This window comes from Vigna unguiculata, chromosome 7 (assembly GCF_004118075.2).
Source record: "Vigna unguiculata cultivar IT97K-499-35 chromosome 7, ASM411807v1, whole genome shotgun sequence".
Classification (NCBI taxonomy): Eukaryota; Viridiplantae; Streptophyta; class Magnoliopsida; order Fabales; family Fabaceae; genus Vigna; species Vigna unguiculata.
Genome location: NC_040285.1, coordinates 36904040 through 37046649, shown reverse-complemented (window position 1 = coordinate 37046649; position 142610 = coordinate 36904040). Strand labels below are relative to the sequence as shown.

The 142610-nt window shown below is 30.6% G+C and overlaps 16 protein-coding genes, 1 long non-coding RNA gene and 3 other non-coding genes across 37 annotated transcripts; 8 read left to right on the top strand and 12 right to left on the bottom strand.

Moving 5' to 3' along the window:
- Positions 1–123: 123 nt before the first annotated feature.
- Positions 124–195, bottom strand: TRNAP-UGG. Its single transcript has one exon. It is a non-coding gene; the product is annotated as a tRNA-Pro (tRNA).
- Positions 196–741: 546 nt separating this feature from the next.
- On the bottom strand, positions 742–813 carry TRNAP-AGG. The gene has a single exon. It is a non-coding gene; the product is annotated as a tRNA-Pro (tRNA).
- Positions 814–5402: 4589 nt separating this feature from the next.
- On the bottom strand, positions 5403–5474 carry TRNAP-CGG. The gene has a single exon. It is a non-coding gene; the product is annotated as a tRNA-Pro (tRNA).
- A 1604-nt stretch (positions 5475–7078) lies between these two features.
- On the top strand, positions 7079–8076 carry LOC114190879 (LIM domain-containing protein WLIM1-like). The gene has a single exon (XM_028079947.1). It carries the CDS (start codon positions 7392–7394, stop codon positions 7986–7988), a length of 597 nt encoding a protein of 198 aa, XP_027935748.1. The 5' UTR covers positions 7079–7391; the 3' UTR covers positions 7989–8076.
- Positions 8077–8980: 904 nt separating this feature from the next.
- Positions 8981–9888, bottom strand: LOC114192390. The gene is made up of 2 exons (XR_003606099.1): positions 9832–9888; positions 8981–9705 (listed from the first exon to the last, which is right to left on the bottom strand). It is a non-coding gene; the product is annotated as an uncharacterized LOC114192390 (long non-coding RNA).
- Positions 9889–15102: 5214 nt separating this feature from the next.
- LOC114190910 (NADH dehydrogenase (ubiquinone) complex I, assembly factor 6-like) lies at positions 15103–20058 on the bottom strand. 11 transcript variants are annotated; one of them, XR_003605884.1, is made up of 7 exons: positions 19716–20058; positions 18129–19392; positions 17723–17830; positions 17568–17606; positions 15961–16906; positions 15644–15696; positions 15103–15504 (listed from the first exon to the last, which is right to left on the bottom strand). XR_003605884.1 is itself a non-coding variant. In XM_028079979.1 (6 exons), coding segments are annotated over exons 5-6 (933 nt in total). In that variant the 5' UTR covers positions 17570–17606; positions 17723–17830; positions 18129–18603; positions 19258–19392; positions 19716–20058; the 3' UTR covers positions 15774–15975. The 11 variants fall into 11 exon arrangements, 10 of the variants coding, with proteins under 10 accessions (XP_027935780.1, XP_027935784.1, XP_027935783.1 ...); XM_028079979.1 differs by lacking the exons at positions 15103–15504; positions 15644–15696 and having other exon boundaries at positions 15774–16906; positions 18129–18603; positions 19258–19392; XM_028079983.1 differs by lacking the exons at positions 15103–15504; positions 15644–15696 and having other exon boundaries at positions 15774–16906; positions 18129–18200; positions 19258–19392.
- Positions 20059–23723: 3665 nt separating this feature from the next.
- Positions 23724–25167, bottom strand: LOC114192121 (cysteine-rich and transmembrane domain-containing protein WIH2-like). Its single transcript, XM_028081726.1, has 3 exons — positions 24924–25167; positions 24615–24801; positions 23724–24020 (listed from the first exon to the last, which is right to left on the bottom strand). The coding sequence occupies exons 1-3, from the start codon at positions 24973–24975 to the stop codon at positions 23975–23977; spliced, it is 285 nt and encodes a 94-aa protein (XP_027937527.1). The 5' UTR covers positions 24976–25167; the 3' UTR covers positions 23724–23974.
- Positions 25168–32365: 7198 nt separating this feature from the next.
- Positions 32366–36542, top strand: LOC114190304 (nucleobase-ascorbate transporter 4-like). Its single transcript, XM_028079136.1, has 14 exons — positions 32366–32604; positions 32711–32808; positions 32888–33064; positions 33250–33350; positions 33460–33535; positions 33620–33679; positions 34148–34326; positions 34584–34680; positions 34903–34989; positions 35075–35133; positions 35309–35400; positions 35655–35732; positions 35913–36073; positions 36170–36542. The coding sequence occupies exons 1-14, from the start codon at positions 32499–32501 to the stop codon at positions 36386–36388; spliced, it is 1590 nt and encodes a 529-aa protein (XP_027934937.1). The 5' UTR covers positions 32366–32498; the 3' UTR covers positions 36389–36542.
- Positions 36543–40052: 3510 nt separating this feature from the next.
- LOC114191429 (nucleobase-ascorbate transporter 4-like) lies at positions 40053–44772 on the top strand. The gene is made up of 14 exons (XM_028080601.1): positions 40053–40411; positions 40502–40599; positions 40717–40893; positions 41037–41137; positions 41265–41340; positions 41415–41471; positions 42053–42231; positions 42493–42589; positions 42883–42969; positions 43056–43114; positions 43428–43519; positions 43834–43911; positions 44175–44335; positions 44425–44772. Exons 1-14 carry the CDS (start codon positions 40309–40311, stop codon positions 44641–44643), a joined length of 1584 nt encoding a protein of 527 aa, XP_027936402.1. The 5' UTR covers positions 40053–40308; the 3' UTR covers positions 44644–44772.
- Positions 44773–49642: 4870 nt separating this feature from the next.
- On the top strand, positions 49643–51909 carry LOC114190811 (cyclin-D4-1-like). The gene is made up of 5 exons (XM_028079856.1): positions 49643–50308; positions 50403–50489; positions 50616–50922; positions 51002–51126; positions 51384–51909. The coding sequence occupies exons 1-5, from the start codon at positions 50063–50065 to the stop codon at positions 51627–51629; spliced, it is 1011 nt and encodes a 336-aa protein (XP_027935657.1). The 5' UTR covers positions 49643–50062; the 3' UTR covers positions 51630–51909.
- A 16601-nt stretch (positions 51910–68510) lies between these two features.
- LOC114190183 lies at positions 68511–69826 on the top strand. The gene is made up of 4 exons (XM_028078978.1): positions 68511–69334; positions 69464–69547; positions 69627–69694; positions 69788–69826. Exons 1-4 carry the CDS (start codon positions 68927–68929, stop codon positions 69819–69821), a joined length of 594 nt encoding a protein of 197 aa, XP_027934779.1. The 5' UTR covers positions 68511–68926; the 3' UTR covers positions 69822–69826.
- A 2544-nt stretch (positions 69827–72370) lies between these two features.
- LOC114190184 lies at positions 72371–73254 on the bottom strand. The gene is made up of 3 exons (XM_028078979.1): positions 72950–73254; positions 72812–72858; positions 72371–72700 (listed from the first exon to the last, which is right to left on the bottom strand). The coding sequence occupies exons 1-3, from the start codon at positions 73167–73169 to the stop codon at positions 72569–72571; spliced, it is 399 nt and encodes a 132-aa protein (XP_027934780.1). The 5' UTR covers positions 73170–73254; the 3' UTR covers positions 72371–72568.
- A 1356-nt stretch (positions 73255–74610) lies between these two features.
- LOC114189875 (ribosomal RNA small subunit methyltransferase E) lies at positions 74611–78025 on the bottom strand. Its single transcript, XM_028078596.1, has 8 exons — positions 77714–78025; positions 77290–77363; positions 76605–76747; positions 76445–76491; positions 76241–76349; positions 76020–76081; positions 75599–75713; positions 74611–75328 (listed from the first exon to the last, which is right to left on the bottom strand). Exons 1-8 carry the CDS (start codon positions 77873–77875, stop codon positions 75177–75179), a joined length of 864 nt encoding a protein of 287 aa, XP_027934397.1. The 5' UTR covers positions 77876–78025; the 3' UTR covers positions 74611–75176.
- A 5119-nt stretch (positions 78026–83144) lies between these two features.
- On the bottom strand, positions 83145–83823 carry LOC114190612 (phytosulfokines 3-like). Its single transcript, XM_028079566.1, has 2 exons — positions 83603–83823; positions 83145–83492 (listed from the first exon to the last, which is right to left on the bottom strand). The coding sequence occupies exons 1-2, from the start codon at positions 83732–83734 to the stop codon at positions 83367–83369; spliced, it is 258 nt and encodes an 85-aa protein (XP_027935367.1). The 5' UTR covers positions 83735–83823; the 3' UTR covers positions 83145–83366.
- Positions 83824–86873: 3050 nt separating this feature from the next.
- LOC114190951 (pre-mRNA-processing protein 40A-like) lies at positions 86874–106027 on the bottom strand. 7 transcript variants are annotated; one of them, XR_003605891.1, is made up of 31 exons: positions 105858–106027; positions 105523–105583; positions 105373–105441; positions 104939–105286; positions 104677–104850; positions 104506–104582; positions 103312–103381; positions 100645–100697; positions 100503–100560; positions 100034–100401; positions 99867–99939; positions 99683–99778; positions 99520–99588; positions 99318–99395; positions 97878–97964; positions 97752–97786; positions 97536–97641; positions 96115–96195; positions 95942–96034; positions 95783–95836; positions 95566–95682; positions 95290–95388; positions 94793–94840; positions 94624–94716; positions 93735–93842; positions 93570–93634; positions 89051–89153; positions 88166–88423; positions 87937–88055; positions 87413–87518; positions 86874–87284 (listed from the first exon to the last, which is right to left on the bottom strand). XR_003605891.1 is itself a non-coding variant. In XM_028080046.1 (30 exons), the coding sequence occupies exons 2-30, from the start codon at positions 105553–105555 to the stop codon at positions 87281–87283; spliced, it is 3036 nt and encodes a 1011-aa protein (XP_027935847.1). In that variant the 5' UTR covers positions 105556–105583; positions 105858–106027; the 3' UTR covers positions 86877–87280. The 7 variants fall into 7 exon arrangements, 4 of the variants coding, with proteins under 4 accessions (XP_027935847.1, XP_027935846.1, XP_027935845.1 ...); XR_003605890.1 differs by having other exon boundaries at positions 86875–87284; positions 87409–87518; XM_028080046.1 differs by lacking the exon at positions 87413–87518 and having other exon boundaries at positions 86877–87284.
- Positions 106028–110650: 4623 nt separating this feature from the next.
- Positions 110651–113545, top strand: LOC114191910 (F-box protein SKIP22-like). The gene is made up of 2 exons (XM_028081363.1): positions 110651–112224; positions 113338–113545. The coding sequence occupies exon 1, from the start codon at positions 110786–110788 to the stop codon at positions 112166–112168; it is 1383 nt and encodes a 460-aa protein (XP_027937164.1). The 5' UTR covers positions 110651–110785; the 3' UTR covers positions 112169–112224; positions 113338–113545.
- Positions 113546–118481: 4936 nt separating this feature from the next.
- LOC114191912 (tubulin alpha-4 chain) lies at positions 118482–120864 on the top strand. The gene is made up of 4 exons (XM_028081366.1): positions 118482–118703; positions 119295–119529; positions 119625–119995; positions 120081–120864. The coding sequence occupies exons 1-4, from the start codon at positions 118611–118613 to the stop codon at positions 120729–120731; spliced, it is 1350 nt and encodes a 449-aa protein (XP_027937167.1). The 5' UTR covers positions 118482–118610; the 3' UTR covers positions 120732–120864.
- Positions 120865–128365: 7501 nt separating this feature from the next.
- Positions 128366–132591, top strand: LOC114191914 (amino acid permease 6-like). The gene is made up of 7 exons (XM_028081369.1): positions 128366–128500; positions 128590–128823; positions 130779–130872; positions 131024–131238; positions 131329–131470; positions 131545–131782; positions 131928–132591. Exons 1-7 carry the CDS (start codon positions 128434–128436, stop codon positions 132342–132344), a joined length of 1407 nt encoding a protein of 468 aa, XP_027937170.1. The 5' UTR covers positions 128366–128433; the 3' UTR covers positions 132345–132591.
- Positions 132592–132650: 59 nt separating this feature from the next.
- LOC114191913 lies at positions 132651–135844 on the bottom strand. Of its 2 annotated transcripts, XM_028081367.1 has the most exons (4): positions 135397–135839; positions 134739–134968; positions 133664–133771; positions 132651–133012 (listed from the first exon to the last, which is right to left on the bottom strand). In XM_028081367.1, the coding sequence occupies exons 1-4, from the start codon at positions 135587–135589 to the stop codon at positions 132890–132892; spliced, it is 654 nt and encodes a 217-aa protein (XP_027937168.1). In that variant the 5' UTR covers positions 135590–135839; the 3' UTR covers positions 132651–132889. The 2 variants fall into 2 exon arrangements, with proteins under 2 accessions (XP_027937168.1, XP_027937169.1); XM_028081368.1 differs by lacking the exon at positions 133664–133771 and having other exon boundaries at positions 135397–135844.
- Positions 135845–136997: 1153 nt separating this feature from the next.
- On the bottom strand, positions 136998–141206 carry LOC114191732 (pyruvate kinase isozyme A, chloroplastic-like). Its single transcript, XM_028081094.1, has 7 exons — positions 140464–141206; positions 139890–139977; positions 139612–139802; positions 138880–138998; positions 138092–138335; positions 137680–137914; positions 136998–137571 (listed from the first exon to the last, which is right to left on the bottom strand). The coding sequence occupies exons 1-7, from the start codon at positions 141001–141003 to the stop codon at positions 137243–137245; spliced, it is 1746 nt and encodes a 581-aa protein (XP_027936895.1). The 5' UTR covers positions 141004–141206; the 3' UTR covers positions 136998–137242.
- Between the last annotated feature and the right edge of the window lie 1404 nt (positions 141207–142610).

Here is a 142610-nt window from a genome sequence, read left to right as displayed (position 1 = left end):
AGTTTGCTCCATATGTGCAGACGACTGAAATCTATCAATGATAGAGGCAAGTTTGGTGCTTCAGATCTTCTGCATAAACTCCACCAACATAGCAAAAAACATAAATTAATGTGAATAACAAATGGGGCATTCCGAGAATCGAACTCGGGACCTCTCGCACCCAAAGCGAGAATCATACCACTAGACCAAATGCCCACATTGAGATAGAAAAAATTAACATTAATCTATGTTAATAGTTTTCTGAGCACGTCACATTTTGTGCAATCCTGTATTAGGATTGCGTACAAAAAGACAAGATAATTTGCTGTTACTGTGAAGGAATAAAAGAGAGTTTACTTATTTACCCCTCTGATCTTATATTTTAAGATCAACTACGACTTGTAACATAATATTTTATTGCATTAATTTTTTCACTTGGTAGTTGGTATTCAAAATTTTGCAGCTAAAACTGTTGATGTAGCAATCAATGATCCCAACCCTCATTCACATGGAGCCTCTGATGCTAATTCTTATTTATCAAAACAAACAAGTGAAGCTTGTCAGCTTCCAAAGCTCCAAAAGGCTAATTTAGAAATAATACCTTGTGCTTCTTGGTACTTAATTGCTAATTAACAAATCAAGACAAAGTTTTGAATTTCCAAATTATCAAAATGAAGGGCATTCCCAGAGTCATATCACAAAGACCAAAAGCCTAATTTTATGCAAATTTACAAAAACACTTCAAAAGAAAAGAAACACGACGGGGCATTCCGAGAATTGAACTCGGGACCTCTCGCACCCTAAGCGAGAATCATACCACTAAACCAAATGCCCTTGTTCGAGAATAATGGGCATTTATTTTTAGTTGTATATATATTTCACATTGTCTCTGGTTCATTTGTTGATTTAAAAAACATTTTTGTATTACATACATTTTCATGTTAATGATCACTTTCATTTATTATTATTTAATTTACCAAGTCAAGGTTGCCAACTTCCAAATCTTAAAAAAATGGACATTATGAACTTGGAACCTCTCCAATGATCAACCAAACATTTGATGGCTTATTTTCGGTTTCCTTATTAAAAGGAGAAGCTTGGTAAAAGATTTTTTTATTGTAGAGTACATCAATAGAAAAATAAATTCTGTAGAGAAAGTTAAAGAAGTTGGTGTGTATATAAATGTGTATCAGAAATACTTTATTTTGTTTTATGCGTCTTAAGTCTATTCTTGTTTTGATTTAATCTTATTTATATGGACGATATTTTTTTATAATTTTTTTTAATTCTTATATGTTTAATTTGGTTGGTTTATCGGAAATATTTGTTACGAAGACATAACACTAAATGAAAATTAGGAATCCATATCATTTATAGATTTTTTGAAAAATAAATTTGTTGAAGAAACTCAACAACAATTAAAATCTAATCCCATAAATATAAAAAATAACATCACCTCAAATTTAAAATTAAAATTTTAAGACGATAAATTTATAAATTTTTCTTCTTATAAATTATTCAATTATGTGATTTAAATTTACATTTAAATTTCCAACATAATTTATAATACAAACAAAGTTTCTTAACTTTTTTAGTTTTACTGTGACTTAAATTTTCAACATAATTTCCAACTCAATGTTAATTAACATATTTAAAGGGGTAAAATATATCGTAAAATAAGATAACTAAATTATTTGAAATAATTACACGTAATATACTTTTAATATATTAAGAAAAGTGTTTTCTAGCATCTCTTTCTTAGTAATAAAGAATATATATATATATATATATATATATATATATATATATATATATATATATATATATATATATATATATATATATTACGAATAAATGAACATTAGATTCTAAAAATAACACATATACTAGATTTCTAAGAAAATAAATACATCCCCTATGTAACACATGATAAATCTATTATAATGCTAATAAATTTATAAATTTAGCAGTGATTAGCAAAAGATTATTAAACAATCAATGATATATTACATTTACAAATATCATCATAAATATAATGATAAATAATAACAAATATTTTTATTATAAACTTTGAATATGATTAATAATAAATAAAATTGTTATGAATTGTAATTACTAATTTAATGTATGTTATAGTAAATTATTTTATTAAAATCATATTATTTAGCACTCCTTTTAGAGTTTACATCTTTTTTTCTTACTCTATTTTGAAATTGTGTTTACTTTAACGTTTGTATTTTTTCCACAGGAAAAAGAGAGCAATAAAACTTGCTCACTTCTATGCATTTGAGAGAGGAAAAAACGAAAGAATAAAGAAATTCATTTATTTTTTAATTATTTCTCATGAACGAATAGATTCTTGAACTGAAAGGTGAAGATACGTAACATTAATTGACCAAAAAATTGTTATAAAAAAATTGAAAAAGTAATTTCTTTTATTAAAATATTTTATTTTAATATTTTTTTATAAAATAAATCTAAGTCATCTAATTATAATTTTAAATTGCTTTCTAAATTAAGAACAATTTGATATTTTTTTCTATTAAACTTCATTTTTAATTTATTACATCAATTAAACCATTTACAAATTATAAAAAATTTACTCTTAAATTCATTTATTTTTATCTCTAAATTCTTTAAAGTGAACGATACAAACTTCACAATTATACTTTATATTTGTTTAATAAATTAAGTAATTGACTTATCTAAATCTTATTCAACTCAACCCATAATCACTACTCACTGCTATAATCAAGAAAGAAAGAATGGTATGTACCTTAATGCAAATAATTTATATTTAAGTTTGTGTTCATTAATTAAAAATCATGTTATCATTTTAGTTTCATAGTATTTTTTAATATTTGTAACGAAATATTCTATGGTTATAATCATGTTCTTTAATTATATTTGTGTTTTGTGTCAAACAAGTTGTTTTAATAGATTTAATCCAAATATAACATTTACAAATTTAATGTACCACAACAACATGTTTTAAATTATTAATAATAAAAATTAAACCAGATTCAAATTCAAACTTTGATGAATTAAATTAACAAATAAGAAAAAAGAAGTATATAAATCAGCTCGCGGATACAAATCTAAGTTTCTCATGGTTGGTCCTATTATTAAAAGGCACAGGGTTTGGTTTCTACAATTTTTTTTTTGTTTCGAATGGGCTTATGAAAAAAAAAAACAGTTAGTAAACTTAACACATTTTAATATTAATAATAATAACACAGTTACGAAAAAAAATATTCAAACAAATATTCTAAAAAAAGTTAGTAAACTTAACACATTTTAATATTAATAATAATAACACAGTTACGAAAAAAATATTCAAATAAATCTTCTAAAAGAAAGTTAGTAAACTTAACACGTTTTAATATTAATAATAACAAGACAGTTACGAAAAAAAATATTCAAATAAATCTTCTAAAAAAAAGTTAGTAAACTTAACACATTTTAATATTAATAATAATAACACAGTTAGGAAAAAAATATTTAAATAAATCTTCCGAAGTATGTAATGTTTTAATTAGCAAAACAAAAAACGAGATAAAAACTAACCTCCACCAACACCATAAATCGAGTTCAGCAATTAACTTCCCATAATTGAAATCTCACCTTAAAAAAAGTCCATAACTTAGGTTGTTTTGATTACTCCATTTATAATTTCGTTGAAAAGAGATTTAGATTAAAATGAAGTGAGGTTACTTAATTTGGATCGGCTAGGAATGTTTTTCAGAGAAGTAGTTTCATATGTTTCAATATAGGTTAACTCAATTCATTATTTGCGCACCCATTCTTGTACATTGCACCTCTGTTCATTTACCCTTTGTACTCATTGTAAATGCTAACACTCCGTCGGATTGTAAATTAGAAATTTATGCTGCATGCACCCCTGTTTTAGCTATCACACCCATGCTTTATGTTTCATTTGGTTTTATGTTTTTTATATATAAATTCATTTTTCTGAAATTTTTTCTTAAATAAAGTTTGATTATCATGTCTAATCTCAGACTTGCTTGATAATTAAATGTTTTTCTTAAATAAATTTTAATTATCATGTCTACTATCGTATTTGTTTGATCACTAAATGTTTTTCTTAAATAAAGTTTAATTATCATGTCTAGTTTCGGACTTGCTTGATAATTAAATTTCTTTTCTTAAATATAAGTTTTAATTATCATGTATAGTCTCGGACTTACTTGATAATTAAATGTTTTTTCTTAAATAAAGTTTAATTATTATGTTTAGTCTCGGACTTGCTTGATAATTAAATGTTTTTCTTTATCATGTTGAGTCTCAGATTCACTTGATAAATAATACATATACATTAAAATTTAAAATAAAAAATAATAACGATAAAAAGGGATATTAATCAAATTGAAGTTTTTAATAATTTGTTTTTAATAGAGAATTACTTAACCCTAATTTCTCATTTTTGTAGGAACAAGGTTAAACACCTTATCGAGCCCTGAAATAAAATTTAAAAAAATGTTTTCTTCATTCATATTAGTGTGTTTTTCTTGATTTTTTGGAAAAAAAATATTTTAAAATCAAATTATTTTTGCACACTTGATTAAAGGGAACTGGCTTAGGAGGGATGTATAGGGTGCTAATACCTTTCTTACACATAACCGACTCCCGGTCTTGATTCGGTTTCACAAACCATTTTGTAGGTTTTCTATAGTTTCCCAAAAATTATGGTGGCGACTCCCTCTATTAAATTTTTATTTTAAAATGTTTTTTTATGTTTGTTGTCCTGTCGGGATTTTTTCCGAGGTTATGACAATTAATAAATTTAAAAAAGATGAACGAAAAGTAATATGCAGCTCCACACTTATCTAATATGTAGTTTATAGCTCATTTGCTCATTATTTCCCCTTATGTTGCAGATATGATTTCATCTATTTTTTTTTCAAGTTAGCCAGCTAGTGCAAGGAATAAGGGTTGATTTGTATAACTTATAATCAAATTTGTAGTGGTACATAAGTACATCACATTGGATTACTAAATTAGATTTATTATTAAATTTAAAAAAATTGTACGAATGGAAATATGTAGTTCCCCACTTTTTTTTATTGTACAAAAATTTAATATGCAGTTTGTAGCTCATTTGTTCATTATTCCCCTTATGTTGCAGATATAATTTCACCTTTTTTTTTTCAAGTCAGTCACCTAGTTCAAGTAATAAGGGTTTATTTGTATAATTTATAATCAAATTTGTGGGTGGTAGATAAGAAGTACATCACATTGGATTACTAAATAAGATTTATTAATAAATTTTAAAAATTGTAAGAAAGGACATAAGCAAAAAAATTTAAAAGAAATTTACAAGTATATGATTTCAAGCCGACTAGTGTAGGTAATAAAGGTTTATTAATCAAATTCGTTGTGGTACATAACTGTAATCAAAAGTGGGGGCATTCCGAGAATCGAACTCGGGACCTCTCGCACCCGAAGCGAGAATCATACCACTAGACCAAATGCCCAGACCCCTAGTGTGGTTTAATTACTTAAAATTGTTAGTTACTACTTTTAGAATTAAGTAAACTTTATACCGCATATTAAATTATTTTTCCGTAGCAAGCTTTAATGCTTAAAAAGTTCCCTCAAAAACAAAGTTTAACAAAAAACACTTAAGAATTAAAAAGTGCATCGAACTCAAAGCCAGTCGCACCCACATCTAGAATCAAACCACCAGACCAAATGCCCTACGTTACTTCGAGTTATTTTTAAAATATTATACGTTAATAACATTTTTTTAATCATCATCTAATCAGAAACTTATTAGTATCATATCGCTGATCTCCTTTGTGAGTCAAATGTATATATATAGGTAAATGAAACTATATATATCGCACCACAAAAAACAATTTTAGGAAGTAGTTTTTTAATTATTTGAATATTTATTAAATTGTATATGAAATTTACATATTAAAATAGTTTGTGTAATAAATTCATAAATATAGATATAAATAAAATAGGAACGTTACAAGGCTTCACTTTGATTTTTCCATTAGCAGGTTATTTTGAAGGCCCGATCATTATGGTCAACTCGTGGGGCCTTCTTCCTGTTCCTCAAAGGAAAGTTTCAGTACCTCCACTTTTATTTTTGAAAGTCAGAATAGTCTTTTGACTTTTTTTAGTACGGTAAAAATTTTCTCTTCATATATATTAACTCTATCATTACACTCGGCCCTCATCCACTCATCCCAAAATAAATGCATTTTGGAATACAGTTAAAAAAAATAATAGATTTCAAAATTCGATGAATAAATAATTTCACCAAATTTCAAAATTCTGTTAAGATTTCTACCAAATTTTGAAATTCGATTTAGAAATTTATCAGGATTCAAAATCGTATTAAGTAGCTCAGTGGATATCGGAATTTGATTAAACAGTCTTCCAAATTACAAAATTCGGTTAATATTTATTTAAAGTATTTTTTAAATTAAAAATTTAATAAACATTTTAATTATATAATTTTTCTAAATATTTGTTTAAATTAACATAAAAATAAAATATATTTCACTTTAATTTTAATTTAATAAAAATTTAAATAAATTTTATTAATATAATTTAATATATGTTAACTGGATTTATTTTTTAAAAATATTTTTTCAAATTTAATTTAATAAATATTTTTTTAAATGTTTATTTTAATTAACATAAAAAAAAGATTTCATCTGAATTTGAATTTAATAACGTTCTCATATTTGGATTACTCTGCTGCTGGTAAACCTGTTGTTTGGTTCTCATATAAAAGAACAAACTTATGGATACCATTTATTTAAAAGAATAATGATAAATAGACACTTTATTTTTTAATTTACAATTTAACACCAATAAAAAAATATTTATATTTTAAAAATAAAATAATTTAGAAAGAATTAAATAAAAAAAGTACATATATGAGATTTTTTAGGTGGTAGATAGGTGAAGAAAAATGAAATGGTACTCACCATTTTCCTATTTAAAATAATGTATACCTATGCATTCATCTTCAACTAAATTTAGAGTATCCATAAATACCATAATAGACTTATTCAAGAAAATTGTGGGTTTGCAACAAACCCTAATTAATGTAGGACACGTAGAACAATCTATACAAATCTCCGTTCATCTGAACCACAATTTAATTACTGAAATCAAAACCACTCCTTGATATTCGTGGTTGTTAAGGTGATCCGAAATTCACTCGTGTCCACAATTTGTCTCTTTATAACCCTTGCTGTGCTCTCCATTTTTTCATCATCGGAAGCAGCAAGAAAGAGAAAGAAGCTTAAGGGAGAAGGAGCAAAGGAAATTCTTGCAACAAAGAGTGCAGCTTTTCCTCTCTTTCTCTCTTGTTCATTCTTTCTCTCATCACCCTTTGGTGATATAATAATATAATAAAGAAAGAAGCCATGGCCAGCTTCGGAGGAACCACACAAAAGTGCATGGCTTGTGACAAAACCGTTTACCTTGTCGACAAGCTAACTGCTGATGGCCGTGTCTACCACAAAGCCTGCTTCAGATGCCACCATTGCCGCAACACCCTTAAGCTCAGCAACTACTGTTCTTTTGAGGGGGTCCTATATTGCAGACCTCATTACGATCAACTTTACAAGCGAACCGGAAGCTTGGACAAAAGCTTCGAGGGAACACCCAAAGTTCAGAAACCAGAGAAACCAATCATCGAAAGTGAGAACTCTAAGGGCATCGCAAACGTCTTCTTGGGAACCAGGGACAAATGTGTGTGCTGCAAAAAGACGGTGTATCCCACTGAGAGGGTAACCGTTAATGGCACACCCTACCATAAGAGCTGCTTCAAATGTACCTATGGAGGTTGCACCATAAGCTCTTCCAACTTCATCACGCACGAGGGAAAACTCTACTGCAAGCACCATCACATTCAACTCTTCAAGGAGAAGGGTAACTACAGTCAGCTTGAGAATGACCAGGTTCCTACTACCACCACCGAATCATCAACATCAACAACATCAACGGAACCCGTTGCTTGATTGAACTCGCATAGAATGCTAGCATTTGTTTTGCTCCGTTAATGCTTGTAAACAATATCTTTATTCAAGAGACAGAAAGTTTGCTCTATATTCACGCGTGCGTCTTTGCATCTTCCACATCTACTTTTTCAAGTTAACAAAAAAATTCTCAATACACATTCATTTTGGTGTAACTAAAATATTCAAACTGTTTAATCGCTCATTCCTGTTCCAATTCTATTTAAGCATTAAAACGCGATAATATGAATTGAATAAATAAATATAGGTATGATGTTTTTTAAATACAGGCTTAATTACGTTTATTTCTCTCTAAAATTGAGTGTGATTTGATCCTAATTTTTTTTTACTCCCTTAAAATTAACTTCCGTGATTTACTAAATTTGATTAAAAAAAAAGTTTTTCATGATTTCAAGTTTAACATTAAAACTTTAGGGTTGTTAATATTGTTTTCATTAATCCAAATTTAGGAAAAAATGTTTATTTTTTTACTTTATTAAATTTTAAAAAATTGATTCAGGAGACTAATAAGCCAGAATTATTTCAAAATATAAAAAGGATTAAAAAATATATAAACAACCTAGTTATGAGTGTCAGCTTCGATCAAGTTACAAAATATACTACTTCATTCCTATAACTTATATAACTAATTTCGCCAATTAAAAAAAGGTTACTTTTAGTTTGAGAACTAAATTTTCTTGTAATTAAATAATTTCTAAGAATATCCTTAAGTAATTAAGGTATAAAGAGAAAATAATAGTAGTGAAGTTTAATTTAACCGTCACACATTTTATTTATGAATTAAAATAATTAAGAATATTTTAACAAAAAGTAACACTCAATTAGAGTGGTGTTAACCCCAAGTAACACAGTTCGTTCTTATTCTTAATTTTATTTAAATCTGAGGTTTATATATTGCTTGAATTGATATGAATCTTATAATTTCAAGCATGAGCACTAAAAAAGTGATTAAGAAAAGCTCAAGGCCTCTAACAGGAGGAATGTTACATGTGATTGACTATAAAGCTCTAACGGAATTTGCAGTGAGCTTTCAATGAACACAAATGAGATGGGGAACAAAGCAAACAAGGATACCACAATGCAGTTAACGACTGAACCATAGTCGGACTCGGACACAAAAAACAACAAACGAGAGAAATTCAAATCCCTGAAAACAAAGAGTAACAGATACACCAAACAGTTTTCCTCATCACCAATTACAACATCCATACATCATCAAACAGTTCTCTGGTGTTTATCCATCAATATTCATACAATACCTAGAAATCAGCAACAAAAGGGGGCTGAGAAGAGAGGAGGAGGAGATCAGAGTGGCGCAGTGGAAGTATGGTGTGCGATGGCCATGGCGCGACCGTAGTCTGGAGTCACATGGCTAGCCGATTGGGGGTATCGCCCGAGATTTGGAAGGAGAAGGAAATCCGCAGTGGCTCCCGTTTTGGTGTGCGTAAGCAGCAATTTAAGAAGCAACTCCAGTCACGTCAGTGTGGCTCTGACATAGTGGATGGTGGCGTGTGCCTGGGTTGGTGTTGCTCCCATTACCCTCATGTGATGAAGATGGGGAAGGGGAAGCCCCTCGTGTGAGTGATGAAGGAAGAAAAGAGACTGTGTGGGCCTGGACCAGCTTTGATTTCCTACACCTCCCATTACTAATGCTTTGCACCTCTATATTGGTTTGGCATTTTATTTTTATTTCAGACACCTATGTTTTTCATACACACACCTCAATTAGTTTTACTCTTACTTAGAATTTTATACTTTGTGAAAATAATAAATGATAGCAATAAAATAATAAAAGAAGTAAGACAAAAATAAAAGAGTTTTGCACCACGTTATCATTTCTTCTTCTTCCGCCTACATGCACACAACCATATTTCTGATCTCTTATCACTCAAATACTCATGCTTTTCAGAAATTGATCTCCCATCCCCCACCAACGCGCACCTCTCGTTCTTTTTCTCTGAACTCAACCAGTGTCGTGCAATGTTGTAAAATAATTGATGATTCTGCTTCTTCCACTACTTCCTTTTTATCATTCTTTTATTGCAACCATAATTTCTTTCTCACACGGTTCCACATCTTAGAAATTGTGGACTATTTTTATATATATGCACCATAAAAACATTTTTATTTAAGTTTCACTTTTAAGATTCAATTTATTGTCTTCACATGGCAATGATTCATTAAGTTGAATTCAATTTTATCACCATTCCAACTGCAGACGAAAATGGCTCGTGTGCAAATGCAATTTCCATGTAGCCCTTTCAATTTAGTTTCATATGTTTATTAAAGATGTTTTATTATAATTAAGAAATGTATTTTGTAAACTAATTTCTGCAGTTTGAAGATTGAATTAAACAAGCTTAATAAGAGATAAAAGCATCCAATTAATCCATACAACTGTCAGCTTCCACATAAGCAATAAACTCATGCAAACCAAAGTGGGTCGGCTTGGGACGGGCTAGAAGATTGAGCTCGCATTTCTAATGCGGACTAGACTAACCCGTCCCAAACTTTAGCAGGTCAGATATAGGGCAGGCCTAAAAGGATTGGGCCGACCTGCATTGCCACCCCCATGCGGTGAAGGTGGTAGAGTGATGAGTATTGATTGGTGTTGTTGAATCTTTATTGATGATGTTGATGTATATGTAGTATTGTTAATGTTCACTAGCTTACCCTTGTAATGTTGTGGATATGATTTCCACCTGCGATGATCGTATATTATACAGGGGTAGAGGAAAAATGCAAGTGGCATTGGATCAATAATGAGATGGTTAGCTTACTAATAGTAAGAACACATGTATATATTTATATACTTTAGTATTCCACAGTTCCTCATCGATATGAAATTTAATATTTTTTTAAATTTAACTCATCTTTTGGAGGATTGTGAATACATGTATATATATAAATTTACACTTATGTACTTCCTCATCAATATGAAATTTTATATTTTTTTAAATTTAACCCATCTTTTGCAGGATTGTGAATACATGGTATATAGATTTACACTTATGTACTGTTGATTACTAATTACGTAATTATTTAAATTAGTAGTATTATATGCTAATTTGGGTCATTACACGTAACCTCTTTCCCACCTCTAGTTCTTCCACCTCTAACGCCAATCTTTTTCCTAAATACAAATTCCGGATTATGCATTTTTTATTTTGTATTCTGGAATATAATCTTTGTATTTCGAAATATACAATCCAAAATACAACTTTTGTCTTCCGGAATAACCACTATGGTGCATTAACATAGTGCACAAATCATAACTTGGCTAGGGGTCTAACTGTATTTTGTTCTATATTGTCTTCAACAAAAATTTCTCGAAACAAAACTGTATTAAAATACACTTAATTTTTCTTATAGTATACTTCACTTCCCAAAACAATCTAGTAGCTGATGAATATGAGATCAGTTGACACAAAATAAATCTTGCAGGTGAAATCCAGTCAGTTGGTACAAAATAAATAACTACAAATGCACCCAAATGAACAAGTATGTGTTGGTATGTGAGTCATTGACGAAGCAATAAATATGAAATGAGTAAACAACCTCCGGGTGATTTACATGAACATATAGCATAAAAAAGAAGAAAGTCAAGATAGTCAGCAGTATATAAAAATATTCCAACTATGTGCATCTAACACTACTCTTCCATTGCCCTTTAGTATCCTATATTAAGATATCTCATGTCAATTAGGAATAGAGTGAAAAAACACTCCTTATAAGACTTGGATAATGCTCCCACATTTTTTGGGCTTAAGCCCAATTCATTTCTAATATGATTTTAGAGTCTATCCAGCCTTAAATGTTGGGCCAATGGAAGATATATAGTCTTGGCATGACGGGAATATTTTAAGATGTCCTATAATGGCTAGAAATAAAACCAAAATACATTTTATAAAACTATGACAATCCTACCCGATACCTAGCACCGAACCATATTTTAACTATAAAGATTGGTTTACTAATGATGGAGTTGCTCCAAGGTGAGACTCTTTCAATTGGAGGAATGATGAAGATGGATGTGGAAGCTTGATAGAAGTGGAAGAGGATGAGTGTTCTTGAGAGAGGTTAGGCCAACTCTCAAGGAAGAGGATAGGAAATCCAAATTTTAAGAGACCAAGATAGGTCATCTGTCTCTATATTCATAATGTGTTGTGGCTTGATGGTTTTTCATCATGTTTCCTGGACCATCTAACATCCACAAAGCCTCTAGTAGACGACACACATCTTGTATTGTCAGTGGTGGATAGTCTCAATAGTACAAGAAGTGCTTTAGTGCCTACTAAGACTAGAGCATATGTTGAAGCTACCTAGTGACATTATAGCTAAGAAGAGGAAAACACCATTCAGTCCAAGACTTCCCACCCTGTCTTGATGGTATCCAATGACAGTAATCAAAGCAGACATGCTACCGCTATGCATTGCTACACTTACTCCTTGAACTGCCATCATTGTCTTAGAATCTGGCCTCTGTTCACTCTCACCACCACCTTTCTCTCCCAAGTGTGACCCATCTCCAAATCCTTCTTTGTACCACAGAATATGAAACCTACCACATAGGAAGGTTCATAGGTCGAAGCTGATATCCCCAAACCCCTATGAAATCCCTAGAACCATCACTTTTTATAATTTTTGTAGAGGCACCATTCCCACTGACATATTGGGGTGATGAATTTGACTTAGACACACCATCCACCTCTGACTCACAACATCAAATAAGGTGCACACAAGTTGGCATGCTCCCAACCCCCTAAAACATGCCATCAAACTAACATCCCTAACTACATTCCTTACTGTTTGCACATAGCATTGTCAGAAGACAACTATATCATCCTTCTTTGAACAAATAGGAGTCTAGGATGCCATAATTGAAAAAAAGAGTAAGAAAAAACACCAAATTAAGCCCTATTATATATATATATATATATATATATATATATATATATATATATATATATATATATATATATATAATTTTTTCAATTTCAAGCTTTTTAACAGGATCACCAATGGATTTTAAGCAAGCAGAATCGAAAATTACAGTGAGATGCACGATACCTATTTTGACATTGTGAAGTTCGGTTCTGAGTATACAAGCCCTTGTCTTTGTGAGTGTTGAATCAATTAAAGATCCCATTCCATAACTGGAACGAGTGAGAATAGCCAATAACACATCAAGATCGACACAGTGACGATCAGAATCAGGTGAACAGAAGTTGATCTTGAAATTCCCAGGCTGCGGGGTTCTCTAACTAACCCTAGATTGCCATCTTCACAGCAAACAAATAGCTCCAGGAATCGATAAGCCCACGGACCTTTACGATGCGCCGCCCTTACCTCCACACCAAGAAGAGGGAGCTCTCTCTTCTTGCACTCCAAATCTGAAATGACTAAATTATTTTCATGTATTTTTAAATTTCATTTTAACAAATTTATCAGTTCTTACAACACTAGAATGGATAGTTTTGCAATCACGGACATAAAAAAAAAATAAATGTATATCAAAATAGAAATTAAATTTAAAATTAATAACTTTATCCAGAAACTACCACATGATTAACCTTATGTTTATAGATATAGAATTTTATTTCTTACTAACCATATTATCATTAAGAGTGGATTGTTAAGCTATTTGTAAAACATTAAGATTATTTCTTAAAAATATTTAACCTAGTTAAAAACTATTAGGGTTATCCAATTATTATTAACAAACGAGTTTAAATTAATCACAAAAAAGTAACAAATGATTATTTAACCTAGGCAAAACTATTATTAGGATTATCAAATTAATTCAACAAATAGGAGAGTGTGATTACACGAGGACAATGACAAATACAATATTACACATTTTCTAAAGATTTATCTCACCTCAAAATCTTAGTCTTAATCCTTTATTATTATTATTATTATTATTTATACATTTATCATATTCTTTAAGGGAATTCGAATTTAAATTTAATTATTTATTATTTGTAAATTATAAATAAAACATACAAATTTAAGTTTAATAAATTCAAAATTAGAGAAATTTAAACAAAAAAGATCTGTATGAATTTGAAATTTAAATCTCTTGAATGGCAAATATTATTACCATGTTACCACGTATACGTAACATATTCTTTGTTGGATAAAATATTAACCTATAAAAGTAAATAAAATATACAAATGTAAGTTGAATAAGTTCAAAATTAAAGGAATTTAAACAAAAGAAATTATCTGTTTGAATTTGAAATTTAAATCTCTTAAATGGTAAATATCTAAATATCTTATTACGATATGTATGTACATATTCTCGTTCGATAAACCTACAAAAAATAACAAACACTTTCAAGATGCGTAAAAATAACAAACACTTTCAAAATGCGTAAAAACAACAAACACTTCCAAAATGTGTAAGAGTATTCGTATTACAAACTTTATCTGCTCGATTTTTATCAGAATATTGTGATTTAATTTTTCATGCAGCAAGTGGGGAAAACAATTCTTAACTGTTGGTACAAGAAAGAAAGAACTTGATTTAGTAGTGTAGGGTACAATAGAACTTAGTGTCATTATCTTAATAAAAAATGGCTCAGTGTTAGTTAACGAATTGGTATACTGTAAAAATACAACTTCAAAAATTTAAAGACTTAAGAATGCAACAAAAAAATAGGGAGATTCCATAATTTTTTAAACAAAGATACCGCTATATTGAAGAGACCATCAGTTCAATTGAAAACATAATTTAACTACATTAAATATATAAAGGGATTCCTAATAATGTAATATCAACGAGAAGATATCATTTTTAAGCCAAGTATATAATTGCTACAGTTATTCATTTTCATACGTCGCGATCGTTCCTATTGTCCTCAAAAGGTGTCTGGAACTACACCCATGAATACGACAGGTCCAGAAAATATTAATTTTTATATTTTAAAAATTACATTTAAGGAAATATTCTCTACTATCTCAATTTAGTTGTTGCTTCAAAAACTTCCCATTCTCGTTTTCCAGTCAAATTTAAAGTTCAAATTAATAAATGTTTAATTTTCTCAATACTAAGAATGCTGACCGTACATCAACAATCATAACAACACGCCAATAATCTTTAAGCATAGGAGGTTTTCTTTTTGGCATTTTTAGAATATCATAGTTTTGGAGTACTCACATCCACCAAACATAGATACACTTTTTTAAGAATCTCCTCCCATATCTTTCTTTCTACTTTTGGCTAAATAGTTCGAACACAAAAAAAATCAATTTTTCTTTTTCTTTCTCTACTAAAACAGTGGTCTTTTTCTCTCTCTAAAAATTCCAACTAGTATCACTAGTTATCCATTATCCCATTCTTAAGTAAACATAACATAACAACATCAAAGAAGAGTAATTAACAAACTACTGATATGAAATAAGCTGATGCATGTATTTTGTCGGAACGAGACTTTGCTTGAATCTATTTTTTAGGTTCCATGGATAGAAACTGACCAATCTTCCTCAATACAATCTACATTTTTTCAGAAACGATGAGTTAGTTACCTTTGATTAGAATTGTAAATTATTATTACTATGTCCAGAACACATTAAAGATCATTATAAAGCAGTACGATTGATAAATAAATAACCTTGTTATCAAAACATATTACCAGGAGTTCAATCTTCTTGCATGTTTAAATAGATTTGAGTTAGTCCCTAATTCCTGTTCAAAGAACAAACTGTGTTATACAAAACAAAACTGATTTTGTATTTGTATCCCAAACCACTTTAAAGAAAATATACTAACAAGAAAAAGCATCTTAATTTGTGCAACTCAAATTACATTTCTAAAACTAACTGTAAAACAAAACGTATTAACCTTTCCGTAAGGAAGGGACGAGTACACAATTTTATTCTGTGCAGAATGAAAAGGCATAAACATAAACTCATCAAGAAACAGAGGAAAAAAATCTGCATGTGTACTCACTAAAGCTTGGTCAGGTTAGTATTTCCTTCTCCATGAAGTCCACTTGAGTTTGAGATGGTACCACAAAGGTGGTATTCCCAGCACCCCTCCTGTGAGTCTAGGATCAAACACATCAAATTGGACCTTTCTTAAGGAATCCAAAAGAACCTGAGAAGGCACTGCTGGAAGGAGCACTGGAAGAGCCTCAGCAGGCACACTTGCAGCTAACTTCCGAGCCTTTTCTAAGTGTGCATTGGCCACTGATGCCATATCATAAACGGCATCACAAAGACCCTCACGAGAATCCACCCACCTCTCTTCCCCATTTTCTTGCTTAACTATTAGCCCATGCTTGGATGCTATTGCAGTTGGGATGTACCAAAAATGTCGGTTAAGAGATGCATGGTAGGGCAGTGATTTGAGGAGCAAGAGAATGCCACTGGCCTTGCCGATATGTGAGGCTGCATGATCAGCTGCAGTAGACTTTATACCACCTGCTTGAAGTGTCAGGTACAGCATGGTTGAGACAGTGTCCTCGGCGTATTTCTCCAACTCTCCAATAGTTTCTGGCATGTCAGTAACCTCTCTTCTTGCATCATTGATCCGAGCCTCAACGGATCGTTTCAACCATATCTTGCTGAGTCTGGTCTCAGCTATCACAGATGACAACGCTTGTGCTGTTGGGTGTTCAATCAATTTATTGGCAAACATTTTGTCTATGGCTTCCTGCCACCAGACAAGACGCATAAGGCCAATCCTGGGATCTGAAGCAATATCCATAGCTCTAGCTGTTTCAACATTCAAGGCACAGAATGCAAATGCAGCTTTCCGCATGGACGGAGGCAGCTCCAGGAGGCAAAGATAGTGATGATAATCATAACTTCGCACTTGCTGTACGCAATGGGAGAAAGCTGCCCTTAAGTTACCTGACGCTGAAGCACCGTTCATTAAATCTTCACTTGGGGGCCTACAGATGAAAGTTAGATCTATCACAATGACTATACATGGTAAAGTAAAAGTTGCAATGAAGAAATCATAGGGGCCTAGAAAAATATTATGTTAGTATGTATAAACAGATGTGTAACAATACATATGTTAAAAGTTAGTTGAGGATAGGTCTTTGACTCTTTGTCCCTTGAAATTATAACTAATACTTTAATCCTGCAGATACGTGAAGAGTGAATAGCTAGTTCTGATCTCTGAAACTGCCGACACCCTCCCCGCGTTCTCCCCCTATAACGAAATTGAGGACTGCAAGGTTGCCGCTCTCCCACTACTAGATATATAATGTACACTAACACTAAAAAAATGTTACTAAATCATGAAAAATGTTATTAATAGAATTTAGTAACATTTTATCACATGTTACGTATTCCCCATGTTACTATTTATTTTTTGTAACATTTATACTTATTAATAGAGACATTTACATAAATGTTACTAAAGATTTAAGTAACATTTTTTTAATAAAAGTGTAACATTTGTAAAATGTTACTAAAAGTTTACAGTAACATTTTTTTATACAAAAGTGACATTATAAAATTGTTACTAGAAAGTTTTAGTAACTTTTTCTTAATAATAAGGCTACATGTTAAAAATGTTACTAAAAATAATAGAAAAGTTCACACATGATTGAGCATCGCCATCAAGGGCCTGCGGGTAAGATTCTTCAAAATTTATAAATAAATAGTGTTAGTCAAACCAAACTGAAATTAAAAAAGAAAATTTAGCATAACAAGGTTAAATTCCACCATAAAACATCTAAAAGAGAGGGGAGGATAACCCTGAAAAGAACAAACAAGTCCTTAATCTCCTATGGCAACGCAACAAGTGAAGTCTTGTTTAGGCAGAGGCCTTCCACCTTTGGCACACAAAAGAACACATCTAGGACCTGTTGAATAATAAAAAAGAAACAAAGCTTACATCATCCCATTACTTCATTTCAAATAAACTTCCAGGTTCAAATAAAAAATAAGACAACAATGCAAATCCAACTTCAACTATTTAGAATAGCAATGCATAATCTAAGTTCATTTAGCAATTGAATTGATAAGTACATCGTTATGTAAAAAAAACTAGGTGGGTATATAAGTAGACAAATTTAGTGATACAAAATGAATTGTCTGTGCCAGTATGGCATACTACAAAATGTGCTAAGCAGTATAACCTCAAATTAGCTTACAAATTACCATAACCATTTGCCTTTCATGAGTGCCTCCCGCAGGAACACAATAGCAAGCTCCCTCTTAACCTGTTTTTCACTTAAAGAGGATCTGGTTGTATTAAGGTAATTCATTTTTCTTAACAACCTATGATGCAGCCCGAAACACATGACAAAATGTGAAACTATCAAATGATAATTGCTTATATAAATTATAACAGTTATAAATAGGAAATAGTAAGCCTCAATTAGTTATACTAAATCAAACAAAAGTAAACAAATGTAGCACACCCCTTAAGATTTTGGCTTCCTTGTTTTTGTTGAAACCTCTCAAACAAGACATAAAAAATAGTAGCACATACCGCAACATGGAAGTACCAGACATGCTACCTTGATCAAGATCCTTACAAATCACATCCAAAAGTTTTTCTACCAATAAACACCCTATCACTAGCAACTCTCATTAAACTTAACTATATCTTTGCATACAACACAAGTGAATCCTGCAGCAGAACATCAATACAATGAGTGCAAAATACTTAAAAAGATTGAAATCATCATACAACGAGTGTAAAATGTTAACTCACACTCCTGTTTAGATTGATATCATAGGTCAAATAGTAAAACTAATAAAAGTCCTACCATATAATGCTACTAGCGTAATTAGATTTCAAAAACAATGAATCTGAACATCATAACTCAATCCCTTGAATGCAAGCAAATTATATCATTGCCTCAATACCTTTGCGTCACATTAAAATTCCAATCAATGGATGTGCTAAAAACAAAAGTTGAATAACTAAACAAGATCATATCGATGGGCATTCTTGAACACAAAAATACCATATTGACTTCAAGCATTGGAAGCTATGTACATTTACAATTAACAAAAATGATCCATGGGATTAAAATCTTTTCCCTCCCAACTTGAAAAGATCTGCAGCTAAAATTTAAATAATAAAAACTACAACCGTATTTTTTTCCAGAAGTAATGCACATTACTTTTTACTTTTGATTTACCAATATTCGAGCATAACTATCCCTAAATAGAGAAATGAATCAGTCATGCACCATTCACTCTACACAAAATAACTATCTTTCTAAAATCTCCATTTCAAAGAGCACGCACAAAACAGAGGAGGATTTCGATCCCTTACCACTAGATAGTCACAGAGCACAAGAGCATGAACCACAGAACCACGAATCAGCCAACTACTTCACCACGAACCAGCCACTAGCGAACCACGAGCGAACTAGCGCGCCTAACATTGCACTTCGGAACCTAAATACAACTGTTGAATCGCCTTCAATAGTGTTAGGGCTCAACTGAGTTCGATGTGAAAGGGGATTTGTCTTAGGGAAAATTGAAGAATAAAACAGCAGATGGAAGTGTTGTGCGTGAGATTGAAATTTCAAGTTAGGGGAAATGACTTTGCAATGTCTAGGGCCCAATGGTTGTGTGTGTGCGAGATTGATATTGGAGAAGGGAATAACTGTGGGAGATTGAAATTGGGATCAGGAATAAAATCACCCATACAAATCATTTATTTGCCTCCACAAACCTCGTATGCAGCTAGAAATTGCTTAATTCGTCTAGACACACCAGAATCTTTACCTGACTCAGGTTTGGGTTGTTGAACGATGCAAGGATCACGAACACCATTCTCGCAGCAGCAATCAACCCGCTAGCTACCATTCCCCCGACGATCTGCCCTTGTTGTCTAGAGAGCGAGATGACGAACCCATTGAGAATCGTTGGTGACCGTAATCGTTGGTGACGGAGCGTGATGCTAGGCAACAATGCCGGAACCAGTGAGAACACTGACGCCCATATTCACGCGAAGTTCTGTGTCGAACCCTAGATCAAAAAGATTTCATCCTGGTGTAGAATACCTTCAAAGCATGGGAGATAAAACAAAAGGGAGAGAAGATGGTAATCTAAATTAATTTATTAGAAATGTTACTAAAAATAGAGAAAGTGTAATGATATATAGTGACATTTCTTAAAAATGTTACAATATTAATATTAATATTCTTTGTAGTAACAATTTTAAGAAAATGTAACTGTATTATACCTATAATAACATTTATTAGCTAAGTAAATGTTGATGTAGCTACTAAGTGTAATACGGATTGGACTCATGTTTGTCTTCTGAAAATATTAAATTTAGTCAGAAAATATCTACACTTTTTTACTATTATATAAATGGTTCATCCTTAATTTCATTTTTCAATTTTATTTTTAATAATTATTTTTTTAATTAAAATAATTATTTTATCAAATTTATTCTTCAAGTATCTTTTTTAAAAGTTTAACCACATTTGACCTTTTTCTTAATTTAACTATTTTCTAAAACTAACATAATTATTTATAATAAAAATTCTATTTTCCAGTTTTATATTTAGTTTTATCATTTTAGAAACTACTTTTTCAAATTTAAACAATTTCTCATAATAAAATATTTTTTAAACAATACTACCTATAATATTTTTTATTTCAATACCTACTTTATCTAAAAAAATTATTTACATGATATTACTTATGACTAAATTTTATTTTATCTATAACTATATTTTTATGTTTTTTATAATAAACGATAATAAAGTTATTATTATTGTAATTATTAAATTTAAAGAATTTTTATAATTTTATTGTAAGAAATGATTTTTTTAAAATAATTTTCTATTCTACTAGTTATTTTAATTTTAAAAAATGGTTTAATTTTGCGTAAAAGTGGTTAAATTTAAAAATCAAAATCAAAATTGGTAAAGTAATTATTTATATTTATATATAAAATGGATTTGTTTTTTTTTTCGTTTATATTTTTTTTTCAATTTTACCCTTTATTATATGAAAATATAAAAAATGTATACATAAACTTCTGCAAATAATAATGATTTTCTAAGTATATGTTTTCATTTTAAAAATATTATATAATTTTTATGAATATGATATAGTTATCTTGTAAGGTAATTTAGTGGTTTCTATAGAATTATGGTTTATCATCATCATTAAAAAACTTCAGCAAATTTTTAATTAACTCTTCATCAATGAATTTATGATGCTTGAAATTTTATGAAATTCATTTTGCATAGGTAAAATTTGTGTCGGTGTACTATAAGATTTTTTTATTATTATTATCTTATTTGTTTTATTTTTGCAAGAAGTGAGGGTAAGGATCTTCTTGAAGAGTTAAAATTTGTGGTGTAATGGGTGATTTTCTGGTTAATGTATATTCTATATTCTAACCTAAGTACCCATAATAATTATTTCTAAAGTTTACTTAATAGTGTAATTGATTTCTATTAATTTGGTTAGTTTAAACATATGTTTAATATTTGTTAACAAAAGTCTATCAATGTGACATTAGTTATCTTTCTTCGTTGTGCATATATATACGATGGATTTTGCATAGTTTTATAGAGTTAAGTAGTTTTCACTCAATCTGTTCTAAGAGAGGTTGAGAAGAAAAAGTTAAATTTTAGATAAGAAATTTGCTGAAATGTCAAAGAAGGCGTTGATGGGTGTATGGAGATAGATAAGTGGTCGAGAATTCTTTTTCTATAAAAAGATTGACAATGAAATTGAAGATTTATTGGTAACAGGTTAAAATAAAAAAATGGAAAAATTTACTTAATTAAGACTGATGATGAAATATGATATATAAGTAATGATTATAAATTTGTAAAATAACATATGTGTTGGCAAATAAGATAACACAACAACAATCACATTATCCAATTAAAAATAAATAAATAAAAGAAACTAAATTGAACGGTATAAATACTTTTATTGTTAAGAAAAATAATAAAGACTAAAATACTAACACCATCCCAACTAGTTTCAGTGTTTTTACAACTTGACTCAAAATAGGTCATCTGATATTCTCATTTTACCTTCCCATTCAGTTTTAGTATTTACAACAGGCCTCACAATAGGTTATATGGTATTCCCAGTGTACAATGTACTGTACTGCTATTTAATTTTGTCCTTAAATAAATTAATAAGTATTGGACAGATACAATTATTCCCACTCTTAATTATCGGAAGTATAAGACAATTTTAATAAAACGGTATTAAAAATATGTATCTATTGTTTTTCGTAATCAATGTATAAAAGTTTTAAATTGCAGATAGCTTGGAAGGTATAAATCATGTGTGCTTATTATATTTTATAATAACAAAGTAATAAAACTATTATTATTATTATAATTATAAAAACAAATTTAAATAGCTAATTTAATTCTTTTTTAGATAATTATTTCATTATAAATAGTTATATTAGTTTAAAAATAGCTAAATTTTATAAAAAAAAAAAAGTAAACTTTACAAAAAAAAAATCACTTAAAGGATAAATTTAGTAAAATTATTATTTTAATTTAAAAAATACTAAAAAAATAAAAAATAGGATAATGATACTTTAATCCATTTTTTTTTATTTACTTTTAACTCACCACTCTCAACACTCTCATCACCCTCACATCATTACATCACATCACGATCACATCATTACAAAAAATTAAAATAAAAAAAAAATAATAATTAAAATATTATTTTCCTAAAAAATATGTACATTCTTTATTCTTTATATAATAGTATAAAAGTATAGATAATATAAGTATTCACAAAAGATCTCTAAGTGCAGTATATATTATTAAATTATTAAATAAAAACTATCTCAAAACTAAAAGATGAGATTAAAAGCCAAATATTATATTATATTAACAGATATTATACTTAGAACATTAAATATTATTTATTAATAATTAAATCATAGTTGATAGCTGCCATTAACACCGTATCTTTTAACACCATCCCGAAAGATCGAATTAAGTGTTTGAACATTATCTCCTTCTGTTTACAGTCCAAAGAATATTTGTATGTATCATGTCTAAATATGTTGTGTAAAATAAATCAAGAATAGCACACAAAAAATGTGTACTTACAAAAATTTAAAATTGTGATTGTGTTCCAGAAACATAGTATGGGGGAAGATAAGAATAAGAAATGCATAAATGACAATTATAGTCAAGAGTATTAAAGCCACACACAACTTTAACAGTGAAGTTGGTAACAGTCATTGAGTAAAATAAAAACAGATTGTTTTATTAGTTTTTTTATTCACCTACAGGGAACTCCTAATACAGTACTCCAGAAACCTTTGTAACCGGGAAGAGAAGGTATGTGTGTGAATTACAATAGAGACAAGGTTAAACAGAGATTTTAGGTTACAGAGCAGATGTGTATAATTGAAACTGTTGTAGTATAAGGAGAAGAGAAAAGATATGTGGGTGGAATACACTGTTCAAGGTATTTGAGGAATCCACTAATCTAATTTAATAGAAGTAATAGTATGACAAAACACATTATTGGCCATGCAAAAGCCAAAAGTGCAATTCGCGCTGTCATCACATTGAAACTTGTTAAGCCAAACTATTTTATGCTACAATTTTGTTTCCTTGTGCTACTTAACTCATATTACTAGTTTCGTCTCGGTGGTTGTCTTATCAATGTTTTCAAAATCCAAAACCACGAACTAAACAAAGTACAAATTCAATTCATATGCAACAAATTTAAAAATTAACCACATGCAACAAATTTAAAAACTAACACAAGAAAGAAACACAGAAACTAACGAAATTGGACAGATTTTTATCAATTGTCAATATTAACAAAAGCATCAAATGTAACACAAGAACCACAGAAACTAAAGAAATGCCGTAAATGATGCAGAAGTATAATGTTGAGAGCAATAGTTCATATCCACTGAATGTAAATCAACAAGTACAAATAAAAAGCTAGAAGCAATATTCCTCATGTTCAAAGCCATATTAAACTTTCAAATCCAATTTGTGCAGCAACCCAAGGTTTCCTCAGAAACACGCATCCAGCAGGCAGCAGCAGCAAAGAGCAGCCAAGCTGCAAAAATTCACAAATTCAAACAAATTAAGTCTTTGAACAAGAGAGACTGATAATTCAGTCTCGCTATTTTACTCTGTCAACTCAGTTGACATTTCAAAGTCTTTGTTTATCATAAGTTAATTAGATTAATTAATCCCTAATTCAAAAACAATTTGATTTCACACTCTATCAATGGATTTTCAATGCTTAATCAAGTGGTTCTATAGCTAACAAACTAAAAAAAATAGTTTAATTGAATTAAATATAAGTATTAGTTGTACTAAATCTTGTTAAAGCAAATAACTACAGATTACTTAGAAAAGCCGCAGTGGCGGACCCACCCAAAAAAAATGACATCTGTTTTGAGTGACGTGCGGGTGAGAGAAAGTGAGATTAACAGAGACAAAGCAACTACTGATAATGAAAACCAAACAAGAGAGGGCAAGAGCCGTGCAAGGGAGCACACCCCAGATGCGGTACGCCCGCAACCGCAGTCAACCGAGTCAATCCCGATCTAGAATTCTGAGTCACCGCGATCATCTCGACTCACTCTATTTTAATTTTATAATTTATTATCTAGGAAGAGAGAAAATTAAGGAGAGAAAAACTCACCATCCTTCTAAGCAACCAGGACCCGTTGAAGACTGTTGTTGAGGCGGCGGAGGCTGAGCGTACTGAGGAGGCGCGTAGGGAGGAGGATAGCCCTGCGCGGGATACGCCTGGGGAGGGTAGCCTTGCGGAGGGTACCCTGGGGGAGGGTAGGCGTCCTTCCCATAAGATTCCCCTGGAGGCGGGTAACCTATAGTCATAACAGATCAAAAATCAGTGAAATTAAATAGAAAAAAGAGCAATCGAACAAGATCAAACAACATGCAAAGGCTGAAAAATAGTGTTACGAAAGTAAAAAAGAGAGGGAAAGACCTTGGGGTGGAGGAACACCGACCGGTGGTTGCTGCTGGTTGTAATAACTCATGGGGAGAGAGAAGAGAGACTACAGAGAAGGGTGAATGGGAGTTTGTGTTTGTGAAAGAAAAGATACAGAGGAGAGGGTATTTATTGGAATTGAAATTGGGATAGTGGGTGGGTTTTCCACCTTGGAGGTTATAACCGAGGAGAGCTATTTCCTATGCATTCTTTCTCCTTTTCTTTTCACTTTTATTATTATTATTTATAAAAACTTATATAATTTAAATAATATAATAATGAGTTATATGTTTGGTAAGGAACAGGAAGCAACCTGTCATGGTCACACGTCCTGGTCGGAACCATAAATTGTTGGCTTCTGTAACTTCTTCTTATTCAATATGTTCTTTTACCAATTTTTTTTTTCACTTGTGGTATTCGGAATGGGTATATTCCGTGTCAAATGCGCGTTACGCGACTCTGCACTTTTCTTTTCTTTTTATCAATTAACATTTATTGTTAATTTAATAAGATAAAACAATATTGTTCATATACAATTTATAACAGTATAAAATACATAAAACAATAAATAAATAATTTATTGTTGTATTAAAATATTATTATAATTTAAAAATATAAAGTCATTTCTAATATTTTAATTACTATTATAACAAATTTATATCTCATATTATAAGAAAAAAGTTAGAAAAGAATATAAAAGAGAAAAAGGTTCTGTTATCCTTCTTGAATATAAGAGTATATCTGGCAATGAATGTTTAGTTGTATCTCACCTTTTCATGGAAATAAAAAGTGCATTATAAAATGACAGGATAAAACATTATCTTATCATATTAGCACAATAATAGTCGTTCAAACAAGGTTCCTTTTATTTATTTATTTTTAAGTTAATTTGCTATGTAACAAAACAATTTATATCTTTCTTTTTCATCAGATTATTTAATCGGCAACATTTATATCCGCATCCCAAGCAGTGATGGAGTTTCCTTATCTTTCGATCTCTAACTTTCTTTTTTATAAACCAAAATTAATATATAAATACTTTTTAAAAATTTTAATAAATTTCATATGTTTACCTCTCGTAAATTTTATATTTTTACTGATAATGAGAATAATAACATAAAATAAGCTATTGTATTTAAAATGTCTTTCGCTAGTCCCAACTGGTCCCTCTTTCTTTTAGATCTGGTTACTTCTCTCTGTTTTAGTCTTCGTCTTTTTCCGTGTTTGCTTAACAACAATAAATATACCTTTTTTTAAATAAAAATCATAAGTTTCCTATGGAATAACAAATGGAAGCCCATCAAAGAAATTTAAATTGCAAATGTAAATTTGTCAAATGAGAAGTATAAAAAATAATTTGACTTCTTCTAGAAAAATTGACTTGACTCATCTAAAGTGTTACTTAAAACCTGACCGGATGGACAAACAATTATATGAGGATACCAGTAATTTGTGGCAGCTGTATGCATGGACAACTATTGCCATGATCAGAACAAAACATGTGTCATGAGCCAAAATTATAAATAAACTACACAAAAGAGTACTTTTAAATATTTTGTTAATTATTTTCATCTCATACTCATACAAACTTAAATATTACCGATTTAAATTGAATTGGGTCTCGAAAATATTTTTTTTTTAATATAAGTTTAATTTAACTCAATTTACTTGATCTAAAAATGAAAAGTATTTTTTTAAATATTTAAATTTATGTTTTAAAAATACCAAACGATCCATTGAACCAAGTTGTTTTGGATGACTCATTTAATTGTTGTACCTCTCTTCACTTTGATAATAACTTAGTGCTTGATTGATAGCTTCAAATTAGGAATGGTCTCTTGATATATTTAAAAAATTGGTATATATTTCCGTGTCCATGTTAACTTAAATATAAGTTTAAATTCAAAAATAATCTTAGGAAACCATGTTTGTAAGCTTTTACCTTATATTTTTTTTTAATAAATCAAACCTCGCAAAACCCCACTCCATATAAATTTAGTTTATACATAAAAGAATATCTCATTTTTTACCTAATTCAGTTTGATACAAGATTTTATACTAATAAAATAATTTCCTAAAATAAAGTTATTCAGCAATTCTTATCAATTTAATAAGATTCATAACATACAAATAATCCATCTCAATATACAACATTTTGTGTTACAAGCATAATCTAATTTAAACATCAATCATTCCATTACTAAGAATTCATGAGCATTTACATTACAAGTAATCTAATGCAATTTCATTAGCTTCCAAGTTAAATATGTTCCAGTGAAAGTTATAAATAAATATAGTTTCCTTTAGGTGGAGTTTTGTTCTATAAGATATACAGGTTCTGAAGAGTATTGAGTAAATAATGCTAAAGGATTTTCTAGATCATTTCCAAAAAAAAAAAAGTAAACTTAGCAAACAAACACACCACGACAAACCTAACAGCACATAAAACTAAGAGAAAACATTTCCTACTTTCATGAAAGTCACAAGACAATCAAGAAAAAAATACTCCACATAAAAACCTCAATAGGCAATATAAGTTTTCTTATGAAAGTTCAAAGGAAAGAAGGAAAGAGAAATTATTTGAATTTAATATCGTGAAATAGTCTCTACCGTGTGCAATATATCAATTAATACACAAGTTATATAAGTTAGGTTTAAATAATTATTTGGTAAGTTTATTTAATTTGGTCATACTTTATAATTTTTATTTAATTTAGTCATAAATTTTAATTCCGTTAAAATTGATAACAGAGTCGTGTATATACATCACTTTTTCAATATCGTGATGCACTATACAGTGACATGATCGTTTATTTACTGTAACTTTGATTGTGGTGTTTAACTTAATGCAATCTAGATTTTTGAATTGGGAGAAATTAAAAATATTTGAAAAAAATGACGTTTGAGTTATTTACACCATTTTAACACATTTTAATTCAAATATCAATTTAAAACATTATTTAACGAGTTCAACAAAATTATCGTTATTATGTTGAAAGAATTATAACCATTTATTTTTTAAATTCAATGATCAAAATATATAAAAATTTGGAAGAAAAACAAAATTCAATTTTACATCGAAATTTATCACTATGAATATATTTAATTGTATGAAAAAATAATTTACTGTTGGTTTTATACATTTCATTTCCCTTGTCATTTTTAACATCGTGAAACTTTATCTCATCCTAATATCTTCAACCTAGTGTGACCGTTGCAAAGCACTTGCAACCTCCCTACACGTTACAACCTTTCATGAAAGTCCCTTGCATTGAATTTATATGAATATGTACCACTTCTCTTATTGCAAAAATCTCACATATAAAATATTTTTTAAGGAATTTGTTTTGTAATTATATTCCATAGGTCAATCATACGCAAAAGTATCAACATAAATAAAATTTATAAAAGTAATTAGGTTAACTAACTAGGCTTATATTAACTAGCCTAATATAAAATGTAAAAAAAAAATACTAAAAATTGTGAAAAATATTAAAAATATTTACTATAATTTTACATATTCTATCAGACCCAAAAAAAGGAGGTTGTCATATGTTGAGACGGCTTTGACAACCATCAAAGAGTATGCGTTGAAGTTTATTTAGTGAAATTGTTACCAATTTTAGAACAGGTGAGTTAATTATACGAGTAGAAAATGAAATACAATTTATAAATCAGAAAATTTTAATTCTTTATATTAAATTTAGATAACAAACAGACAAAAAATATTAATTATTGATGACACTTTTTCTAAACATTTGTTATTGATTTAATTTAACTTTAAGAATTAATGCGATTTTTTTAAGAATGTTTTAAATAAATAATTGAGTTAACCTTTTATCCTATCTTAAATGAGTACTTACTATTAGTACATTTTAAAAAAAAAATTATTTACTCTCTTAATGCTACTGCATTATCACATGTGTTTACTTTTCTTTATAATAATAAAAAGTAATAAAATTATGATTATTATTATTATTATTATTATTATTATAATTAAAAATTAAATATAAATATAAATACTTTGTATGTTTTTATTGTAAACATTTTTTATTATTTTGTACGTAATTTTTAATTAAAAAATATTAACTTAAAAAAACAGTTAAATAAATTAATGGTAAAATTTTTTAAAAATAGGGTTAAATATGTTTTTTGTCTTTCAGTGAAAAATTGGAATTAGTTCTTTTTGGAAACTTTGAACCAAATTGGTCTCTCAATTATGTAAATACGTGAATTTAGTCATTTTTACCAAATTTTATTAAGTTTGTTTGAAATTTCAAACATAATTCACTATAGTATTTTAGTTTGTTGACACCATTTGACACATTTTCGTTTCAATATTAGCTGAAAATATATTTTAAACGTCAAATAAACTTAAAAAAAATGGTTTAAAAGACTAAATCCAGAAATGTCTAAAGATGAGAGACTGAATTGATTCAAGGTTTCCAAGAGGTACTAATTTCAATTTTCACTACAGGTTGGAAGACAAAAACATATTTAACCCAAAAAATATCATTTGCAGTATAAAATTAATAAAATAATTATTTAATTTAGAAAAAATTATTTAAAAAGCAAAAACTGAAAACAAAAAAAAATCGTATATATAATAACAAATGCGAATAGATATAAAAAATTTGAATTTATTATTATTATTATATTAATAAAAACCTTATTAAGTGGTTAGATTTAAAAAATGTATAATTACTTATTTGGTCCCTTAATTTTTTGGTTTAGTTCAATTTGATACCCATATTTTTGGTTGGTTCAATTTAGTGTCCTAATTATTTAAAAGGGTTTAATTTGGTCATTTCCGTTAAGTTGGAGTTAACACCGTGTCCGTACAGGACACGTGTCAAGCCGTGAAATTTTTTAACTTTTTTTTGACTTTTTAATTTTTTTTATAAAAATTTATAATTTGCCATGTGTCAGAATACTATCGTGCCATGTGGCAGTTTACAGTCATGACACATGGCAGTGATAAAACCTGTTTTCAATTTAGTCTTCTATTAAAATTTTCTATTCAATTTAGTACTAAATTCTTTAAAACAATTCAATTTTATCCTTTCAAATTTGAGACCAAATTAGTAAATAAGTTTAATTATAACTTATATATGCATATTAAAATTATTGTTTTGAATTTATATATGAAATCATTACACCTAAATATTCAAATTATTTTATTTTTTACAAGTGTAAAAAATTTCAAGTGTACAAAAATATAAAGGTAAAAATGTAAAAAATAAAATAATTTGAGTATTTAGGTGAAGTGATTTGATGTATATATTAAAAAAAATTATTGTAACATGTATATATAAGTTGTAATTAAGTTTATTTACTAATTTGGTCTAAAATTGAAAAAGATAAAATTAGATCATTTTAAAAAACAGGGATACTGAATTGAACCAAAATTTTTAAATAGATGACTAAATTGAAAACAAGTTTTACCACTGTCACGTGGCACGACAATAACATGACATGTGATAGATTAAAAATTTATAGAAAAAAATTAAAAATTAAAAAAAAATAGAAAAATTTCATGGTTTGACACGTGTCATTTACAGACATAGTATTAACTTTAATTTACCAAATTAAACCATTTTAAATAATTGATGTGCTAAATTAAACTAACAAAAAAAATATGATAACCAAATCGAATTAAAAAAAAGAGTTTAAGTACTAAATCACTTATTATACCTTTAAAAAAATGTGTCAACAATATACTTTTACATCTGAAAAGTCGCGTGAAAGAGGATGATGTTTGAACCGGAAATAGTATTTCATGACAGTGTTTGGTATGTCTGAAGCTGGCAATAATAAATTCGAAGAAAAAGAAAAGTCCTTCCAAATATAATGCATGCGCTCTTTTCTTCTTTTTCTTCTTTCTGTATTTTAGCTTCAGGGGGTTGTTTTTAGTTATCTTTCTCCTTCACAATAAAGGACCGAAAACAGAAGTTATTGCATGTTTCTTAAATTTAATTTACTGTCTAGAAGTTATTGGTTGGAACACACCATACAATGTTCAAAAATTACACTACAATACTTCATCATAAATTGAAATCCATTCACACAGTTTTCCTCTTTTAATTTTTCTCCTCTTGAGTACATCCAGTCTCTTTTTCTTTTCTTTAATTATTTTTTACTTTTTTACTATTTAAACTTTCACCTCAATAAGTTGTGACATATATTGCTTTATTTGTAAATGGTGGTAGACAGGGAAATTTATAGCTGAATCAGGCAATGAAATAAGATAGACACAAGTAATTAATTTCGTGGGTTCGTTTCTTTTTTGTAACAATTTGTCTCTTGATAATAATTTAAAAAAACAAGGTTGGTGATATTTAGAAGGAAAAGTGAGAGAGATCGTGATCGATTATATTTTTTTAAAATTATTTTAATTGTCAATTTAGTCATTATTTAGTGGCTAATTATTTATTATTATTAGAATTGATTACTATTAAAAAAATTTATTGTAGTATATTACAACTTTATAAATTAGATATTTCATTAATAAATATGGTTAAAATATTTTAAAATATCAAACACAACATATATCAGATACTGATAAATGATCCAAGTTGAAATACTAGTATAAAAACTAACTAATAACCATTACCCAACAAAAAGAACAAGTAATATACTTACATGTTTTGATGGACAACTTACTTAATGCAGATACAAAATATAAACTATTTTTTTTTTAAATACATTATAGACTTATAAATATATTATTATACATAACATCTGACCATTAATAAACATCAACATGGAAGTTGTTGAATCAGTGTTGTTTTAATTTTGCATAGGTTTAAGGTGGTGAACCATAGACATGATATTCCTCGTTTGGTGTTCCAACATTTGACCCCTGAAACCCTAATGTAGTACAAGCAAATAAAAAAGAAAGTTAGTAGTAATAGTAAGCTAAGCTAACAATACCGACTTCAACAAACCAATTAAGGTAACCTCGTCACTGCGAGAATCTAGTAAAAAGCCGTCCATGGTGCACCACTCAATTTTGACCATAGATGTGCTCTTAAACAAATCAATGGCCAGATCAATGACCTGAAAGTTGTTTGGCCAGAATTAGTATTCACGTGTAAAAAGCACGATAGAATTTTATTTTGTTTTCGTTTATTAGTAACTATACACACATTTTCTTAACTTTCCGCTTAATTTCACGTTTTCTAACTTTCCTCAACAAATATAAATTTAATCTGAAATTATCTTGTAGAAAGTTTTAATAACGATTATATCTGGTGGCATTGTGGTACTGTTATTGATTCTTACCCTGCTCGTGTTATGATGTTACAATTCTGTCCCATGAGTACAGTGAAGAAAATGACAGGGTTCTGTGAGAGTTGTTGAAAAGTGTGCCAGGTGAATGTGGAAAAGCGTTTCAGGCAGAGGGTAGAGTCACAACGCCCGTGCCAACTCTCACTCATCATTTTCATTCTGGACCATTTCGTAACAGACACAGTACACACCTGTTTTGTTCTCTGAACATTATAAGAAACATCGACTAAGAAAATTAAACTACTGATTAAACAAAACAAACATTAGAGATAAAGAGAAACAATGGCAGCTGGTGGAGGAGGAGGAAAGGCTGATGAATTCCTACCTCATCCTGTTAAGGACCAACTTCCGGGTGTTGATTACTGTGTTACCAGTTCTCCCTCATGGCGTAAATTCCACCCTTGGCCTTTTTATGTATCTAAACTCAACTTTTTTTGACAATTTTTTTTTTTTTTTTACGAGGATGTTCTTTTTTGTCTTTAATTTGGTTGCAGCTGAAGGGGTCATTCTCGGGTTTCAGCATTATCTGGTTGTGCTTGGGACCATTGTCATTGTTTCCACCATCCTTGTCCCTTTGATCGGTGGTGGCAATGTAATGCAAATTTTTAATACTCTGCAGTCATGTCTTTCCATTTGAGTCTAATTTCTTTTTCTTTAAAATAAAAATATAGGTAGAAAAGGCTGAAACAATACAGACTCTACTTTTTGTTGCTGCCATTAACACACTTCTGCAAACGTTGTTTGGCACACGGCTTCCAGTGGTTGTTGGAGCATCCTATTCTTTTCTAATTCCTGCTGTTTCCATTGCCTTTTCTAGCAGAATGAGTGTATTTGCTGATCCACATCAGGTTAGCCCCTATTTGTTATGTGTTGATATTGTTGCAGTATAGCTCTCTCTAATTATTGGTGAAAATAATTAATAGATGGTATAGATATGCTGTTTCTCATTGGAAAATTAACTATTTTTCATGAGTAGTTTTGAAGTGTTGTGCATGTTACTAAAGGCAATTGATTCTTCACTGACTTTTTTCAGAGATTTAAACAATCTATGAGAGCCATACAAGGAGCACTTATTGTTGCATCGTTTTTCCAAATCATTGTTGGCTTTTTTGGCTTTTGGAGGATATTTGCCAGGTAGATGACATACCAGAGAATCTCTTGATTACTCTTTTGCAATCTGCTCTTTGTAGAAGTCAGCAATATTTCAGAATAGTAAAGTTCACTATACTAGTTGATACTGCAGGTTTCTCAGCCCGCTTAGTGTAGCCCCTCTTGTCACTCTGACTGGACTAGGATTCTTTATGTTAGGATTTCCCAAAGTACACTCTTTGCTCTTTTCTTATGCATAGTGGCAGTTTCTTTCATGTGATTCTTAGTTGTTTAACAAACAATGATTCTTGTAGTTGGCAGATTGTGTTGAAATTGGTCTCCCTGCATTAGTTATCATTATCATCTTGTCCCAGGTATGTTACTTTCTTTAGCATTCTCTCATCCATTTTAATTTAATTCTATTACAGCAACAAGACAGTGATTAGTGAGACAAAACTCTTTTTTAATATAATATCCAAATCCCTCCATATTAAATTTCATGGGTCTTCCATCATTAAGTTAAACTAGTAATGATTTCCTTAAGCAAGGTACCACGTTCAAGTTTTGTGTGTAGGAAACGTTTCAGACTAAGATTGTTCTTGCAGGCTTCTATAAGATTGTCTGTTGTAGAGAATATTTATAATCGGGACCACAAAATACATGGCTTGATATTGATATATGCATAATTTCACTTGTTTTGAAAAAACTCTTATAAAATTTAAGTAACAAATTAAAATAGTAGTACTGCAAGAACTGAGTTGTTATCTGTGTATATTATATACCAAAACAAATCAACACTTTGAATTGATATTTCTACTTATGTTAAATAAATGGCCTTGCAGTACATTCCACAAAAGATGAAATCAAGAGGAGCTGATAGATTTGCAATCATAGTCTCAATTGGAATTGCATGGGCATTTGCTGAAATTTTGACTGCTGCTGGTGCCTATAATAAAAGATCGCCTAAAACCCAACTAAGTTGCCGTACTGATCGATCTGGGTTAATTAGTGCTGCTCCTTGGTTAGTCTTAATAAGTTGCTTGTATTATAAGAATCATGCTTTCAGAACTACGTATTATATTCTATAATAGATGATGGTATGTAAGGATCAAAGTAGTTTTTGCAACTATGTGCCAGGACATGAGTGTGTTTAGATCACCTCTTCATAAAATACACAAATTCATTCTTGATCATTTGGTAATTGTAAATTCATTCATATGGATATGTATGATCATTTAATGGATCGCCCTTGAATTAAATCTCTCTTCATTTATGTAGGATAAGAGTTCCATATCCATTTCAATGGGGACGCCCTTCTTTCAATGCTGGTGATGCTTTTGCTGTGATTGCTGCTTCTCTTGTTGCAATTGTAGAGGTTTGCTTTTGTTTCTTTTAATGTGTCCACAATCTTGTGCAGATGATTGCTATAACTTTTGACTCTATTCATTGGATTACAAGAATTCTGTGAACTTCTCTTGGGTCTTTTTTATGCTATCTTCTTGAATTGACAATTTCTAACTAAAGGTACATGATTAAAGTTCTTTTCATTTGGATGTCCTTTTATATAATTTTTTTCCTTTTCATTCTCTGGGGACAGTCAACAGGGACATTCATTGCAGCATCAAGATTTGGAAGTGCAACCCCTGTTCCACCTTCTGTGCTTAGTCGTGGTGTTGGCTGGCTGGTGCTATGCGATTCTCTGACATTACATTTGTTCATGCAATTACTTTCAAAATTTAGACTCATATGTTAATGTTTGTCGATTTCAGGGCATTGGCACTCTTTTGGATGGCCTTTTTGGCACAGGAACTGGATCCACTGCATCAGTGTATGTTTTATTGCCTTAAAAAATCATCTGACTAGCTGTATTCTTAAACCATGAACCTAAGTTGCTGTCTGAAAATGATGTTTCCTGAATTGTTTTCAAAAATCTAAGAACCTTGATGATTTTCTTTTGCTTTTGTACTAAAGGCATTATCTAATTGTCTTTCCTTGACATTAAGTGAAAATGCAGGACTCCTGGGTTTAACACGAGTAGGAAGCCGCAGAGTCATTCAAATATCAGCTGGATTCATGTTTTTCTTCTCTATATTAGGTGTTGAAACAATTTCTTCAATTTCTTAAACTCTTGATTTGGTGTAAGGCTCTATTTTGGCGTATCCACAAAAGGTGGAATAAAATGAATTGGATATCATAGCAGTATGATGATTTCATATATTCAACTCCAATCTACCTCATCTAAACAGTCCAACCAACCACTATGAACGAATCAAACTGATCTTGATTTACATGTGTTATTTTGTTCTACTGATTTTTTATTTAAGCGTTCATGTTTGTGCTTCTGTGCAGGAAAATTTGGAGCAGTTCTTGCTTCAATACCTCTGTCAATTATAGCAGCTATTTACTGCGTTCTCTTTGCCTACGTAGGTAAGTGTGTGATGTACTGATTTATGTGTTGCTTGGGCCAATGCATTGAATATAATGCAACATGAATTAGGGAAAATAACTCTTACCCATTTTTATGTGTAAAATGTATTTCCATTTGGTAACTTGATGTTTTATTCCTGAATTATTTCTGATTTAGTTGAATCACTTTATGATGAGCAGCCTCAGCTGGGCTTGGTTTTCTTCAATTCTGCAATCTAAACAGCTATAGGTCATTGTTCATCCTTGGACTCTCTCTCTTCCTCGGTTTATCAGTTCAACAGTATTTCAACGAATATCTGTTGATATCTGGACATGGCCCTGTTCATACTGGCTCCGCTGCGGTTTGTATAATTAACTTAAAACAAGTTTCCTTCATTCTTCTTATTTTACTGTTACCATTGTTTATTCTTATGGTTTCATTGTAACTCCTTTTGCAGTTCAACGATATAGTGCAAGTGATTTTCTCATCCCCAGCAACTGTAGCAATCATGGTTGCTTACTTCTTGGACTTAACTTTGAGTCGCGGAGATAGCTTAACTCGCAGAGACAGTGGGAGACATTGGTGGGAAAAATTCAGGAATTTCAATCATGATATTCGAAGTGAAGAGTTCTATTCACTTCCTTTCAACCTCAACAGATTCTTTCCATCATTTTGAGTGCACTTCCATTTTAAAATTATCAAAGACAAAATCTATGTTCCTTTTAGAATTTATTGTCTCAAAGAGTGTCTGTAATAAATATATGTATACAAATATGTATGTATAAGTCGTAAGTTATATCATTACTGACTTATTTAACCCTTCCCAAGTATTTCAATTGGGCCTCTAGTAGTCCACTCTGCATGGCTAAAAGTAATTGGGCCTATATGGTAGCGGTTATCATGCGGGAATCACGCTCTGGTGTGTTTTTTCTCCCTGCATCTCGTACTTTTACTCTTACTCTTACACCAACATATGATCTAAAATTCCAATTTTACCCAACAAGAATGATTTGAAATCCAGAATAGTGAGAACGTCATTCGGGATTAGTATTCTGAAATACATTTTCTTCTAAATACTTTATCTAGAATTAAATAAATGATATTTATTTCAAATGATTTTAGACTGTTAATTCTGAAATGTTTATCGTTATTTTGAAATTATATAATTACATTTTAAATTGCAATGCCTAATCTGAAATATATTTAATGACGCACTTATTTCTGGAATATTGATTCTAGAATTGCTTTTATTATTTTTCCTTACTTGTATCTAACTAGATATTATGTTAATCATATTGTTACGTTTATTATATGAAATGTCAATAATATTAATTATGCAGAAATATTTAATATTGAGCAAATATTGTAGACAATAGAATAAAACTAGTATGGAAAATACTATAGTAGTTTATTTAAGCTTTTGAAGTGATACACGCTGACATTATAGTAATAGAATTTATTTACCACTTGTATTTTGTTCAACATATAAATAGTTAATTTGCTATCTAACAATAGGGATAAAAATTGATAATTTTAAATTGGTTTAATTATGCCTTTGGTCCCCATTTTGGAGTCAAAATCTCAAAATGGTACCCAAAATTTTAAAAGTCTCAAAATGATCCCCTTTTTTGTTAAAACATCTCACATTTGCCCTTTCCGTTAAGTCAAGGTTTACGCCGTTAGAGAGAGTGTCACGTGTCAGTTTCTCAATTTTTAAAATTTTTTTATTATTTTTTTTGAATTTTTTATTTTATTTTATTTTTTGAATTTTAAAAAAAAAAATCAAAAAATTGCCACGTGTCAAGCTGTCATCGTGCCACGTGGCAGTAACAGTGACACGTGTCAGTATTATGGCAGGTGTCATTTCCTTAGTTTCAATTTGGTCCCTTTATTTTAATTTGTCTCAATTTAGTTCCATTTTTTGTAAAAATGTAGCAATTTTGTCCTTCTCCAAATTGAAATCAAATTTAATTTCTAGATAAATGTACACAAATATTTCCATCAAAATTAATATTTCAAGTAAATATTTTTAACAAAATTAAGTTCATTTAATTAATATTTTACATTGAACTTTATTTAAAATGGTTTAAAAGTTGTTAATAGAAGATAATGTTAATAGAAAAAAAAATTCATAAATTAACTAGTTCATGTAAAAATAAAACATATATAAATTTAAAATTTGAAATCAATTTTAAGTAAAGTTGAATGTGAAACATAATTTTAAATAAACTTAGCTATGTTAAAAATATATAATAACAATATCAATTTGAATAAAGATATCAAATTTGATAAAAATATTTGTATAACATTTATATAAAATTAAATTTGATTTCAATTTGGAGAGGGACAAAATTGCTATTTTTTTTATAAAAATTGGGACTAAATTGAGACAAATTAAAATAAAGGGACCAAATTGAGACTAAGGAAATGACACCTGACATAATACTGACACGTGTCACTGCCATTGCCACGTCACTCCGTCACTGCCACGTGGCACAATGACAGCTTGACACATGGCAATTTTTTTGATTTTTTAAAAAAAATTCAAAAAAAAATAAATAAATTCAAAAATTCAAAAAAAAAAAATAATAAATTCAAAAAATCGAGGAACTGACATGTAGCACTCCCTTTAACGGCGTCAACCTTGACTTAACGGAAATAGCAAACGTGAGACGTTTTAACAAAGAAATTGACCATTTTGAGACTTTTAAAAATTTGGGTACCATTTTGAAATTTTGACTCCAAAATGGGGACCAAAGGCATAATTAAACCTTTTAAATTTTAGCGGAACCAAAAAGAAAGAAAGAATTTACAGAGAGCAAAATCAGAATTTATGTTAAGAAACCAGAAACAAATTTAAACTTTTTTTATATGTATAAACTATTTATTTAAGTTTCTTAATCAAACAATTATGGTATTTTACTTTTAATAAGTTGGTTGGTTTTCTGTCTATCTTTGCAACATTGATGATCTGAGATGAAATTTAAATAGTTTGATTTTTTTTTCAAATGTGATAACATTTATAAATAATATCATTAAATTATGTAATATCAACTCAAATGATAAATAAATAGCTTTATATAGCTTTAAAAATAAGAAATCATTATATATTACAATAAAATATACCAAAACTATAATAAATTAATAGGTTAAGAATCTATTTCATTCTACTATCGTTTAAAGTTTTCAATTAAGTTCACTTTTAAAAACATAACAAGTTAGTCCTGTTTTTAGATTGACGAAAACTATTTCCTAATGGCAGTTTCTTCCCATATATTTTTATAGGTTTTTATTTTAATTTTTAATTATATAATTTGAAAGTCTTTAACTTTTAAATTGTTTAATTCAGAAATCGAAAATGATTATGTAATTGGAAAGTTTTTTTTTAATTCCGTATTATATAATTTAGAAACTGAAAATGACTTTCACATTTTATAGTTTGTAAAGAGCAAAATGAAAAAAAAAAATGGAAGGCAGAAAGAAAGTTATGAAGGTAAAAAAAATATTTTCTGACAGTTAAGCTGATAAAAAAGAAAACTCTAAAAAAACTCGAGACATTAAAATCATACAATGAACATTAAAAGCTCAAGTATAATGGTTGCAACATTTTTTTTTTCTTTTATCAATTTGTACTTATATTAAAAACTGCATATAACACAGTACACAATAAATAAATATTAAAGCAAGCATAACTAAAGGCATTTGCTCCTATCGTTTTTCCCTTGTTTGGTTATAAATGCACTATTTATCAATTGGGTAAAATAAAAAAAAAAAAGTTTACAGAAAAAAAAGACAAAAAAAAACCAGTGAAAAGTTATTGTTATTTAATTAAAAAAATGAGTGAGAAGTTATTTTAGTTATTGCTATTCATATATTTTATTATTATTTATCATTATTATAAAAAAAATATTGCAGTATTTATTTTAATAACATAATTGCTGGTACACACAAAAAAAAAAATTACAAATTTCTCCTTGGGAACATAATGCATTTATGTTTGAACAAGTTAATTTATTTTGGTGATACATGCCTCATTATGGTATAACTTTATTTATGGAGCAAGGTTGAAAGCTTGGGGCCAATTAAAAATTTAAAGTTAATTTAATATAATTTTATAAAATAAGATAAAACTAAATGTTCCAAAAACATATAACAACAAAATATATCTACACAGAAGCCAAACTAAATATCATTTATAAAGATTCAGTATTACAAATATTAGTAATCACATGAAGAACTTTCATAAATTTTGCAATAAAATTCAAAATTACAAATGTTAATAATCACATCATTCATAGGATGTTGAGTCCCATGTTGAATACCATGAAGAAGTAATATGTTACAATGCAGTGTGTCTCAGCTTCTGAAACACGCACATCTTAAGGCAAGAACCAAATAACAAATGTGGAACATGTAAAGACACTTTTGTTATATATAAGCAAAAGGTGCATTCTCTTCACAGTACCACATCGCAATGCTAGAGTAGGCCATAGGCCATAACCATAAATTCACAACCAAAGAAAAGGTATTTGGAGCACTCATCGTGTTTCTTGATTCTCTGCAGTGCGATACAAGAGGCATCAAATCAGAGACAGAATGAACAATAACAAACAAGAAAACGAGACACAAGCAAAGGAAGAAGAAGACATGGATGAAATTCTCGGTGTTGCTTACTGTGTTGCAAGATTTCCCTCATGGCGTATATGCTACTGCAACCCTTATTTTCTGCCTAAACTTAATAATTAGCACTTCACAGTTATACATTTCTTTCGCTTTGGTTTGGTTGCAGCCGAAGGGATTTTTCTTGGGTTTCTGCATTGCGTGGTTGCGATTGGGACAATTGCCATGGCTTCTTGCATCCTTGTCCCTTTGATGGGTGGTGGCAATGTAATAAAGCTTCTGAAGTTTTCTTAATGCCGTTTTCTTTTATACATGACGATACATGTGTTTGTTTGACAATCTTTCTGTTTCGCTCGAATTTCTTCTTCTTCTGAAATAAAACAGGAGGAGAAGGCTGAAATGATAGAGACTCTACTCTTCGTTGGGGCGATTAACACACTCCTGCAAACGTGGTTTGGAACACGTCTTCCTGTGGTCATGGGACCATCCTACACTTTCCTAGTTCCTGCTGTGTCCATTGCTGTTTCCAGGAGAATGAGTGTGTTTGAAGATCCGCATCAGGTTAATCAGTGTGTCTGCATTGTTGTATTATAGCTCTATCTAATTACTACTTAGGTTTCGTTTTTTATTAGAAGTTTTGGAGATAAAAGTGTTTAAGTGTCTCATCTCACTGATTTGAAACTTTTCTTGGCTGGATCTTTCAGAGGTTTATACAATCGATGAGAGCCATTCAGGGGGCACTTATTGCTGCATCGTTTTTTCAAGTGATTGTTGGCTTTTTAGGATTTTGGAGGATTTTCGCCAGGTAATGTACATGTTTCGAGTTGCGTTGAGAATCTATTTTGATATTTTCTTTGGTGCAATTTCGTCTTTGATTAAATCCTTATAGTTTGGAATAGAAGAATCACTAATATTTAATACCGATGTTACAGGTGTCTGAGCCCGCTTAGTGTGGTTCCTCTTGTCACTCTCACTGGCCTTGGACTCTTCTTATCAATATTTCCAACAGTATTGCTCTTTTCTTATGCGAATTACTAATTGTTTGACAAACATAATCGCTGGTTGTCGTTTCATTCTTGTAGATGCTACATTGTCCTGCAATTGCTCTGCCAGCTTTCTTCATTCTCGTCGTGTTCCAGGTATAATTTTACACATTCATTTTAGTTTATTTTTTCTCAAATATTTCTATAGCAACAAGATAGTGATCAGCGAAGCAATAATATAGGTTAAATTACTTATTTGTTAACCGCACTTTAATAAACTTCACCTTTTAGTATTTCTATCTAAAAAATATCTTAGATGGTTTTTTTTTTCATAAATAGTATAATTTTATTTTAAGTTTATCGAAATGGATAAATTTGTAAAAGATAATACAGATAAATAAGTCAAGACTTGAAACATAACTTCAAAAGGAAGAAATAATAATTCAATGTGATTTTACTTTCAATATTTTATTTCAAAATTGGTGGAGAAATCATACATGAAAATACGATTTTATTTTTTTATACTTTTCAACTGAAGTATAATTTTAAATACATTTTAAAGCCGTGGTCAGGGATACTTGAACGTACAAGCAGTGGACAATAATTAAGTAAAAGAGAAAGTCACTGGAGAGATCGTGCTTCGCCAATTGATTTGGCTGACTCTTTAATAAAATTACCCACAAAAAATCAACATTCAAAACTGATATTTGTACTTTTGCTAATTAATGGCCTTGCAGTACATTGATCGAAGGATGAAATCAAGAGGAGTTAATCGATTTGCAATCATAGTTTCAATTGGAATTGCATGGGCAGTTGCTGAATTTCTTTTTGCAGTTGGTGCATTCAAAGAAAGATCGGTTAAAACTCAAATCACTTGTTTTACAAATCCATCTGCGTTAATTACTGCTGCTCCCTGGTAAGTCTTAAGTAGCTTGTTTTGTGTTATTAAGACTCGTGCAGTTTTTTTCAGATCCATATTTTGTGTTTGTGACGTGATAGATGATAATGGTAACATCAAAGGCTTTAAAATATTAAACTAGTTTTTTCAATTTTGTACTTGGAGCTGCATGTGTTCTTAGCACCTCTTACAAAATTACAAACACACGAATGCCTGGTCATTTTTCTAATGGTTATCTAAAGCTCTGTTCTTCAATTAGACATCATTCCATTTGTGCAGGATAAGAGTTCCACATCCATTTCGATGGGGACGCCCTTCTTTCAATGTTGCTGATATTTTTTCTATGGTTTCTGCTTCTCTTGTTGCAACTATAGAGGTTCGTTTTTTTTTTTTTTTTAATGTAAAAATACTTGTGAGGATGGTTTTTATATTATTGAAATAAAACAATCACAATCGCAAAGTCTAATGCTAGCAATATTTTGCACATGACATTGTGTACCTATATCAGTACGACTTGGTGAACTTGCGAAATTTTCGGGAACTTGCCCCAGTGTTTTTGACATTATCTTGTAATTTGACTACTCTTAATTTTAAGGGGTATTATTGAAGTTCTTTTTTATTTGGATGTATTTGATATAAGTTTTTCCCTTTTCATTATTTTGAGGACAGTCAACAGGGACATTCATTGCGGCATCAAGATTAGGTAAAGCAACCCCTATTCCACCATCTGTGCTTGGTCGTGGTGTTGGTTGGCTGGTAATGGCTGATTCTTTGACATTACATTTCTACGTCCATTTACTTCTAAAATATTAGACTTATTCATCGAAGTTCAATGATTTCAGGGCCTAGGTACTCTCTTGGATGGAATTTTTGGCACTGGAACTGGATCCACTGCATCAGTGTACATCTTGCTTACCTTTAAAAATCATCTAACTAACTACTATTCTTAGGCTAACTATCTGAGTTTTCCTGGTTCTAAGCATAAAACGAGTTTCCAATATTTTATCACTCAATGAGTCAATGTTAATTGAATCTGTTTAAAGAGGAGATTAACATGTTATCCTCTAAGAAAATCTTAGAGGTTATCAGGAACACCTGATTTACTATGACAGCCCATTTGTTTTATGTTAAACATGTGAATTTTGGAAAAAAATTCTTTTACTATCTCAAAAGACATTATCTAATTGTCTTGCCTTTTTATTTCCTGCATTAAGTGCAAATGCAGGACTCTTGGGTTTAACACGAATAGGAAGTCGCAGAGTCATTCAAATATCAGCCGGATTCATGCTTTTCTTCTCTATATTAGGTGTTACACCGACTTATTCCAAATTCTAAACTCTCTATTGGTGAAACCAAATGTGTCATATTTTATATTTGCATTGGACAAATCGTTCCTTACTAAAGTTTTATTTGGATATATTTCATTACATTTCATTTCAAACAATAAAAAAAGCACCGGCAAATAATATCATTTCATTCCACTATTCTCTGTTTCATCCCTTTTCATCAATTCAAGCATGGTCTAAGTGATCAAAAAAATCAAACTTACCAAGCTTTTCATGTTATTTTTTCCACCTAATTTCTTCTACTTAACCATTCGGGATTGTGCTTTTGTGTCAGGAAAATTTGGAGCATTTCTTGCATCAGTGCCTTTGCCTGTTGTAGCAGCTATTTACTGCATTCTCTTTGCCTTCGTAGGTACGTGTGTGATTTGTGTTATATGGTCGGATGATACATTGAAGAGAATGCAAAGTCAATCAGGGAAAATAATTCTACAATCTTAATGTGCGTGTATTTGCACTTTAGGACAACTAACAAGTTAACCAAAAGCAAATAAGTGTCTGACTACTGACTGCCATGAAACTGATGTAAAATGTTTTTCCATTGGAACATACTAATTTTATGTTTTGTTCCTGAGTTACTTCTATATTTGATTGTAATGTTTCTTCGATGACAAGCAGTATCCGCTGGGCTTGGATTTCTTCAATTCTGCAATCTTAACAGTTATAGGTCAATGTTCATCCTTGGACTTTCGCTCTGCATCGGTTTATCTGTTCCTCAGTATTTCAACGAGTATCTGTTGCTACCCAAACATGGTCGTCTCCATACAGCCTCCACTGGGGTTTGTACATAATACCTTGATTCTGTTGATTTTTGTTTAATTATAGCCACCTTTGGTTCTTATGGTTCACTGTAACTCTCCTTTTGCAGTTCAACAACACAGTGCAAGTGCTTCTCTCATCCCCAGCAACTGTGGCAATAACAGTTGCTTACTTCTTGGATTTAACTCTGCGTGGTGGAGACACGTCAACTCGGCGAGACAGTGGGAGACATTGGTGGGAAAAATTCAGGAGCTTCAACCAGGATATTAGAAGTGAAGATTTCTATTCACTTCCTTTCAACCTGAGCAAATTTTTCCCCTCAATTTGAGTGCACTTCCACCTCAAAATGAACAAGAGGAAATCTATAATTCTCGGGACAATCTTTCTATGTATATATATAGTACAACATATATCATCGTATCTCAAATTGAAGTAGTGTGAATAAGAAAGATTTAGAACAAAAGAGTTGGTTGCAGTTTATGTTAATATAAACTTGCATGCATGCTAAGTTTTTGTCTTACACGTCTATGTACTTGAACGGTGTGAATGTAGTGTCTTTTAGGATTGAAGCTTGAAATTGAGTCCAAGCTCAAAGTGGAAAACACATGAGAGACGATAATGATGTATGAAATCAAAGGACCAAAAGGGAACGTGCAAATTGAAGTTTTGAAATCTGTGTTGTGGAATTGAACATGAAATTTATAGCTTTCTTATAGGCTCACCTAGGCATGGCTAAGACTAAGTGGGTCCATATGGCAGCCCTTGTCCTACGGGAATCAGCTTCCGTGTTGTCATGTAGTCACATGAAAAACAACAATAATTTTGTTTCAACCAATTGTTAGTGTGAAAAAGGTTTGATACATAGTTAATGAAAAAATTAGTTCGGTGTAGAAATATAGATATTTCTAGCTCAAAATAAATTCTCCTCCTCAAAAGGTTGTTTTTTCTCTTTAGGTAAAGAAGGAAAACAAAACAGACTCAACATATCATATATTACTGTTTTCATTTAAATTTTCAGTACACATATTTATTACACAACATTGTGCAACTCACGCTTACAAAGGGGCAAAGGTTGTCTGAAATCTTTGATTTCGCTTTGAACAACATATTTGATAGTATATATTTTTCAACATGTAATTTCAATTAAGTGAGCTCAATTTTTGGTGTATGCAACACCTGATGCAGTTGCGTAAACGACTTTGTAAAAGACATGAATGCTCACGTGTCATGCGAGGCCAGTGATTCCCTTTGACTTTAACATAAGGCTTGATTCATTAGATTGGATGATATACATAAACATAATCATAAGTAACATCATACACTGAAAACTTCTACATTATATATAATATCTCAACAATAATGATATTATTATTTTATTTTAAAATTATATTTATATTTATTTCTAATTAGTTTTTTTTGTACTATTTTATGTTATTTTCCGTAATAATTTTTGTTAGTTCAACACAATTTAAATACTAGATTTTACAAGAACCTCAAACATTTCTTTAAACAATTTAAATATAGATTCTATAAGGAACCTCAAACATTTTTTTTTAATAATTATTTCTTTCATAGGATATCTATAAGAGAATAAGTCTTCGTATTATTGGGATAGAGATTCGATTGTAATCCAGTTCAGTTAACTTCTGTCACGAGATAATCAATATTACTTACAAAATTCATAAACATATTTACAAACTATCCATAAGCTATTGAGATGAAAAAAAAAAAAACTCCGTTAACTCTTTCGGTGCAATATTTGTTAAGAAAATGTTGAAGCCAAACTTCATGATTGTTTATATAAAATGGATTAATAGTCTATATTTCTATCAAATCTTGAAGTATGGTAAGTTATAAGTATGTTGTTTGAAGAATCAATTGAAAGAATATTTGGAAAAACCAACAATAACTTTAACAACGATATTATTGCATTTTAACTATGTTAGTGCAATTTTGTAGGTTTGTAAAAATTTAACATCGTTTAAACAGCAGGGATTAACCGATATATAAACATTGTGTTTCGTTAAGTGTTTTACAACTTGTTTTATTAAATTACATGAGTTTTATACGTGAGTTTTTAACCGGAAATTTTCAAAAATAAAAATACAATCTCCTCTAGTATATTTTTTCACCAAGAAACTATAATATTTAAAAATAAAATAATACTTATATAAATTATTGAAATACTAAAAAATTCTATATTTTATTACACTACAAAAAATCCTATATTACTCAAGAGTCATGGTAAATGACTATTCATAGACATTTTTCTTTCTTAACTCATTAAATCTTTTAAAGATAAATTTGTAATTGATATACCGAGTTTCAAAATATACCTCAAATATGATAGCTAATCTAGATAACATTATGTCAGTAGAGTTGACATAGGAATATTGATAACGTTTGCAAAGACGAAAAAATATTAAGAAAAAAACATTTTTTCCTTTTATTCTTAAATTGTCCTACACTTACACTATTGCATGATCAAATCAGCATTAAAAAAAAATAGATCAAATACATTCAATGTTACAAAAAGAACGTCATGATTCGATTATAATTTTAGTTGACTAGCAACCTAAGCATCACATATACTATAACTCAACAAATTCATACCAATTTGATTCAAATAATAGCATACAAACAAAAGTAATGCTAACTCCCCTTACATTGGCTCTCTTTGTAATCTAAGGAACAAGAAATCGAAAAGGAGGACCCAAGAACATTCTATGAACTCCTTAATCACTTCAAAGTTTGAAATCTTAATCGTTAAACATCTTGAAATGGAGTTCTATCTGAAAACCCCTTCTTTTTCCCAAATTCTAAGTGATACATGATTTTACTGAGAATAAATATGAAAATTAGAGAAGGAGAAGAAGAAAAGCTAACCTAAAGTAAAAGTTTCGAGATGGATGTTGATTTTTTTCTTTTCTCAGCAGAAAGGAAAAGAAAGATTTAGATTATTTTTTTCTTTCCATCTTGAAGAGGACGAGAAATGAGAAGTGAATAACAAAAGTTGTTTTTATCGAAATAGAAATACAGTTTAAAATCTCTAGTTGCACCCATAAGTTTGCTAAGTTCACTTCTATTTTTCACTAGTGCCCACATAAAACTCCAGGAGCTACTTTAAGCACCATTAAAAGTTATATTCTTACTCCTCAACTTAAACATAATCATCACAATTCACTTGAATCTAAAACAAACTCACAATCATCATCGCACACATGTTTAAAATACATGTCCAAAGAGTGTCCCAATATTTGAAGATGGTAACCTTTTATTACTTTCTTTTAATTCTCCAGTTTAGTCATATTTTATACATACCTTTTTTCTTAAAATTATAGACGATTTTTTAACTACTTTCATGTGACGCCTTCTATGTGATTAATTAATTATTTGCGTTAAATTAATGTTTAATTGCAATAAGATCATTATATAGTGATGTATAACAATATATTTAATTTAAAAAATTTATTTGTAGATTTTTTTTTTCTAAACTGAATTTATTGTGAAAAAAATAGCATTTATTTAACTAGATAAACAATAAAAGAAGTAATATGTTATTATACATGTATAACATTAGGGATGATAATGTAAGATGAGTCATCCGAGCTGGTATGCAGACTTCCAAAAAAAAGTGTGATGTAGGTTAAATATTTTGGTCTACTAACTCACTTACACTCAATCCTAATAACTTGTAATCTACATGTAACAATGGATTGAACCACGATTCTTACAATACAATAATACCAACATAAACATACTGTGTTTCTTCTAATCAAATTGTTCATTCATATTTTTTTTTCGATCTATACAAAAATAACTCTCACGTAAAACTATTAAAAAGTAACTCATTCATTCTTTTTTTTTTCCTTATTTCTATTCAATTCAAAACTATTTTTATTTTCAACTGTTTTGTACTTAAAAATTAAAAACTATAAAATTCCAAACATTACTTATTTAAAAGAATAAATTTATAGAATTTATGATTTACATTAATTTAACTGAATAAATATGAAGTTATTAAATCTTTGCATTATAGTATTTTGCCACAAGAAAAAAAATTACATATGTGATTACCAAATATTATGCAAGACAAAGTACAAAAATTAAGTCTGAGACTAAAACAAAGTAATCAACCGCATTATCGTCCCTGTGTAATAATAACATATATAATCCAAATAAGTACTAAAATATGATATAATAGGAATGTTTTATCCATTAGAAAAGAACGGTTATTTGGGTCGTGGTTGATATGTAAATGAAACTTAAAATTTGCATCGTAGGATTTATGTGATCTCCTCCCTCAAGTTGGCTAATCGAGAGACGGTTACATAATTTTTACGCTCTCTTCTCCTCGATATACCAGCCCATCATGTGGCGTAACAAACGAAAATTAAGTAATTATTGTGAATCTCATCACTTGTTTGGTTTAGCATTCCAATGTTTAAATCATCTTTATACCCATTCCGTTTCTCCATGCATTGTACGAGTAAGCAAGACTGCTACAGTTTAGAGTTATGCTCCTTTTGTTTTCTGTGAAAAATGCTGGTAAGCCAAACAGACACTCCTAAACTTATTCACAAAGAAGATGAAAGATAATGGAGACTTTTTGGATCAAATGTATAAATGTTTATAAACAAATGTGGTATAGAAGAGGTGAAAAAATCTTCTTAATTATAGTATGTTGTTTAATAAATTATTAATAATGACAATCGATTAAACATCATGTTAAATAGAGAGTAAAAGAGGAGCCAGAATGTGAACTTGGTCCGGTAAACGGGGCCGCAGATCCATTAAAAAAAATCATGCAGAACAAGATATTGAATTTGTTGGTCTACAAAAGTCTGGTCCGTATAATTAGTAGTCTGTACGAGTCAGAGGCAGGATGAGACAGGCTGGCCGGTGGCCCATGAAAAAGAAAAAAAAAATTTGCACTTGTATGTTGTTGATTTTCTTGTATATATTAATTATTTTTTTCTGAACTTATGTAAACATTCCAAATTATTGTATAAATTAAAAAATATATATTTTTGAATATATTAAAATTTGAAAAAAATACATCAATACGATTATATATACAACAAAATAATAAATTATTAGTTTATCATTCAACTCTCCAAAACTTTTGTTTTATTTTTAAATTTGTTAAAGTTTCTTTATTTATTAAATATTAAATCATACAATATTAAAAAATAAAAATCGGACCACAAACCATAATCTATGCAGAACGAGCAAGATGTTTTGATCCACATTTGATCAAATACAGAATAGATCTACACGAGTTTACGAGTTGGACTGACCGAATTATTATCTCTGTGTGTATTATGAAGATGAGGGTTATTATCTTGATTAGTAAGAGTGATGATAAATAAAAGAGTTGTGAAAAAGTAATGCTGGGGATGAATAAACAGTGAGTAGCGACACATAAATCACCACCCCCACCGCATATGTCCCTGCCATTAACCCATTAACACTCTCTCTCCTCTGTCTTGTCTATGCTTGACAACTCCTCGTTTCTGCAATACAAAAAAAAATAAAACCACAAACACATAAGAAACTGTTTAGCACTCTCTCTGCAACTTCACACGCACAGACCAAAAAGAGAGAGAGGCGCAACCAAACAAACAGACAAAAAAGAAAACTTCAGACACAAAGAAAGAGAAACCCAACAACTTCAACATGTCAAACACAAATCCATAAAAACCCAGCCATGACCCAACACCATTGCCTCCTCACCCAACGCCGCAATGTCTCACTCACCGGACTCTCCCTCCGCCGCCGCTAACTTCCTCTGCCGCGAGCACGCCAGCGAGGTCACCTCCGATCACCACCCCCCGCCAACCCCTCCCTTCCCAGATGCAGATGACGCGCCCATCTGCGGCCTCCTCGACGCCGAAGTCAACCACATGCCGGAGAAGGACTACCTCCGCCGCTGTCGTGACCGCTCCATCGACTTCACCGCACGCCTCGACGCTGTCAACTGGATCTTAAAGGTACGTACGCAACGCATTTACTCTGACTCGAGCACGCACGCAGAAGCACTTTGGCTTAGATGCATGAACGAGTGATTTGTTTCTGGCAATGCAGGTCCACGCATTCTACCAGTTTTCTCCAGTGACGGCGTTTCTCTCCGTCAACTATTTGGACCGTTTCCTCTCTCTATGTTCTATTCCCGTAATGCACTTTTCTTCTCTCACTTTTTCTCCCGAAAATGTCATGCTTTTTAGGCGTAAAGTTAGACATTGTTATTTTTTATTATTTTATAATTTTTTATTTTAATTTACTTTCAATTTGTGGCAGCAATCGAGTGGGTGGCCGTTTCAGCTGCTATCAGTGGCATGCCTGTCTCTGGCAGCGAAAATGGAAGAGTCTCATGTCCCGTTCTTACTGGACCTGCAACTGTTTGAACCCAAATTCGTGTTTGCTCCCAAAACCATCCAGAGAATGGAGCTTTGGGTCATGTCCAATCTCAAATGGAGACTTCGCTCCGTCACACCCTACGATTATCTCAGCTATTTCATCACCAAGCTCCCTTCCTCCTCTTCTTCCGACTCCACCACTCACTGTTTCTCCCACGCCTCCAATCTCATCCTTAGCACCACCCGTGGTAACCTTCTGGTACTCCAAACGGCACGTCGTCGTTTTCAGAAATGTGTTCATCTCACATCGATGTTTTTGTTGTGCAGTGATTAACTTCTTGGAATTTGCGCCCTCCACAGTAGCAGCCGCCGCCGTGCTGTGCTCGGCTGGACGTGACATTGCTTCCGCCAACGGCCAATGGCCGCTGATTTTTCATGATAGAGTAAACCATGTAATGCTGCATTAAACTTAATTTTTATTCCTTTTGAAATATAAAATTCTATGTTCAGTGAAGTGCAGTTGAAGTAATTTAATTTGTATTTGTTTTAATTATTATTAGAATTAGAATAATTGGAAGGTTAAAGGAGCGTTGAAAGGTGTGTCTGTGTTACAGTGTTTGGTGATGATAAGTTGTTTTTTGCTGTTTGGGGGTTGTTTGTTTGTTTATTATTATTATTTAAGCAATGAATCTTTGTTCTTCGGGGACAGGAAATGGTGAGATGCTGTCACCAACTAATGGAGGAGTACGTGGTGGACACGTGTTACGCATCTAGTTCCACCATCAAAGAGAGAGTAGCCGAGCCGCCGCCGTCCAGTCCCGTCGGCGTGCTTGACGCTGCCACCTGTGGCAGCTGTGACACACCTTCCGAGAGGATTTTCTTCGGTTCAACAGATGAACAACAAGCCGAGCCGCCAAATAAACGGCTTCGCTCCTCTGCTCCAGATGCACAGTAGCGGTAGATAAGACCGGATGGAACCTCATTCCCGGCATAAAAATATTTAATTCAAATATTCATATATTATTATAATTAATTACAGGCACAATATAATATATAAATGTGTCCTTTTCCTGGGTATCTTTTGTGAGGGAGAAAGAGGTTAATTACTTTGTGGTCTTTTTGTTATATTTATGATGGTCCTATTTTATATATTTATATCTTGATCGTATAAAGACAGAAGGTCAAGATTTTGTTGCTCTAAAGGTAATTCTATCCATGAACTGTTTATTTAAATCTTGAATTTATGATTGCCACAGAATTTTGAAGTCCGAATGTATTATTGAATGATATTGTTTAGTAATAATAATTGGTTGGATCTGCATTGGAAAGTACTGCATGGGTCAGAGGAACTGCGGAGACCGAAATAATTCAGTTGTGCCGCTGAAAATGCTGCTTGTGAGTTATAATGTCTGGTGTAATTCTGGGGGCCTTGGGCTTGAAAAAGGACACAGTAGAAATGTGGGAAAAATGGAAGTGGCGTGCTTGGGCCTAACGGGCCAGCGGGGGTGAGCCACGTCTCCGAGAAGTGGGCCCATTTTTAGATGTTGAGTTGCGAGGGTTAGTGTTAGGATGGTGACGTGGGGATGAGGGGTTAATGCCACGTAATGGTTACGAAAAGAGAAGATTTGGAGGGAAAAGAGATAGATAGTGGAATTGTGATTTGACGAATGGGAAATACTAACATCACTCACATCACGTCGTAGTAATAGTTGTAGGACAATGGCCTGTTAGTCTAAGGGCTATAGTGGTAGAGGTAGAGGTAGGATTGTAGGTAGGGGAACAAAGAAGGAACCAAAAAGGTGGTGTTGAGAATAACGAGACCTTTGGACTTTGGACTTCGTTTATCCTCATAATAATTAAATACCCCAATACACACCCACGGGACGCTGAGAGACACTATTCCAGGTAAAGACAAAGATATTCGTTATAGTTGACCTCACTTTTTCTTTCTCATCATCCCTCTTCTTACTATTCTTTTTTAATCTTTCACGGTCATTAAATTTCTTCACTGTTAATGTTATGCCATAAATGCGATCTAAGAAAATGGGCTTTTTGTCATGTTTCTTTGTAGTAGTGTTTTGTAGGTATAAAAAAGGGGCGTGGTTATGTTATTTGAATCATGGTGATGATAATTGTTAAGAGATGATAGAAGAATAATAAGGAGTAGTTGAGGGGCTAGAAAAAAAAAAGTGTAGTAGTAGGGTGTCCTTGGGAATAATAGGAAGATAAAATGTGTGTGGTGGGGGAGTGAGAAGAGTAAATGAGATGCATTGGTAAGGGAAGTTGGTGAATTTGAATTTGACATCCCAGGCTGTAAATGGGACCCTTCCCATCAGCAAAATTTTCGGCACTGCAGTACGCGTGTGCACGCCACAATATCTTCTCTACTTTCCACCTAACACTTTTCAAACAACAAGGAACCTCTCATGCTTCATTTTTTATTCATCTTCAAATTATTAAATCTTTCTATATCCATTTCTTTCATTTTTTTAAATTGTATCGTCAAATTCGTATTTTACCCCCATTTTCATGCCATGCCAATTTTCTAAACATACAAACAATGCGGTGATGTTTAGTTACCAAAATAACTTCTTACGCACGACTGTATTCAATCATTCTTCCGTCAAAATTCAAACTCAAACACTAAATTGTAGGATCAAAGTATATTATTATTATTATTATATTGATTTTCTTTTTTGCTTTTATTCTAAGATAATTCTCTTAAGTTTGGCTCATGTAATTCGTTTAGCATTTTGTTTTTATTCTTTGTCTTGACATTTCATTAGTTATTTTAAAACGGACCGTCACTATAAGACTGAAAATGAAACATTTCAAACTTTTGGTATCGCCACACGTACTTGTTACATAAGTTTAAAAATGTAAGTACAATATAAAGAATATAAATTTCAAAGCACTTAATGAGAATTACTTTAGTAATGATAAAAAATTCAATTCATCAAAAAAATGTAACGTAATGAAAAACTAAAAGTAGTTAATATTAATCGTTTGTGTGAAAACCTAGAAAATAATAGTTTAGAATGAGTAAGTGTTTAAAATAATGGAACTTGATTATTATATTATTTAAAATCTTAAATATAAATAAAAATTTAATAAACGAGTTTTATTAGTTATAAATATTTTATCTCTCTAAGAATTGTTTCTAAAATTCTTTATGCCTTCTCTCTAAGTTTGTGACTCCTGTGATCATTTGTTCAACCATCAAAGATTGCTAGGAGATCCTTGCGACACACTCTACGTTTTTGTCCGATCAATTTCTCAAACAGAGTAAGTTGATTTTTTGCTCTTTTCTTTGATTTTGTCTAAATCTCCTTGCATGCAGATGATTCTAGACCGCATGTGCCTTATGAGTTGTCCTTATGTTTTCTTACTGATAAGTGGTTCTATTGATGCACTCTGATCATGTTCTTGCTGTTCTTTTTTTTTTACACACCTATTTAATAAAAATATTCTTTTTTTCTAATATATATATATATATAGAGAGATATTTATTTATTTATTTATCTCTTTTAGAAAATTCTTCATATATATTTTTTTTTACACACACATATTTAATTAAAATAATTTTACCTATATATATATATTATATTTGTTTTGTTTTGTTCTTATTGTTATTTTCAATAAGTAAAAATTACATCATGATAAAATAAGTAGGAAATTTCAATACCTGTACCAGTGGTTGGGCTAGTGTTACTTGCTGGGCGAGCATCAGCTAGTGGCTGGGCGAGTGATTCTAGCTGGACGAGTAAGTACGAAATTGAAACTTACATTCTTAAGTGATTTGAATGATATTTTTATAGTTATAGAAGCTTTTTAATTATTATGAATGATGACTATATGATATGACATTGTTTATATGATACTGAGTTGAGATTGGTTTATGCTAACCCAAGGAGGACTAGCAATGATTGTGGTAGTGTAAGGATTGATGTAGGGATTGTCTTGGCAATTATCTTGACGCTCTAATAACCATTCAAATTCTCAAGTAGAGAGGAATGGGTATTGGTGAGAGAAGCAGGAGGTCCTAGCCTAGGGTTTTTTGCTTAACCATAGGTGTTAACGGACTAACCTTGTATGTGGCAGAGTTTTACTCTGTAGCTGTCGCTCTGCAGAGCATGAGATGCCACTACAAGTGCACAATTGCCTGGATCCAACTTCAATGCATGATCTAGATTAATTGGATATTAGATTATTAAATTGTGTGAAACTAATTGATGATTTGTTCTCGTTGTATGTTATTAACTATAGAATTTGTGACACCCCGATTATTATACTAAATAATTATTATCTGATAAAAAGATATAGAATTAATTTTTTTTTATAAGATTATTCTTGAGAGAACATTAATAATAACATAATATCATATTCATATATATGGTTTACATCTTTGTAATTGTTCATGAAATATTACAAAAATATATATTTGTATAATATTAAGAGTCTTACATCAAAATAGAAGATTTATCTATATTTTTAATATCTCCTAAGATATTAATAGAAATTATCCATGAGTTAATCTTCAGAAGATCCACCAACAATATCCCGAATAACTCTCACTGAGCAGGTTCATCTTCTGTTCATGCAACAGGTACATATGAAAGAAAAATATGAGAGGAGTGAGGTCTTTATAAGCCTTAAATATCAATCTTAATAAACTCAACAAACAATACAGACACCGGGGGCCTAGATTTGGAGCTACAACCACAAAACTTGATCTTGTTTTACCAGACATATGGATCCATATTCCACTTCTGATGATCCAATATGAACATCAAAAGTTACTTTGGGAAGTGATTAGGTAGTTGAGTATTTCTCATAAAATATTGGTACAATCATAATTATTTCTTTCTCGAGAATATTAGTCATTCATCGGCTCACAAAAGAGATATATACTCACTACCTAACTTTGGCGATGCCGAGCAGGTATCAGATAGTCCCAAGTTTGGCCTATGAATATCCTAGTCCAATGCGCTATTCTGAACTATCCAGATATTCACCTACTTGGTAAAACTTCCTTAGACCCCACCATGGTCCATGCCTTTCATCCCGCAGTGTACCAAACTGTGACTTCCCAAATACAAACACTTTGACACTGGTTTAATCTCAACTTATTGAAACCAACTTAACTCTCACTCAACTGACATACTCTTGGATATTTTCAAGGGTCATAAAATGTGATGACTATCAAATCATGTCATTTGTATAAACTATACACAAAAAACATAAAATAAAATAAAATGTACATGTAATTTTCTTATATTCAAGCTCACTGAATAAAATAATATTTACTTTCACTTCACATTTTTTTTAATCATAAAATAATGATAAAATAAGAATCAAAGCAAGAACTTTAAATAAATAATTAGATAAGGATTATAACATTATAAATAAATAAAATAACAAAAATATAAATTAAACGGGACCAGTGCGTAACTGGAGATATATTAATTGAAATAAATAAATGGGACCAGTGCATAACTGGAGATAAAATAAAATAAATAAATAGGATCAGTGCGTATTTGGAGATAAATAAAATAAAATAAATAAATATGATCAGTGCGTAACTGGAGATAAATAAAATAAAATAAATAAATAGGACTAGTACATAACTGGAGGTAAATAAAATAAAATAAATAAATAGGACCAGTGCGTAACTGAAGATAAATAAAATAAAATAAATAAATAGGATCAGTGCGTAACTGGAAATAAATAAAATAAAATAAATAAATAGGACCAGTGCATAACTGGAGGTAAATAAAATAAAATAAATAAATAGGACCAGTGCGTAACTGGAGATAAATGAAATAAAATGAGTAAATAGGACCAGTGCGTAACTGGAGATAAATAAAATAAAATAAATAAATAGGACTAGTACATAACTGGAGGTAAATAAAATAAAATAAATAAATAGGACCAGTGCGTAACTGAAGATAAATAAAATAAAATAAATAAATAGGATCAGTGCGTAACTGGAAATAAATAAAATAAAATAAATAAATAGGACCAGTGCATAACTGGAGGTAAATAAAATAAAATAAATAAATAGGACCAGTGTGTAACTGGAGATAAATGAAATAAAATGAGTAAATAGGACCAGTGCGTAACTGGAGATAAATAAAATAAAATAAATAAATAAATAGGATCAGTGCGTAACAAAGATTAAATAAAATAAATAAACAGGATCAATACATATTTGGAGATTAAATAAAATAAATAAATAAACAGAATCAGTGTATAATTGGAGATGAAATAAAATAAATATAAGAGGATAATAAATGAAAATAAGTTAAATGAAAGTAAATAGAATAATATATGAGTCAAAATAAATAAAAGATTAATATAAAACCCATGAGCTTATCAAGATTAATATATAAAAGCTTAACCTCACTCCACCTTACCTTATTGATTGAAGAACACACTAATAATAATATTTGAAGAGGACTAAAATCTCTTTGAATCTTTATTCTAAACTTTTTTTTTCTCTATTTTTTCTTTCCCTCTCTTCTTTCTCTTTCTCTTTCTCTTTCTCTCTCTTCTTTCTTTCTTTCTCTTTCTCTTTTCTTTCTCTCTCCTTTCTTTCTTTCTCACTTTTTCTCACTTCTCCCGTAACCTTCATTATTCCATATATATATATATAAATAAACTAAGCTAAGCATATGCTATACACATCATTACTAACATTAATGAAGAGATCATGTTTATCTCTTCATCTTATCCTTTGTTTTTTTTTTCTTATCTTTTCTTCTTTTCTTCTTATCTTCTTATCCCTTCTTCTCCTTTTACTTTTTTTTTTATATATATTTTTATCTCTTTTAGAAAATTCATATATATTTTTTTCTACACACACCTATTTAATTAAATATTTTTACCTAGTATTTATATATATATATATATATATATATATATATATGTATATATTATTATTTTTGTTGTTTTTTTTTATATATTTTTAATGTTTAAACTACATTTAGATAAAATATGAAACATTAGTAAAAATATAAGATTTTCTAATTGCTTTATTTAAAATAAATAATACAGTTTATTAAAAAAAAGGGATGTTACAGAATTGATTTAAGTTCTCTTTTTTAAATCATTAGCTTATCATTCTTTTGTCTTTTTTGTTTTTTGTGTCTGTTATTTCTTGTCATGATCACCTGATCGGTATGAGCAGTTGAAGATCTTGCAGCTAGCCCCGTACAGGGAAAGAGGAGGAAATGCTGTACAGTAGAGTTTCTATGGAAATTCTACTGTTTTTGGTTTAGACTTGTATTTTCTCTTTTAAAAACTCTAGTACAAGTTGTGTATATAAATTGTATAGCAGTTTATCTGGTTTTTGTGGGACGACTGTAACATACTGTTTATATTTTGAGTTTTTTGGGTTCTATGCTTTGAACTATCAGATATGCAATGTTTTGTTTAATGGTTTGGACTATTAAATAAGATGTTACAGTTTGCGTCAATATAATATAACTAGTACTATCACTATATATTATTATTTACATAAATAATATATATTTATTTCTAAGTAAATATTATATATATATATATATATATATATATATATATATATATATTTCATTCAGTATTATAGTATTATATCATTATTCATTCTCATATATAATTGTAAAATGGATTATTTAAAATAAAACATTGATTACATATATCACACATGTAAATAAATATATATATATATATATATATATATATATATATATATATATATATATATATGTATGAATAAATTAAATTTGAGACTAGTCATAAACTCAATGAACCAAAATAGTTGTAATGACCAAAGGTGACTAAAGGCTTTATAGGATTATCGGGTCTTGTAAGAACAATATGTACCAAAATCAAGTAAGATGTAATAATCATTTCGACAAATTTTGTCCAATTTAATTTGACTGACATAGAAATTTGGTTGGATACTAATATCATAATAGTGTAAGAATGTCAGTAAAATCATCTCATTATAATTAGAAATAAACGTGTTTAAATCGTGTTTGAGCCTAGATTAATTATTGATTAGTACTAGAATCATCAACCAGCCCTATAAATACAAGTAATTGTAATAACCAAAAGTGACCAAATATCCTATCGGGTCTTGTAATAAATAAATAAATATATATATATATATATATATATATATATATATATATATATATATATATATATATATATATATATATATATATCATACATAAATATTACAGTTCACACACAATCCATATATTTCATTGAATCATTGTTTAAAATATTAAAAAAATATCCTTCAACAACATTATCATCAAGGTGTCAAAATTCTTAATGACATTATAAATGTATATGATAACAATTATAAGACATGTTCGGAAAAATACATTTGTATTAAAAATATTCCTCTAAAAAATTAAAATTAATCGTCAAACTATAATACTTTATATACCTAATTTTAACCAAATAAGTAAATTGTTTTTACTTCTCATCATGTAATGAATTAATTTACGTGATCATATAATTAGTAGAGTTAAAATGTCTCCTTTATTTAATGAGTTAGTAAGCTTAATATCATCAGAAAGGATCAACCATACAAATTACAATGAGTTAATAAACTTATATCCCTGCAAATCATGGTGATACAACAATACAAATGTGTCTATGAACTTCCCTTTTTGACAATTTATATTTATATACATTTTCGATATAAATAGTAAAATAAAAGCGAGGTGATTGAGTGTAAGAGTAGTGGCATTTAATTTTGAGATGTTTTTGGTTGGTCTAACATTAATTTTGTAAATCTGAATGGTGGAAGAAGGAAGAGGGGTGGATTGTGGAGAATGGGGCCATAAACAGTGCACAGTGTTCAGAGTTGTGTAGTAAGAAGCAGCACAGAGTTTCAAAAATGTGAGGACCTCACCATGAGACAAAGAAGCATTAAGAACCTTACCCACTCACTCTCTTCATCTTCATACATATCAACCTCATATCACCAAAATATGAATCGCCCCATTTATTGAAACCACCCAATACAAGAAACTACTCAAATACTACTCCAATCCAAACATAATTCTAAACTTAAACCATTTCAAACAGAACAAGAACATTAATTTGAGTTTTTATGCTTAATTTATTAGTATGTGGTAACTTAAAAAGCGGGTCCTAGATTTTGGATAAGTATTGTAAGGTGGGTGACCTGTGAGTAGGTTAGGGTCAGAGTTAGCAGAGACAGTGGTTGAGAGGATGGGAATAGTACCTACTATTTTAATGAATGGAAGAATAGGGTTTAGATGGTTCCTTTGACCAAACATTCAGTTCAGCCAGCTGGAGATTTATTTAGGTCATAAGCACTTAACACTTCTGAGAGTATCACTACATGTGAAAAATGGGGTGAGAGGAAACAAGCACAAACAAAGTACACAGGGTAATTTGGTAAGACAGAGATGAGGTGAAAATGCACAAATTTAGATGGCTTGCAAAAAAAAAAAAAAAAAAAAAAAAAACTAGTGAGAATTTGGTTTAAGTCAACTTAATAAAAATATAAAAATAATATATCCGTGCAAATCTTTAATTTTGTGGTGAGACCGAATTGTGATAATTTTTTTTAAATTTGTCTCTTCTTTTATTTGCATATCTTTTAAAATGAAAAAAAATCGTTTATCTTTGTTTTCTTTGTATTCTTTCAATTTTAGACTCGCTAGTTTTTATTTAGTCCACTGATCTACCTAGTAGTTTTTAATTGTGTCATTTTATATAACTTTTCAAACTGTTTTACTTTCAATACAATAATAGAAAAAAATAATGAATTTATCATACATGCATTTAAATTATTAGAGTTGTCAAAATGGATAATCCAGCCCGACCCGGCTCGACCCGTACAGATTGATGATTTAGTGAGTCAATCCAATCCAATTCAGTCTGAATCTGTGATAAATCGGATAGGCTCACGTGTTCCAATCCATTTTTACAACTCTATAAATTATTCACCATATTCTATCAATATTGGGATAAAAACACAAGAATGCTTTCATAAAAACAAATAAAATGCGAATCGAAAGTCCAATACTTTTGTTTACCATATTTTACATAATTATAAAAACTATATTTTTCCCCTAGTGGGCTGGTTATGCTACCTTTGTCCAAGACAAAATTGGACGGGCTAAAACAGTTATGGCGTTAAAAAATCTCAACCCATTCCACTTAAGAAAACGAGTAAAACAAAAATAAAATAAAATAAAACATAAAATCATTTGACCATCCATGATTTCCATCATATACTTTGATTTTCTTTTCAATTTGTTTTATCTCACCTTTTATAATGTTTATTATGATTTTCATTTACCACCGAACGGAATTATATTTCATGGTCAAACAATGTAAAATGAAACTACTTCAATAACAATAATTAAATGTTAAAAATAGTAATAAGAAAATGTTAAATACATTTTTGATATGAGATTTAAAAAAATAAATGGATATAACTCTTATCTAATTACCTTTTTTTTAGGTTTACATCTTTGCTCAAGCGCAAATATTAGTATGGAACATCATTTAACAAAATAAAAAATTAATATTATTAGATTAAAAGATTATATCCATCTATTTTTTACAAGTTTGAGAAACAAAGTGTATAGGGAGGTCGAGAACATCTCAATCCATTGGTGCACAAAGAAGCTAAGTAATTGGTGTATAGGAAGGTCTGTGACATCTCGGACCATTGGAGCTGAGTACATCTTGATCCAGTTAAGGGCATGTGTATCTGGATCCAATTTAGGGATAGGCTACATACAGACGTACATCCCTAATACTATTGGTTCAGACATACATATGTACAACTCAGTACATATGGCCTCAAACATACAAGCATACATTACAATTGTAATATGGGACTCTAAGAGTACATTCAACAATATTGGGAGCATAAGGGAAGGTAATAGGACAGTCATGAAATTTTTTGATATTTACGAAGAAAATAAAATCGGTTACCGAGATAATTAAATTATAATTAGAATAAAGTAATGTAAAAAGAGTTTAAGGGTTAAATAATTGTTTATTTTATATTCAATAACGTCTTGTTTACTTTTTTTTTAATTCTAAAATTTCATATTAAATAAACTTTAAATAGAAATTCTAAGAATAAAAATTTAAACATTAAAAGATTCTGTAAGTAGAAAAATATATAAATAAAATAAGAATGTACTTTTTCACATCGTTGAAGATATAAAAATATCATTTATTAAATAAAATACACATCTATTTAAAAATATTTTTTTATTAAAAATACGAATAAAATAAGTATATTTTTAACATTTTTAATGAACGTGTGTTATGTAGTATAATATCATAATATGTAGATATATTTTTTATAAATAATAATTTAATTATTATGTTATTTTATTTGTTTTCATCGTTTTGAATCGTAAAATAATACGGAATACTTAATAAATTAATTTTTAAAATTGTAAAATGTATTTGTTCTTAATAATATATGACCATTTTTTTAAAGGGGTGATTATGATTTTAGACGTTTAATAAGATGCTTATAAACAACGTAGGACGTGGTCCGGTGATCATGACCTGTTCCACTTGTTACATCGTACGAGATTTAGTCCGTTGTACGAACGAGCGTATGTGTGTGAGAGAGAGTTAATTAACCGTACAAAGAATTGACGTGTAAGCATTGGGATAATGCAGTAATTAATAAACACACCACAAAATATAAAACAGTTTTAATTATTAATTGTCATCACACTATAATTATATTCTGATAATATAATTAGTCTGGTCCAAATATTACCCGATTCAATATATATATATATATATATATATAATATATATATATATATAATATTGTACGTTCAAATATTACATTTTGGTTAATTTTATATCAAAATAAATTTATTTATTTAACAGTTAAATAATAATTTCACGTTATTATGATTCTTTATATAAAATTTATTAAAATAAGTAATACAAAAATTAAATAAACTGCATTTGAAAAATATGCATCACACATCTTTTATTTATTATGGGTTTCTTCTTTATTTAGATGGCATTTATGTTTACTTTGTTTGCTATATATTATTCTTTAGTGTATTTTTTAAGTAATTACAAAGACATTGTAACATTATGTGAGTTTAATAGTATTTTTTATTTTATACTCATAGTAATGATTTAACTTTTTCTATTTAGTTTCTATTTGATTTTGTTTATATATTTTAAGTGTGATTTTTTCGGTAGATCAACGTTAAAGATTGTTTAGATATGATGAGTTAATATAATAACTCATCCATTTTAAGCATTTAAAGATTGTTTTTTATATGTAATTAAATTATTTTTTTTAAATATCTGCAAATATTCATAAATACTTTTCGAGTTTTGAAAAACTTGTAGATATATTTTAAATGGATATCTAACTAATAATGTGATGAATAATAAGTGAAGTTCTTGTCGTGGGTCAGGCAGTAGATAAACATTATTCGTACTTGACCCAATTCATTATCATCCCAAAAAAATAACGAAAAAATCTTAATGATTTTTAAAATATAAAAATAATATTAAATTAAAAAAATTAAATTATTACTATAGAATGAAGAAATAAAAAAAAAACTATTAAACTTTAAATTTATCAAATAATATGACAACATATTTAAGAGTAATAATCTTTTTTTAATAAAAGCATTACTACAAATCAATTGTAGAATATATTTTTTCGTGCAGGATTACACTATAATGTGGGGAAAATGACAAAACATATCGCTTGTTGGGGATTTATCCATATCAACCAAATTGGTAACAAAAAGACATATTTAATGTAGTAAATTAATGCAATTTATCTTCTTAAAAAAAATTAAATTTACAAAGTAGTGTTTTTACATGAATAAATATTTAAATACAAAACTACAGGCATTGTAAGTTTATTTTTCAAAAGTGAGAAAATTATAGAAATGTAAACTTTTTTCAACAACAAATTTAGAAATTCACTTTCTAGTTTGTTTAAAACTAAGCTTGAAACATAGAAAAAGTTACTAAATCGTTTTGCACACTACAACACATATAAAAATGTGTCTTTCTTTCTCAGTTATATATATATGATATAGAAAATAATTTTCTAAACATCTCTTTTAAAAATGATTTAAAAGTACTATTCTTTAAAATTGCTTGATTCTAAATTCACTCATAGAACCTTGAAATCAATTAAAATATATATATATATATATATATATATATATATATATATATATTTATTTATTTATTTATTTTTGCAATGCAATGAATGACAATTTAAATCTTAGTGTTGATATTTAGACTATAGAAGTTTTCTTTACATTTTTTTCTCTCGTCCATAAAACAAAGATTCGTATTATAATGATATGTAGTTGGGAGTGAAGATTGTATCTTAGATCTGGACAATAAAAAAAATTAAGAAAAAATTAAAGTGAAGCAAGTATTTAATTTATTTATTGTTTAAAATAATATATATCCGAAATGGATGGTATTAATTTTTAAAGCGGGAGATGCAGCATTGAGCAGCTGTCATTAGGCCCCAGTGTAGGTATATAGTAGCCACAAACACATTCTAGATAGCCCACATTTTATAATGTTAATTTTAGGTTTTTCTGATCGATTTATCATTTACTTCACTCACACCTTAGGTTTATTTTTGACAGAAGAAAAACACAGTGTAGCTTTCATTATTACCAATTACCAGCTAATGGAAGTTGACACTTTGGAAGGGGACTAGGTCAAAATATTAATCTTGAAAAGCCTCGTATAATAAATTGCAAAGTAATCGCACATATTAGCTGGGTTTGAACTGTGTTGCAGTAAAAAATAAAAGCAACATTATTTTCACACGTGTTTCGATATATATAAGTCACGAATTGTTTTGAAATCAAGATCAAAATAAATTTAAATATTATTTTTTTCTTCGATCTCTTAGACGTTTTTTAGAAATAAAATCGTGACGAAACTCAAAAACGCTTCGAAACAGATATCTCGAAAACGTGATAATTATTTCTAACAATAGTTACGGATTAGAATCGGAACATTAAGTGATTCAAGGGATATTTTGTACATTATCTTTTCTCTTTATTTTATGTTTCAATTTGCATCACCATTATTACCATAAAGAATTGTGTACACTCTCTCATTGTCCTAAAATTTTAATCATATATATTGCATTTGCATAATAATAATAATAATAATAATAATAATAATAATAATAATAGTAGGGTTTTGGATTCGTAACATATTACATGCATTAATTATTGTGGTATGCATTTGCATTATTTACGCCTTCTTTTAGGTTCCTCTAGTTGCTTCCTATAGACCACCAACTCCTCCACGGAAAAGAAAGTAAAAAATAAAAAACCTTACCAATACTAGGAAGCTTCGTTAATTCTATTTTCCATGTTGGAACAGACAATTTCGAATTTATTGATTAATATTATTTTCAACCAAACATTGACCATTTGGTTATTCTATGAAATTTTAATATTAGTGACGGGTGGCTCAACTTTGATGGCTCTCTATTATTCAGTCCATTTTTGTGTACATCAAAATTAAATAATCAAACTTAAAATCCAAGCATATCATGGTTGAGCGCCAGATCAACATTCCATTTCATCTTATCCTAATTCATAGTAAACATAACTTAATGCATTCATATATATATATATATATATATATATATATATATATATATATATATATATATATATGTATATATATATATATATATATATTTGTCGAGTAATCATATTATTATTACATATTACTTATTTACTTTCAATAATTAATTTCTATTAATTATCTTAAAAGACATTATTTTCACTGATGATTTATTTTATCTATAAATTTAATATTATAACATAAAAAAGTCACATACTACTTATGAACAGAATCTGTTAATAATAATAAAAATTTATCGATAAAACATTTATATTATCGACGTTTTATTCATAAAATGATTGTTAGTAAATTTTATTAACAAATGAATACATTAGTCAATAATTATCAATGATCACGAATCCATTAATAAACATCTGTGATAGAACTTTCAAAATATCTTTCAATATTTTGAAATTAAATCATGACAAAACTTTCAATTTTAAAACAATTAAATATAATAATTGTTTTCAAATGTAAATTCAAAACAATGATATATTATTTTAGATTTCTTTTCTTAAGTTTTTGCACGAGGTTTTATAAGATTTGTAATTTTTGTTATCAGTTTTAAGAAATGATTTCATTATTGTAAGATAATGTTTTTACTTTTAATATTAAAAGATTTATACAATATATTAAATTTTAAATATCAGAACAGTATCATTTCAATATATTCTGAATTTTTTTTTTTACTAAACTTATATCTTAAATTAAAGATTCAGCTATATTGAATTATATTAACGCAACTATGTTCTTTAGGGCTAAAACTAAAACTAAAAATAATTATAATTAAATAATATTAATTTATTTATTCTCAATAATTAAATAATACAGATTAGGCTACTTCTGTACCTTTTCTCTGGTTATTTAAATTGTGTCGTAGTCGTGTAGTAGTACCTAGCTAGTACTTCTATTATTTGACCATCATCACGTGCCTACCTTTTAAGTACGTAAGTTTAAGAATCATTATGGACACTTTGAATTTATATTCATTTTTTTTAGGAAGGGACGAATGGATATACATTTGGGATAATTTAAGAAAAAAAAATTCTTTATTAAATTGAATCGAATTACATATAAATTATAAAATAAAACTGAAAATTATATAAAAAACCTATAAAGCATAACACGTAGATAAGTAGATAAGTTAATTTCAATTTATAGTTTTTTTTTGTCTTTTCTTTTTAAATATGTTGAGAAGTTTTCTCAAAAAATATATTTACACACGTGTTGTTGATTGACTATTTGACACCCATATTTTTTAATTTACTATTTTTATAAATGTAATCATTTTACATTATAATTAACAGTTTTTTAATTAATTAATTAATTATCTGAAAACCTTTAGATAAATAAGTTTGATCCTCTTCTGATTTTACTTTTACTCAAACTTTTATTTTTTATTTAAATATTTTAAAGAAAGTGAGAAAATTAAGTATTATGTAAAAATAAAATTCATAAATTTATCTTAAAATTTTAGATTAAAAATAATATTAATATGAGAATTCATATTTTATTGATTTTGTATCTATAAATGAGTTTTCTTTTTAAACATTTCATTAAATTGGTACGATACGTAAACTAAACTGAATTGATATTTAAATTAAAAATATATTTTAACAATTCAAAATCATATATATATATATATATGAATTTATTTATAAAATTGTGTTAAGTTGGTGAAATTTATTTAGGATTTTATGATTTTTGAATTATTAAACCACGTCTTACAACACATTTATCTAAGTAGAAAAAAAAATGCAGGTGGGATTTAGATGAATGTGCATGTACACGTGCAGACATGTGTTTGAATAGTACGTAACATTGAAAGTTTGGATAAACGGTGACGGATTTGGATGTTTTAAATAAAAAAAGATACATTATATATAAAAAGTTTGAAGCAATTTCAAAAGGCTAAAGAAGATAAATCGAAGAACTTCACGATTTATTAAAACTATATAAAGAATATGATAATGAATTTTGAAATAGTTATGACTTGAAGCTTGTCCTTTTGAATGCACACGTGGCCACATGCTTATGTAAATCCTGGCAGTGGAAAGTTTTGGAAAGGAGAAATAAAGGATCGTGAATGTGATTGCATGTGGATGTATAAAATCCTAGTCAACTGCACTATGCCCCAAAACATTTTCACACTCTCTCATTGATGCACTTATGCATATCACTTTAGCACTCCTATTAATTAACTTCTACTCATCTCTTTTATATTTTCAAAATATGATATATTTTATTTTAACGAAGGAAAATATATTATAAATTTCATTTTTTAATTTTTATCTTTTACTTCTTAACGTGAACTATTAATTAACGTGTTATTAATTTTTTATTTGAAAAATTAATAATTATACTAAATCATGTTAAAGAGTAAATAATAAAATTAAAAAATTAGAATCATATTATTATTTTACTTAAATGAAAAAGTTGTATAATCTATTTCTATGACTGCAATTAGGGAGATCAACAGATCGGGTAGGGTACGAGTAGTAGCTTCGTATTCTACCCGTTGGATAAATATCCACTCCGTACCCATATCCATATTCGTCAGATATATGTTATGTGGGTACTCATATAATTTTTTAATGGGTATCCGTGGGTATTTAAAAAAAATAAAAATAAAAATTTAATAACATATTTTATCGTAAATTCAAATTAAATACAATACATAACATTCATAATTTTCAAACAAAATCTAAATAAATAATTTAATTAGTGTTTAATGACAGCTTACAAAAAATGATTTTTTTAAAAAACTAATTGATAAAAAAATCTCATTCAAAATCAATATATTAATACTTTAATCATGTTATTTTTTATTTTTTTTAATTTAAATTAGAGTATAACGAAAATAAATATTCACGAGTACGAATATTATGATACTCGTACCGTCGTGTTAACATGCGAATATTAAAAATATCCTTACTCGTTATCATATACATTTTCTATCCGTTATTTATCTACATATATTCGCGAATACAATTTTTTTACATGCATATGCCTATAAAATCCTATTCGCGAATACGAATAATCTTTTTTACATCCCTGTACTTATAAAATCCAACGTGGGAGTGACCTTTACTTGTATGACTAAACAACACAGTTTGCTAAGCATTATATATGATTAAAGTGTTGTTCTAAATAGGATGATAACAGTGATGATATGCGAAGAGAGAAAGAGGAAATAGAGTTGAAGCATGTTTTGTTTGTTAAGAGTGTACACAGTGCTTCGCTGTCTAGCATGTGAAAGAGGTGTGGCTCACCCAACTGGCACTTACTCATTCGCATACCAAGCGCAATGAGAAGAGAATGAGGACAAAACTGCTCTACCATTTATTTCACTCTCATTCTCTATACTCTTTTCAACCTCACATTCGCTCTTCTTCTGTCTCTCTCTCTCTCCACATTGCTCCCCAAACCAAAACCAAAACCACATTGCCATTCCCTTAATAGCCTCTGCAACACTTTCATAATTTCTTTCATTCTTTTCTTCCTTTTACCACTGCAAAAACTCACTCTTTCATCACTCCTCTATTTTCCTATATACTAGGAAAAACAAAAAGTAAACACACCAAGATGAACACACTTGGTTCAGAACTACGCACCAGTGGGTGTGAGTCTGGTTGGACTCTATACCTGGAACACTCTTTCCTTAACCAGAATGCTTCTTCACATCGGGGTGGAACTGAGGGGTTCTGTGAAGAGGAACAAGAACACAAGGACAAAAGATTCAAAGATGAGGACTCTGGGGAGGAGGATTTGTCCATGCTTTCTGATGCTTCTTCTGGACCTCCTCTTTTTCCACACTACGACTCTTACTTCAAAGAAGATCTCAATGGCTGCTTCTATTCTGCTTCCGAGGCAGTGAAGCTGGCCAAGACTAGTAAAAAGAAGCAGAAAGTTAAGGAAAATCAACACCTTGAGGATCAGCATCTCACTTTTCTTCACGACACCGCTAGCTCTCCTGTCTTTGACTTTTCCACTGTATGCTCCATGTTTGTTTTCAAAGCCAAGAATTTGTGCTTGCATGTTATTTCCTCGTTTAGTATTTTACCGAAAACGGTGAATCCCTTGAATGTGTTTTGTCACTCATGGTTCTTGAAAAATTTGCAGGACAATGTTACAAGGGGCAACCAACAGACATCTGTAGGGAGTGTGGTTGATTATTCACAAGGTTTTTCGGCAACTTATTTTATGGTACTTCACTTTGCTCTCTTCTTTTGATTTCGCTATTTCACACTTCTTTAAAAGACTACAACCATTTATATTCTTTCAGGGAAGATCGTCATTCCAAGAAGAACACTTCGGTTTCTTACAATCAGAAAACGAAGTCGAAGGCAACAAGTAAGTTTTTCTTGTATGTACATGAAGAAGAAAACAGATTTCGAATTTTTGGTTATGATTGAGATCTTTTAATATGCATTCTTTGTTTGACAGATGGTATGGAGGAAAAAGGATGGGAATAAGGTGAATATATAAATATATGTGTGTGTGTGTGTGTCGGTTCTGCTAATGGCTGTCTCTGCAATGGATGGAGAATCGTGGTGTTGAAAGGGACCCTGTACCTTTCTCTTTTTTTTTTTTTCTTTTGTAGCCGTTCATGTAGTGGGAAACAACATGAAAAGACAAGTTAGATTTATTTTTTTTGTTTACTTTTTTGCTTTAGAAATCTTATTTTCTTGTCAATGAATGATGATTACATTTACAAGGCATATGTGTGTAAGGATGCTCCTCTTTTGTTTCCATGAAGCCTCAGGCACAATATAAATGCGGCACTAACAACATTCCATTGGTTCAAATATTCAATTAAAAATGAAATATTTGGCTTTATTAAGGTATTATATCTAAATTCGCTTCCTGATCTTTAATTTAAAATGCAAAAATGTTAATATGAACTCAGTATAGTATCACTTGTTTTAGAAACAGAACTAAAAAGAAACTTTTCACTCGTGAAAGGAGTGAGGAGGAGACTAAGACATGCTATCGATAATTTAATCGCTGCCGACTTTACATAAAAAATGGTGGTCACAGATGATTTAGATTTTGGTTACGTGATTGTTTTGTGAGTTAGGTACATTTGATTAAGTAGAATGTTTATATTAGTAGTTATGATTAAAAGTTAATGAAAAAGAGACAAGGGGTTTAAGAGTGTTAGGAGGAGGAGTGAAGAGAAGGGATGGGTTTTAAGGTTGATGTTGGAATATTTGGCATGTCTCTCTCAAAATCTCTTTCAAGCTCTGGAGATCCTGCCTGTGATCTTCCTGACCCAAAGTAACATGCCCCATTTTGTTTAAAATATGATATTTGATGTTGGTTTGTGTGGTCTTGTTCCCTCCAACTCTGTCTGCTTGGAAACTGTCATAGGACTTGATGTCATCCATAATTCTGCCTTTCATTTTTTTTATTCCTTTATTTATTCCTAGTTCGTTCCTATTAAAATAAAGGGCCAAAATATCTGCCACAAGTCCAGAAATCTTCAACAAAGCTAAAGAACATACCCAACACAATCTAGGATCACAAAATCATAATCTCAATCCACATGTTTTACATAATTCAGTTATTGTAACTAATTAACCTATCCAGTTTTAAATAATAATTATGAAATAACAGAGAGTAATGTTTTGAAGTTAGATAATGGTGGTGTTGATAATGAAAAGTTAAACATGCAGGAGAAATGAAATTGTAGAGAGACAGAGAAAATAATTAAAAAAAGTTATGATATTCCTTGGCTTGGTTGGTGCATTCAATATAAATGGATAAGAATGAAAAAGGTTGTGGGGGGAAACATTTGTGTTCTTCCAACCACCGCCCAAACCAAACCCCTCTGTCATTGGAAGAGGGTAAGGAGGGTGCTTCGATGCTTCCAACAAGTTTATTGTCTCATCTCTTATTTATGTGATGATGGCCAATTTAGTTTCGATGTTTCCGTTTCTCTGGACAATGTCTGTACTCTTGAGGATTCAAAGCTCTGTGCCAAGAACATGATAATTTATTGTATAGTCTGAAACTATACCTGATTTCTCACAAATTTCTATGTAATATGCAACGAGCTTTTTCATTTTAAAAAACACTAATAACATTCAATTATGTATCCCATCAAAATAAGCTAAATCACTGTGAATATTGCATCACTGCATAATTCTATTTCATGGTTGGAAGCAAAGTGTATACTGTTACTGGTATTCTATTTTATAACGCAGTAAAGGTGCAGTGCAATAGCTTTTTTTCCCATTTAGAGAGAAACATTGAAAAAGTTTAGCAGGCAAAATCATTCTTCCTTCACCTTTTAGTCAAAAACCACACTTCAAATCCCAAAGGAATTTTATTTTCTTCCTTGAAAGTAAAGGTGAGAGTGTAGACCCTTATTTTGGTAACTGGTACTAAATTTGCACTGTTCAATCTGGCCTTCACATGTGGGACACAGGACTCTCATATACACCTTGAGGACAAGATCACCTAACCAACTTGCTCCATTGGATAACTATTTGACTCATCATGAAATTTGAAATTTGATCCTTTACAGTGTTAGTACAGACAAAACATTGAAGGAAGATAGCCCTTTGTACAGGCAAAGACGGCTAGAGATTTGACTTCAAATATAACTTTGAACCATTGGTGAAACAAATTAATTCTTTGAAGCAAAGTTCATGATAAAAGTTTTAAAATTAAATCTGGCTTTAACTAGAAATTGTGAGCATAGAATGCATGTGGAATTTGGATTGGTGAACCTAAAAGTAATGTTTGACCATAACACCAAATCATTCCGTAGTTTAGTGACAGATTTATTTTTGAGGGAAGACTTTGAGGCTTTGGCCTGCCAATAATATTTCTTGTGCTTTGAACAAAGTCATGGCAATGCAGTGAAATGCTTATCTTATTATGCCACAGACAATTGGGTCTCCTATTCAGTGACGCAACTTGCAAGAACAAAATTGCCAGCATATCCAAATACCCCACAAGATAAAACCAAATCAAAAAGAAATCCCACAAGGCTGGAATTGTTGGAGACAACGAAGAATGTGATGCCAACCAATGTCAAATTAAACTCATTAATTCAATCACCTGAAAAGGTTGTACTCAGAGGATTTCAAGGACACAGTAAATCACAATGTACAGGGTTCCTAAGTGTGTACAATTCCATAGGTAGAGAGCTACAGTCTACAAAAGCAAGTTCAGTGTCATCTGAACAACCATTGAAAAGTAAAACAAGAAAACCTTTCACTTGTTTTTTTGAAGCCAATCAAGGATACCCTTTTCTGTATCTGAAACTGTCCCATCCCTTCTCTTCAGCGTTCCTTCCATCAGTTCGAAGTAATCCTTGTAATTTCGCTTGTAATAACTATCCAGCCTCTGCAAACAATGCAAACAATGTGATACAAAATTAAACACAAACCTTATTCATGTATTGTACGCTAAAAGACAAATGCAAAAGTGGGGGAACTCAGCCAGTGATTTGTTTACCTCTTTGTCATTTTTCTCCTTGTTTTCCTCTGATTTCTTCTGATATTCTGGTGATAATTGATTTCATCACAAAATTATGATGTTAGGAAGAGCAATAGAACTTGTCATAACAGAAGAAGCGTAAAGAGAAAAGTGTACTTTGAAGAAGCTGAGTTCTAGAGTCAGGTATTTGGGTGGTGGCAATTAGAGTGGATAAGACAATGCCTCTTCTTCCCAATTCCAATTTGGTGTTTAAGGTTGGTGTGGATGTGTGTGCTGCTTTCCCCTGTGTTCTAGGAACTGCTTGCAAATTAGATGAAGCATACTTGTTTAGTGTAACAGTTAGTGCCATCAATATGCTTTGCCCAATTGAACTCATTGGATATTTTTATTTGTCTTGAATGTGTCTTGCTAACAGCCTAGAATCAAAGAGTTATCCAAATGGATAATGAGATGAGGCAAGGCAAGACGTGTGGACGAGCTTTTGTAGGTACTAACCGATGAAAGAAAGAAAAGAAAAATCTCATGCGGTTATGCAGAGAAAATCTTATATCTAATTCCAGAAATAACAGAAGATTTTACGTTGCAGTTACTTTTACTTTTATTATTTTTAATTTTAAGAAATATACTAGTAATATTATTTGTTTAGTTTCTAATTCTAAAGTTTTTAATATTTAAATTAAAAATGGAAGGTAAGTTTTATTTACAGTCGTAATATGATAAGTTAAATATAATATGATAAATTTTATACGTTAATTAACCAAAAGTGAATAATATGGAATTGTCCTAATTTAGTTACATGTATTAAATTATGAAAATATTTTTATAAAAACTTTATTTTCGCTGAGAGAGCAATTAAATATAACTTTATTTTTATCTTATAAAGATTGGCAAGATCTAAAAGGACTGAATATTTTATCTTTCAATAATATTGTGACATATGTCTTCAGCTATTTATAATACTTTATTTTAATATAACTTTTCATAACATATAATATTTAAAATCAAACATAAAAATCAAATCAAATTTCGTAATCGTGACTTTTATATTCAACACACAAATCTACTAACAGCTAAAATTGCAAACTAAATAAATTTATGGATATAACTATCCATCACAATAATTTTGAGTTACAATAGTATTGATCATCACACTATTAGATTTTGAAATTGAAAAAATATAAAAAAACAAGCTAATTTTTTAATCAACCAGATTGTGGCCGACCTCAAGCAAAATCTATACAATTTTTTTGAAAGATTAATATAATTTAATGAATAAACAGTATAGTGTCCAAGTCCGGTTTAGAGCGGTCTATCAAACCAGTTCAACATATGTTTTTATCTTTAATTTTCACTTTTATTGCATACAAACTCCATTTTAATAAAATTGTTTTCCACTCATTTCAAGTTTTAAATCTGGATAACAATTAATATACGGTCAACATTATTTAGGCACTTATCAACTCACGTTTTTAAGATAATGTAATCGAACTATTTAAGCTAATTATCACTTAAATATTGTTTACTGAAAAGTTAAAAAAAATACTGAATCTAGTTACGGATAATTGAAAATGTTTACAATTTCATTCTTACATTGATATTTGACTATTTTAATAGCTAATTTTATCTTGTATACTTGTTTTTAAATATTTATTTTCTCTTTCATATTTATCTTTAACCTTTTAATAATAAGAGACATGTCTTTTCAAGAGAAACGAACCTCTTAGATGATGAATCATGATGCCTCCGGAGACTAGTCTTTTTCGGCTATAAAATAAGCTAAGTTCAGACAAGAATAAGGATAATCCAGACAAAGAAAATCAATAAATTAAAATGAATTACTTTGTTATAGTATTGTTGGCCACACATCACAAGTGATACTTGAGCAATGAGCTTTGAAAGAACAGCATACGACAATAATTAATTACATCGAATTACCTTATGGATATAAATTGTTATGCCCTATAAATATGAGGTGTGTCCGGAATACCAAACAGGACATCTAAATAATATAACAAATACAAACTTGATGATCAAAAGGGCAAATAATATTGAGCAATAGGGAGAGTGGGACAAAAATCTTTAGATTTAATTAAAAACATGACATTTCAGAAGGAGGTGGGAAGAGAAATACGATCTAATTATACCCCAAGTCACTAATAAATTCCCGTGTTATCAATTTTAGAAATTACATTTGTGCAGAACTACCCGATGTGTCTTCAAATTATTGCCTTGCCACGGTTGGACTTATGAAGAGATAGCCACAGTGAATTCTCTCAAATAGAGAAGGAAAAGTTCTACAAAATCTTTACAGCTTTATCTCTGTTGCAATAAATTAATCTAAAAGACAAAACATAGTCATGCCTGACCAACCTACACTGAGGAATCAACTGACCGAAGTTTGCAGTGAGTCAGACCATAACATGACAGTTGCCAAAAGTGATATAGTGGCAGTTTCAACCCGAAGACGATGAGGTCCAAGACTAACAGCTGTAGCACCTGCTTCCATCATCATACTCGCTTCTTTCTCGGTGAAATCTGGAGAACCCGACAGCATCATAAACTAGCGTTAGTTCGATTTAAGCAAAAAATAGGTATATATATTTATTCCTGCAAAAAAACATAGCAATTAATAGGCAAGCACACATGGTTAACAGGGTCACATTTTACCCTGATGATGAGAGGGAGAATTCACCTCAGGCTCACAGTCATCCTCAACTTATTATCTTATCAGTTGAACTTCCCATTATTTCTAGACATTTGGTAAAATAAAAAGGTGAAATTGAACTGCAATAAACATATACTAACCGCCTTCTGGTCCAATAATTATTAAGCCACTGGTTTTCTTTTCCAATGATGTCAATGCACTAAGAACAGGAGTTGCTTTCGCCGTCGCAACAAGAGCTAGCTTTGATTGTGCAATCTAAGGGACAGAAAATAGACCAAGTTAAGTAATGACATCAGCATAATAAATTCAGTAATGCTATTATGTAATCATGTATATCAAATAAATAGCCAACAAATAACACAGGGATCAAATCCCTTGTTTAACTGTGAGAGGAAAGAAAAAGGAAAGCCCAACGATAGAAGAAGCATAGACATCCAGAATTACAAACAAATCACTAATTAATCCGATGGAGGTTATCACAATGTACTGGTTAAAATTCTTCTCAAGGAATTGAAATTCATGCATAATTCCAGGCTAGGTAGTATGAAATGGAGAGCTCACAAGGTGCAAAAGGTCATCAATCTCTATAGGATCTTTCAGAACCATTTCATGCAGTCGTTGACCTGCAAAAGAGGCAAAGATGCAAGGTTCACCAACAAAAACAAAATGCGGTGCCGTCTTAGACCCAAGTTTAAAATTCACTTCAGTCTGAATGAATCAAAGAAAATTCAGACGAGAGTATAATAACTGTATATCTCAAATGAAAGTATAAATATAATTACATTGTTTGGATGCTGCTAAAATGACACGTTCCAATCTGTCCACCCGATTTTCTGAGATCGATGGAGAACGTTCAGTCAATAGAGGAGTTACACTACTGGCTCCAAGTTCCTATCGCATTTAAACATGAATAAAAGAAAACAACCATAACACATTGAAGCTGTAAGTCTAACCAGATAAAACCTCAAGATATTATTGAAACGTACAGTGCATTTTTCTACAAGCCAGTCAGCACGCCCACCCTTTAGAGTACCTAGACAGGTATCGTTCTCAATGAGTCAAATTTTGATTGTAAGAACTAAAGAGTACAAAACATGCCGCAATTATTCAGTAGCTGTAGTTTGGTATAAGACTACAAGAACTTGCCAAAACCAGCAAATACGTGCAATTGTGTATTTTGTGGAGGTATTGATATCAAATCACTCGATGCAACAAAATCAAGCCCACTGCGGTCCATGTCCTGTATGCATCCTTCTACCAGACCTCCTTTTCCATTGAACAGCTGTACCCTTGAACAACATAATTAGGATCATCAACAAAATCTTCTTCAGATCAGATTGAAAGAGTAGTGCTAAAAAAATGAGCAAGAACTATCTGTTCCTTTGCATCCCTTGAATTAGTAGCAAAGAAAATTGTGTCTAAATAAACGATCCTGGCTAAACAAAATATTTGCCATAAATCATTGAAAATAAACTATCAAAGCAACTCCGCTCTCACCCGCCCTTTTCAGTACTAATAACTTAGTAGGAGACACTACCCCACAAGATTTGTGCAGACAAGACGTTCGACCTTCATCTACTTACTGTGATTTACTAATGCCTTTATACGTCTTCCTAATTGACATCGCGAAAATTATAATTACAATCATATAAACTTTTAAGGAAAAAGAAAAAGAAAAGAAAAAATGAACTGAGTTTCTCTCATAAGGAAAAATAAACTTACGAAATTTGTATGAATAAATTGGATTTTGACTCATGAAAGAAAGCGAAATTAGTATAAAACTTCAAGGAATGTCCTATATAAATAACGAGCAATCATCAATCAGAATTACCTATCGTTGGTGCTCAACCTCAGTACTTTTGTCATATGCCAGAATTCATCACCTTGCACGCGTATAACACTACCCTGCATTTTCCAGGGTAAAACTAAATAAAACTATAAACATATCTATAATCATACTAAATAAAGCACACCAACCAGAACGACAGTTTAGAAGGGGAAAATTGAAAAAGGAAATGTCAACAAGCCGTTAAAATGGCCTTTACCAAACACCAATTACGAACTTTGCTTAAGCCCTAGCTCCATGAAGCTAAGTGCTGCTTATAAATTACACCCGACAAGGATGATGACAAACGAGGGGTTCCTAACTGAAAGTGGATCCAAATTGAAACTACAAATAGTGGAATTGATAAGGACTTGTAGTAATATAAAAGAGTGACATACAAAGCAGAGAGAAAGAAGAAGATAAAGAATACCTTGGAAGGAGGAAGAATTTCGGAGTAGAAGCGAGGAAGGCCACCCCGTGACTGGTCTCCATACTCGGAAGAGGAAGAGAATGTCATTGCACGCACCGTCAGGTTTCGGAGCCATGACCGATTCACGAAGCGAAGGGTTACGCCTCCTAGGGTTTGCAACATTTCTCTTCGGCACCCAGTTCAATTTCAATTTCGTGATTCTTCTTGTCTTCACCGGAAACGGTTGGGTTGCGTTGCGTTGCAGGTGAGAAAGAAGGGGGCTTCTCCCTGCACCCCAAAGCATTTCTCCTGTACTCCCAAAACTTTTTTTGTTTTCAATTTTACCCTTAAATGAAGAAAGAGAAAACACAGTAAAAAAAATTAACTGCACTCTTACATCCAGTCAACACGAATCTGCTTTTGTTGTAGGTCTCTGCACCCCAAAAAATGCCAAAACGGATGACAGAATCCGTTTCAAGATTTTAAATATATTTTTTAATTTTTGTTTTGTTTATTTATTATGTTTTCATATATTATAATATATATCTAAAAATAAAGTAATATATATATATATAATTTGATTTGTAAATAACTTTTTCAAAAATAAATGTAATTATAAAAATAAATAAAACTAAATGATAATTAAATTTTAAATTAGATAAAAGAACGAAATTCCAAATTCGTTTCTGTTTTTTTTTTTTTAATGAAACGGAACGTGGAATCCGTTTCGCACAGAGCTGAAACGGAATTCCAAATCCATTTTTTTTTTTTAACGAAATGGATTGTGGAATCCGTTTCGGGTTTATGTTTTTCGTGCTGAAATGGAATATGTATTCCGTTTGGTTTTTTTTTTGTTTTTCTGAAACCCGTTTTAGCGTGTTTTAAACTGGTTGGAGAGGTGGAGCGTGTTTTAAAGTGGTTGGACAGGTGGAGAGAAGAGTATTAATGATTGAATTTGAATTGGTAAAGGAACACAGCCTAAGGGAAGAGTGGGGTGTGTGCATGATTGATGGGCCATGGGAGAGAGAGATTTGGGAGACGGAAGACACATTCCGTTTCATTTTTTTAATTTTTAGCAAAACAGATTGTGTAATCCGTGTCGGAGGAAGGTGAAATGGAATCCGTTTTGGTGGTTTTCTTGGTTTTTTAGAGTGTGAGATTCGTTTACGTAATTAATGTAATTAAGGAGTGAGTGTTGGAGTGTGAAATGAAAAAAAAAAGAATACTTAGAGTGATATAAAGGGGAAAGAAGACACTACCTGATAAGAGGGCTAGGTACACCAAAAACACCAAAAACAAATGTATTCTTAACTTACAACATCCCCACAACCACCTACGAACATGAGTAATAAACATATATATATATATATATATATATATATATATATATAATTTTGTAATGGGTGCGAAAATCATAATTTATAGGAAACGGAATACAGAAACCGTTTCAAAACGTTATGAAACGGATTCTGTATTCCGTTTAAGAAAAAAATTTGCAATTTTTTTGAAACGGAATACAGAATCCATTTCAAAACAATTTTTTTTATGAAACGGAATACAGAATCCGTTTCATAACGTTTTGAAACGGATTCTGTATTCCGTTTCATAAAAAAAATTGCAAATTTTTTTGAAATGGAATACAGAATCCGTTTCAAAACAATTTTTTTTATGAAACGGAATACAGAATCCGTTTCATAACGTTTTGAAACGGATTCTGTATTCCGTTTCATAAAAAATTTTTTTTTTTATGAAACGGAATACAGAATCCGTTTCAAAACGTTATGAAACGAATTCTGTATTCCGTTTTCCATACAGCTCTCACGACCACGAACCACACAAACCACAATGAAACTGAGCAAAAATTTTAATGAAAGCTGGATGATGGAGAAGAAACGGAGTAGAAGAATACTAAATAGTAACGTATAATAACGTTTTGGGGGTGCAGGGACGTTGACGCAGTAAATGGAATTTACTGCGTCCGTACCCACTTTCACCCATTCTCACAGTATATTAAATAAGGGCATAAACGTAAATTTTGGAGGTACAGGAGATTTCTTGAAGGTGCAGGGAGAAGGCGCCGAGAAAAAAAGGTTTATGGCGCGAAAAACCCACCACGGCCCATAGGTTAGGCCCATCTAAAATTCTAGTTCATGGACAATTACTTCCTGCATACCCATGATTTCTCTTTGTATATAGCAAGAAGAAAATGAGCTCATAAAATCCATGCATTTTTCGGACCATCTAGAAAAATACATTCCTAAATTAAGAAAACCCATTTCCATATAGTTACAACGAATGAGATCTTCATTGAACACGTCAATAATGGTATCAACTATTAATTGAAGGGTGGCGTTAGAAAATAAAAATGAGTGAGGTGAATAATATATAGGAAAAAGAAAATCCACAAATCCACTTCTTAAGGTTTTAAGATTTGAAAATAGTATTAAACATATTTATTATATTTGAGTTGACTCATAATTTGAAACTCATTAGACTACACGATTGTTGTATTTCGTCCGCCACCCCCATACTGTGTTCAGGATGTCTCTCATTTTACTGAATTAAATTATTTTTATATTTATATTTTTTTTCTACTTTTTGTCATATAAAAATATTACTCTTACTTCTGAGTATTTAATAACGTAAATCCTTATTTATTACTTGGTATCATTCTTATTTGTAATAAAAAGTATTTAATAAAAAGTTTAGCAGAGTATAAAAATGAATGAAACACAAATATCGTACCCGGTAAAAAATAAAATAAATGTACGTTTGAACTTTTACGGGATTGGGTTACTATTTCATTACTTCTCTGTTGAACTTTAAAATCTTCATACATAAATTTGCACTCTAGCAAGTTTTGGTGTGTAAGAAGTGACAATGATTTAAAGAAAGAGAAAAATGTGTTACTGTTTCATTTACGCCGGCTTTATCGATTATTGTAGACTTTGACTTCCTTTTTAAGGGTAAACATAAAAATGATGAGAATAATTAGCACTAGTAATCCTAGGCGTGGAAGTCAAAGATTGTAGTAATTGTAACCAACTTTTTTTTTCCAAATAGGGTTGCAAATACCGTACGACAGAGTGTGGTAGACCACATGAAAATATAAATCCACGAAGGATGTATAGTTAGGTGGTGGATCAACATTTCTAAACGCATTAATTCACGTGTTGGAAGTTCCACGTCTATGAGAGAGATAGATAATTTTATAATATATAAATGAGATGCAAACTTCATCTTATAAATCGATTTTGTAAGGTTAAATTAATTTTAAAAACCTGTTTCTAACATGGTATCGGAACTAAATTAGAGTTTATCTTAGTGAACTTTTTTGAACATTCTGTTCTACCAGCTATCAAATACCTCAATATAAGATAGAGATAAGACAATTTCATAATATATATAATATATAAGTGAATAAAAATTATTGTAATTTGATCATAGTGATTCGGAGTGAGCTGAGGGACACGCCACCATTGATAGCATGTGAAAATGGTGCTTGTAGGCCAACTTATTTACATTGGTCAACAATGCACTAACTGGGCCATAATTATGAACTTCATGCTAAATATGTTAAACAATGAACCAAAAACTTCTATATAGATAATATCTCTGTTTTTAAAACCAAAAATGAACGGACACAATAACAGATAGATAAGATAAACATTTTTTCCTCTTGCTTTTAAGTAATGATGTGCTCTGTGGGCATGCAGCCGCAAACTCCACTGCTTCTTTCAAACATCATATGTTTCATATCATTAAAGTTTCTTCACAATTCATTTTACATTCATTGGATCATATATTTTTGGTAAAACACATTCAATTTGTAATTTTTTTTCTTGTGATAATATTAATAGGTTAAGTCAGAGTGGAAAGGGATACAGTACATTCAAGCATTCACGTAAGCATGAGTCTGAGATATTGGATGCATATTTATAAAATAAAATATGTAACACATTTCATCTTAATAAATGGTTGTTATTAATTGAATGTGTGTGAATGCATGAATACCCTGGCAATAGAAATATGTTCAAAGAGGATACCACTTGATGACCTAAAGGCTATAAAGCATATCCAGTGTGATCACGATGACTGATTATGAATATGCTTCACTTTTATACCATTTTTGCCAACCTTCTAGTTATGAAGCCAATGGTGGAAAAGATACATTGGAGAGATTGGGTTTGAACTTAGAGAATTTTTTTCTGAAGGAAAAGTCGTGGAAACTTCTCTTTTCTTAGAAATGAAATTAGAGAAAAGAAAAACTTAATTAACTTTGCTTAATAGAAAGATTATTAGATTAAGACTTTTGTTGGAATAACTTTTGTCCAGATGATGTTTCCATCACCCAACCCACCAAAGAGTTTTCTATTGGTACGATTTGAAGCAAGAAGGAAAGTATGTGTTCCTTTTCATATTGGTGAGGAGCAAGCAAAACCAAGAGGAATATTCGTGGAATTGTCAAAACCATGGTATTCATAATGCTAATTTGTTATTATCGTCTTAACCACAGAATAATTGCTTTTCAAAAGACACAATACATAATTCAAATCATTTCTAACACAGGGCCTTACAAATAGCTTAAATTCAAATCAGCATGAAAAGATTCAAACTTACAAGAAAAATGATATTGTTTTTCTACTTAAATTTGAAATCAATTTATGGTTTAAATGTTTGTCTAGACCATTAAATCATAATGCAAAACAAATTATTGTTGCGGTGCCAGCCAAAGAATACAGTGAGCCGACCAAACCAGACTTAAAAAGTTTAGCTTTACTAAGTTTGATTTGTTTATTTAGCACACTCAATATGGGGTGTGATTCTTTATCCTCACACCAAAAACAGGGTATGCAAATAGCAATAAAAAATGAGTGTCGGGTAGAGACAGTTTTCTGACAAAAGTGACGCGTTTATGTTTAAGATAAATTAATTTGTAAGTATTTGATTTTTGTTCCGATCCTGCACGAGGAACCTCATAAATCTTATCAGAATAATAATCACGACGTAGTCATTTAGTTGAACTAATGCAAGAATATTTGGGTGGCAGTGGCATCATATCTTTTGTCCCAGACAAGTTTCATTATCTTTTAACAGTGATATATATATACATATATTAAACATTGATTATAAGCAAAGAAACGCCAAAGCTATAATCGTGAAGGTTCTGTAATTTGAAGCTTTTCTCTTTTGTCCATCCCTAATGCACATGCTATTATTCACTTTGGGAACCAAAGTTACTTTCGGTTCATTGTTGTGTTCGTTATTTCCCAAACAAGTTGAAGACTTTACAGCTGATGCAGAGCTTCATCATGCAAGGTTCCATTGTCTTTGATATGACCAATCAAATTGTGACCATGCCACTACGCACCCACCACCACCACCACGAAAAAAAAAACATACTTTTCTGATGTATAAACCCAGTTTCAAAAAAACTATGGATAAATAAAAATAAGGGTAATATCCAAATTTATACTATCAAAATCGATATCCACATATATTCATCGGTTTACAATATGAAACAAAAAGAAAAACTGCAGGAAAAGAAAAACAATTGACTGAACCAACTCTTAAGATTTCAGAAGTGGATTATATATATATGTATGTGAAAAGTATAGCTTATGCATAATTACAATGATAAGCTTGAATCCGGTATGAGAAACAGCGATGAATCTCATGGTTTGTGCTTCTGTGTGTAGATATAATCCGTGTGAGCCACAAGTGTTCTTCTCATCAAGCAATCTTCTTCTGAAATACCATCGCAACTTTCCTCCACGTCCAACTTTTCCTCTTCCAAAACCTTAAAGAACATACGAGAAGAAGATTATTAACAATTGAATAATACAAAAGAAAAAACACATACGATGTATGTAACTGTTCATATGATATGAATTAAGAAAATTAACTGACCCCATGTTGAGTTTTGGTTGAAGTGAAAGAGGAAGAAGCAGGGCCAAGTCTTCCAGCATATGTGGAGGTTAAGAAGAGGAATAACACTGCAAGGCAAAGGGTGGCACTAGTGACCTTAGACGACATTTTCATTCTCTGTTTTCTGAGAAAAACTACCAACTTACAAAAAACTATGTATATCTAATATATCTTGATCATGCAAATAGAATATGACTCTATGATTATATAGATGGTTGGTGTAGGGGCAGGAGTGGAACTTTACTCTTTGGGTTGTTAATAGTAGAGTCCCGTGTTCGCGTGTGTACGTAAAACTACGCGGAACTTTTATAAAGAGAATATGAAAGATTAAAAAATTCTCACTAAAATTTAATGCGTAAGAAGCTGTTACAAAAACACTACCTTGTTGTGGTGGGGACTGTTCTCACTATTTTTTTGTATTTAAAATACTTTTAGAATGTTCTTTCTCGAAAAGAATCTTTTTTGACTTTTGAAACATGATCATAATGTTTATGCTACGACCATTCAAGATTAGTGTGGAAGGTGTGTTCGTCATGTTTAGAGTTGGACATCTAGTGATCATGGTATGTTATCAAAAACTAAGATTTTGAGTTTTTCTTATAAATATATATATAATGAGATTTGACAGAGATTACGAACGTGTGGTTTTGACAAATTGCACGAAGCCTGACAAGGAACGGTAGCGGATTTTTTAAAATAAATATTGACTGAAAATTAAAATAAAATAAGGTGAAATTTGAGGGAAAACACTGCTACATATGTGATATTGAAGAATAGCTTTTCGTAACAGATGGTACTTTCATCTTTAGTAGTACCATATAACTTAAGATATTAAAGAAATGCATACAAAATTATATTGGGCACGTTGTAGTGTTGTTTATGCATTATAATAGATAATTGAATAATTATATCAGATTAACGAGAATTTGTACTTCAAAATATTTGAAAAAACAATGCAAATAATCAGCGACAGCAATTGAAAGTATGCCGGCCTTAGAGTATTTAAATTGGTAGAAGAAAGAATTTCCAACATCATGTGTGGTTGTTTTCACTCAAAAGTGCAAATGTATATTTAACCATAAAATATGATTGGTTTTAATATCAGCATTAGAGAATAAGCTTTTAAAAAGCAAGTTTGTTTTACAAAGAAAGCCCTGAAATTTATTTCAGATTTTATTTAAATTGTGTTATAATTATCGTTTATATTTTACTCACCGTCTTAATGACAAAACCGCTTCAAAAAAGTTGAAAAATAATCACGTGTATTGGATATTTCTTTGTTCACCATTGTAATATTCTAGAAAACTGGCTTTCAATGTGAACCAAAGCATTTGGTGGCCCTTGGAAATTAAGTTGTTAACAATTTGTCAAATGACATTTCAATATAGAGAAAAATACGTTCCTCTATAAATGAGAGTGTCATTATTTCTCTTCCAAATTTGCTTCCAGAAAAAGTTTATTCAAATATTAATAAATTTTTATAATTATTTGTTTTTTTAGTTAATTTTAAAAAATAAAATTGAAAATTTACTCTTTCCAAACACAAGTAGGACCAACTGCAAAAATAAGGCATCTATAGTGATTGGTGAAATGGTCCCAGTAATTGAGATGATGGATTTTTCTCATGAGTGTTATCAATAGCTTCATGTTTTTACTTAATCCTTTTTTTTTTTCTTCCAATATAAAGCTTTAAAAGATCAATGGCTGTGACATCAACTTCATAATCCAATTCGTGACAAAGCAATCATGATGTGCTTCCACATGTAATGCAAAATTGATTGCAGTGATTTTTAAAGTTGCACATGAAATAATATTTGGCATGTCTAATGGGGAACATTAGCAGGTACAAGCAATTAGAGTGCACCCAGTGGCACTACTGGATGACGTAAAAGTGCCAAAAGAAAAGTAAGAATCAAAAGCATGAAATTTGCAAATGGAAGAAGCTTTTCATTTATTATTCAGCTTTTGCATTTCTAGAGATGATCTAGCTTAGCATCTATCTTTTCATATTCACGAGTTTCTTCTTTACAGGATTGTCATTTTTGTATTTATGAATGTTGTTGGAGTGTGTTTACCTTTGCAACCGATGCATGCATCGTAGTGACTTTTAGAAACCTGAAATTTATGAATTCCAGATTGATAAATCTGTTATACAGAGTTCTGTATAAGCTCTGTTTTTCCTATTTCTGTAATAACAAGTTCCATCACTTGCCTTTCGATGCCAGTATAAGGTCTATATTTAAACCAATTTTTATTAGAATTGAGAAAGAACTCTTTCTAACCTTATCTCAAACTCAAAAGTTAGGTTCATGTACTTTCACATGTAGTTAAGGTTTGGACACTAGCGATTAGGCCATTCTTATACCTTACTAGAATGAGAACAAACCTACCTCATTGCACAAGAGGATTGGAAAAAGTCATACGTAATAAGTGGTATTTTGCTCATATACTGAGTTATGATAGTTCGGTGTAGGATGTTAACATTACCAGCTTTGAACTTGAACCAACCAAGCTTTTAAGTGAACCTTTACCAAATATAAATATAATTGGACATCTGAGACAGATTTTCACATAGATTAAGCAATTGAGGTGGTGTACAATGTCAGAACTCACAAGTCACAATCTAGTGGCGTCTAATGCTAAAACTCAGAAAATTCTACAATAGCCCAAAACTTCTCCATTTCTCTTTTATTAAAGGCTCTGATGGTACTAAAGAACGAGAAGGGGGGGTCCAGATTATTAAGTGCATAAAGGGATAGGTTCAGAATTGTGCTGCGCAAGTCTTCCACATTAATGAGTTGATTTCGCTTGTCCACACATAAGAGGCAAGTAATGCATACATTCCACTTTTGACTTGGTGTATGTGACTAGTTAGTGATTAATGTTGTTGTGAATTTAAACTCCAACATACAAGAGAAAAAAGTAAAATGAACCAAAATTTGTCACTGTTTCCGAACTCTTTCAACTGTAACTTCACACCCATTTTATTTTGAATATGTGTCATGATAGACGCCAAAAAATTACTTGAAGGAATAAGTTGTTACCAGCAAAGTTATTGAATAAAGGGGGCAAAGATGAAAAAGAAAAACGGATGAAAGGGTGGGAAGAATGGAATCAAAAAAAGGCGCAGAAAGGAATAGTGCAGCTGTTGTTTGGCCCTACCAACTCAAAAATACTTGGAAATCTTCATTATTCATTACCATTTTTTCTGTTTGAAATACTATAACTTCATTATTCATACTGCGCCTTGGTCATTAAAAAATGGTTGGCTAGAACCTATTTGTGGAAGAATTCTTCGGTTCTAACCGTGAAAAAAGGCACTTTGATCTATAATCTGATACTAGACTTTTATCGCACTATCTATGTAATCTACATTTTCGTGCCAAAGAAGTTACAATACATTCCTTTACCAAATAAACTTCACCTCGAAAAGATAATTCAGTAATAATTGTGGTAGGGAAAAACAAAGTCTAAATAAAAGGGTTGTGTCTAGTGTGAACTTCACTAATGATAGATAAAACAACGCAAGTCAAATAAGCGGTGCTTGTTACCTGATTAAGAGAATGATTTCTCGGTTATGACCATTTTGGAATTTCCGATAGCTCGCGGTGTTAAGCATTTCCCTAGGTGCCGAGTTCTGATCACAGGCCAGAATGCAGATCAACTGTAAATGATAATGGTTTAAACGTAGAATCAGCTGCAAACCATTAGCACAAAACCTCGTAGAAATCTTAGGCCATGTCATTAAATTTTTGTGAATGTAGGTCCATAATGAGTTTTGGACACACCTACTTGTGGTTATGAATCAGGTTCAGCCTAGGAAAGAGAAACAATAATTGTTACAGGCAATCAGTGACATAACACCATCGCAACATAACCAAGTCCGATTGGGTCCAGTCTGCACTCAAAACATTTGTCTAAGATTCAGCGTTAAACTACAATGATATTACATATGGACCAAATTAAATCACACTAGTGCCAATAACCCTCCTAGTTGAAGCTAACTCAGATACATAACTAATGGGCCTTTATTCAATTAGTGATTTTTGTGATACACACAAAATTTGAACATGATTTTGTGAAAACTGGACATGAGAATGTTTCATTTATCAATCAAAGCAAGTTGCATTGCAACAATTGGGATCCTCATGTGAGAACTTAACCTTTCATTCTTGTAGCAAAATCTACAGTGCAGAACATTAGAATACTAGTAAGTTCTCTTGAAAATTTGTTTTAGAACCTTTTTTTGGAAAAATAATACATATTGAGCTAAAGAAGAGGTAATCACAGGCGATCGAATAGAATAATATGGCTACCATCTATCCACACCATCTCCAAATTCCCCATCTTCAAGATCTCCATGATCACCTTCTCTGCGGTGGTCTCTCTTGTGTCTTTTGTGGCGTCCTTCATCTGATTCATGGCCAGATGCACGCTGCTCCACCAAAGGAAAAAATGCAACCAAAAGGCAGAAGACAATCAGTGAACAATGAAGTATAGAAATTATTAACATCTTTAAGACAGACAAGTCGTAAATCTACATACGCGCTTTGACTTCTTGCGGTCACTACCATGACCGTGAGATTTCTTAGTCTTCTCTTTATCCATCTCGTGCTCTGGACTATGACGCTGCTTCCTTTTGTTTTCTTTAGATGATTGGATTTCAGATAACTCCATACTGTCACTGTCTGCTTTATCCTTCTTGTGTGCCTCATCTTTCCCTCTTTCACGCCCTCCATCTTTCTCCCGTCTTTGCTTCCCTTTTCTTCTCTCTCTTTCCTCCCTGTCTTTTTCCTTCTTCATCTGCAGAAGAAATAGTATAAGCTACTCAGTGACTCCTCTATTGAAAGATTTTATGCATAAAGAAATTCATCAGTTTCAAAAATTGATATACAGATTGACACTACTCCATGCCTGACTAAAAAAAAAATCACAATCAAGGTAATGAAAAACTACAGAGGATTTTAAAATAATTTATACACTGAAATTACTATGATATGCACTTTGTATTCATTTGGAAAATTCACTCGTTTTCTTTCTTAATGGTAGAAAATTGCAGTAACAAGAATGCATTAAAAGGAATTCATCTACACCTTAAAAGAAAAAGATAAAACAGTAAAACTTAAACATAAGAACATACTTTCGTCTTTTATCGCACTTCATTTAGCAAAATGTCCCAGATAAAAGTAGAACAACACAAATATAAATTGGCAAACTCTAGCATACATCACAATTCACGATAAAATTATGATAACTGATATTCCCAGCTATTGAACTAGGCAGTAATCAACGAGCTGACTGATTATCCACAACAAATTTGCACTCCTTTCTTCTTTGTTCTACCCTATAATCGTGAGAGAGATTTGCATTTCATATAAACATATCTTATTATTACAAATCTCAAACACATGCAATGAGCAAAAATTATACCCTTTCCTCCTTCCGTATCCGCTCACTTTCTTTTGCCTCTTCTTTCAGTTGTGCAATGTACTCCTCGAATACTTCCTTGCAAAGGCTTTCATCTCCAATAGACCTAATAACATGCAAAGTAAAGTAAAAATAAGAGCTTGAATGTATTATAAGTTAATTCTAAGAAGAAAATCTCAAAAAACAGTGCAAAGCATAGAAGCTCGAACATGTTACTGCAGATCACAGTGTGCCTTCTATACTACAGCTAAGATATATACAATATTAAGTAAATTTATAATACACACAATAATGCTCCAATCTCAAAAAGTACAGTTGTTCAAGACATTCATCAGTTAGGCCTGATGCACATACCTGGATATAGAGATCCAACCAAACAATATCCAGATCCAACAAAAAAAACTAGATGCCTAAAATATATTTTAACTGGAATATTCTTTGTCCATATTCAAAATTTGGTTGGATATCCACAATTATCCAATAAGCATTTTAGCAATGATCCTCTGATTCTTTTCCTCAAGAAAAAATATCCTCAGATGCTCAAGAAACAAATATCTATTGCTAAGAGATATTCCATCAAATATGTTTTGTAAATAGCACATTATTAAGATAAAAATATTTTCAATCCATGTTGGAAATTCCACACCAATTAGAGATAATGATTATATTATAATATATAAGTGGATGCAAACTCGATCTTGAGGTATAGGCTTTAAGTTTACTTGTTAGGTTGGTACCACAACTTATTCTAGCGAAGTTTGTTAGATCTATTACAGAATCTACAAATATTTAGTCACACGTTCAAGATATTTAAGCCTCAACATGATAGGATATGACATAGATCTCATAGTGAGCAAAGATATAGACAAATTATAGAAGTGAATGCAAATAACACCTTACAAATCAGTTTTGTGAAATTGAGTTGGACCTAAAGTACACTTTTTAAGAATCTTCTAAGTATTTAAGAAAAAATATATTCAAAATCTTCCTATTCATTCCAACATATTTTTATTTCTTATTTTAAAGGATTTGATTATTACAAATAGAGATTATAAGAATGTAATTGGTGTGATTGTGATGGATAAAATAATTATTTATTCCCTTACATAGTTCAAGCAAATGTCTGCTTCACAGTTTCTCGTCATCGCTGGAGTTGGTTTTGGGAATTTGGCAATGGGAGGCACCAAACTGGGTGGAGTCAGTTCTCAGGAATGGAGGATGGAGTGAATCCAATAAACCCCAAATGGATACAGGATTGGGTTCAGGTTCTGAAGTGGTTAAGTTCAATCAAGTTGTGCTGGATGCTCCAGAAATATGGCTAGATATCAAAAGAGGTTTCAGATGCTTTGGATTAAGCACAAAATCCGCTTGTAACTGGATTTTCGAAATTAAAACCACTCCTAGAAATAAATTTAGGGTTAAATATGTTTATGAACCCTCAACTTTTAGTGAAAATTATAATTAGTTCCTTTTTGAAACTTTGGTCCAATTTAGTTCCCCAACTTTTAGATACGATGGATTTAATTCTTTTAATCAATTTTTGTTAACTTTATTTGAAGTTTCAAATGCATTTCAGGATACTATTTAACTTAACATTGAAGCGAAAATGTGTCAAATGGTATAAACAACTCAAATATTATCATGAAATATGTTTGAAACGTCAAAAAAACTTAACGAAATTTAGTTAAAAGGATTAAATCCAAACATCTCTAAAGTTGGAGAACTAATTAGGTCGAAATTTAGTTAAAAGGATTAAATCCAAACATCTCTAAAGTTGGAGAACTAATTTGGTCTAAAGTTTCGAAGAGTGACTTTCGAAGAGTGACTAATTCCAATTTTCGCTAAAACTTAAGAGACCAAAAACATATTTAACCCATAAATTTAGAACAAGTTTTAAAAATGTGTCCACATTAATGGATTCATTTTGAATTAATCAAACCATGCAGTTCCCTGATCATTAATACTAAAAATCAATAATCGAAATAGTTCACTACAAAATTTGAATACTTTAATTGTAAAAAAAATATATGCATTGTAGTCTATGTGTTTAAACCACTTAAATGACACATAACATGCATCAAAACAGCCTATTGTGCAAATTAAAAAAGTTATTCCAAAGTACAATAACAATGTCAATATCAAAAGAAAAGGACACTGGCCCGTCCTCAATCTGAATCATTCCTTAAATTCGAAAAAAAAGGACCAGATCTGGTAACTGGTTAGATATGCAAAAGAAAGAAGGCTTCAACACTCGAGGAAAACAAATCCAAACACCTGCAGTGGACTCTGGCAATCGAACAGGAGATATTTCCCCCTTAAGGGCACCAGACACCATTTGACAGAAATCAAAAGAAAAGAAAATTCTAAAATTTTATGACTAATTGGATTACGTAAAATTAGTGAATTTCAAATTCCACCTAAAAGATAAGAATTTGGAATTCTTCATTTCTCTTTGTACTCTCTCCTTAGCCTCCCCTACATTGTTGGAATGACTATTTTTCGATTGATGTTGATATGAGTTATTTTTTATTAAAATTGTTAGGATTATTTTTCTTGCTGTAGACAATTGTTATTTCTCGCCCGATTATAAACCCCGTCATCGTGGCCATTGTAGGGGAGGAGGCTACTCTTTTTTACTGATGTAAAGTAGATTTTTTCAATTCAGTATTTTTTTAAGGATACTAATGTTACTCTTTATCAATAGTTTGTTAAGACTTCTCTCTAATGTTGAATGGAAAACTTTGGGCCAACATTAACTAGGATAATTTTTGGTCAACTAAGGGAATTTTTCATCCGACATGGATTGAGAAGTCAATGGAAAAAACTAGACCAACATCACAAAAAATAACACCAGTCAACGCCAACCTAAACAATTTCAGCCACCGTTAACAATAAAAAAAAAAGGCTCTGTCAATATCAATTAATAAAATATTGATGAATTTTGACCAAAAAATAACATGAACCAAGTTTGACTAAAAAAATCATCAATATTGATGCTTTTTAATTATTAACAATTTTTTATATTTAAATAATTTTTGCATTTGGTGGTAATTAAAATACTTTGTCCAAATGAGAAAATTAAAAATAAATAATTTGAATGGCCTTATCTAAAGAAAACATTTGAAAAATGAAACAACTTAAAATGAGATCAGTTCAAATTTGGCATGAAGTACACCTGGTTAATTCCTTATTCAGTAAGCATGGTATAAGAAGAGTATCAAACACTTACTTTTATGCAAATCACTCTATGAATGTAGAAGAGTCATTGGTGGTTGTCTAATAGATGGAGCAAGAAAGCTAGGAGCAGCAAGGGCCAATGTATTTGAATGTCTTGGAAATGGTGAAATTCGCTATCCAAAAATGCAATGCAAAGGTTAATTGAAAACTAACACTTGAGATTTACCAAGTTTGTTATACTTGTGTGTATTTTACATCGAAAAATCAACTGTTGAATTTTCCAAGCAATTATTATTGTTATATTGTTATTGTTATAACTATACATTTCACACTTTTACATGTTCCCATCACTTGACAAGAGCCAAATCCACCACGGCCAATTAATAAGGCATATCAGTTTACGCACCAGCTTATATTTTTCCTAGTAGATTGAACATGTATTTTACTAGAATGGGCATCCACAACAACCCTAACATCAAGAATATATAGCATCAGATGCCATATAAGAAATGGAGTGGGGTTAACTCAACCGAGAAATCTAACTGTATAGAAAGAGAATTGTTCAAGTTCTAACAAATATAAAAATGATCCTAATTGATGAGGAACTTAACAGTGTTAAAAACATCACTGGCTTTGTTCAAGCCTACATTTTCCTGTGTTGGCTCCATTCCTGCTTTATGAAGAATGGCATGGATGCTTCATTTTGGTTCTTCTTTCCTCATATTGGCTTTACTCTAGCATGTCTTGCCACGTGTTTGATTCACTTCATCCTACTTTTTCGCGCTCACTTCCCTCTACTTTTCACTCATTATCATCAACTTTGTCATCTGCTCATTATCCCCTCACCTATTCCCAACCTGGCATACGAACCTATCAATGACTGCCGCTGTTATCTCTCACCCCCAATGTCAATTAAATGGATGCCAGAGTTTTGATCACTTCATTTGACCATGTTTTCATACCCTAGTAACTAAATGCCAGTATTTGGGTTTAACACAGTCAATCACGTAATTACACAACGAAATGTCGGGGAAATCAGCATCCTCATTTATAATTTATTGTTTTTCCTAATTCCTAATGCCTATATCATTGATTGTAATTTCCAGTTACATGTATTTACCATTGTACAACCTTATGACTATAAATATTCATATGCAAATTAAATACTTGCAATTAAAACACCATGGAATAGACACCACTAAATGAGATTTAATTTCTTTTTCCAAATATATATTCATTTATTTAAAAAAATTAAAATCATCCTTAATTAAATAAAGCCTTATTGCTCCACTTCCACCCACAAAACAATTTATTCATGATGTTTAAATTTATCATTGATCCAGACCTGAACTCCTGGCTATCTTCAACAAGTGGTATTGAGTCCTCCCAATTTGAAGACACAGTAATGTCCTGCAGTGAAGTAGGCAAAAGAAAAGCATATATAATACTCTTTATTTCTCAACCATTACAATATAACATAACTTAGACCTTGATGTATATGATACTGCACCTTGATAGAATATAGCAGATGAAAGAAATCATCGGCAAGACGTTTGCGCTTCTTAGCTTCCTTCTCCTCCTTCTCTTTCACCCGTTCTAGTAGCTCTTCAAACACAAGCTGCAGGATACCAACATATCCGCAAAACATGCATATATAAATTATATTCCGAACTGAGAATGATTAGAATCAAACTCTAAGAAGCTTAACCATTTCAATACATATGACACCCTTTATGGTCATAGGTAAATGAAACAAACATTAAGGACTCTGGTAAATTCACAAAAGACAATCATGGATATATAAAAAACAAAGTAACTTTAGATTTCTCTAATTATCATAATAACTAGTTTTCCATTTTTTTTTTCTATTAATTCCTCCATTGAGTGAGTGAGAATACTATCGTAAGCAATCCATCTCAATTATATAGACGAGTTTTATGAGAGTATACCGGGGTTTTCAAACAGTTGCACTTATTACATCTACAATGAATCAGATAACCACCAACACGTAGTGGCCACCATAGTCAAAAAAATGAAGACTCGGTGTATACAGAAAATAGTACACGTTTTACAACTCTACTTTCAAGAATTCCACAATGTATTTTCCTGTTAAGGAGCTAGTCTCCCTATCTGCATTTGTCTATCCAGGTAAGATCGAATGTTCAATATTAGGGCCTCTCTACTAGTATACTCCAACACACGTGCACACACACAAAATGTCATAATAAAAGCAGGCAAAGAAAAAACCATCAACTAAAGAATGGCTGAGAAAAACTAGTAATCCACCATTCATTCTAATAAACAGACTTGTAATTAATGTTGAGACAAGTAAAGAAATTCAACATATTTGAAATGCATAAAACATAAGATAGAAACATATATTCCACCCATTAACCTACCTTTAAATTGAAATCAGATATTGGAGAAGTACCAATGTCTTTTGATACAGCTGATTTGAAGTCTTCAAACGTCCAGGTTGAGAATAAGGTGATCTGAGATACATGATAAAATCATATCCATCAGAAAAGATTTGATAAGCAGAAACCACTGAAGACTGATACATCATACCTTTGCCAATTTCATTGCATCTTTTATTCGACTTTTTTCTTCATGATACTGTAATATACAAAACAAAGGAAGATTTCCGGTTTATGAGAACCACTTGTTAGCAATCGTAATTTTTTTCAGGATTCATGAAAGTAGAAGTCCACCAGCTCTATTTAGTCATGGCAGAACTCATTTCAATATAACAAGATATGTGTATTGGAATGGAGCCTCATTAGAACCCAATTTGATCTCTTATAGATGTGGGATATCTTTAGCTCACCTAGGATAGTGTAAATCCTTATGAATGTACATGATTCCAACAAAAGATGTTCAGCTTCATGATTTAACACGAGAATTTAAGAGATTCAACAAATAATAATACCTTTCTATGTTTTAAAAATAAATTAATGTATAAATGCACGAGATTACAGATCCTAAAAGGAAAAAACATAAAGTTTACACATGAAATTTGTAGAAAAAGTTCAAAGCCAACCATAAAGAGAGATTAGCATGCTCACTTGTTTATCTAGCTCTTCAGCAACATCTTCATACAAGTCTTTGGGAGTTGAACCCGATGTGTTTGATGCCACTGCTATGTAGGCATGTAAATCTTTCACCTACAAGACCACTCAAAAAAAATCATCTCCATGGTCATTAATAAAAAAGTTGATCATAGACAACAAATAAGAAAATGGAGAAAACTCAGCAACAAAAAAAAATATTACGTAAGCTACCACAGTTTAAAATTTGCATTTTAAAATATAACAAAAATTACAAATAAATGGATAGTAAACCTTTGTATAATAATCACGCCAGTGAGTTTTTGCTGTAAGAATGCCTGAGGCGATATGTTCCTCCATCAATTTGCGGAACTCATCACGGTTTTTTCGTTCTATCTTTCTCAGTTCTTCCTATTACGTTTGAAAACAGATATTACGATATTAAGCAATAAAGGAAGGAAGTAAGGGGTAGAGTTCTATAGAGCCACACAGAGGATAAACATAATAGTACCTTTTGAATCTTCTTCTGCTCTTCCTCTTCCTTTTCTAAATCACGTAAATAATCCTGAAAGGAAAAACATAAATTAGATAGACACAAATTTTCAATAGTAAAGATGCTCATTTAGAACGACAACTTCAATTGTGAAAATAAAAAAAAAAAAAATATTACCTGGAATATTTCCAAGCGATCAATTTTTTCAAGACAAGAACATCTTTCATCAGCCTCTAAGCGATCTTGAACTTTTCTCCACTGTGTACTAGCCTGTGAAGCAAAAGGTTGGATGAGAGAATAACACCATAAAAATCTTGGAATTTTTTAGGGCATAATAAACAACCATTTACCTTTATAAAGTCACACGATTCCAAAAACCTTTTGTATTCCATTATATTTCGCTTTCGTTCCTCCTGTACCCTTGCTCGTTCCTGAAAAAAGTAGTACATATTTATTTAAAGCAATTCAAAGAATTTTTACGATTATATGCTTTGATTAAAGCAAAAAACTCCACTCATGGTTCCATACCCATTAAGAACCGAAACTTTAATCTTTTCTTAACTTTTAATCTTTTGGTTTTTGACTCATAACAGACGTAATTTTTCCAATAATATAACTTAATTACCAACAATGTTGTCAAAATTGCCAAAATGCACAATCCTGTGAGTATGGGAGAACCAAGCATACAAGGCGGATAGTGCATAGCATAGATCCTGAAGGTATTTGTGGTCCTGGGCAGGCTTACCCAGTTCAAGTTACCCCAACTCATGTTTTTGGGCTTTCTGGGTTGCGTTTACAATGACCCAGTTTTAGAAATTAAAAAAGGCGACACTTTTCCCCTAGGGTTACCAAGAGCAAATCAGTACCAAACAACATCCTGTGTAACTCTGCTCTGCTCAACTGTGCTCATCGCCACTGTCGGCCATTGTACCGCTCCTGTCAGTGGCAACCAGTGTACCTATTGTGGTCACCATCATTGCAACACTTTATTTGTAGTCGCAGGCCATCGAAACAGATGTGATGCTGTTCCTGACAACAAGGCTCACATCACCATTGCCAGTGACGCCATTGACATCAATCTTCTCTGTTGCTTTGGAGATTGCTAGCTATTAGTGAAGCTTCTTATCTCATCAATTCAGTAAAATATAAAAATTTAAAAGATATTTCTTCTCAGTGTTATGTCCTTTAATTTTTTTAATATATTTCTTCTATTCTAGCTGCCATTTAAAGTTGGACTGTTCAGTTACACATAATTTTAGTAAGCAATTATGAATTTATCAATTAGAATGAGTTACTTATTTTATGACATATGGACCTATGTTGAGTTCTGTATCCATCGGATCTTAATATGTAATAAGGTTAATCATGAGTTATTTTTCTTGTCTATATAACTTTTAATCTATTCCCAGTTTTGTAATGATCCTCGAGTTTGACAACACTAGCTACCACTGACTTAAATCAACTAATCGTTCAAAAACAGTTTTTCTCTTCACATTAGCAAAATTTTGATCATCCCAGAAACACTCAGAATAGATTTTATTTAATAGTGAAAAACTAAATTTATCTGTGCAAATATAGGCACTAGAGACTAACAACACCATATATCATATCATACAAGGACATCACACATGTCTAATCCAAAGTTTTACCCAGAAGCAAGGTCAGTATACTTAACATTAACAAAAATATGGGCATATATAGTAAACATTCACTCAAAAGTAAATGCCCAAAGGTTCTATAAATGGTTGAAGGATGAGGTAACAGAACCCACCTTGTTTACAAGTTCCTCCAAGAAGCTTTCAAACATATCCCTACGATCTCTGTCACGTTCAACAGCCTTGAATCGTTCATCGTTTTCAAATATAGGCGCGGCTTTGCTGAGTGATGTCCAAAAGAATTGATAGCAAAGAATAATATTATCATAAAGTATATCAACTGGATGCAATGTCTCAAAAAAAAACAACTTAAATATCATGAGAAAACAAACCTCCATCTAGTGGATGAAGTCAAATCCGTGGATTCCTGGAACATAATTTAATATATTAGCAAAAGAAAGGTAAAAAGGAAGCCACACATAACAGCTTTAAAGAAACACCAAAGCGCATAAACATACTTCTAACATTTTTTTAAAATCCTCCCGTGCTTTTTTTTGTTTCATTCGCTTTTCCTCAGCTTCATGTTTTTTCCTCTGATTTAAGTACTGAAAAATGAGAAAGAGAAGATCAATTTACTAACATTTAATGTACATCCAGAACATATTATAGAATCTCCCCAACCCATGCATTTAAAAGAGATGTGAACATAAATCTTGTAGCCATGTATAAACATGGAGAACATAGTCTCAAGTAACCTATTCTCTCTTAATAATAATCATGCATAAATATATTCTTCTTATTCAGATTTGTTAAAATAGTATTTCGGTATAAATTTTCTTTTCTAAGAAATACTGAGACTATGAGAAGTGTTAGTTAGATTGACCAAAAGAAATAATGAGAATTGTGGGCATAAAGATCATAATACTTTATCCAGTACAGGAAATTTGACCTCATCCCCAAGTGTCTGTATAATTTCCTTGTGTTGAGGAGGATTTAAGCTTTTTTTATTTTCAAAAGTGCATAACAACTCAAACATCATCTGCAAACATTTAAAAAAATAATTGTATTTCTATAGCATACATCCAATATGATGCACACCTACAATACCAGACATTTGAGCCTCTAAAGACAGTTGTTGATCATAGACACGACTACAGTTGTCAATAGTTCGATTGAGTGGCCAACCCCAAAAGTGCAATAGCATGTTCAGAGATGAAAAATGTATCCAAAACAGATACAACATGAATATTTTATAGGACCAGAAATGCTCAAATAAAAATATGTTCATAATTAATAATTAAAAGTCACATCACAATACGCCAAGCTCACAATCAAGGACCATAATGGCATTAAACGGTAAAAAAAGCTCAAAGGTCGCAAGAGTCCTTACACAACCACGAATAGAGCATAGGGCCTATAGAAACAAAAATCTAACAGGCTTGTGCATGAGTAGTGGCAAGGAAAGAGAGGTGTCTGAGCAGTAAAGGGCATGAAGAGTAGGACATGTATGCTGTGGGTCATGGATTGGCACAAAATAAAGGAAGATTTTAGAAATTATTGTGTGAATGATGAGGGATGAAGAATTTCAAACCCTATAACGTTTCTGGTGCAAAAAATGGAGGGGAAATGATAGAAAAAATATCTAATAACTCAAATACGTAAACCAAGATGGGTTTTAAACAGTTTTGATATAGTGCAGCAACAGTCACAACCACAGGTGTGACAAACACAATTACTAAAACACAATCATCTTCACACAATTTCCTTCTATACTATTTACACATTTCAAATTGGAGTTGTTCAAATACTTTACAAATAGAACAAAACAATTGATAATTGCACCTTACAGAATAAAATAAGCCAGCTAAAGAAACAGTAACATAATAGGAAAAAGAATAAGGGAATAAACGAAATTCTTAGAAGCAATAAGAGTTCTTTCCAAATTATATAAGAATTACCTCATTGAAAGCTTGCTTCCTTTCACCAAGTGTTTTTAACGCACCATACCTTTTATCATTAATTATTAAACGCATAGCCTAAAGCATAAAAATGCCCATGTCAAGCAAGCAAATCACATAACAGGAGGCAGAGAAACATTTAAAAATTTGAAAAATGTATACAGGTATGCGACATTAAAATGCATCAATGAAATCACTCTACCCGATCCCAAGTCCAGTCAGATCCAACATTTGCAGAATCCAAGAGTGCTTTGAAAGCATCTTTGGCCTCCTAATAAGGTAATATAATGAATGATTAGTGCCCAGGAACATAATACGTATAGAAATAAAAATAAATAAAAAATGTTGATATTTCATTCTCATACCATCTTATTTGCAAAAACAAGGGTTTCTGGCTCAACTGCCTTTGTTTCTCCAGCCGCGTGATTACTTCTCTCCCCTACTGATTCAGTTTTACCATCCTGCAAAATTTGAGACAAACCAGTATGATAAGCACCAGAAAATAAAAACATCATCCAAGACATAACAAAACAACAATGAGAAATGTACTTCTTTGTCTTCTGCAGGAACTCCATCGGCAGAACCTAGAATATCTTGAGTTGAATCATTGTTAGTGTCGTTCCTACAATATTTACCGCACAATGAAATTGCCATTCATCTACACAAAAGAATAAACAAATGAAGACTGAACAGGAGATCAGTGGAAAAGACACTACGTTGGTGTTATAGAAGCGCTAACATCCGTATCAACAGCTTTATCACCTCCCGCACTGGTTTCTGATGGTGTGACAATATTTACAGGTGCCTCAAGTTCATCCACTTTTGATCCAGCTATAGGGGTTGCAGAAGGAGACGTAGATGGCCCAGAAGGCATCTCAGGTTGTGGAGTACTTGTGGATGTAGTAACAACTGGAGCAACTGAAACAGGACTTGATGGTTCCCCTTGACTGCTTACAGATATATTATCTGCATTTACTGTTGCTTCAGCCACAGAAGGTGCCGGAGAGGGTTGAGTATGAGAATTCGGTAATGCTTCAGAATGTGGTCCACTGACAATTGCTTTTTCAACTTGCTCACGAGCCAACTTGGAGTAAATAATTTGCAGGAAAAAAATTAGCTCAAAAATTAAAGGCAGAAAATAACAGGAAGAAGATTTGAAAGAGAATTGTTTTCTATGGTGGAAACCTTCAGTTCCTCAGGAATTAACCACTTAGATTCCTTTGTGACCTTGTTGTAGAAATACCTACAGGGTATTCATTAAATAAAAAAAACATAAATAAATATCAAATATAGAAGGGAGAAAGACATTAATGCAACTAACACCCACTTTCGTCCATCGGGACTAATATACTCCTTCCAGTTTGTTGATTCATCCACTCTCTAACAAAATAAAAGAAAGCAATTAGTGGGTCATTTCTCATAAAGATATTTCTTTTCAATAGAAAGATTGGTATCCTCATCTTGTAATAGAAATTCAGGTCTCAGAAAGCAAGACATTGAAAGAAAGAAAGAAAGAACATCAAATCCAGAAAATAAATGGGCAAGGTAAAGGATAAAGACGAATTAACTAACTCACAACAAGCACTATGACAACAAGCCTATTCAACTCATTTCATTTTCTAATTTCTAAGCAGCTCAAAGTGAAGTTATGTTTTATGGAATTTGTAGTTTCTATTGGTCCAGTCCCATATTCTTGTGTTATGGACTTTAGAAAATAAAATAAAGGATTGAGTATTTCCAAAAACTTATCAAATCTGAATATACATAAATTTCAGAAGTCATATAGTGCTTAGATAGTATCCTATAATCATGTACCTCTGAGAAATGTCTATTTAGAAGAAAATTCTAAATATTTAGTAGCAATGCTGATTGGAAATCAGCTTCCACATTGTTTATTCTTAATTCTCTTGTTTTCACAATATTCACAGAAAATTCAGTGAAACAAATCATTTCACTGGCAACTTAGTCAAGTCTGTCTTGCTAATTACAGTCTTCCCGACAAAGCATATTTTGTATAGATAGGACTATCTGAACCTTCGCTATGCAACTGCAACTCACATTGTACCAAAAGTCCATTAAATAAATGCACCTGTAAATTTCTTTTACAAATATCATTCACAGTAATCTTTTGAAGATCCTAAAATCAGACACTTTTTTACATGTTTCCTACTTGCATAATATTAATAGAAAAATCCAAGTGAACCAAACCATTTCACCAGCAATGTTGTCAATGTCCATCTTGATAATCACAATCCTCCCAACAGAGCATATTGTGTATAGACAGGAGTACTAAAGGAGTCATAGGGAGTGCACATGATGATCTGAATCTTCATTATGTAACTACACCTTACATTCATACCAAAAGTCCATAAATAAATGCACCTGTAAATTTCTTTTACAAATATTATTTACAGTAATCTTTCTAAGATCCTAAAATCATACACTAGCAAACACTGCATAGAGGAAACAGAAGGCAACCACATAGATTGCTGCCATAGCACAAAACCAGAGCTCCAAAGTGTGAGCCATGGTAATACAACAAAAAAAGGAGAAAAAAAAATCAACACCCATTTTCTAACAATACACTTGTTCCACACAAATGAAGATTAGCAACATTCTTTTGGAATTTGGACAAAAAAATTGCCAGAGACATTCACTTCATCTATTAGTCATGATATTTGAAACTGGTAATAGGATGCAAGTACGAAAAGCTGTGATAACATTCAAGCAATATAATAGATAGAGCGATCATCAAAGACCCACAGCACGACCTACCTCTCAATAGAGTAGCACAGCATGTACCTGTAAGCACCTTAAAGCTATGGGAGTAACACACGTAGATTTTAATAAGGTAAAATTGAAAGATATGAAGTCCTAAAAGCATTAAAAAAAATTGAATTGTCTGCAGGAAAACTAAAAGACAAACACCATATGTTCGATAAGAACAAAAAAGAAATTGTCTTTTATACTTGAAATTGTTAAGTTGTTACTTCTGAGTTTGAGTATATTGACCTTACGAATTTTCAGTTCAAATTTACTTAAATTAAATTTAGTAGAGATGTTAAGGTTGTTTGCGTTATTATTTTTAAAATATAAGTTATATTTTAGGTAGAATCTTTTTGATCCATGCTATGATCGCATTATTTATGCCCCCTCCTAATCTTAGGTAGGACTTCGATTTTGATAACCTTGATCTCATTGACACTTTATCAAAAAAAAGAAAAGGGTAGAATATGAAGTAAAGCCAATATTACCATTCTCCTTATTTAATGTAACAATATAATCTATGTATTTTCCACCATTGCATATGAAGTACACATGAAAGAAAATAATCATAATCAGGAGAAACCCCTTTAAAAGTAAAAAAGACGCACACATACAAGAAGGGAAAGAAACAGCACTTTCCTCTCCAAAGTAATGTCAAACAAATAACATAATATCTCAAAGTAACAAACATAAGCAATCATGAGTACTAAGTCCACAAACCATTGCTAAATGCCCCAACCATAAAGAACTAATCCCCGATGATTATTTAAGGTCGGATAGTGAAAATAAACATAGGACAACATCAAGAGTCTTTCGTCATTCTTTCTGATTTATAGAACGGAATTTCTATTCTAGACTAAAAATTGGAAAAGAAAATTCTTCTAGAGCATCACCAAGGAAAACAAAACAAGTTGATATCAGACAGCCCAGCCGGCATTTATCACAACACTGACCTTACAACAAGACGTAAAAGTCAAGATTGATGGTTGCCTGCCTGAGAGAAAATCAGTTCAGTAATGAATGAGCTAATGCCAGATTATTTTCACCGGACTTGGACAAATAGAAAGCACATAACAACTCTTGAATAATTTGACTCAGCTGATACAGTAAATTGACCAAGAGAGATATGTACATCGCAAACTTAGCAGAACAAATAAATAAAAGATCCAGGGGGTACAGATAACAAGTCGTTTTACAAAATGATAACAAAATCAATCGCATAACTAACCTCAATAGGCGTCATCAATTCAAAAGGCTTCTCCCAACTAGATACTTTAGTTTTCTTATTGTAATAAAATCTGAAAAGTTATACAATTAAACTTGTGAACAATTATATCTAGAAGACTAGAAATGTTTCTTGTGCCAAGAAAATATGCATTACCCTATGAAAATAGATATTCAATCCATATTACCAAACAAATGTCCTGAACATTAAATAATTGACGGCTACATCAAACAAGGGAGTCAGTATATATAATTAAGTATATGCATGTAGTTTTGTGTGGGTGGATGTGGGTGAGACCCCAGCCTTGATTTCCCTCCAACCACTGTAAAAAATATTTCAAACTCAATTATATGTGCCCAAAATGAATAGCGATATTAACCTAGTTTGACTAAATAAAAACCTAATCACGCTGTACCAACCCCTGGTTTACATTTAAACATTATATCACATTATTCTACATTTTGATTTGAGGTAGTCAACAATGACCACGGTTGTGTGGCTTTCGTTGACCGAGATCCAACTTGAACTGAAAGTGGTCTTCCTTTCCAGCAAGCCTAAGATGCGGCAGAGGTGGGTTACAAAGACACTACAACATTCAAATTAGCAGAAATTTTGCAATTTAATGATTAGCAATAAATATGCCAACTAGTGAGGCAAATGCCATTTCTTGATTGAATGTCATATTTGTGGCAAGGTTCAAAGACTGCCATCATCAAGTAATGACACATGTCCAACTAACTAACGCAACTACTGCTTAACATTAATTTGCCAATATATTTGCTGACTCAAACATCAAAGTATTTTTACTACGCCAACCCATATTCACTGCACAAGAAAGGAACCGTCTATACAACTCGATTCTCAGTCAACAAGAGCCATTGGTCAAAATCAAACCAGTAAACAGTTAATATCTGGAGTAATTCGAATAAAACCATTCTGAATGCCCGTATAATTGGTCAAAATCAAACCAGTGTACAGTTAATATCTGGAGTAATTCGAATAAAACAATTCTTAATGCCAGTATACATTATGTGTTTCATTCACCTGGTAATGAAAAACAAGACCCCAAGACCGTTTCCCACTTGATAAGATTGGCTACATGGATCACACGCCATAATGTTCATAAATTATTTGAAGAATATGCAATATCAACAGCATTCTAACCTAGGAATGCAAGCAAACATTCAAATCACTTACGTTCTTCCAGTAGCAGTGGTATGCTCAATCCAATCTGTGGAGCCATTCTTAGCCAGCTGTGGCTGGACAATGGTAGCCTGAAAGACAGAAAATAAATCTGCATGAAATTCTATTTATATATGAGCCATAACACTCAATCCATGTTATGACAAAAATAAGTAAGATTCATACCGAAGGCATGACAGTTGTAACTAAAGGCTGTCCTCCACCGTTGCTCTGAAGAGTTGGCCCTGTGGTAATGCTCTGGGATGAAGAGCCCGTGAGAGCATGAACTTGAGGAATAGGTTGAAATTGCCCGGTAGAATTAAAATTTGTCTGCACTTGACCATAATTGGATGCTGCAAACTGTGTAATGGCAATCTTCAAATCAGCATTCACATATAGGAAATTTAGCTTACCCACTACAAGTGCAACATACAGGCCAGGACTTTACCGTATATGATGAAGAGAGTGTCATTCCCGGACCACCTACACCTGGTGTGTAACCATTTGGAGCTTGAGAATCAGGTTGAGGCATCATTGATTCAGATGGGATGTGCAGGTTTGGGCGAGCAACCGGCATTGGAATTGCCTGCGATGGGGGTGGTAACTGCGGATTAGGTCTTGGGGGTAACTGTTGAATTGGTTGAGAAAATTGGGGCTGTTGATTTTGAGGAGGCATTCCAACACCTATCATGGGAACACCACCAGGACCAACAGGTTGATGTTGGTGATGCTGGTAATGTTGAGAAGGCATGGAAATGAACTGTTGTGGCTGCTGAGCAGGAACAACAGGTCGGAACTGCACAAACAGATATGTTCCTTGAAATAAGTAATAATTTGACATAGAGCCAATACAATCACAGGAAGAAAAAAAAAATACATTACCTGAACAGGCATAGGTGGAGCATAATTGCGGGGAGGTTCCACTGAACCAGTAATAGGAGGCCGAAGAGGCTTTCATGACAAAAACAAAACGCATTAAAATAAAAGAGACAGAGAAAAAACCAAAATTTCCTAGTTCAATATATACTCTACCTGTAAACCTGGAAATTGCGGATTATTTGACATCTGAGCAGAGAACCCTCCACTCCACACACTAATGCAATCAAAAGAGTATATATTTATCAGTGTCTTAGGAACCCCAAAGATATCATTTTGTAAATAAATTTGACAAGTTTAAAAAATTGCACAGAAACGGATACCCAAAACAATGTGCCTAAAAATTCACCGACAGAGAAGCTGTATGGAAGAGAAAGTCCCGATACTGAATCTTTTTGCACCGGGGGTAAAGGGAATTAGGTTGCAAGAAGAAACGAGGGTGGAATAAAGTGATGATACGGAGAATAATTGAGGATATGAGACATACGTACCAATATATTAGGTTGATGCCTGCGATTGAGTGCTGAATGAAACGGTAATGGGGATTTTACAGTGAACGAGATGAGGAGACAAGACAAGAAGACTAGGCTGTTACCTTGGTAATGGTAAGTGTCCCTCTTTGTATCTTCTTAATTAATTCATTCATTTTCCCAAACTAAAACCTTTTCTCTCTCCTTTTTTTTTTTAGGGCAGATTTCCCAACAAATAATAGGAGAGAATCGGGTCGTGGACTCATGGCCCATTAATTATTTTTTAAAATTAAATCATGTAATGTTTTGATACCAAAAAAACATTTTAAAGTTAGATCATTTGAGTTTTTTTTTATGACCTTTAAATACACATTTTCCATTTCAAATATATAAAGTGAAATATATTAACTGTCTCCCGCTTACAACTCATTGATCAAAATATTAAAATTTATTTAAAAAATCTTAAAGTTCCCTTTCTCTAAATCCCAACTGTGTCTAATAAAATCTTAGAGTTTTTATCAATATTCAATCTCGTGTATTATTTATAAAGTTTCTTCTTTTTCATATCCAAATCTATTACAAATTAACAAATTTTCAGATAAAAATAATAATAATCTAAGACTTTGAAGTGAAATAGAAATGACAAAAGGGTACCAAAATGTATAAGATTAGATTAACTAAAAAATAGAAGAAGAAAAACATTATTTTTATGAATACTAAGTCATAAAAAGTATATTATTAAATGCTTATTGTATTCCACTCATTTATCATCTCTAATAACTATGTGTAATTTTCTTCATAATTTCAGTACTATTCTTTAAAATAACTCATTATACACAATCAGCTTGGAATCTTAAAAAATTATAAAATGACAAGACTTCAAAGTAAATGAGCATCTCACTTACAACTGTTGTAATGTTATTATGTATAACAAGTAAACTTTGATTTCAAAAGTAAACAGGTATATTTTGACTGGTAGATATTATTAGACTAAAAGAATTGCATGCCCCTTGTCTTAAATTTTCATGATACTAAACAACTCAAACATGTTTAAGATAATAAGAGAATGCTTTACATAATCAACACGTATTGTCATGTTTAGAAAGGAAAATTTAATAATGCTGTTGAAACACAACACTACATTATTCCCTTTTACGAGCCTTTGTGAATAGTTATTGATTTATACATTATTCATAATCTTGCATCTTTTTTATATGATGTTATTCAACCAATCAAAACACATGATGGGATATGCTCACCAAACCAAAGACATAACATTGGCCAAAAGTAATATCAGAAGGCATTATTGCATAATAATGATATAAAAAAAAGTGAGAGAAATTGACTAACAAATTATATGATCTCAAGCAACTTTTAGCGATGTAAATATTATATTTTATTAATAAGAGAGGGGCTGATAGAATATGTTACTGGGATGTAACAAGAGAGTGGGCTGATAAAATATGAGTGGTTATTCTTGCATAACTGAAAAACATATTGTATAGACTACACAATAATTTATTTTGTTCACTTTTAAACTTTAACCCAATATGCTTTTAGGTTAAGGTATGTTTCAAGTTGTAAGTGATCTCTTTGTAAAAGATATTCTGACTCTCGAGTTAGAAGTACGCACCAAATGATAATAGATATTGTAATAATGAACACATAATTAATTTATCTCGTGAATAATGTTATTTATACTTATTTGCGTGTACTTTTATTTAATTGGGCATGATCCACCTATGTAATCACATTGATTATTTTACTTAATGTATTAGTAATGCATCTTAATTATTAACCTTAATTGACTGCGACTTTCCTCATTTACTCTTCTCACAATGTCTTGGGTGATACAGTGTGATCAAGGGGACATCGAGCATATAAGCATAATACATGATAGCAGTATGAGATGATTAGTAATATACGTTTAGATGATCTCGGGTCGGGTACCCGATATGATCACACGCGTTATATGAGCTAAAATTTAGCAATGTAAACGTATGATATTATTACCAACATAATGAGCCGATAAAATATATTAATAGTCATTTAATGTATCGTATAAAGTCTTATGAGATATTTGTAATGTCTCACTAAATATAATATTATATGAGTTTTTTATATACTCAAATGAGATTTCTAATATATAGCAAGCATTCTCATAAGTCATAAAGTTATAAAAATATTTTTTGAGCTTCTTTGTAATATATTTAAAAATTGTTTGGTGCAAAAAATACAATGAAACTTGACAATAACATTTATATATGGTATTGTCACGTGGCATATCACAAACTATACACATGAAAAAAAAAAAAAAACGAGAAAACTACAAACTTATATGTGAGATTTTGTTATTGCAAGTAAGACATTATAACAAGTTGGCTATGTAATTTTTTTAAGAGAATTTTGTTTTTGAGAATCAACCATCACACAAAATCGGACAAAAACAAGGTAGACTAATTCACATCGTCATCTTTATTGAATATTTATCATTTAACTCTTCTGTTAACAAGTAGATGTGATTGTTATATTACTATATTATTTTTGCTTTATTATTTTTGTATATTAAAAAATGTGATGTTATATGATTAAATATAGAATGATAGTGCAACTAATATGTGAAATGATGAATATATCTTGATTATAATGACATGAAAGTTATAAAAAAAATATATGACGAGCTTAACCGAATTTTAACGAGAAAATTAAAAATCATTTACTATTTTAAAATAACAATAATATCAATTTTTCATTAATCATAAAATATTCATTTTTTTTTGAATAATGAATAAAAAAGATGACAAGATCAAATGACATATATGTTACCTAACTAATAAAAAAAAAAACTATAAGAATATACAACATTTTTTTATAGAAATTCAATTCAAACTTAACTCGTGAGAACTTAAAATTAATGAAATATTTGAAAAATAAAAGTTTAATATTTTATTTATAAGAATTCATGATGTTTTTTTAAGTTAGAAAAAACCTGCTTGACTGTTTATTTAAATTCAAAGATGTAATTCGTCAATATAAATTATAAATATTTTGATATTGAAAAAGTATTTGACAACACATTTTTTATAATTTAAATTTGAAACGAGTAAAAATACATTTTCTCCTTATGTTGTAAATATTAAATATATAATATTTAGTATAAAATAATTCCAATCATCATCTTATACAACATGGCATAATAAATACAGTCAAATGAATGAAGACACATATCAAGAAGGGTTGATGAAACTGATTTTTCTCTATGGATATATTATAAATATTAAATATCTTTCTACCACTGGAACACACGAGTCTAGTTCAAGAGATTGATTCAAAAGGCAAAGTTGGTGGTTGATTAGTGTTAAACTTCCTGATGACTTTTAGTTAAAAATTATTCTGTAGTTAGATGCTTATTTTTTTCAGGAAAAAAAAAAATGAGAATCATACGAACTAAGATACTTTACAGAATTTGACAACGTGTGTTAAACTGTACGATTATGGACAAGTTTAAATTAAAAATATATTACACTCAACTTTTATGACAGAGTTAACCATCTCTAAAACTGATATTGAAATTAATGTTCCCGACGTATATTGTCTTTCTGCATTTTCTTTAAGGATACAAATATTAAGGGTGTTTATCTTTGTGTGAATTTGACTTATGTATGTTTTTTCGAGGGAATTTAAAAGATAAAGTGAGTGAATTTAGAGATAAATGTTAAGAAAGTTAGTGAGAGATTTGAATGATGTAATAGATAAAAAAAATTATAATAGATAAAATTTAAGAATTACCTAACTACCCTTTTAATAAAAATAAAATTAAATAATTTTTAAATAAGTTAAAAATATTAAATTTTAATAATAATAATAATATTATTATTATTAATTATTACAATAATATTAATTATATATGATAAATAAAATTAGAGTGAAATTAATATAGAAAAATGGCACAAGGATAAAATTGTAAAGTGTAATTTCATCTACCAAATTTTCTATATAAAAAAAGTATGAAATTTTAAACTGCTTTTATAAATCTGTACTCTTATTAGTTGATTTCTTTGAAAACGACTCGAATAAAACCATAAATCTGTCGTTGTAAATCAACTAATTTAAACAATTAACTTAAACCAACATGCGCTTGCAATCGATTTAAACAATCAGTTTAAACGAACATGCACTAAGAAATAATACTTTATATATATATATATATATATATATATATTATTTTTAAATATTTCATACTTTTTATACATTTTTTAAATCTTGTAATATGTATTTTTGAAGTAACTAATTTCATGAATAACGATACGATTGATAATTTTTACAAAATATATTCCCATTATTTTTCTTTATCATTTTAATTAAATAAAACTTTAAATATCAAAAATAAAGTATAAAATAAAATGAAATTAAATATTAAAATAAAAAATAATAATATAATTATCAATTCTTCAATTAAAGTTCAACTGATCGACTAATCTAAGTGAAAACACACGCATTATTATGTCTCATGTGTGTTATTTTTACAAGATAATAAACAATAATAAAATTATAATTATTAATGTTATTATTATAATTATAAAGTTAAATATAAATAATTTCTATAATTTTATTATGAGTAATTTTTATTTATTTTGTAAATAATTTTATAATTAAAAATAGTTAAAATTTAAAAAATATATATACAGATAGATACTGAAGGAATAAAATTAATAAAATGATAAATTTAATTAAAAAAATATTTAAAGGTTAAAATATCAAATATAAACACAAGAAAATCACTTTATTTCGTGTTTGTTAAGATTTCGAGGCTCACACATGCAAAGCAAGGTGATAACTATAAACCATCTGTCAACGAATTGAAGCACTGTGAGACACAAAACGTTTCTCAGTTTTACCATCAAACAAGAATTGAGGCAGAAAGAAGAAGCGACACAGAATCAAATACGATGAAACTGAGACTCAGATCCTTGGAATCCAAAGAAACCCTAAAAATCGATGTCCCCAATTCATGTTCTCTGCAGCAACTCATTGACACCGTTTCTCACACCATCTCTTCTTCTTCCTCTTCTCTGCACCTTTCCCTCAACAGAAAGGACGAAATTCGCGCCTCTTCGCCGAACGACTCTCTTCACTCCCTTGGCGTCGCCGCCGGCGACCTCATATTCTACTCTCTCAACCCCAACGCCTTCTCCCACGAAACCCTCCCCCACAAGCCAGAAACCGCTTCTCGCGACCGACCCACCATCCAAAACTCTCAGGAAACCGTCGCCTGCGACGCGCCCTCGAACCCCACCGTGGAAAAGCATCCGAGTTTGGATTCAGCGGAGGTTGAAACTGTCGAAATGGTTAATGGATCTGACGAGGCGGTGGTGGTGAGTACCAATTCAGAACCTTTCTTTGTGAGAAGGGTTTTAAAAGAAGCCCTCGGAAACAACGTCAGTGATTTCAAGTTGTTAGTTTTTACGGTCCACGGTGTGATTCTTGAGTCTGGGTTTGTTCGAATCGACAAGGATTCGGGTATGGCGGTCAGTTGTTCTCACCTTCTTGATGATTCTCCTTCTGCGTTTTCTTCGGTGATATCGTTGAGGTATGCCCTGCCTGAAATTCTGGTTAATGGTGCTTCGCATAGTGTGAATTTGAAATTTCAGACATTGGGGCATTTTGTGAATGTTTGTGGGTCGTTGTCTGATGATACTGGGTCGAGGTTGCACTATGTTTGTCTGGATAGACGTAAATATGTCAGGCCATTAGAGTTGATGCTGGCAAATTCTGAATCTAAGGGCAGTGTTAATGACGGGGAAGAGATTAGCTTTGGGAACGAAGTTTTTGAAATGTGGAAAATGGTGAAAGACAGGCTTGCATTACCACTGTTGATTGATCTTTGTGAAAAGGCTGGATTGGATCTTCCACCTTGTTTCATGCGGTTACCGATGGAGCTTAAGCTCTTGATTTTGGAGCGTCTTCCCGGTGTTGATTTGGCCAAAGTAGCTTGCACCTGTTCAGAGTTGCGATACTTGTCAACCAGCAATGAGTTGTGGAAGAAGAAGTATATAGAGGAGTTTGGGCAAGGCGAGACTAGAGGATGGCTTTTCAAGGATTTGTTTGCAGTGTCCTGGGAAACAAAAAAGAGATCGCAAGGGGTTCCTTTTCGACGACAAGGGGTTTCAAGACACTTTATTCTCCCACCCAACCCTTTTAGAATGCCTCCTGCTCCTCCAATTTGGGGTGGAGAATATGGTGTGCAGCCATTCTTTGGTGTTGCATTCCCTAGGTACCAGCCAGGCCGGATTATCATTCCTCCGTGTACTCTGAGAGATTTCAACCCATAAGCTGCTGAGTTAAATTCTCCTCATCAATGAAGTGTAGTGCTGGGACCCAAACCTTGGTATGGCTCAACTATTTTCTCCTTAGTTGTTTGGAAAATAAGTTGCTAAGTTGATGCATCATGAGTGTCTGTTTTTTGAATAAATGATGTTTATTGTAAGTATTTGATTTGTCGGTTTCATTTGTGTGTAGTTATATGTTTTGAATGAATGATAGTATTCCAAATGTGGTCAGGACATAGTTGTTCTGTTCAGTCTTTGTGCGTTAGGTTTGGTTCATGTTCATAACCAAGGCAAAGCCTAACGCTGTTCCAGCATATGTTTAAAACTTTTCGGATAATTTTCTTCAGAAATGTATGGACCCCATCCTTTTTGCTGTGTACATATTACTGTAGTACAACAGTCAAGTGTATAACGTTATTACTATAAAAGGATTTGAATCTTTTGATAGTTCTACTAAAATAGCCAATTAACCATATGACGCGGTATGTTATGAAATTAGAAAAAGTTCTTGATTGCTCACGATTCCTCCCAGCAGACAACATTGGTGTGATGCCAGGGGTAGTTCTTTACGGTAATGATACTCCTTTGTGCTATCGTGTATTTCATATTTGAAGAACATTGTTTTGAACTTAAAAATGTTTTGATAAAGGGTGAGAACCCAACCTTACTAGAAGTGAGGTTTTAGTTCGCAGTCTGTATGCTTGCAGTGTGATGTGTGTACAGTTTAACTTGATAAACAGATGTAATAAATAAATAAGTAGATAGTAGGATGATAGATAATGAAGTAAATGAACAACGCGATGACATTGTATCTTGATTCTTGCAAATGGGAATATCAGGGGCCAAAATAGAGCACTGTGCGTTGTGTTGACTTTTTTTTTTTTGTGGGTGGAGGTTTACTTTGTATTGGTAACTGCTAAACTACTCATTGCATACTCAAATAAATGGGACGTGTGACATTCTGAATTGACAACTGATTTATGTTTTTCTTTTCGTTGGCTATTCTGCTACTATTTTTGTCATGCATTAGGCTATAAGTTGAATCATGAAGTAGTTGTTTACCATTAATGTCATGAAGTAATGGGATCTCCATTGTTTGTTATCTTATATTCATAGCATAGCTCGGGTTTGAGCATGACTTCTTATAGTTCGGTACTTTTGCAATTATGCAGGCAACGAAGATACTGAAACAGGGAGCTGCTGTATTTGCCATGGAAACTGGAGACTGAAGTGAAAGGCAACCTCCATAAAGGAAGTGAAATAAACTGTTTTTGTATATAGTTTTTTTTGTTAAACTGCTTATGGATGTTATGACAATGGATCTTTCGAGTATTATTGAACGAAATGTGATGTTCAAAATTTGAGTGTATACATTGTAAATGGCCTCCATAAAACGACTCATAGTGTAGGAAAATACAAAAAACAAAGGATAGGAATATGGCTAAAGGGAAGTGATTTCAGGCACGGAATTTTTTGTAGAATGATTGGAATGGAAATTGTGTTTTTAAGTTGTAGTGTTATTTCATATCTGGAATAACTTGGACACATAGTTTCTGGTTTTTCTACATTGGGCCGCTCTGTTTGATACGCTAGAGGGGTGGGAAAGGAGCGGAAATGGTAGGGAAATTAAAAACATAGAGGTAGGGATACAGGTTCTATAGGCCCAACCCACTTATGTGCGTTTAGTTTTTTAACCCATTCAATTATAAGTTTTTTTTCTTTCTGCATCCCCTATCATGACTAACTGCACCCCTGTTAGGATTAACTACATTGCCATCATGACTAATTGCACCCATACTAACACAAAAAGAATAAAATAGACTTGATTGTTGCACAACACTATGACATTTAGAGGTGTTAATTTGGTTTAGTTCAGAGGACTTGGCACTGGTCATGGGTTAGGGTCAAAAAAGTTCAAAAGAAAAAAGGTTTCATCAAAGAAGTCCATAGGGTCAAAAATCTTACAAAAGTTCTGTGGATCAGGACCAACCTATGAGTTTTTTTCTCAGGACCAACCCATGAGTTTTTTTCTTAAACATGAAAGTTATATTATTTTTTAAAAAATATTATTAAACTTTCTGGCGACCTAGACGTGTCCGATGGCCCCAAGCGGGCTTAACGATTTGGACGATTCGAACTGGATCAACAATCAGGACGGATCCAATAATTCAAATAGGCCTAACGACTTAGACAAATTTGACAAATTTGACGATTCGGGTTGGCCCAATGATCTAAATGAATCTCGCAATGCATCGTTGACATTGCTACGGTGGAAAGAGAGAAAAGTGCTCTGGAAAGAGAGAAAACTCTAGAAAAAAAATCTTGTTCTAAAAATCTTATTTCATAATGTATTTAAAAAATATTGTCTTAGAAAGCTTTGGAACATAATCTCGAAATTATGTTCATGTATTTTGGAAATTTTGTTCCAAACGTTCTAAAAATTGTTTTAAGAAGGGTAAAAAACATTGTCTTAGAAAGCTTTGGAACATAATCTCGAAATTATGTTCATGTATTTTGGAAATTTTGTTCCAAACGTTCCAAAAATTGTTTTAAGAAGGGTAAGTGGTAATTTAAAAATAATCGGCTGTCACTATAAAATATTGGGGTGAAAGAAGAAAAAGATTCAATTAGAATTGGGTTGAACAAGTTTATATTATTTTAAGTTTAATAAATTCAATTCAACTGTATAATAAGGAAATAAATAAATATGTTATTATTATTATTATTATTATTATATATATGTATATATATTAAAGTTTATAATGTATTATTTTATCTGCACCATTATATAAAGAGATATAGCATGGTCACTTTAATTAGATAATTTTATTTTTTAATGAAAAATAATAATTTTCTTTAGTTAAAATTATTAAATAATTTTTCTTTCTACAAGTAGTGGTGACTATTTTTTAAAGTAATTTATATAATTATATCTATTTCATTATATAACGGAGATTTCTTTTTTAGTACACTTTTTCTTTTACTTGTATCAGTTTTGTGAATTAAAATAATTATCTTTTCAATTTTATCTTTTAATTATCTTTTTAAATCAAACATTTATTATTATTTTTTAATTAAAATAATCATTAACAGTGGAAATTTACTTAAATAAACAAAAATTATTACAACAAAATTATAAAAAATATTTCATTTATTTTGTAATTATAATTTAATTATTTTTTATTATCATAAAAAAGCGAATATACGTATGCATGATATAAACTTTAAAGGTTGTAAGTAATAAAATATATATATATATATATATATATATATATATATATATATATATATATATGTTAGAAATACAATTTCTATAAGTCAAAATAAAAATATATATAAAACTACAAATAAAAGTTATAAAATACGATTTTGGTATAAAAATATAGGTTAAAATATTTATTTAATCCCTATTTTCATTCTATTTTGTCATTTTAGTTATAATATTATTTTTTTTGAACTATATCATAATTTTTTTCAATTTGGTTTATTTTTTTACTAACACCTAACGGTGTTTAATAATTAATATTAACATTAATGAATTATAACGGTTATGAGTCACTTGGTAGTTTTTTAATTTTTTTAAAAATTTTTTAAAAAATGTTCACGTGTGTCATGTACAAAGATAATGTTTTATATCCAATTTGGTTTATATATTCATTATTTTTGTTCTATTTAGTTTCAATTTTGTTTAGAATTGATGAATTTTTTGTTCCTCTCAAAATTGATACCAAATTTATTTTTATATAAAACTTATAATGATATTTTTATTAAATACTTTTTGTTTAAGGTTATAATTAATTTAAAATTAGAACAAAAATTTGAAGATGACAACTGAGACCATAGATCTAAAATTTTAAAATTAATCATCATCCTTCAAATTTTCGTTCTAACTTTAAACTAACTGTAACCCTAAACCCTAATATTTAATAAAAATTTTAATTTTAATAAAAACATCATTATAGTATTTATATAAAAATTAATTTTGATCTCGATTTGAAGAGAGACAAAATTGTTTCATTAAAAAAATATGACTAAATTGAACAAAAATAATGAATATAAAATATAGGAACCGAATTGAATATAAAACATTGACTCTTATATGTAACTCATCGGGACCAACTATTTATTTTAACAAAAAATTATACTAATATACTATAAATGTAAAAGAAGTTGTCACACAGCGGTAATTTCATTGCAAATCACATTAAAGTCATTACCAAATTACACGATTTCAGTGTTTATAGATTTGGAAGAAGTCACCTCAACCTTCTATCATATAAACTTTATCATAATTTTTCGAGATCGTATACTATTTGCACAACTTTTATTAAGCATAATTAATCGTATACTATTTACACAACTTTTATTAAGCATAATTAATTATGTTGAAGTCGACAGTAATCTTCAAGTTTTGAACATTTCCATTGAATTGTCATGTTTATGACTTGAGCTCCAAATGTCATAAATCGCCGATTCTAATGACAACTTCTTTAGAACAAATTCGAACTCAATTAGCATGATTTAGTCTCTTTATAAATTTTTAAAACAAAATCCAGATATGTAATTTTAGAGTTTAATTGACCATAGTAAAGAAAATCAAGAAAGAAAAAAAAAGAGCCTTAGGTCACAAATTCAACCATCAACATTCATATAATATATTGCACATTAATTTATTTTTGAAAAGTTCAAACACTTCATCAATAATCTGGTGGCACTAAAGATTTTGTTACAAAATAGTAATGATAATATAAATGTTTTTCTTAGTAATTATTGTAAATTGATCGACCAACATGGGTTAATTAAATAAAAGAAAGCACGTGCACAATACCGAAAAAATAGGTTTTTTTCCCAAACTTGTGCAATTTTTTTTCCAATTTCTTAAAATGGTGTAGTTTTTTTTTTTAATTTCCGGCAGAGGTAAGTCGTGAGAAAATGACACGACTTCATCTTAAAGAAGTCGTACCAAAATAAGACGATTTTAATTAAAATAAGCTGAAGTCGTGTCAACATGGAGAGACTTCTGTGTTATGAAGAAGTCGTGTCATATTCAGACGACTTTAATTAACATTTTAAGCAAAGTCGTGCCAATATGGAAAGACTTCAGTATTAAATTGTTAATGAAGAAATCGTCCCATATTGGAGAGACTTCAGTGTTGTATTGATAATGAAGAAGTCGTACCATATTAGAACGACTTTAGTTCGAATAAAAATTCAAAATTTTTTAGTCATGTTAATTAGTTAAATAATAATGCATATAAGTAATCATCATTATCATTATCTTCGATGTCGTCTATGTCTTAATTGAGGGTTCTGAACTGGATCGTCATCATCATTATCTTCACCTAGACCTAGACGACACCAAAGAAGACCTCCTTGTGACACAGACTCTCATAGATAACTTTCATGCCCTATTATAAGAAACCAAAATCATCATGAAATTTTTAATTACTTATATGCATTATTATTTAACTAATTAATATGACTAAAAAATATTTAATTTTTATTCGAACTAAAGTCATTCCAATATGGTACTTCTTCATTATCAATATAACACTGAAGTCTCTCCAATATGGGACGACTTCTTCATTAACAATTTAATATTAAAGTCTTTTCATATTGACACGACTTTGCTTTAAATGTTAATTAAAGTCGTCTGAATATGGCACGACTTCTTCATAACACAGAAGTCTCTCCATGTTGGCACGACTTCAGCTTATTTTAATCAAATTCGTCTTAATTTGACACGACTTCTTCAAGATGAGGTCGTGCCATTTTTTCACGACTTACCTCTGCCGGAAATTTTAAAAAAATAAACTGCACCATTTTAGAAAATTGGAAAAAAAATTGCACCAGTTTGGGAAAAAAACCTAATAATACGAAATGTATAACTTTTGTTTCTCATAATTTTGCTTCAACTAAATAAGTTATAATTTTTAGTCGATCTTTCAAATTGTTTTTTTATTTCCCATCTAACTATTTATTTTCTCCTTTACCAAAGTGTAAGTTCGCAAGTAAATGTCAAAAAAATGGAATAGCAGGGACACACACCCCAATCTTACCGTTGTTTTTACCGTTGTTCTTACCGTTGTTCTTTTTTAAATGCAGTCCAGTACAAACGGTAATTTTTGACTGGCCTCGGGCGGCAAAAAAGAATTTAAATTTCAAAAAATGTAAAGGATGGGAACTAACCATGGTTAGGAAGTTTGGTTACATGGGATGCAGACAGCTCAACTATTGCTAGCGCACCGTGAACCAACCCTGGTTAGAGACAATGACAGCGTAGCAACCCCATCTCTCTCCCTATAAAAGGAATATGCAATCCCCAAACTTTCCCTGCATCCAGATTCAAAGAAGGCGTCTTCATAAACGCCTTTCTTTTCCATTTCTTCTTCCTCTCTACGCTCCTATTACCTCGTTGCAAATTCGCTATTTTTAATCTGCGAAAATGAGAGAGTGCATCTCAATTCACATTGGTCAGGCCGGTATCCAGGTCGGAAATGCTTGCTGGGAGCTCTACTGTCTCGAGCACGGCATCGGGGTGAGTCTTCCATCTCAACATGCTTCCGTTTTTTCTTTTGGATTTTCGTTCAGATCTGTGTCGTGGAGGCTTCTTTCGTGTAATTCTGTTGTTGATGCGAACATTCGTTTCTCAGATCTAAGGAAATTCTAGCATTTTCTTTTTGAATTTTTTCTTTTCTTTATTTCTCTTTGATCCCTACTTTATTTAAACTAGGTTTTTATTATTTTTCTAAATCTGCTCTCTTTTTGTTTTTGTGTTCCCAGAGTTTATTTTTCAAGATCTGTTTGTAATTGCATTCTCTAATTAGGCTGCGAATCTATATTACCAATAAAATGACTTTAATGTATCTTATTCCAAATCATAATTGGGGTGTCGCTCTCGATTTTCAGATCTACACGTGAAGCTTGCAAGTTATTCTGATTAGATTGTTCTTTTAGCTGTTAGATTTAATGTTCGTGTTTATGATTTCAAACTTTAGCTCCTGTTATTGACAGTTTTTAAATCTTGTACTTTACGAAGCTGAAATCTACCTAATTGAGGAATTATGAAAAGTAAATATCGTTAAAGAAAGAAAGTACCGAGAGCTGATATTTCATGATTTTTATGCAGCCCGATGGTCAAATGCCAAGTGACAAAACAGTTGGTGGTGGTGACGATGCTTTCAACACTTTTTTCAGCGAGACAGGTGCTGGAAAGCATGTTCCACGTGCCATCTTTGTGGATCTTGAGCCCACTGTGATTGATGAGGTGAGGACTGGACCTTACCGCCAGCTTTTCCACCCAGAGCAGCTCATCAGCGGCAAAGAAGATGCCGCCAACAACTTTGCCCGTGGCCATTATACCAGTGAGTCCCAACTATGTGAACTTTTGTAATATTTTATGTGGGTGTTATAATTTCTTGCACTTATTGTTATATTTGTTGTTTGTACTCTATATCAGTTGGGAAAGAGATCGTTGATCTGTGCTTGGACCGCATCCGAAAGCTTGCTGACAACTGCACTGGTCTCCAGGGCTTCCTGGTCTTCAATGCTGTTGGTGGAGGAACTGGTTCTGGTCTTGGTTCTCTCCTGTTGGAGCGTCTCTCTGTTGATTATGGCAAGAAATCCAAACTTGGTTTCACTGTCTACCCCTCTCCTCAGGTCTCCACCTCTGTTGTTGAGCCATACAACAGTGTCCTCTCCACTCACTCTCTCTTGGAGCACACTGATGTTGCAGTGCTTTTGGACAATGAGGCCATTTATGACATCTGCAGGCGCTCCCTTGACATCGAGCGGCCCACATACACTAATCTCAACCGTCTTGTTTCTCAGGTAATAATTTGCATATTAATGAGATTAAGTGTAATTATTACCAAAAATTATGTGGATTAATTGATTTTTTTTTCTGTTGGATTAGGTGATTTCTTCCCTGACTGCTTCCCTGAGATTTGATGGTGCCCTGAATGTGGATGTGACTGAATTCCAGACCAACTTGGTCCCATATCCCAGAATCCATTTCATGCTTTCCTCCTATGCCCCAGTTATCTCTGCCGAGAAGGCTTACCATGAACAGCTTTCAGTGGCTGAAATTACCAACAGTGCTTTTGAGCCATCTTCCATGATGGCTAAGTGTGATCCTCGCCATGGAAAGTACATGGCCTGTTGCCTGATGTACCGTGGTGATGTTGTGCCTAAAGATGTGAATGCTGCTGTTGCCACCATCAAGACGAAGAGAACCATTCAGTTTGTGGATTGGTGTCCTACCGGTTTCAAGTGTGGTATCAACTACCAGCCACCTACCGTTGTTCCTGGTGGTGACCTTGCTAAGGTGCAGAGAGCAGTATGCATGATTTCCAACTCCACCAGTGTGGCGGAGGTATTTGGTCGCATTGATCACAAGTTTGATCTCATGTATGCCAAACGTGCCTTTGTTCACTGGTACGTGGGTGAGGGTATGGAAGAAGGTGAGTTTTCAGAAGCTCGTGAGGACCTTGCTGCTCTTGAGAAGGATTACGAGGAAGTGGGTGCCGAGTCCGGTGAGGGCGTAGAGGAGGACGAGGAGTACTAAAGAAGCTATTTCAGATTCTTGTACTATTTTCTGTGGTGTTTCATGTTCAGTTATTTTATTTTGATGCATGCTTCGCTGTTCAAGTTCTGGACTTAATGGCAATGTTCATGTTTATTTTGTTCCGCGAGTTCAACTTTACGGGTTAAAATTTGGCCTAAAAGAATTAATCATTTCCTGATTGACAAAAATAATTCAACTTTCATTTTATTTATCTGTTTACACGTATATCTAAATTCTTAATTACAAAAATTATCATCTATAACAATTTTCGTCAATAACAATTTATAATGGGATGATATGATGTAGGTCTGTTCATATTTTCGTTGTGTTATATTTATTCTTTTCCATTTTTGGTTTATTTTTCCTTTTTATTTTATTAATGGTGTTTAAATAACGTATTTGAACAGTGTGTCATTCAATGATTTATTTTATTTTATTTTATTTAAAAAAAGTTATTCAATTAACAATTATGTTACATGTGTCATGTGTTGTTGTATTATTATTTTTATTTAATTTAGTTATTATATTCGTTATTTTGGTTTAATTCAGTTTTATATTTTTTTTTTATTTTTGTTAAAATGAAGTAATTTTTTTTATTTTTAATTTGAAATCAAATTTAACCTTTTATAAAAATTATGTATTTTTAAAATTATTAATAAATTTTTAAATTTAATATAAATTATTATATTTAATTACAAATTGAATATAATTTTTATATTCAATTTTTAAATAAAATATAAAATATGATTAAAATATAATTACTAAATGTTTTAAAAAATTTAGTAATACTTGTAAAATTGACATTTAAATCTACAACATTTAAATTTTTTATTGAGTTTTTACATACTAAAATATAAAATTTCATATTTAAATGTTAATTTTATAAATGTATTTTTTTCTAAAAAGATTTTATCAGAAGAAAATATTTAATTATATTCTAATAATATTAATTTTAGAAAAAAATATTAGTAATATTAATAAAAGATATTAAATGGTTGACAAAATTGATTCATTTTAATAAAAATTGAGACTGAAATAAACAAAAGTGAGGAATTTAGAGAGTGAATTGAACAAAAATTAATATATAGAGGGACTAAATTGAACTAACACAATCACAAACTGATACGTGGCACAATTATATTTGACATGTGGACAATTATTTAAAATTAAACATTAATAAAGAAAAAAACAATTATTTAAAATTAAACATTAATAAAGAAAAAACTAGGAATTGATAAGTAATTAAACATCCTTAGTATAAATGATTAAATTGATCAAAAATTGACGAAAATGATGATCTAATTGAAAGCAAAATAAAAATGAAGACCAAATTGAACAAATACAACGAAAGTAGATACCAAATATATATTTAAAGCCTAAAATGGAATATTTCAAACTTTTATTATTGCGAGAAAATTTGAACCGAAATAGATATGTTATTTGTAATTCAGAATACTAACGCTAAATGCATAAAATCACATTTCTTGTTTCTCAAAACTATGTTTGGATGTAGGAGAACAATTATTGAATGACGTTAGAATAAGTTAATGTTTTCAATGCGGTCTAGAACAAAATTATGGATTCAACTTAATTTTGCGTTCCTTTTGACTTTGGGAAATGGTATTTTGATAAGTTTGATTTGAAAATAACTTTGACAAACAATCATTTTTGGTAAAAAAAATGTCTAAAATTTATTACTTGTATTTTTCATATTTTTCATAAAAAAATTACTCTATTTAGTAATTTGTTAAATATTTGTTTGTCGTATGAAGAAAATCATGTTTCTTGTCCCTCAAAACTATGTTTGGATATAAGAGAACAATTCTCGAATGATGTTAAAATATATTAATGTTTTCAATGCAATTTAAAACAAAACTACAAATTCAACTTCATTTTGCGTTCATTTTGACTTTGGAAAATGATACTTTGATAAAGTTTGATTTGGCAACAATTTTGACAAACAATAATTTTTGATAAAAATGTTCTAAAATTCTGTTAGTTTTGTAATTTTCATAAAAAAAATGACTCTATTCAATAATTTTGTTAAAAATTTGTTTGTTGAATGCAAAAAATCATAATTATTGTCACTTAAAACAATGTTTGGATATAAGAGAACAATTCTCGAATGATGTTAAAATAAGTTAATGTTTTTAATGCAATTTAAAACAAAATCATCAATTCAACTTGATTTTATGTCTGTTTTGACTTTGAAAAATAATATTTTGACAAACAACCATTTTCTTTAAAAGAATTCTAAAATCTATGACTTTTACTGTTGTAATTTTCATAAGAAAATAAAATATACTCTATTTAATAATAATCTTGTTAAAATTTTGTTTTCGAAATTTTATTTCCTTTGTAACTTTATTAGAAACTTTATTAGTAGAGAGAGGCCTGAATCAGCGCCTAATATTTTATTTAACTTTATCCTGTCATTTTAAACTTATTAACTAACTTCCATTTTAGAATTTCCAAATTCACAGCTTAAAAACAAAACTATGGATTGAACTAGATAAAGCAATTAAAATCGACTTAGTATAATACAAATTTACATTTGAGTAAGGATAATTTTTATTCAGTTTATTTATTTATTTATTTTTGACGATTGAAAAATAGTGAAAATCCTATTCTTTTACTCTTTCTAACCTTCCTCGCTTCTCCGCCTAGTTTTTTTTTTACCATATGACCTGTGCGTTGGATCATATTGTGTATTTTTAGCACGGACTTTCTTTCTGCACCTCCAGAGCATTGGTGACGAAAATATCCCCGTCAGTAAAGTAGTTCACAGTAATTAATATAATTAATATAATTACTGAAGTAGTTTGGTAGTTAGTTGGGGGTTTCATGTTTTTAAGTGAACCTGCACCCCTAATCCAGTTGTTCAACATCACCAATCACACTTATTTTACAACTCCGTTTGCTTTTTGTTTTGTAAGGACCTTCCAAGTACTGCTCCCAAATTGTTCAACTTTTTGCTCACTCTCTCTGCATTCAACTTCTTTTGCTCTTTGCAAACTTCATATTTCATGCTTCATTCCAGGTAACAAGTTATGCTTTGTTGTACTTTTTATTTTTTATTATCATGCTGTTTTGTTGTGTTATGTTCATATATTGTTGTTTTAATTATATGGTCATGGTTTTATCTGCTCTTCCATTGCATTCGAAAAACAAAAAATGTAGTTATCAGATTTCAATACTCGGAAACAGACAAACCGGATTTTAACATCTCCGCAAAATAATCTTACTAAATATCATTTTATTTTCTTCTGTAATGAGAGTTTTATCTTTCTATAGTATTTAGAATGTTTTCTCACTAAATTTATGTTATTTGGCTTTTCTTTATGTTTAGATAATTTTTTTATTTATTTTTATATTATCATATTATATATATATTTTTAAATTGTCTTAATACAATCAAAGCCAAATTTTAATTAGGTAGAGTGATCCGTATTAAGATTAATTTTTTTCTTTTTCTATTTTGAATGGTTTGATAAGAGGAAATGTTGTCATTACAATGTTTAATCTTTTGTTTGGCCTGATTTGAGATTCTAGAAGCGTCAAATAAAAAAACAATTCTAATAATAGGGTTGTCTCAATTTCAAGTAAAGAGGGTTAATATTTTATACGTAAGCAATGGTTTAAGATTGTTAAATATGTGTAAAGTCTGTAATATTTTAATTTATGTATGTAAAGGTGAAAATATACATAATAACTTCTTGTATGAATTTTGGAAAAATATGCTAATTATACGTGGGGTATTATTTTCAAGCATGGTAATGGTATTATTTTTTTGTGTAAAGGAACCTTTGGAACTTGTTTTGGTATTGTAAAATAATGAAAATTCTTGTACTGGTTGAGAATAATCGCTTTGAATTTGAATGTCTGGAAGGGAACATGGTGATGCTCTCTTAGGCGACATAAACTCATTCAAGGTTGATTATTGTTGTTTGTTGGGATGTATTAGATTAAATATTGATTAGGACAAGATTTAATTGAGTAATTATATATGTAAGATGACATATGCAATGGAAATATGACATGCATATTAATATATATAATGATAAGAATTAAATGAGATCATTATTATATATATCGCTTAATTATATCTTTACTTTATGATAAATTTTAAAATTTTAATTGAGTCCTTATTAAATCTTTGAAGTTTGTTGAGTCTTTAAAATTTTAAAATATTTTAATTGAATATCTGTAGTTAGATTTTACCGTTAAATATGACGAGGACATCATTGTCATGTTTAAATGTAATCACGTAATATTTCGTACATAAATTCTTAGAAGATTTACTGAATTTAATAAAATATATTATTAAAGCAAATTAAAATGATGAAATTAAAAGACAAAAAACATAAAATTATAATTATAAAATACAAAATTAGATAATAATAAAATTATTAATATATTAAATATAAAAATATAAAATATGTAAAATATAAAAATATAATTTTATAATTATGAAGTTATGAAATTGTAAATTTAAAAAATAATAAAATTATGAAATTTTAAGATTAAAAATTATAAAATTTAGAAATTGTGAGATTATAAAATTACGAAATTATAAAATATAAAAATATGAATCATAAAAATAGATAATTAAAAATTTATGAAATTAAAATTATAAAATTCTATTTTTTTATTTTGTATTTAATAATTTTTTGATTTAATTACAATATAATTTTATAACTTCATATTTTGTAATACTATATAATTTTTATCTTTTAATTTTATATTTTTTAATTTGATAATTTTAATTTCTTTTAAGAATAATTTTTTTTAAATAAAGTAAATCTTTGATGGAGAAATTTAAGTATTTTGTAATAGAATAATATAATAACAATATTTAAGTAAAATGAGAATGTAAGTAAGATGTCACATTATACAACTAACAATACAGTATAATTATAAAGAATTAATTAAAAAAAATTATAAAGTTTTGAGGACGATATACCTCAACATATTAATAAAGACTAAATTAAAAATTTTTAAATTTATCCCTTACTCAAACCATAATTAAGTTTGTATATATTTATAATATTTTTGCAAATTGTGTACATGTGTTATATGCATTATGTGACATTGTTTTAATTTGAATTAGTTCACCCTTATTCCTTATTCGTGACTTTTATTAATTTATACGAGGATTATATGTAAGTGTTGTTGATAACTAACTATAATCATGATAATATATACAAAAGTGACAATAAATATTATAAAGACAAATTTATTTATATATAATTGTTTTTAGTATTAATAATGTTTTATAGAGAAATGGGAACTTAAAAATTGTACCCATGCTGATATTGGTAATTATAATTATGTAAGTATACACTATTAATGTTATATGATGATAGGATTAATACTTGGTAAAATATGTGAATTTGAAGAACTGCATTGCATATAAGTATGATATTTTTATATGTTTGTTGTGTTTGACGCGTATCTATAAATTTGAATAATTAATGTTAAAGACTAATAACAACAATAAATAATAAAATTTTTGGTAGTTAATAATAAAGATTAATTTAAATTCTAATTCTTATAATAATTATAATTTTTTATTAATTATAAATAATTTTTTAGATAATAACAAATTTTAGTGTATAAAATAATGTATAATCTAGTCAATGTAATCATTAATTATTATTTTTTGTTAAATTTGACTGCTAGTTTATAATTTTTTTATAGTAAATATTGTTTTTTATATTTGATATTTGCAAGAAAATAATTAAATAATTTATACTATGAATAAAAAATTATAATCAGTAAGTTAATCATAATTTAAATTGAATTGATTAGTTATTAATATTTTAATTTCCTACTTTTATTGATTTTAAATTAGTTTTTAATTTTAATTAAAAATTAATTTAAAAATTAATTTATTGATACAGGATGCTAGAAGTTAATTTAAACCCTAATTATAATTCATAAAATAATTATAATTTTGTTTTACTAGTTACTATTTTATATATTATTAGTCAATACAATGACTACTTATTTTTTATTTATAAAATTAGTTGAACACATGAATATGTTATTATTATTATTATTATTATTATTATTTGATTAAAAATTCATTAAGTTTTGAAAACCAACGTAATTAATATATATATATATATATATATATATATATTAATTTTGACAAATTAGTTACGATGTATTTTAATTATTTACCTTTTTTTTTTCATTTTTACGTTACAATGTAGAATAATTAAATATTAAATGAAAAGTAAGAATACAACTGGCTAAGAAGTATTGTCTTAAATTTAAATCATGATAAATAAATGGAAATAATAATTTTAGAAAATTTGTAATTCACAAACTAATTGTAATATTTTATTTTTATTACGATTATTTTATATATCAATAATTTTTTACTTTTTTTAATCTCTAAAATTGCTTGCACACATGAATATATTATTATTATTATTATTTGATTAAAAATTCATTAAGTTTTTTCTTTTTGAAAACCAACGTAATATATATTTTTTAATTTTAACAAAATAGTTATGTTTTTTATTTTTTTATATTTTAACTTTCTTAATTTTTATGTTATGTTGAATAATTAAATATTAAATGAAAAGTAAGAATACAACTGACTAAGAAGTATCGTCTTAAATTTAGAAAATGATAAGTAAATGTAAATATTTTTTTTTCAAAAGACTAAACCGTTAAAAGAAGCAAAAAGATAAAAATAAAATAGTGTTGTCTAATTAACTGTTAAAAGAAGCAAAAAGAAAAAAATAAAATAGTGTTGTCTAATTAACTGTTAAGAACTACTTAATTATTCATTAACGTGAAATGTTTTTTTATATAAGAAATAAGATGGTTATGGATAATTTAAGTACTTAATAAATATTTTATATTTATCTATAAGTTATATAATAAATATTATTAATGTAATTAAGTTAATTCTTCATCGACATCAATTTTGACCTAGTTAACTGTTGTTGATATTATTATTTTAAAAGTATAATTTGAAATAATACTATGTGTACACAAATTAATTTTTATTTGTTTTTCAATATTTCAAAATCATAAACAAATTGTTTTCTATAATATTTAAAAATCATAATATAGAATTTACAAGGATATAAATTTTACAAAATAATTAAGACAGAAACAAAAATTATTAAAATATAGTGAAATCAAAAGAAAAGAGAGATAAAAAGCTAATTGGTTGAAAAGAAACTAAATTAAAACAAATAAACACTCACATTTTAGGTATGATTTAAATAAGCACAATGATATTTAAACAAATTTTTTTTAGAGATTATATATTTTAAATAGTTTTAAAATATTAAAAATAAAAAAATAAAAAATTATTTAGAAAACGATAAATTATAAAAAAAAGTTGTCAAAATTTAATAATTAAAAAATTATTTTTCTTTAAAAAATGTTTAACTGCTTATAATTATTTTAATATTATAAATAATCAATTATCTATTTGATTATTTTATTTTTATATATAATAAATAAGTTCACATAAAACAAAAAATAACACGTATATTTATAAAAAGACATAATATAAAATGCATAGAGACATTTGATCAGGTCCATATTTGAGCAGTGGTAATTTAAGTCAGAATTCTGCTTATAGTGTTTCCTTATCCATTCTTCCTTCTTATTCTTATAAGAAAAAGAAGATAATCTCACTCACTAATACGGTGGCCAGAGAGAAAGAAAGGAAATGGAGTCACAAGAAAATTACGTACACAACTTCAAACATGACGACGATGGACGCATAAAACGAACAGGTAATGCTATCTATCTCAAAATTATTTATTTTTATTTCATCAATTATTCATGTCATCTTATTTTTGTAATAATTGTGTTGGGCGTGAAGGAACATGGATGACTGCATCTGCACACATCGTGACGGCTGTTATTGGGTCTGGGGTGCTGTCGCTAGCGTGGGCCGTTGCTCAATTGGGCTGGATTGCTGGGCCTGTGATTCTGATGCTGTTCTCTTTCATCACTCTCTACACTTCTTTTCTGCTCTGCAATTGTTACAGGTACCCTGACTCTGTTCATGGAACCAGAAACGTCACCTACATGGACATGGTCAAAACTATTCTAGGTAATTTTTCAACTTTTTTTCTTCTGATTTTTGGAGACCAAATTCAATTATTTATTTATTTATTTATTATTATTATTTTTTACTTCACGCGTTTTCATTATTTCTAACCGTAAAAGAACAGTTTCACTTTAAAAAAATAACACTGAATGAAATATTAGACCATAAAATTTAGGAAATTATAGTGGCTGAGCTGTAAAATGTGTAAGTAGATATTATTTTAATGATGTTATGGTTGACATTTTTAGAATAAAAGACAACAGACAGAGGTTATTAATGAATTCATTATTATTTTTAAACGTTAAGTATTGTTCCTCTACACGACTCTGATAAAAATAAATGTTTTTGAAGTGAAATGGCTTGTTCTAGAAAAGAGATTATGATTTCAAACTGTTCCTAAGATAAAATTTAATTCAATTAAATTTCATGCATACAGACTTTATATTTTGCCGACAGACAGACATGCTACTGTGTGTATGTTCTTACTTTTTATGTTATCGGATAATAACAAATTAATATTTACATTAATTTTAATTACTTTATATATATATATATATATTATTACCTGTATGTTTGACTATATATTTTATAATTTGAATGAAAACTGTATTAAATGAGTAATATAAATTATATATCTAAGTGAAGAAAATTTTTAACTATATTGTTGAATAGTAGAGATATCTCCAGTTATTTTTTAGTCAGTATACTTATAGTTTATATTCATCATTATTTTTTCCTTACGGTTAAGTATACTAGATAATTATGAGGTTCAATTAGATTTAAAATATTATAATTTAAAAATATAATCAAACATAAAAGAGTAATAAAAGAATATGCGTTCTAAATGAAGTATTTTATTATATATAATTGGAGTGTAGTAATTATTTTTATGATAATAAAAAACAATAAAATTATAACCGTAAATAAATTTTATTTATTTTATAGATATTTTTTGCTGTTACAGACATTTATTTTTTATTTTAAAAAATTGTTAAATTTAAAAACTAATTAAATAAAAAATGATTAAATTTAAAAATATTAATTATTCAAAAGATAAAACCGGTAAAAAAATATTTTAATCTAGAAAAATGTTGCTCAGATGAAAAAATTCAAAATAAAATATGAATATCTATACCTACATATAAAGAAGATTCCCTTTTTTATTTTCACATCTCTTAATTACAATCTTATCCTATATAATGTAATTATTTATTTATTTTTTTAAAATTAAAAGTTATTTTTATATGTCTTCTATAAAACTGTTTTTCTTTTTTTCTTTTTTTTATCCATTAATAGTTATTTCTTATTATTTTCTCCTTTCATCTCACTTATTTTCAATAAATATAAATTTATTTTATATATTAACTTAATAACATTACAATAACATTATTTACTAATATAATATTATATATATTTACAAAATATGTAACACAAACCTGATAATACTTGTTATACACTAATAATAATAATAATAATAATATAAATTATTACGACGAAAATAGGTAAAAACTACTCTGAATTATAAATTGGTCGATGATATGTTGACACTAATAAAATAATCTTATTTATAATGTAAAATATTAATATGTTAACATTTTTAAATTTAAAATACCGATAAATAATTATTAAAATGATGTATAAAATACAGTAAAACCATTGCATGGATAGATTTATTCATAGGTATTTATAAAAAAAAACAAATTAATTAATTTTTGTAATAAGCTTGTTATCTGTATCAAGGAAAGTATTTTGATATTTTAAAATATTTAGGTAAGTATTTATCTATATGAATTCAAACAATATCAATATTGGATGACAGAATAACAGCGCAATTACTTGTATTCATTGACAGAGTAATTTAGCACAATATTGTGTGAAGTATTGAGCATTAAAAATGATTTTGAAAGTTAAAAATAGTGTTCTTTTGATTAAATAATGTTGTTCTTGTTTTGGTCCAGGAGGAAGGCAATACCGTTTATGTGGACTAGCTCAGTTAGCAAATCTTATTGGATCATGCATTGGATACACCATCACTGCATCCATTAGCATGGTGTAAGTGACACTATTTCATATTAGATTTTCCAAAACAAGTTGAAATTCAAGAGTTAATTTGATTTATCACTGACTTGAGACATGTTGCAATAGAATTTTTTTTTTTCTTAAATGTGTCAAATTCAACTTGATTCACATAATTGCGGAGCAGGGCCATCGGAAGATCGAATTGCTTTCACAAGTATGGGCACAAAGCTGAGTGCCACATATCAAATTACGCATATATGTCCATCTTTGGAGTGGCAGAGATTTTCATAAGCCAAATCCCTGATTTCCAGAATCTTTCAGGCCTCTCCTTCATTGCTGCCGTTATGTCTTTTGGTTATTCTTCCATAGGCATTGCTCTCTCCATAGCAAAAATTGCAGGTTCTCCGTTGCATTTAATCAACACATTTTACTATCTGCATAACCATGAATGAATAACCTGAAACTAATACACGTCGGAATGTTCCAAAGGTGGAAGCCATGTGAAGACAAGTCTTACAGGGGTGGAGGTTGGAAAAGACGTGACAGACATGAAGAAGATATGGAGTACTTTCCAAGCAATTGGAAACATTGCTTTTGCATATTGCTTCAGTCAAGTAATGGTTGAGATACAGGCAAGCTACCACCTTAGCCAAAATTGGTGCTTTATTTCAGTTTATTTACACGGTTCTTTCCATATAAAACTTGACTTCAACAGGACACATTAAAATCAAGTCCACCAGAAAATGGAGCCATGAAGAAGGCAACAGTGACTGGAATCTCCATCACCACATTTTTTTACATGTTATGTGGTCTTCTAGGCTATCAAGCATTCGGCAACAAGGCACCTGGAAACTTCTTAACAGGATTTGGTTTTTATGAACCATATTGGCTCGTTGACCTCGGTAATGTCTTCATAGTTGTTCATTTAGTGGGCGCCTACCAGGTAATTCTTTCATCACCAAGTTAACATGTGTTCAGCAATGTATTAATCAAATCACCTGAAGTAAATTTTAGTTTAATTTCTATGAAATCACTTTCTATAACCTTGATTGTTAAATTATGAATTTTCACTTTGTGTGCACAAACAGGTATTTGCCCAACCTGTTTTTCTACTTGTGGAAAGTTGGTGTGCAGGGCGTTGGCCTGAAAGCAGAATCATGGCAAAAGAATACGGTGTGAAGATTCCATCGGTTGGAACATACAAAGTGAATGCATTCAGGTTGATATGGAGGACAGTGTATGTGATATTGACAGCAGTGATTGCTATGATACTGCCATTCTTCAATAGCATTGTGGGGTTGCTTGGATCTATTTCCTTCTGGCCATTGGCTGTCTACTTTCCAACACACATGTACCTGGTTCAGGCTAAAGTGCCCAAGTTCTCTACAGTCTGGATTGGGGTCAAAATGCTAAACGGCTTCTGCTTGATTGTCAGTCTTGTTGCAGCAGTTGGCTCAATCGAAGGAATCGTTTCAGACCTTAAAACCTATAAGCCCTTCGAATAAATCCTACGCGTGGTTTATCCCTTGGGATCAACCATTGTTTGTAGCAATGTCTTTGGTCATTATTTATCAGTTTGTTTTGGATCATTTTCTTTGTTCGAATAATACATACACTATTGTATTTACATAAATGCTTACGTAACAACTGCTACATGATTTCCCATACTTTATCAAACCAACATTTTAGCATTCGATGATTCCTTCTTTCTCTTATTCATGTTCAAGAAAGTGCATGTTTTGTGGGCTTTCATTTCATCATAATATCGTCTAGAGGTGAGGAATTTTACTTATTAATAGAAAAATAAAGAATTATAAGCAATGTTTCTTCTGATGGAGATTTTATTTAGTTTTGGATTATACATAGGATCTATGCAAAGTGGAAAAGGCAGATGTAAAGAATTGAGTCAATGATGAAAGGAAAATAGATAACAGGAAGTTGATCCTGGATGATATTTTACAATGGAACTAAATCAACAGAGGCTTAAGTAAACAGAAATTTGATATATGCAACTAGATTCCTAAGAGCTAAGTATGTGTAGTCTTTGCCTTTAGTTTAGACGAGGTGCTATCTGTGATATCCTTTCATCTTCTAGGAGTGCGTAAGGGTCCACATATTGTGGAGGTGATGTGGCCATCTTGCTTGCATCATGGACAAATGTTGGTCCAAAATACTGCAACAGTAAACTAAGGATCAGTTTCAAAGCCATCTCAAAAACATCACTCCTATTTATCCACAACAAAGTGATGCCTGAAGTGTAAGAAGAACATGCCAAAAAGAACACATATTTCCATTAAGTTTCATTTCTCGACAGGAAAAATCATTTCAAAGCTAAGAAATCATGTTGTATTGAGCTTTGTTGCCTCATATCAAATATAAAACCACAGGATAGATTAGAAAGATAAAATGTGTCGAACATCACAAGCTTCAGATTATGAAATGAAGTGGCCGCTCCCAATAATTAAATGTACAAAAACAGTTGTACTCACAGGTTGGGGGTCTTGTCAGTTAACCAGACAAAATTCATAGATATGATAGTTACATCATGGCTGTTTCTACTATGAATTATAACTATTTACATTGAAGAAGTACATAGCTTACAGTTATAGCTGCTAAATTGACATAGTTTGTCAATATACTAGGCTATGTTCTTTTGTCCGTGAATCGTTATTTGCTTCAATTACAAACAAGATAATAAATGAAAGAAAAATCATGTTGTCATTGTACAGATAAGATGGCCATGATACTGATATACATACAATATGATGAAGTGATATATAAAAAATATGCACTCATCACATCAGTTGTCAGGCCAAGTACTTACGAAGTAAAGAGCAGAAAAAGTAGCAACAATTATGAGGATCAACGGTCCAAATCCCAAGAAGAATGTTCCTCCAATTGTCAAGAGAAGTTTAGCCCGAGGTATTAAGCCCTGGATAATTAATTACACAAGTGATTTCACCTCAAAAATGAAATTCAATTAGATCTAAGCATGAAAGTTCATATTTGTATGTTTAGAATAGTTGTATCTAATACATATCTTATTACAAAAACGTATAATATTCTGAATCATAACATAAGCTCTGGCAAACATTCCATCAGTCCTATGCAATCATTGAAATTCATAGTAAGAAGTATGGAAGCTGTATTTCTACATGAAGATTCAGAAATGAAAAACTAAAATTTAATAGCTTATTATTTTCTTAAGTCTTAAAATAATTAATTTACTACAGAGAAGCTAAAGCACATACTTATAAGCTATTTATGACAACATACGAAATAATGTTAGAATTTAGCTATGAAATCTTACATCTCTGAAATTAAGAGAGTTATTTATTGCAAAATCGATAAGATTCAATCTTATTTTGAAAATTATTTAAAATTCCCACTAATTCTATGCACTCTGCAGAAGCCATTTGAACTTTAAGTTCCAAACATGTGATGTCTCAAAAGGCAATATGTTCAAAATTTAACAGACAGATCATGTTTGTTGATTGAAGTAACAAAGCCAAAAGTTTATAGCAGCAACAGCTGCTAGCAAAAAAGGGCTACTGATGTCACTCATTATTGGACCTACTATTTATATAATTTTTCATCCATAGAAGATTAAAAAGTATAGAATGTTTTGGGAATAAGGTTGAAACCAGTCTTGTAAGTTGACATTCATCAATTCGTAGCTGAATTTCAGTACTTGTTGAAATGTTCATCCTTCCTGTCTTTTCTTTGTCCTCCCTCCCCATTTCCACTTTCTTGCTTCTCATTAATATAAAAATGTTAATTAGTATTTTTTGTTCAACACCAGATAACAAAGACAAACTACTGACAACAAAACCATTCAAACAACATAGCTGATTGTTTATAAATTGTTTAAGGAAAAGGAAAGTTGACAATGAATCAACCTCAAGACCTTCACTGTTCAGGGCCATAGATCGTTCTCTCTGATTTTCTAGACTCCTCTCAACGTTGGTTGAGACAGATTTTCTTTTGGGGAAACCTCTATCTTCCTCATTCACGAACACCTCTTCATCAAGCTCATAGTTGCTTTGTTTGTAATCATCAAGCAATGATGTAGGGGTCATACCTCTCCTCTTCAATTCCTTCATAAATAATGACTCCGGAGGCTCTTCACCTGAAAACACAACAGAAGCAGTATGATGACACAAAAAGGTAAAGTTAGTCACTTTGATTATAATCCGAACCCCTTCATTACAAAACCTACTTTTCTGGCCAAAACATAATAACATACTGTTTTTCTTGCTAACCAACAGATAAAAGGCCACACAAACATGCTGAAAGCACAAGAATTCATCCTACATCAGATGAAGACAGGCATAAAAGGGAAAAAAGATCTAAATTTTATTTTAGTAATCCGCCGAGAAAAAGAGAGTGGAAATCACAAATACAAGTCATCAAACAAACAGAGCTAAGAAACTTTAATAAACTTCTGTATTATTTCAAATTAACAGCAACTCTTCTTTCTTACTAAAACTAGAATTACAACAATTTCGAAGAACAATCAATAAATGAGACATGAAAAAAAAAAAAAATCAAACTTGCCATTGTTTTGGCTGTTGGACTCTTGAGAACTACAGCAGACCCTGAAAGCGGAAGACTTAGAAGAGGTGAAAGTATGCAGCTTTGCGATCCTTTTGTGGAAATAGCATGGTAGGTGATTGTTCCACGTAGAATTTCTGGGAAAATTATATTGGGAAAGGGAAAGTTGAGAGAGGGTAGGTCTCAGAGAAGCCATAACTACGGCACCAAATTTGAAGAGACAGACAAACCCAAATGAACGAAAGGGGTTTGTTTTGTTTGTTGGCAGAGAGACGTGAAAAGGCTTCTTCTAGAGGAAGTAAGAAGTAGAGTGGAGCTTGCACCGGCAAGCGCAGTTTAGAGTGATAGAACTGAGGATGGCTAATGTGAGCGGAGGGGTGGGTCTGCGTTTGTGGTTAGAAAGAGGTAACCAGTCGTAGATTTGCGGTCAGAGGCTGCTGACAACATGGACAAAATAATCATGATTTTTATTTCGCGAATACATTTCCTTCACTATTTATTTTATTTTTTATTCTCATCAACTCCAATCAATTTGTTCCTTCCACGAAAATATGGCAAACTTTTTTGGTTGGCTTGTGAATCCAGTTGTTAACGTAGTTTGTCTTTTTTCGGTAAATTTAGAAACGTATTTATCAACTTTATCAACAATAGTAAAATAATATACAAAACAAGAATTCAGATACACATGTATACCTACTACTATTAATATACTTTAATCCAATACAAATCTTCGTTACGAATGAATTCTTTTAAATATAAAAATCAATTTTAAAATAAATTTAAATTCAAAGAGATAAAAAAATAAAGTATACAAATAAAGATAAAATAATGATTTGAAATGATGGAATGACTTTGGTTTATCAATTTAGGATAATACTTGACAGACCCTTTAATTAAGAATCACTCTCTGAATTACTTATTCTAATATATTAAAACATTAAAACATAAGAGTAAAGTTCATTTTTTTTTCGAAGAATATCATTTATATTTAATTTCAATGAAAATTATTTTGAATTTAATACAGTACATCAAATTAAAAGGTATATTTTTTTCTAAAAAACAAACTTTAATGTTATTATAACCTCGGTTAATTCTGAAAATAAGTAGTGTACATACCAACAGTATAGGGGTTTTTTTTTTCTTTCATTTAATCTCAAATCGTGCCTATATATAACATTTTGCTCATTTTTTCATTTTATTTTGGTAGCATAGAAGTTTTGGAATGGATGAGACATTTCGATATAGGAAAACTTTACTAAACTTTATAGTAAATAATGAATACCTTAAAAATTATATAAGAATAAATTTTAATTGATTAAGATATTCGAATAGAAATTAAATTCTAATTTAGGTTCTCAATAAACTACTTATAACCATAATAGAGGGAATGCCACTTTTTGAACTTCACTTCGATACTCTTATGTTTTAAATTATCCACTACCTAACTGTGTAACTACCATTTACCTACCTACTACTACTTTTTTCAACTCTAATAACAAGGGAGAGACAATTGGGGAGATCCCTTTCGTAAGAATATCATGGAAAGACGAAACTAAGTATTGGATTCGCGTGTAAGCAAAGAAGCTTGCCAATGTAAACAAAGCTGATCAATCAAATATAATTGCGATATATTAGTACAATTTTCTTAGTTAATTATAACGGGCAATTCACCAAGTGTAATTCACAGGAATATTTTGAAACAGGTTTCACAACAAGCTAGAGAGTTCTACACATGAGAATATATGAACTTTGTTGTTATACATAAGGACAACAAACCAATAATACAATACTATCGAAGCCTAGAAAATAAATGGGAGACGTGTCCCTCAATATTTTGCAACCTTGCGTTTTAGGGAATAGTCTTCACCTGAATTGATTGGAGAGCCATAGGAGAGGAACGTGTGTGAGCAATATCCGATACCACTAGAACAACATCTCCTTGTCTGATCAATCCTTTGGATTCCATAAGTTGGACTGACTTTGAGATGTTAGATTCGGCATCATCTGATAAATCAAGCAGAAGGGGCACAACCCCCCATTGCAGATTCAGAGCCATGCGGGTACTTTTATCGTCGGTGAAGGCAAAGATGGGAGGATTTGGGCGGTTGCGTGATAGAAGTGATGCCATGTGTCCATGCTTTGTGTACACAAAGATGGCATCCACACCAAGGTTGTTGGCTGCAGAACAAATGGGTAATTTTTTATTTTTTATTATGATTATTACACTCTAACCATTACTGCGCAGAATTCATAATAGAATCAAGAGGCAAGAATAATATGAAGTACCCATTTCAACAGCACAATTGCATATTTGCTCAGTGATGCATTCTGGCAATTCTGCTCCAAGTTGGTGGTGATTGAGAAGATTCTGTCTGTTCTCTTCCCGATTCCATGATTCCATTCTACTGCTAGTCATATCCAAGACTGCCAAAGCTTTACGCCCATATGACCCAATAGCTGATTCACCAGACAACATCAAAGCATCAGCATACTGTCGAACTGCTTCAGAAACATCTGCTACCTATTAAATAAAAGCAAATATTTGTGAGGTAAGAACAGAAATCCAATAGCGAACTGGAAACATATCATCATAGAATGGAATTCTTTCCTAGTTTCCTAGTTGCATGTCTTCTAAACCTAAGATCTTGTCCATTCAACCAAGTCCATAATAATCATCCTGGAAAAAAATTGATTTTACCTCAGCACGAGTTGGGGTTGGATACTCGACCATTGACTCAAGAAGCTGAGAAGCTACAATCACTGGCTTGTTTAGTTGTCTGCATACGTAAATTATATCCTCTTGGACTGTAGGAATCTGTTCAAGTGGTATTTCGACCCCAAGATCACCCCGAGCCACCATGATTCCATCAGAAGCTCGCACTATTTCCTCAAGTTTATGAAGAGATTCTAAGCTTTCTATCTTCGACAAAACTTTAATGGATCTGAAACAGTTATAAATAACTTAGCTAAAATAACTTTGAAATAAATCCATGGAAGAAAATAATGTTGTAGCTTAAACAGGCGGATTTGGTTAATTATCGAATAACTATGCTGTTACCAACAGTATTATCAGACAGACAGCAATGGCAGAGGAAGCTGAACACTAAATTTAATAGCTCAGACTATGCATTTTTCAACCACAATAGCTGCAATTTAACCTAGGAAATAGAACTGAATACACCCTCTTGAAGACAAAAATATGACACCATTAGGTGAAAATGATCGGGGGTTGCATGGCTATCTCCATCATAATGCAGTGCAAGTGCCAGACACGAGTGTTCTTATAGGACGTCAAAGGGAAAACGGGGAAAATAAAATAGACATAGTGACACTGCAGTAGAATGCTTGTGATACTTCGTATATTCCTAGCCACTGGCACGTCATTTATATTACAAAATAATATCAACATCCTTTTAGAGGAATTAACGGTTACCCTATATTGCTAAAACCATATAACTATTCCTTTTTGAACTTGTGCTTACTTACTTGGTTGACTTCGTGGAGAGATAGTTCTTTAGATCCTTAACAGAATCAGCGTGATTGACAAAGGATAAGGCAAAAAAGTCAACACCCTCAGCTATACCGAAGTCAATGTCAGCCCAATCCTGTGGATGTAAACAACTCAAACTTAGGAGAGAAAAAAACATAAAAGGGAAAGATTTTCAATTCATAATTAAAATTATTCAAAGAAAAATACCAAAACAATAAAATAAAAGAGGTTCTTAAAGACAAAGTCATTATTAGTTTCTAGTAAAGTATGAATACGATTTGTTCAGTTCAGAAAAAGGTAGTTTCTCTATATGCTGTCACTGAAACTTCTTTAAATAGTTATACTGACATTGTAAAACAGAAAGGTTTATTGTATTGTCTGAGAATTTAATAAAATTATAGCATATATGGTTGTTGAAGAAACATCAATTTCCAGATCTTCTGAATGGGTTTTGAGGAGCAAAACTTGGGACTTTGGAAGGATCAATATAGTGTGCAATGTATCCATATATTGAAAAATGTAAGCACTGATTCTTGAGGTAATAGATCATTTCACCATATTTACAACAAAATATTAAACATGAATTTTGACAATTGTTGACATTGTTAGCCAACGAATGCTTTCAGAAAATCAATGCCATACATGTAAAGAAATAATTGCAGTGCTAAATTTATCCTTCATGATCTTCGTTAAATGAGCAGGGGAAGGAAAAACCGGAATACGCATACCTTTGTTGATAGAGTGGGGAGCTTGTAATTCCTCCTCACAAGCTTTCCATCTCTCCAGAAACTAAATTTGGCTCCAGGAAGGAAAAGACCAGCATCGATGCACTTACAATGCAAATCATTTCCTTTCCTTTCAATGACTTCAAAGCAAGCCATTCCACCATCAATAACAAGTTCATCACCCACTTCAATATCTGATAGACATTAACTAAGTTCAGTACCTAAATACATTGTCAAAGAGAAGGAAGAGTTGGTTCTTCACTCATCAAGCAAGACATCACCTTCAGAAAAACCTGTGTAGTTTGTCTGTACTGTGAATGGGCGAGAACCCTCAAAATGCTCAGCAGTAAAATGCCAAATTGAACCTTCCTGAGATGGAAACAAAAACAATAGACAAATGTGAATGTCTCCAAATTAGCTAAATCTAGTAAGTGTGATCATATAAGACAAGCTAGCACAAAAAAACCTTTCACAAAAAAAATATAAACATAATCTTTTAAATTTGGATTTAGATCTAACTTAACCTCAAAAGACAGCTCGGGAAGGGAAAGTTGCTCCACATCTACATATTCTGTTATTTTACCATGTCACAAGTCAAGGTGAGATCTCCAACACTCTCTCACACTGAGTACTAGATAGTTTGCAAGGCTGAACATCTATGAATGATACGACAGCAATTCAACGAGGGGTCTGATAACAACAGCCCCTAGGATGGGCTCTAATAATATCTTATAATTTGGGTTTGGGCTAACTCGATCCCAAGAGCTAACTCGTGGTACTTGTTACCCCCATTTATATATACTATTTTTTTAACATATAACTAGTGAATGTTAAAGAAAAGAAAAAATAGCATACCTCTACTTTAACCGAGGATGAGGCTCCATGGTCAACAAAATGAATCTGACTACCTTCAGTGTCAATCATCACAGAAACACAGAACCCTTTCTCCTCATTTAACTTCTTGATCTTCCTAATCACATCACGGTGCCACTCCCTGGTGCCATGACACATGTTGAGCCTGGCAACATTCATGCCTCCTGAGGCCAAATTCTCAAGTTCCTCCAAAGAGCTGCAAGCAGGACCAATTGTGCAGACGAGCTTGGTCTTCCGCAACCCCGCAAACCCCTTTACCGTTAACTCTCCCTCTGAAACCACGTCCAGTCCAGAATTACCCTTCAAAGCCTCGCTCTTTGAACGCTCCACTCCCACATCCACAGCAGCACGAACCTTAAAGTTAAACCTTTCACTCCCCTTCCATCTCCCTCTGTTAAAACGAAATCCGAGGCTGATGACTCGGCCGCCAAAACCCCGATTCTTGAATTCAAGCGGAGCGCTCCCAGCAACACTCACTACACTTAGATCGCTCGCTGATGCAACTATTGACTTCAAAACCATTTTTAGAAGAAGCTAACGGAAGCTTGTTGCTGGTTAAAGTATAGATTTAAATGGAAATGTGGTATCAAAGATTTGAACTTTACGAGGTTTTAGTTGTGGGTTTGAAGGGTTTCTTTGTAAACTCCGTCAGCCTTGAGATTTTGGATTTTGGCTGCCAAGAAGGGAGTAGGTTTGGGGACGGTGAAGTTAGCTTTGGCTTTGGCTGCTCTTGCCATATTTATATTTATCATCTTTTGGAAGACAAAATGTCAACCCAGGGCTTCATTCGTTGAAAATTATTTTTTTATTTTAATTACAGAGAAATTTTTTTTTTTTTTAATGTTAACCATTTAATAATATTTACTGAATTATTTATTTAATCATAGTGAAATCCGCACCGGGATTGACTATTTAATTCACTTAAGTTCGACATTCCCAAGTAAAGATAAGGTAATTTATATTTCACTCTCTTTTTGTTTTTTGTTTTTTCTTTCTCTGTCTTTTTTACACTCCCATTTTCACGCTTTAATCTAAACACAACCTTAAATTTAAAATTTACATGTTAGTAATAACTTTATTTTAGATATTAATTATTTAACTATAGTTATATTTTATTAAAAAATAATTTAAATTGAATTTCTCAAAATTATGTTAATCCTATGTAATATACTTTTATTGTTTAATATAAATCGATCAATCCAAATCCATTGATATGATGTTTTAATTTGGACCACAGTCGGGCCGATTTTCATGCGGCGATCATATACAGGAATAGCAAGTTCTTTATGCTTTCATTATATTTACAATCAATTTTTATAACACTTTACAATTAATTCTAAATTTTTGTTATGTCATTCATCTTATTTTGTATGAATTTTTATTTACTCATACACCTCCATTAAATTATAAAATAATATTGTATAATTTATAAGCAACTTACTTCTGTGACATGGCAATGAAATGAAAACAAATACTAATGTCTGGGAACAAGTTTGTTGATGTTTTTTTCTTTCTGTAAAAGCTAGATGGAAATGGTTGGCTCATAATTTATTATAACAGAGATATTCATTAGGCCGACAAGTTAAGGAACCCATATTGGGCACGTGATAAATGAGAAAATAATGAATATGTTATGAAGTAGCAGACTTGGCAGGTTCTTATTGTGCTGTGTGGAACTTCTTTTTTATTCCTATAGACACTGTCCATATGGACTACAAAGAAAGGATCATCATCCACTTTAATGGACTAGAAATAAATAAAAAAATGCAGTTCCTTCTCACTCTAGAATGTCATTTTTTCACTATATGTTTCTTTCAACCAGACTTAAATAGTTTTTTTTTTTTCATTTGTAATTATATTGATTTTTTTTTCATTGGAGTTTTAATGGTTTTTATCATTGGTTTATCACTACTTTCAGTTAAGGTATTTTTTTTCTTTAGTGACAGTAACCATAACTAACGACTAAAATAAAAAACATTTTAAAATTACAGGGACAAAAAAATAATGTCAAGTAAGAAATAAAATTAGTACAGTTATATGGTCCAAAACATATTTAAAATTTTATTTGTATTTGGTTTTATGAAAAGAAAATAGCTTGGTGTAAACCTTTCTATAATATTTAGACTTAA

Coding starts and splice junctions, on each gene's coding strand:
- LOC114190811 (XM_028079856.1), top strand. CDS start 50,063: ATGTCTCACTCACCGGACTCTCCCTCCGCCGCCGCTAACTTCCTCTGC. Junction 50,490..50,615: donor TCTCTCTATGTTCTATTCCC/GTAATGCACTTT, acceptor AATTTGTGGCAG/CAATCGAGTGGGTGGCCGTT. Junction 51,127..51,383: donor TTCATGATAGAGTAAACCAT/GTAATGCTGCAT, acceptor CTTCGGGGACAG/GAAATGGTGAGATGCTGTCA.
- LOC114191910 (XM_028081363.1), top strand. CDS start 110,786: ATGAAACTGAGACTCAGATCCTTGGAATCCAAAGAAACCCTAAAAATC.
- LOC114190183 (XM_028078978.1), top strand. CDS start 68,927: ATGAACACACTTGGTTCAGAACTACGCACCAGTGGGTGTGAGTCTGGT. Junction 69,335..69,463: donor CTGTCTTTGACTTTTCCACT/GTATGCTCCATG, acceptor AAAAATTTGCAG/GACAATGTTACAAGGGGCAA. Junction 69,548..69,626: donor TTTCGGCAACTTATTTTATG/GTACTTCACTTT, acceptor ATATTCTTTCAG/GGAAGATCGTCATTCCAAGA.
- LOC114190951 (XM_028080046.1), bottom strand. CDS start 105,555: ATGTCAAATAATCCGCAATTTCCAGGTTTACAG. Junction 99,940..100,033: donor AGCGCTTCTATAACACCAAC/GTAGTGTCTTTT, acceptor TAAATATTGTAG/GAACGACACTAACAATGATT. Junction 95,837..95,941: donor ATCGCTTGGAAATATTCCAG/GTAATATTTTTT, acceptor TTTTCCTTTCAG/GATTATTTACGTGATTTAGA.
- LOC114191429 (XM_028080601.1), top strand. CDS start 40,309: ATGAACAATAACAAACAAGAAAACGAGACACAAGCAAAGGAAGAAGAA. Junction 42,590..42,882: donor CTCTTGTTGCAACTATAGAG/GTTCGTTTTTTT, acceptor TTTTGAGGACAG/TCAACAGGGACATTCATTGC. Junction 44,336..44,424: donor TCCATACAGCCTCCACTGGG/GTTTGTACATAA, acceptor CTCCTTTTGCAG/TTCAACAACACAGTGCAAGT.
- LOC114189875 (XM_028078596.1), bottom strand. CDS start 77,875: ATGTTGCAAACCCTAGGAGGCGTAACCCTTCGCTTCGTGAATCGGTCA. Junction 76,492..76,604: donor GCACGTATTTGCTGGTTTTG/GCAAGTTCTTGT, acceptor ATACCTGTCTAG/GTACTCTAAAGGGTGGGCGT. Junction 76,350..76,444: donor GGCTTGTAGAAAAATGCACT/GTACGTTTCAAT, acceptor TAAATGCGATAG/GAACTTGGAGCCAGTAGTGT.
- LOC114190612 (XM_028079566.1), bottom strand. CDS start 83,734: ATGAAAATGTCGTCTAAGGTCACTAGTGCCACCCTTTGCCTTGCAGTG. Junction 83,493..83,602: donor CAACCAAAACTCAACATGGG/GTCAGTTAATTT, acceptor ATGTTCTTTAAG/GTTTTGGAAGAGGAAAAGTT.
- LOC114191914 (XM_028081369.1), top strand. CDS start 128,434: ATGGAGTCACAAGAAAATTACGTACACAACTTCAAACATGACGACGAT. Junction 130,873..131,023: donor ACTGCATCCATTAGCATGGT/GTAAGTGACACT, acceptor ATTGCGGAGCAG/GGCCATCGGAAGATCGAATT. Junction 131,783..131,927: donor ATTTAGTGGGCGCCTACCAG/GTAATTCTTTCA, acceptor GTGCACAAACAG/GTATTTGCCCAACCTGTTTT.
- LOC114190184 (XM_028078979.1), bottom strand. CDS start 73,169: ATGAGTTCAATTGGGCAAAGCATATTGATGGCACTAACTGTTACACTA. Junction 72,859..72,949: donor TAGAACTCAGCTTCTTCAAA/GTACACTTTTCT, acceptor AATTATCACCAG/AATATCAGAAGAAATCAGAG. Junction 72,701..72,811: donor AGGAGAAAAATGACAAAGAG/GTAAACAAATCA, acceptor CATTGTTTGCAG/AGGCTGGATAGTTATTACAA.
- LOC114191913 (XM_028081367.1), bottom strand. CDS start 135,589: ATGGCTTCTCTGAGACCTACCCTCTCTCAACTTTCCCTTTCCCAATAT. Junction 133,772..134,738: donor TGAACAGTGAAGGTCTTGAG/GTTGATTCATTG, acceptor TTAATTATCCAG/GGCTTAATACCTCGGGCTAA. Junction 133,013..133,663: donor CTTTTTCTGCTCTTTACTTC/GTAAGTACTTGG, acceptor TTACTGTTGCAG/TATTTTGGACCAACATTTGT.
- LOC114190879 (XM_028079947.1), top strand. CDS start 7,392: ATGGCCAGCTTCGGAGGAACCACACAAAAGTGCATGGCTTGTGACAAA.
- LOC114191732 (XM_028081094.1), bottom strand. CDS start 141,003: ATGGTTTTGAAGTCAATAGTTGCATCAGCGAGCGATCTAAGTGTAGTG. Junction 137,915..138,091: donor CAACCCCAACTCGTGCTGAG/GTAAAATCAATT, acceptor TTTATTTAATAG/GTAGCAGATGTTTCTGAAGC. Junction 137,572..137,679: donor CAATTGTGCTGTTGAAATGG/GTACTTCATATT, acceptor TTTGTTCTGCAG/CCAACAACCTTGGTGTGGAT.
- LOC114192121 (XM_028081726.1), bottom strand. CDS start 24,975: ATGAGTTATTACAACCAGCAGCAACCACCGGTCGGTGTTCCTCCACCC. Junction 24,802..24,923: donor CGGTGTTCCTCCACCCCAAG/GTCTTTCCCTCT, acceptor TTATGACTATAG/GTTACCCGCCTCCAGGGGAA. Junction 24,021..24,614: donor CCTGGTTGCTTAGAAGGATG/GTGAGTTTTTCT, acceptor GAATTTTTGCAG/CTTGGCTGCTCTTTGCTGCT.
- LOC114191912 (XM_028081366.1), top strand. CDS start 118,611: ATGAGAGAGTGCATCTCAATTCACATTGGTCAGGCCGGTATCCAGGTC. Junction 118,704..119,294: donor GTCTCGAGCACGGCATCGGG/GTGAGTCTTCCA, acceptor ATTTTTATGCAG/CCCGATGGTCAAATGCCAAG. Junction 119,996..120,080: donor TCAACCGTCTTGTTTCTCAG/GTAATAATTTGC, acceptor CTGTTGGATTAG/GTGATTTCTTCCCTGACTGC.
- LOC114190304 (XM_028079136.1), top strand. CDS start 32,499: ATGGCAGCTGGTGGAGGAGGAGGAAAGGCTGATGAATTCCTACCTCAT. Junction 32,605..32,710: donor TACCAGTTCTCCCTCATGGC/GTAAATTCCACC, acceptor ATTTGGTTGCAG/CTGAAGGGGTCATTCTCGGG. Junction 35,733..35,912: donor CGTTCTCTTTGCCTACGTAG/GTAAGTGTGTGA, acceptor TATGATGAGCAG/CCTCAGCTGGGCTTGGTTTT.